This window comes from Biomphalaria glabrata, chromosome 4 (assembly GCF_947242115.1).
Source record: "Biomphalaria glabrata chromosome 4, xgBioGlab47.1, whole genome shotgun sequence".
Classification (NCBI taxonomy): Eukaryota; Metazoa; Mollusca; class Gastropoda; family Planorbidae; genus Biomphalaria; species Biomphalaria glabrata.
In genome coordinates, this window is record NC_074714.1 from 3,400,573 (window position 1) to 3,515,447 (window position 114,875).

General features: G+C 38.3%; 3 protein-coding genes and 1 long non-coding RNA gene across 7 annotated transcripts; 3 read left to right on the forward strand and 1 right to left on the reverse strand.

Moving 5' to 3' along the window:
- Window positions 1-369: 369 nt before the first annotated feature.
- On the reverse strand, window positions 370-17,849 carry LOC129925640 (uncharacterized). The gene is made up of 5 exons (XM_056025336.1): window positions 17,776-17,849; window positions 9,143-9,402; window positions 6,936-7,032; window positions 4,763-4,940; window positions 370-1,264 (listed from the first exon to the last, which is right to left on the reverse strand). The coding sequence occupies exons 2-5, from the start codon at window positions 9,342-9,344 to the stop codon at window positions 1,097-1,099; spliced, it is 645 nt and encodes a 214-aa protein (XP_055881311.1). The 5' UTR covers window positions 9,345-9,402; window positions 17,776-17,849; the 3' UTR covers window positions 370-1,096.
- On the forward strand, window positions 5,427-54,755 carry LOC129925641 (extracellular matrix organizing protein FRAS1-like). 2 transcript variants are annotated; one of them, XM_056025337.1, is made up of 3 exons: window positions 5,427-5,617; window positions 48,517-48,611; window positions 54,357-54,755. In XM_056025337.1, exons 1-3 carry the CDS (start codon window positions 5,599-5,601, stop codon window positions 54,543-54,545), a joined length of 303 nt encoding a protein of 100 aa, XP_055881312.1. In that variant the 5' UTR covers window positions 5,427-5,598; the 3' UTR covers window positions 54,546-54,755. The 2 variants fall into 2 exon arrangements, 1 of the variants encoding a protein (XP_055881312.1); XR_008777326.1 differs by lacking the exon at window positions 5,427-5,617 and adding an exon at window positions 47,544-47,662.
- A 30,419-nt stretch (window positions 54,756-85,174) lies between these two features.
- On the forward strand, window positions 85,175-96,289 carry LOC106067196 (uncharacterized). The gene is made up of 3 exons (XR_008777317.1): window positions 85,175-85,287; window positions 89,779-89,873; window positions 96,028-96,289. It is a non-coding gene; the product is annotated as an uncharacterized LOC106067196 (long non-coding RNA).
- Window positions 96,290-98,074: 1,785 nt separating this feature from the next.
- On the forward strand, window positions 98,075-106,280 carry LOC106067195 (cysteine-rich motor neuron 1 protein-like). Of its 3 annotated transcripts, none has more exons than XM_056025326.1 (3): window positions 98,075-98,135; window positions 100,970-101,067; window positions 106,042-106,280. In XM_056025326.1, the coding sequence occupies exons 1-3, from the start codon at window positions 98,105-98,107 to the stop codon at window positions 106,192-106,194; spliced, it is 282 nt and encodes a 93-aa protein (XP_055881301.1). In that variant the 5' UTR covers window positions 98,075-98,104; the 3' UTR covers window positions 106,195-106,280. The 3 variants fall into 3 exon arrangements, 1 of the variants encoding a protein (XP_055881301.1); XR_008777325.1 differs by lacking the exon at window positions 98,075-98,135 and adding an exon at window positions 99,058-99,173; XR_001217687.2 differs by lacking the exon at window positions 98,075-98,135 and adding an exon at window positions 100,790-100,813.
- The last annotated feature ends 8,595 nt before the right edge of the window (window positions 106,281-114,875 follow it).

The following is a 114,875-nucleotide window of genomic DNA, read 5'->3' on the forward strand; positions in this document are numbered from 1 at the left end:
AACTGAAGGAGGTCATAGAGAGATAATCATACACCAAACAGGTCCATCAATAGTAGATTATGAGAAGTTGAAATAGACTTTAATCCTGGTTCAACGAAGCAATAATAGCCTCGTTTAGCAGTACTATTTTATTTAGCTCCTTCGCTTCCTCATTCAACACACATTGGCACCATTCCACATTCACACCACGGTGCGTACGTAAGACTAGGGTGCATGGCCATCAACCAATCGCTTCATCTCAACGTCACCATAGATACAGACACCCAAACACAGCGAAACAGATGGTTTAAAGTTTAAATAGACAAAACTACGTAGAGGACTTCCAAGAAATGTGCAATAAAAGACTTGTCAACATTCAATTAATAACAATACAACGTATTCTCATATTGTTACGATCTTCTCAATCAGGCCTTCTGCAAACACTGCCAAACACAACACAGCACATCTAACACAAGAACTTGACAACAAGAGTTTCAATAAACAATGTGGCGGTTTAATTACAATTACATCGACAGCAGCCAATAAACACAATGGGCTACACTAGCTTCAAATGCTTTGCTGCACATGGGAACTACCTAACTTAACATTACAAGTCTCTCTTTCTACTTTTGGAGTGGCACAGCTACATTCTCGAGGACTCACAGTCTTGCATTGTCCTTACTGCCTTGCTGTCATGGGCTCAACAGTCCTTTCTTACACACTGTCTCTAGTCCGTGAAGGCTCTGGATCACATGACCACAACATGGGTCATATCGACAGCCGTTGACCCGTTGACCTGTGTGATTGGCCTGAGTCGTGTGTATCAGTAGGCCGCACACACATTAACCCTTTCAGTCCGCCACTGGAGTTACTGCAATATGTATTTACTGCCTGAGTCGTATTCTAGATACATATATTAATGATATATTGTTGAAATTATAACTAATGGTTAAAAGGTATATGAAGGCTATACATTTGAGATTTCTAAATTTCTCTCTATGCCTATAAGAAAAATGTTTGCTGTCATTTCTGCGATAATATCTGCAGGCTTTGTCAGTGACTCTCAATCTGTGATGATCATCCTAAGACCTGGTCAGTGACTCTCAATCTGTGATGGTCATCTCCACACTTTGTCGTGTCTGTCAATCTGCGTGTGCGGCAGCCAGATAATTTTGTTTTTCTTCAGAGCTTTGAGTTGTCGTGGGCTGGTCAGCTCATTCACAGTCTTCATATCTGTCTTGTTCGAGTTGACCACTGTCTGGACATGTCTTGACCTGGAGTTAGCCTACAAGCAAAGCAACGAAAGTGTTAAAGTGTAACAAAATATATGGGTTATACGGGAAAAAATATATATATTTCTAACGTAAAGTTTACCTTTCAAACCTTGCTATCTATTGGGCAGATGATGATAAGGTCATCTGTGGGTTAATGAGCAGGGTGTTATGTGACCAGCACAAAGACCAACCGCCTTTACTTTCCTCAACTAAAGCCAGGTACCATTTAGAGTTCCGGCGGACTCAGGGGCGCAATTCAAAATCTCAGTCTTCACCGAGATTTGAACCCAGGACCCCAGGTTCGGAAGCCAAGCGCTTAACTACTCAGCCACCGTGCCCCTAACATAAATACTAGCGAGTCAAAAACATTTCTGAGTGTGTGTAAGAAAACGTATGTGTGATTGTGATTGTGGATATTTTGTATGATTGAGAGTATGGACTAGTGATTGTGTGTTAATTTTTATGTGTGTCGGAGTAGGAGATTTAATAATATAAATCTCTATTATTGGTGAGAAATGCGTTTTACAATTGTGCATTACACATAACAATACATGATTAGCGCAAACTATTTGTACGGTAGCGCACAAGATATACGTTCATACCCCAGCGTCTCTTTAGCATCACGTGTGAAATCAACAACAGTAAGTTACATTTTGTTCAACGATTTAACGGCTAAAGGCTTAAAAGAGTTTGTTTTTTTCTGTCTGTAATTGTGATTAGTGTCTTATGTTTTCTTTGTGATTAGTGTCTTGAATTTTCTTTGTGATTAATGTCTTATATGTTCTTTGTGATTAGTGTCTTATGTTTTCATTGTGATTAGTGTCTTATGTTTTCTTTGTGATTAGTGTCTTATGTTTTCTTTGTGATTAGTGTCTTATGTTTTCATTGTGATTAGTGTCTTATGTTTTCATTGTGATTAGTGTCTTATGTTTTCTTTGTGATTAGTGTCTTATGTTTTCTTTGTGATTAGTGTCTTATATTTTCTTTGTGATTAGTGTCTTAGATCTTCTTTGTGATTAGTGTCTTATATGTTCTTTGTGATTAGTGTCTTATATGTTCTTTGTGATTAGTGTCTTATATTTTCATTGTGATTAGTGTCTTAGATGTTCTTTGTGATTAGTGTCTTAGATCTTCTTTGTGATTAGTGTCTTATATATTCTTTTTGATTAGTGTCTTATATGTTCTTTGTGAATAGTGTCTTATATGTTTTTTGTGATTAGTGTCTTAGATCTTCTTTGTGATTTGTGTCTTAGATCTTCTTTGTGATTAGTGTCTTAGATCTTCTTTGTGATTAGTGTCTTATATATTCTTTGTGATTAGTGTCTTATATGTTCTTTGTGATTAGTGTCTTATATATTCTTTGTGATTAGTGTCTTATATCTTCATTGTAATTAGTGTCTTAGATCTTCTTTGTGATTAGTGTCTTAGATCTTCTTTGTGATTAGTGTCTTAGATCTTCTTTGTGATTAGTGTCTTATATCTTCATTGTGATTAGTGTCTTATATCTTCATTGTGATTAGTGTCTTATGTTTTCTTTGTGATTAGTGTCTTAGATTTTCTTTGTGATTAGTGTCTTAGATCTTCTTTGTGATTAGTGTCTTATATGTTCTTTGTGATTAGTGTCTTATATTTTCTTTGTGATTAGTGTCTTATATGTTCTTTGTGATTAGTGTCTTATATGTTCTTTGTGATTAGTGTCTTATATTTTCATTGTGATTAGTGTCTTATATCTTCATTGTGATTAGTGTCTTAGATCTTCTTTGTGAGTAGTGTCTTATATCTTCATTGTGATTAGTGTCTTAGATCTTTTTTGTGATTAGTGTCTTAGATCTTCTTTGCAATTAGTGTCTTATATCTTCATTGCGATTAGTGTCTTAGATCTTCTTTGTGATTAGTGTCTTAGATTTCATTGTGATTAGTGTCGTATGTTTTCATTGTGATTAGTGTCTTATGTTTTCTTTGTGATTAGTGTCTTATGTTTTCTTTGTGATTAGTGTCTTATGTTTTCATTGTGATTAGTGTCTTAGATCTTCTTTGTGATTAGTGTCTTAGATTTCATTGTGATTAGTGTCTTATGTTTTCTTTGTGATTAGTGTCTTATATGTTCTTTGTGATTAGTGTCTTATATGTTCTTTATGATTAGTGTCTTATATGTTCTTTGTGATTAGTGTCTTATATGTTCTTTATGATTAGTGTCTTATATGTTCTTTATTATTAGTGTCTTATATGTTCTTTATGTTTAGTGTCTTATATGTTCTTTGTGATTAGTGTCTTATATGTTCTTGTGATTAGTGTCTTATATGTTCTTTATTATTAGTGTCTTATATGTTCTTTGTGATTAATGTCTTATATGTTCTTTATGATTAGTGTCGTATATGTTCTTTGTGATTAGTGTCTTATATGTTCTTTATGATTAGTGTCTTATATTTTCTTTGTGATTAGTGTCTTAGATCTTCATTGTGATTAGTGTCTTATATTTTCTTTGTGATTAGTGTTTTATATGTTCTTTGTGATTAATGTCTTATATGTTCTTTATGATTAGTGTCGTATATGTTCTTTGTGATTAGTGTCTTATATGTTCTTTATGATTAGTGTCTTATATTTTCTTTGTGATTAGTGTCTTAGATCTTCATTGTGATTAGTGTCTTCTATTTTCTTTGTGATTAGTGTCTTCTATTTTCTGTGTGATTAGTGTCTTATATTTCTTTGTGATTAGTGTCTTATATTTTTTTGTGATTAGTGTCTTATATTTTCTTTGCGATTAGTGTCTTGTATGTTCTTTGTTATTAGTGTCTTGTATGTTCTTTGTGATTAGTGTCTTGTATGTTCTTTGTGTCTAGTGTCTTATATGTTCTTTGTGATTAGTGTCTTATATGTTCTTTGTGATTAGTGTCTTATGTTTTCATTGTGATTAGTGTCTTATGTTTTCATTGTGATTAGTGTCTTATGTTTTCTTTGTGATTAGTGTCTTATGTTTTCATTGTGATTAGTGTCTTATGTTTTCTTTGTGATTAGTGTCTTATGTTTTCTTTGTGAGTAGAGTCTTATATATTCTTTGTGATTAGTGTCTTATATTTTCTTTGTGATTATTGTCTTATATATTCTTTGTGATTAGTGTCTTATATATTCTTTGTGATTAGTGTCTTATGTTTTCTTTGTGATTAATGTCTTATATATTCTTTGTGATTAGTGTCTTATGTTTTCTTAGTGATGTTGAGATGTTTAAATCATGAAGAAGAGAATCTTGTTTAATGCTTAAAATCTTTTTAGTAATGTTTTGTTTGTACCCGTTGATCTAACATGTAGCATTTAGGATTTTATTTTTTATTATTTTTTTTGTTTAAATATATAGTTTGCCAACAGCCGAACCACTCAGAGATGTTGAAACTTAAACTATTGAAGATGTGAGCGTGATTGTGTGTAAGCGTATTTAATTGATGTGAATTGCTATATAAGTGTGTGTGCGCGTGTTAAAAATTACAAGAAGATAAATACAACAGCTAACTCACGTTTTGAGCGATGGGTTCGATCGTCTGCTGGACAATTTTGTCAGCTTTGTTTGCGTTCACTTGCGTCTGGTCAGCTCTGACATGCAGTCCAACTTTATGACAACAGCAGCATCTGCAGCAGCGTCTCTCTAGGGAGTGGGAGTCGCTGGGGTGTATAGTCACCAAGTGAGCAGTGCAGCTGTAATGATATTGTTACGATTCTCTCTAAACCCTCTGACAAAACAATGTGGCTAAGTCAAATGTTTGTAAAATGTTTTACATGTTTCGGATGTTCCTTCAGAGTTCAAGATAGTTTACTTCCTAGTCCAAACCTCCCGCAGGACGACGGGGGATGGGAGCGGGCAGGGTTTGAACCCGGGACCATCGATAAATCTGAATGACAGTCCAACGTGCAAACCGCACGACCAGGCAGCCATCCCGAGCAGGCATCCATGGTCAAGAACCAGACAACTTGGGCTCTGATATAACGAGACACTTTAATGAGTGTGATAAATAGTGAAGAGAAAACAATCAAATACTTTACAAATGGGCAGAAGTCAATGTCTGAATAGAACAACTATACACACCTTGTTCCTCTCTCAGTTCCCCAGACTTGACCCAACCTTGTTTTTATGAAAACAGCACATAGTTCATTGTCAGATAACAACAAACACCGTTGACCTACACGGAGAATGTTTACATCCGTCCCCTTTTTAAGTACACAGGCCTGTGTCGCATGAGTCGGTTGATTACACAGAGGCTACACTGACCAGCATCAAAGTCCAGATACAACAATAGCAATAGATCAAGAACAATCCTGTTCCATAATTGTAATTAAACATGTGGTATTAAGTCTAATGATGGCGGACCGCACAGGTACAGTAACTATTACTTTTGAGGCCGATTATTATAATATTGGTAAATCTCTTGTTCGCTTTTGTTTTTCCACATCTCTCTCTTTCTTTGTCTCTCTGTCTCCTCTCTTTACCTCCTCTCTGTCACTCTTTTCTTCTGTCTCTCTATTCTCTACTTTGTTTCTTTTCTGTCCTCCCTATCCAGCTTTTATTTCTCTTTATTCCTTCTCTTTTAATCTCCTTTCACTCTATCTCTTTTTTCCTCTCTCTTTCTTTCTCTCCTTCCTCTAACATCCACTCTTTCCTTTCTCTCACTTTCCTTCTCTTTTAATCTCCTTTCACTCTATCTCTTTTTTCCTCTCTCTTTCTTTCTCTCCTTCCTCTAACATCCACTCTCTCCTTTCTCTCACTTTCCTTCTCTTTTAATCTCCTTTCATTCTATCTCTTTCTTCCTCTCTCTTTCTTCCTCTCCTTCCTCTAACATCCACTCTCTCTCTCTCTCTCCTTCCCTTAGGACCAATGAAATGAGGAAGGAGTAGTAAAATATTTGACCGTTATGTCTCTCTCTCTTAAGTTAGTCACGTTTGGTAGAACTATTAAGTTAGTCACTTTTGGTAGAACTATTAAGTTAGTCACTTTTGGTAGAACTATTAAGTTAGTCACTTTTGGTAGAACTATTAAGTTAGTCACTTTGGTAGAACTATTAAGTTAGTCACTTTGGTAGAACTATTAAGTTAGTCACTTTTGGTAGAACTATTAAGTTAGTCACTTTTGGTAGAACTATTAAGTTAGTCACTTTTGGTAGAACTATTAAGTTAGTCACTTTTGGTAGAACTATTAAGTTAGTCACTTTTGGTAGAACTATTAAGTTAGTCACTTTTGGTAGAACTATTAAGTTAGTCACTTTTGGTAGAACTATTAAGTTAGTCACTTTGGTAGAACTATTAAGTGCTTACGAAAGAGGTCAGCATCCAACGTGATTCAATCCGTTTGCATTAGTCTTTCATAAAATAATTATGCTTTAAAAGACATTCGGAAATTTTTAGTTCAATAGTCTAGTTTTTTAGCGGCCCCCGAAAGGGGAAAAGACGCTATTAGTTTTGTGTGGAATGTCTGTCCGTCCGTCCGTCCGTCCCGTTTAGATCTCGTAAACTAGAAAAGAGAGTGAAAATCCGACATATAATATTTTAGACCATAAAAGTTCTGATGCAACGGCTAATTCTTTTTTGAAAGCGAAAAATCTAATTTTTTAAATCTAAAAATCTATGCGGTCGGCATTTTTCTAGAAACAAAAAACGTCGAAGCTTATAGATTGAGAGAAACAAGATGGCGTATCTTACCAGCAGCAATGACACATAAGGGAAACCATTACAATCAGTGCCACAAAGCCAAGTAAGCCTGCTAGTAGATAGAACCACCAGACGTCAGTACTGTCGTCTGCAAACAATTAATGAAAATGTCTGTTAGGACTTCATATAGTGATGAGTTCTTAGATCTATGTTTACTTAAAACAAATATATGTAGGTAACGGATAAAAAAAGAAGCTTAAAAACATTCCTACCTTATTCAAATTTCATTTTTTTTTTGTTTTTTTTAATCTCATAAGCTTTTATGTTTCAATATCGAAGGAGTTCCCATATTTTTATGCTTCCCCCCCCCTCTCTCTCGATGTCTCTCTCGTTCTATCTCTCTATGCTCTCTGTTTTGTCCCTTTACGAGCTCTCTCTCACTAATCTTTCTCTATTCTCTCTTTCCAATCTCTCTATTTTATTTCTCGACTCTCTTCTTTTCTAGCTAAACCTCCTTTTTTTTTGAGTTAACGTCTGTAGTTTATAAAATAAGATAAGAACCTCCTCTTTGTTTTTCTGTCCTACACTTCATTCAGATCTTTTCACACACTCTCGCTCCATTGTCAATCTCTTTTCTCTCTCTTTTCTCTTTCCCCCCCCCTTCTCTCTCTACTTTTCTTTCTCCTCTGTCATTTCTCTTTCTCTGTTTCTCTCTCTCTCTCTTCCCCTCTCTTTCTCTTCCCCTCTCTCTCTTTCCCTGTCTCTCTCTCTTACTTTCAGTCTCTCTCTGCCCTACTCTCTGTCTCTCTCTCTGTCTCTCTCTGTTTCTCTCTTAGTTTCTCTCTATCTCTAACTGTTTTTCTTTCTGTCTCTCTCTGTCTCTCACTCTGTCTCTATCTCTCTGTTCTCTTTGTCTCTCTCGCTGTTTCTCTCTGTCTCTCTCTCTCTTTGTTTCTCTTTCTGTTTCTCTCTGTTTCTCTCTCTGTTTCTCTCTGCCTCTCTCTGTCTCTCTCTCTGTTTCTCTCTCTGTTTCTCTCTCTGTTTCTCTCTGTCTCTCTCTGTCTCTCTCTCTGTTTCTCTCTCTGTCTATTTCTGTTTCTCTTTCTGTTTCTCTCTGTCTCTCTCTGTCTTTCTCTCTGTTTCTCTCTTTGTCTCTCTCGGTCTCTTTCTGTTTCTCTTTCTGTTTCTCTCTCTGTTTCTCTCTGTCTCTCTCTCTGTTTCTCTTTCTGTTTCTCTCTGTTTCTCTCTGTTTCTCTCTCTCTCTCTCTGTCTCTCTCTGTCTCTCTCTCTGTTTCTCTTTCTGTTTCTCTCTCTGTCTCTCTCTGTCTCTCTCTCTGTTTCTCTTTCTGTTTCTCTCTCTGTTTCTCTCTCTGTCTCTCTCTCTCTGTTTCACTCTCTGTCTCTCTCTGTTTCTCTTTCTGTTTCTCTCTGTTTCTCTGTCTGTTTCTCTCTGTTTCTCTCTGTCTCTCTCTCTGTTTCTCTCTCTGTTTCTCTCTGTCTCTCTCTTTGTTTCTCTTTCTGTCTCTCTCTGTTTCTCTCTCTGTCTCTCTCTCTGTTTCTCTTTCTGTTTCTCCCTGTTTCTCTCTGTCTCTCTCTGTTTCTCTCTGTTTCTCTGTTTCTCTCTCTCTGTCTCTCTCTCTGTTTCTCTTTCTGTTTCTCTCTGTTTCTCTCTGTCTCTCTCTCTGTTTCTCTCTGTCTCTCTCTCTGTCTCTCACTCTCTTTCTCTCTGTCTCTCTCTGTTTCTCTTTCTGTTTCTCTCTGTCTCTCTCTCTGTTTCTCTCTGTCTCTCTCTGTCTCTCTCTCTGTTTCTCTTTGTCTCTCTCTCTGTCTGTCTCTCTCTCTGTTTCTCTCTGTCTCTCTCTCTGTCTGTCTCACTCTCTGTTTCTCTCTGTCTCTCTCTCTGTTTCTCTCTGTCTCTCTTTCTCTCTCTCTGTCTGTCTCTCTCTCTCTGTTTCTATCTCTCTCTCTCTCCTACTTGTAAATGTCTCCAATGTTTGCAATACGGAAAAACTTTTAAGGTTCAAGCCATTTAGTTTTTTGTTTGATATTTCCTGTGGTCTGGTGCACTTATTTCTAGTTGACACTGTTTTCGCACTTGAAATAATAAGTCTCAATTTTCAAACGCTGTTAATTACTATCCTATGTCGTCATCTAAAACGTTTGTGTTAAGACCAAAGGGTCGCTAGTTCGTGAACAGGCATCTCAGTCATACAGAGAGACGTTCTGTTTGTATGTCCAAAGTTTGAAAGTCCACTTACGAATAGTATTGTACAGATTGACATCTTCTTTGATGACCACACAGGTTGGCAACGGGGCCCACTGTCCATCTTGGCACAGGACCCGTGCCGCCCCTGTCATGAAGAAGCCTGCCAGGCATCTGTAGGTCGCGGTGTCGTTGTTTGAATTCATGGTCACATCTGCGTTATTGACCAGTGGTACCGGAAAACAGGCTGAGTTCATCTTGCTCTTGTTAAAGTCCAGCAATGAATTTTGGTTGTTCTAATTTAATCTACGTAACCTAAACATTGAAAAGGAAAGATAAACACATTATAAGCAACATGAGAGGATTAAAGAAATTAAAGAAATTACCTCCCTTAAAATCGAAATAGTCATAAACAAATAGAGACCTATTCTTTAGTTCAGGCTTAATCACATTAGTTAATTCTCTTTCAAATAGAACATCAATGAAAAAACATCAGCATGCGGAAATTTAAAAAAATCTCTTTAATAAAGAATACGCAGGGCCTGCTAAGGCATAGGCAAACTAGGCAGTCTCCGATTGGTAGAAGCCTCGCACAGGACAAAAAATTGCGAAACAACTTGGATCAAATCTGACAAAGTATTGCCTCTGCCACCTATCGAGAGTGGCAGAACCGATGGGAGGCTGAGACTCACAGTAAACTCAGGCAGATTGAGGCGGATGTCAGGTGGCGGTCCACATCTAAGGGTCTGACAAGGCGTTGTAGCACGACCATGTCCAGACTTAGGATTAGCCACACCTACATCACGCACTCTTTTGTACTGAAGAGAGAGGAGCCCCCACTTTGTGAGTACTGTGACTCTCGCCTCACCGTGGAACATATCCTCGTTGATTGCCCCAGATACCAGGATGTCAGGGCGAAATATTTTAGAGCCACTAATTTAAAAACACTATTTGATAATGTCGACCCTGGGAAGGTACTGGGCTTTATCCGGGAAGTGGGGCTATCTACGAAGATCTGATTTCTGAATTTGTGAACATGCACTATTTACATTAGATTTTTACCAAATATTTAAATTTTTACTACCTTTACTATTTTAACTGTGAATAGACCTTGTTTTTAATGATATGACTGTATAGAATCTGGCCCTTGTTGTTTAAAGAGAGAGTAGTCCTTAAGGGACTGCAGGCACGACATGGCCTAAATTGTGCCTATGTGCCTCAAATCAAAAATCAAATCAAATCAAATCTGAAACATAGCAGAACTCTTTGGCTCTTATCTACTAGCCTCTACTGATCCATGGATTTTTATAAGATGCTTAGATCTCCTTATTAAACTACAAATGTTAGAAGACCAATGTTTCTTTCTTTTGGTGAAACGTCGAAAAGTTATTTATAGTCTGACGATCATGAATCGTAGATGACGTAGGGTAATGCTATAGTAACTGGTTAGGGTCGTAGCGCAGCATGGTGCGAATGGGGAAAAAAAAAGGTGCGAATTTGGGTATTGAACGGAAGGGAGGGTTAAAAAGAGAAAGCCGGAAAGAGATTGGACAGGGTGAGAGATGTTTACGCATAGACATAAATAAATATAGACTGAAGAGTTTTATGAAACGAAAATTTGTGACTAGCCATTTTGTGTACTTTATTATACAGCATTTATGAGCAGTATAAAAGTTAAGTGCTTTATAAACTTTCTTTTTAAATATACACAATGATACGCACCTATTTATATTGTAAATAAGGAGGCAGTGTAGTTTTGTTTAATCTCTAAGTATGAAGATCATGCAATTTTTCATAATTCGGAAATCGGAATGGAATAGATATACATGTTTTCAAGTTACATGACGTTACTTCCTTCGGCCAGTCTATATTTATTTATGTCTATGGTAATGCTGTAGTCACTTGTTACGGTCGTAGCGCAGCATGGTGCGAATGGGAAAAATGGTGCAAATGGGAAAAATGGTGCAAATGGGAAAAATGGTGCAAATGGGAAAAAAAGGTGCGAATTTGGGTATTGAATGGAAGGGAGGTTAAAAACATGAAGCCGTAAGGAGATTGACAGGATGAGAGATGTTTACGTAACTTGTTATAATATTAAAGTATTTCTAGAGTAAAACGTGAGAGTGTATTATTATTTTGAAGAGTCAAGTGTCCTAACAGTACTAGACGAATTTAACTTATTTGTTGATTTAGATATAGATACAGGAGGATTTATAATTCTTTGCGTATGTTTCGGTCTTAATTTTTTTTTCTCATTCAACGGACCTCATTCATCAATCGTAAATAAACACATTTAGCCACGTCATAATATTGATAAAACAATAAAAAATACGTATCACGTGTCAGCCTTTAAGGATTATATAATTTGTATAGGAGATATATGGAATCACGTGACTAAATGTTGTTTGATAACGATTGGAGAATGAGGTCCATTGGGCCATTCTTCATCCTAGGGTCTCTCTATTCGCCTCACCTATGGCTTCCAAGTACCTAAGGCCGGCCCTGACTGGATGAATGCTACTGTTGGTTAAACTATAGGAACACACTTCCTACTCCTTGAAAACGATTATTTCTGGCCTGCCAGTAAAAGTGGGCAAATTGTCGATTTGCCTAGGGCCTACAATTGAATATGTCTTGCCCTGGAGCACGAAACAAAGGTGGAGACTGTATCTCCTAGGTAAGAATGTTTAACACTATTAGTGCTGTTTGGATGAACTGGTCTAGTGTTTAAAAAAAAACAAAGCGATAGAGAGAAAGATGGAGGGAGGAGAAAGGGAGGGAAACAAAAGTTAATTATAAGTTCAAGTGCAGTGGGGAGGTAACCTCATATTATTTTATACTGTGATACAATTCTACATTTGTTTCCCTTGGATTATTCAAGCGTTACTAACAACGATCCCATAAGCCTATGTGCGCCTTCTTTGCTACACGCTTTTACAAAACAAAACCACAAAATATTTCATAGACGAATGTTTACTTGCAATGAATTCCTCTTTCACCCGGCCCACTCTGCACCGTAGTAGCCCAAAGGGGCATTTAGATTAAAAACCTCTTTCCTAGCAATCTGGCATGTGTGGCTGAGTAACAAAAACAGCACGTGTGGCTGAGTTCGAATCCTGACTCATGTAGAGTATATGTATGCTTTGTGTCTAAAAGTCACCAAGGAATTCTATCTTTCTCCCTCCAAACACTGGTCTACAAAACAGATAGGACCATAGCGCTCCGGGCTGCTATAATTATTAAAGATCCGCTAGACAAAAAAACAAAAACATTTTTAAAAAGAACATTGTAAAAAAAAACTATATTAAGTGTATATCAAATAGTTCGGGTCAGTCTTGGAATTAAATTTGTAAAATATCTAGACTAACAAAGGTAAATCTGTGCTATTAATTGTATTTGTTTGGCGCAATTACCAGTCTACATTAACCATGGCGGAATCTGTTGGTCACAACTGGGCCTGCTGACATAAATGCAGTGAGTGTCATAGATCTTGTGACTCAAGTAGGCGTCTATATTACAAAGTTTCACATCTATGTACAGGTATTTTTTTTACAGCGAATTAATCTGTCTTAATGACACCTACAGAACTTGTAATAAATGAACATTATCCACCGACCCCAGTGGCACTACTGCCATTGGAGGGCCCTGTTCTGCTTCTACACTCTTTCCACTCAGATCACTCTTTATTTTCTCGTTTCCATGCCCAAGATCTTGGCAGCTGTAGGTCTGTCTCAGCACCATCAAACCATCACATCACTTGCCCAAACTCTTGGCAGCTGTAGGTCTGTCTCAGCACCATCAAACCATCACATCACATTCCCAAACTCTTGGCAGCTGTAGGTCTGTCTCAGCACCATCAAACCATCACATCACATTCCCAAACTCTTGGCAGCTGTAGGTCTGTCTCAGCACCATCAAACCATCACATCACATTCCCAAACTCTTGGCAGCTGTAGGTCTGTCTCAGCACCATCAAACCATCACATCACATTCCCAAACTCTTGGCAGCTGTAGGTCTGTCTCAGCACCATCAAACCATCACATCACATTCCCAAACTCTTGGCAGCTGTAGGTCTGTCTCAGCACCATCAAACCATCACATCACATTCCCAAACTCTTGGCAGCTGTAGGTCTGTCTCAGCACCATCAAACCATCACATCACATTCCCAAACTCTTGGCAGCTGTAGGTCTGTCTCAGCACCATCAAACCATCACATCACATTCCCAAACTCTTGGCAGCTGTAGGTCTGTCTCAGCACCATCAAACCATCACATCACATTCCCAAACTCTTGGCAGCTGTAGGTCTGTCTCAGCACCATCAAACCATCACATCACATTCCCAAACTCTTGGCAGCTGTAGGTCTGTCTCAGCACCATCAAACCATCACATCACATTCCCAAACTCTTGGCAGCTGTAGGTCTGTCTCAGCACCATCAAACCATCACATCACATGCCCAAACTCTTGGCAGCTGTAGGTCTGTCTCAGCACCATCAAACCATCACATCACATGCCCAAACTCTTGGCAGCTGTAGGTCTGTCTCAGCACCATCAAACCATCACATCACATGCCCAAACTCTTGGCAGCTGTAGGTCTGTCTCAGCACCATCAAACCATCACATCACATGCCCAAACTCTTGGCAGCTGTAGGTCTGTCTCAGCACCATCAAACCATCACATCACATGCCCAAACTCTTGGCAGCTGTAGGTCTGTCTCAGCACCATCAAACCATCACATCACATGCCCAAACTCTTGGCAGCTGTAGGTCTGTCTCAGCACCATCAAACCATCACATCACATGCCCAAACTCTTGGCAGCTGTAGGTCTGTCTCAGCACCATCAAACCATCACATCACATGCCCAAACTCTTGGCAGCTGTAGGTCTGTCTCAGCACCATCAAACCATCACATCACATTCCCAAACTCTTGGCAGCTGTAGGTCTGTCTCAGCACCATCAAACCATCACATCACATTCCCAAACTCTTGGCAGCTGTAGGTCTGTCTCAGCACCATCAAACCATCACATCACATTCCCAAACTCTTGGCAGCTGTAGGTCTGTCTCAGCACCATCAAACCATCACATCACATTCCCAAACTCTTGGCAGCTGTAGGTCTGTCTCAGCACCATCAAACCATCACATCACATGCCCAAACTCTTGGCAGCTGTAGGTCTGTCTCAGCACCATCAAACCATCACATCACATGCCCAAACTCTTGGCAGCTGTAGGTCTGTCTCAGCACCATCAAACCATCACATCACATGCCCAAACTCTTGGCAGCTGTAGGTCTGTCTCAGCACCATCAAACCATCACATCACATGCCCAAACTCTTGGCAGCTGTAGGTCTGTCTCAGCACCATCAAACCATCACATCACATGCCCAAACTCTTGGCAGCTGTAGGTCTGTCTCAGCACCATCAAACCATCACATCACATGCCCAAACTCTTGGCAGCTGTAGGTCTGTCTCAGCACCATCAAACCATCACATCACATGCCCAAACTCTTGGCAGCTGTAGGTCTGTCTCAGCACCATCAAACCATCACATCACATGGTCAAACTAAATATTTATTCTCCTGTAGTAAACGTACAAGTCGATTTATTTTTTTTTAAAAGTAAAGTTACTCCTTCAGACCTTGCGATCTATAGGGCAGAGGATGTAAGGGTCATCTGTTTCTGTGGGCAGCGGTTATCGAGGGTGTCATGTGGCCAGCACAACGACCAACCGCCTTCACGTTTCCGCAACTAATGTCAGATACCCATTAGAGCTGGGTGGATTCAGAAGCGCCCTAAAATTCTGAGATTTAAAATCCAAGTCTCCACCAAGATTCTAACCCGGATCCCTCGGTTCGGAGGCCAAGCGCTTTACCACTCAGCCACCGCGCCTCCTCCAGTTATTAAAGGGACCAGAAAAAGTTGATGTACTTCTACCATTCACTTTCCTAGTGAAAACTTGTGGTTAGGGTTATTCGGCACAATAGCACATTTCAAGCCATGTCCATCATTTCTTCTCCGACTGCTCAGAGCTATCTCTTTGTCAACTGTGATACTAAACGTGCTTGCTTTGTATGACCAGTATAGTTATTATAACATATCGATAAACCCAGGGATCTATGTTTGTTGACATGTTTGTTGACATGTTTGTTGACATGTTTGTTGACATGTTTGTTGACATGTCGAATGAATGAACTGATGAACGTTGACATGGTCAGTTAGTGACGAAAGGGGCGGGGGGATATTGAAAGTCATGTAGGCCTATAGAGACTATTTAGAAGTATAAAGTTTGCATTTACACCAGGGGCTCTCAACAGTTGGATCGCGACCCCTTTGGGGGTCGATTTGACGATTTGCCAGGGGTCGCCTAAGACCATTGAAAAAATGAATTGTTTTTGTCTATTTTTCTATTGCTGTGTGGGTGGGGGGGTCGCGGCAGAGTGGGGGATTGTAAAAAGGGGTTGCAGAGCCTAAAAGGTTGAGTTACACAGATATGTACTGTGATATTTTTTAGTATTGTATACTACTCTAGTATTACACACACACGCGAATCCAAAACAGGCTGTAATGGTCACTTTACGTAAATACCTAGTCGAATTGTCCAACAAGGAATCGGCGCCCAAGCCCCATTATTCCAGCCAGTTGCTGTTGGAAAGTCCTGTCTGAAGGTTCCACAATGGTAGCAACCATTACTGGGTTCATAAACTTAGAGCACAGCACTCCGGTCCCTGGCCGAAGGCATCGCTAACTATGCGGGAATTTCTTCATATTCCTATTCTGTAGCCGCCACAATCAATACAGTATGAGAACCGCCACTACAGCCAGGGGTTCACTGATGACGCCCCCCTCCCCTCTCCTCTGCGTGGAACGGTGTGGCTGACATGTATGGCCAATCAGCGATTACTTAGCTACCTGATATAACCAGTTCATAAGACAAAGTTTATAATAATAAAGGGAGTTAATAGGCATAGGGGGTATATCTAGAATTATCTTTCCCTGTCATTGGTATATCATGGATTCCTGTTCCCTGCATTGACGTTGCTAGTGCTTTGACAATCTCCCACAGATTAAGAATGTTCAATTACCGACAAGTAGTAGATAATCAGCCATTACTGGCAAAACAGACAACAAAATGTGTAGCTGCATGATGGGGGGGGGGGGAGAGTTAATGTGTGAGGGAGTGTGAGGGTGTGTATTACTAAGACTCGAAATTAATCTCAGCTACTATTGTGAGACTATGGCAAAGGTTGCTTTTATTTAACTTCTCTGTACGTTATATTATACAATTATTATACAAATAATTATATATCTGAATTATCCTTGAGACATCCTGCCTAGTTGGACTCGTTCAGTCGTGGAACCCATGCCGTTAGAAAAAAACGCCTTGCTGCTAGACCCACAAATAGGACATGTGTATTACAATGGTGCATTACTCATAACAAAAGGTTGCAGTAATGGCTAAAGACAAAGACGTTTAAGCCACAGTTTCAAGTTAAAATTACAATTAAATTAGATTTAATGATTAATTGCTTAAGAAACAACGGAATCTGCTTTTTTTTTTTTTTTGTGATTGGCGTTTTATATCTTTTCTGTTAAAACGTGACCTAAAGGTAGTTGTGTTTAAAATCTTTGTATCTGTTTTGTTAGAGAGTATTTGATTAATATTTGATCTAAGTGCTGTTTATTTCTTCGTTCTTCTTCTTTGTTCTCATTTGACATGTTGGAGAGTTCAGATCAGTAATCCTATATTTGAGATGAACTGCGCAGTGGTTTCCAGATCAGGCAGCTCTCCATATAGATGTCTGCTTATTACCAATGATATTACTTGCAATATTTATTTATTTTTAATGTTTAATTTGCATACCGTGTGGAGATATTGATACTTAAAATATAGAGGAAAAAACGCATTGGGAGTTTAATAACAAGAAAATGGTCAAAGGTTTTAGTACTTCTATAGAATAGCTTTTATTAGCTTCTTTGAAAACAACTTTTTTTTGGTACAGATGTAGGTTAAAGTATGTTCTTTAAACTCCATGGACTTTTAAGCGTTTATTTTATTTCAATAACATCAAAAATACTTTCCCAGAAAAAAAGCAGTTTTTTGTTATCTCGTCTTCGTGTCGGCCCCAAAATAAAAGTAAAAAAAAAATTTAAAAAAAAGTAAAAAAAAAAAGTAAAAAAAGTTCCCCTTTTAGACCTTACGATCAATAGGGCAGATGATGTAAAGGGCATCTGTTTCTGTGGCCTACATGTAACACAACGACCAACCGCCTTTACTTTTCCCCTACAAATGTCAGATACTTATTAGAGCAGGGTGGACTCAGAGGCGCTCTAAAGATCCCAGTCCTCACCAGGATTCAAACCAGGGAAGTTAAGCGCTTTACCACTTAGCCACTGCTTCATCTCATGCCAATAAAATAAAATTATCAAAACTTTTAAATGTTTGAGTTCCAAATAAAATGGACCTCATTCACCAATCGTAAATAAACACATTTACCCACGTCATAATATTGATAAAACAATGAAAAAAAAATACGTATCACGTGACGGCCACTATGGATTACAAAATTTGTATAGAAGATAGATAGAATCACGTGGCTAAATGTTTGTTTACGATTGGTGCATGAGGTCCATTCAAATTCTGAACACCAAATTTGTAAGTTTTTAAAAGTAACAAAGTAACTTCTTACCTGAAGAGCTTCTTCAAAACAACAGCACAGAAGATTTACGAAACAAAATTTTCAGAGGCTAATAACGACATTTTGTTATTTCTAAATGTAATGATCTCTAGTGAGGCATTGGGCTGATCAATTAATAACTAATCGTTGATTGGCCAGTACAAATGCTTGTGTAGAGTCCCATAACACTTAATGGTAGTGACAGGCTCTATTTGTGGGATTTCATTGGCACAGAAATGGTCAGCGATAGAGAGGAAGAGTTTATACTAGTGGTTTACATTACAGATTTAATAATTACATGATTATGTGACTAGATTATTGTGTATTGTTTGAAACTGCTTTCTGTTACTACATATTGTTACACCAACCTCTTTTTTTCCTCTTTCTCTAACGCTCTCTCGCTCTCTCTCTCTTTTTACTCCCCCGTCTCTCTCTCCTTTTCTCGAACTCTCTTCTTTTCTCGAACTCTCTCCTTTTCTCGCACTCTCTCCTTTTCTTTTCTGTAGTTCTCTCTCCTTCTCTTTCTCCTTTATTCTCCCTCTCAGTCCATCCCCTTCCCCTTTACCTCTCTCGCTATTTCTCCCTATCTCTCCTTTTTTTGTCCATCTCTCTACACTTTTCCCTCTACCTCTCTTTGTCACCGAAGTGACCATTATAATGGCCGCTATGCAACCAAAACTAAGAAAGGTCAACTGAGGTCACAAGAAATCATGACGTTGCGACAAGAAAAAAAAGGATTGCAAACAACGCGAGGAACATTAGTGCCAAAGACGTCATAGAAGTTATGACGTAGCACTTAGAAGAAAATGACGCGCTATTGAAGACAGCGGTGCTCTCATTTTGTGTACCATTGTCTATAATACTAATAATATCAAATAATCTCCTGACCAAAACTGCGACAATAGTGGGCCTCCACTTTCTTAGATCCGGCCCTGTGTTTATCTCGCCATTATTTACAATTCATTTCACTCTCTCTCTCTCTCTCTCTCTGGCTCTCTCTCTCTCTCTCTCTCTCTCTGGCTCTCTCTCTCGCTCTGGCTCTCTCTCTCTCTCTCTCTCGCTCTGGCTCTCTCTCTCGCTCTGGCTCTCTCTCTCTCTCACTCTGGCTCTCTATATCTCGCTCTGGCTCTCTCTCTCTCTCTCTCGCTCTGGCTCTCTCTATCTCGCTCTGGCTCTCTCTCTCTCTCTCTCTCTCGCTCTGGCACTCTCTCTCTCTCGCTCTGGCTCTCTCTCTCTCTCTCTCTCTTACTTTCTTTCTAACTGCCTCTCTTTGTTTTATTTATTTTGCTCTATTTTTTTTTTCTGTCGGTCTTTAGTTGTACCAGATGATAACACCCTAATCTACATTTGATTGCATCTATTATTATCACTATTCTCTGCACTTTCTAATTCTCGTTCAGCGTTGTCAGTTGGTTTTTATATCCCCCCCCCACACACACACACAGTTACGGCTGTTACCGCATCCAGCGATTCTCAAACTGCGGCTGCGCCCTTTTAGGAAGGCCTGACGTCCTGACACAAAAGGGGGGTGGACCCTTGGCAGGTCAATTTATTGTCAAGAGTTAAATAACTTTTGTATTTTCACGTTGTTATAAGCCCATGTTCAAATATTGACCAAATAAAATGAAACAAAAAAAGTTTAAAATATTTAAAGGGATAGACGTTTCGTTTTTTTAGTAGCACCTATTGAATAGAATAAAATATTCGCTCAAAACTTTTTTGAAGAAAACATCTTAAATCGTCTGTGTTAACGCGAGACCAATCATCATAGAAGACTTGAGCATTTGCCTGCAACGTCACATAAGCATATAATACAACGTTTCCTGGGAATAAGACCACATGTAGATTTGAAGTTCATGCCAAACCAGCTGTTGGAAATCATTAACAGTGTACCCTCAGTCAAAAGCGCATAGAAAGTACACAAAAAATAACAGGCTGACTAATACTTTTATAAATACTTTATCCAGTAGCGTAGTGTGGCACTGCGTAGGGGTGCGGACAGCACTTTTTAAAGTCAGAGTACAAACTGTAAAAAAAAAAATATTATTAAATCAAACGCTTTTTTTTTTGGCGCCCCCGAAAGGGGAAACGACGCTATTAGTTTTGTGTGGTCTGTCTGTACGTCTGTCCGTCCCGTCTAGATCTCATAAACAAGAAAAGATATTAAAAATCCGACATCATGATAATTTAGACCTTTCAAAATTCTGATGCAACGGCTACTTTTTTTTCTTTTCTGAAAGCGAAAAATTTAATTTTTAAAATCAATTATGCAAGTATTTTTTTCATAAGACAATACCATTATTACAACTATTCACTATTAATAGTAACAAACATGCGAGTCTTTTTAGTAAGGGAGAAAGCTGTTAAACATATTTGTAACACACTTATGCAAACGGTTTTAGGTTTTTTGTCTAAAAAATTTTTTTCACAAATCTTTTGCTAAGTTAAATAAGTTTTGTCATACTAACTAATACATTTACAAAATAAAAATATAAACTTTTTTCTCAATAGAAAAAAATCTATTTAATATTGTAATAACGTAAGGGAGGCAACTCAACGAGACATATGTTTATTTACAAGAGGACATGACAAACACATAGGACATTTGCCCTGAGCACAGCATCTTCATATCGGCTCAAGACTTGGGCGGACATCGTTTGTCTCTCTTCCTCATGTTGACATCCTTTTCAGTCTAGTTTATCACAGTGCGTACCTTCTAGCTTAGATGGCGGTGCGCATGGCAGAGTTATAACAATATGCATAAAAATTATTGCGTGACAGATTCCTAACACTCTGAGTATTTGTTGCGGAAAAGTTTGATTTTTTTTTTCTTGAGCCTTTGAATAAGAGATTGACCTTTAAAAAACAATTAGATCAATCAGATAATCATTATATCACATCAGTTAGGCCAGATTTACATCCAACTTCACCTTCACTTTCACCTATCCCTTGGTCTTCTGGACCGTTGGGGCACCACACAAGATTGGTCAACCTTCTTTCTCCATTCTTCTCTGTTATTTGCCTTTGATAGAATTTGATTCTGATATTCTTTCTGGAAATATGTAATCACAAAAGTATGAATTCCCGCTGGCTGAAGCTGGTGAATACATATCTTATCTTATATGATACAGACGTTACTTCAAAAACGAAGATGTTTACGTCCTAAGCGTCATGCATCTAGTCATGCATGTTAACCAATGACTTAGATTCTGACAAGTCACTGGTTTTCCTAACTGGCTCATGCAACCCATTCCATGCTCTAATACCACTAGGAAAGAAGGAGCAGTGGCGTCACTAGCGCGGGTGTCACCCGGTGCCGTCAGCCCAGGGTGTCACCCCTCCTCATTTCCGTTTTTTTTTTTGTTAAGCCATAATACATATACTTTATAATTACCAACATAATTAATTGTTAAATAACAAAATTTTTTTTTTTAGAATTTCGTTTTTTACTACAATTTATCTATAGTTCAATTTTGGAACAATGCGGCCTGAAGTAGGCCTAAATTACAATGTTGTTTTTCTTTTATGGATGTCAAACTTGGAAAATTATCAATAAAAGCTAAAGGCGATCTTAAATATTTCTTAACTTAAATTTATTTAAAAAATCAGTTTTCACATGACGCCAAATATATACGTAGATGGTAAGAATCAGTTGAAGTCTTTGTTAAATGACTCAGGGAAATTCTTTAAGGTCTTATCGGTACGTGAATCGTGCACTTTCGATGTTTAGTTTTATCAAGAAAAATGTTGGTGCTTCTTAATCATGATCTACCCGTTTAAATGTCGTGTTTTGGAGAAGCATCATGTACGCTAATAATGTTGAAACATCTACAACACTTCGTCAGATGTTGAAATAAAGACTTTTTGGTTGATCTGCCACATCAACGATTGCTTCTAGTATGAGTCGAAGCTTAACCTTAAAAAAAAAAGATCAATCCATAGAGAGGCGCAGAGGCTGAGTGGTAGAGCGCTTGGCTTCCGAACAGGGGTTCCGGGTTCCAATCCTGGAGAAGGCTGTGATTTTTTTTTATTTCGGGATCTTTAGTCGCCTCTGAGTCTACCCAGCTCTAATTGGTACCTGACATTAGTTGGGGAAAAAGAAAAGTCAGTTGGTCGTTGTGCTGGCCACATGACACCCTCGTTAACCGTAAGCCACAGAAACAGATGACCTTTACATCCTCTGCCCTATAGACCGCATGGTTTGAAAGGAGAACCTACTACTAAATAGTAAGTCCGGCATCTTGTGATTGCTCGCCTGACATTTTCTTCTTGTTTTTCTATTGAATCTAAATCCTTTTTTTTTAAAGAGCCTTTTTAATAACGCTTTGAGCTGACGTGTTATGCCTTTGGTAAGGAACAGGTTTAATTGGTCGCCACTTCCTCAAAAAGTTTAAAGTACAATTTTATATCTTTGGCCTTCTAGTACATTTCTCAACAAAAAATAAATAAATCAAAGACACTAAAATAAAAGAAAATAGATATTAACTCTTTCTCTCCTAACCGACGATACAAGCGTTGATTCCATCAGAATGTGGTAAATAATGACGGAGAGAAAGAGTTAACCTGCACCTCTAGTGACTATAATTTTAGAACGAAAAAATTCTTTCAATTGTTCTAAAACATTTTAGGCAAGGAGCGTTTCTTTTTTAAAAAAGAATGTTGACTACATAATTTAAGTACATGTTATAAACATCTGTTAAAATTGTTTTGTTGCTATTTAAAATTACAGACACTCCTTCATGGTTCCTACATTTTCATATCCCAGAGCTCGACATATTATGCATTGAAGCTTGTACCTTTCTAGACATTTTTAGTTATTAAGTTGGTCTCATCAGCTTTTTTTGTCTCCCTTGATAACAATAGATTGTCATATCGGATTAGTGTGCTATCCGACAAAATACAAAGGTTCTTACAGTCATTCTGACTTGAACGTTGTTTGCTAAAACATCAATGAAGTTTTCAACATTTTAGATGTACTTTCAGTTCTGGCGTCTGTTTACAGTTCAATCATATCAAGGAAATTCTTAGTTCGATTAAAGGGACTGTCCGACGAACATTTCTGTCGTACACAAAACATAAAAACAAGAAAGTTTGACATAATCATGAGAGTGCAATCATTTGGCCACATATTCAAGAAATTTATCGATACGTATAAAATCCTCTGTAAAATCTTGGATCTACACATATCTTAGAATCTGCAAGAGAACACTGAGACTTAACGAAAGAAAGGATGGGTCTCGGCTTTTTGTTCTTGAGCTCATTCTGTTGAGAGAGTTTTCATAAAGATTGAGGATAAATCTTGTATCGTCTTTGTAAATGTTGCTTGGATCAACACACAGTACAACTCCACTGTTGGTTTTGATATAAGAAGTCTTGGAATAGACCAAAACATTGGGAAGAGAAGATTTCAAAAGGTCCAGAAAGTTCTTTGGTGAATGAAAAGTGTGTTTGTTTTCTCTGAGGAACTCTTCAACTTGTGAAATATCTTCTGATACCAGCAGAAGAGTTTTATAAAACATAACCTGAGAGTAGGGAATCTTGAGGAACGTAGAATGAGGGCAGAATCTAGAGGTGTCGCCGGGCAACACACAAAGTGATAGGATACAAGTCTCAATCACTGGCTCATAAATATCAACAGACATGGAAAGTTCAAACCAAACGTTATCTATAGGTAGCTCTTCAGTGTTAAGGTAAATTTTGAGTGTTAATTTATCTGGCAAATAGTGTACATCTACTTCAGAAAAGGTCAAAGTTCTTCCTTCTGGACACGTGATGTTAGAATTGCTTCCGTTGACTAGTTTATAATCTCCGGTCGGTGTGGACAAGACAAGCTTTGAAATGTCTAACATGTTATTGGAAAATGTCAAATATATTTTTCTTAACCAATTGTGAGGACTGTTTATGAAGAATCGAAAGACTGACGACATGATGTTTACCATCGCAGTCGTCAGATTGTCCTCATTTATTGCTTTGATCACATCAGAAGTGAAGATGTCTTTATGTTTTGGTTCGGTTGTGAATTGAAATGTGCCCGCTTTAAAGTTAATGTCACAGTGATTGCCTGATCTAACTCGTTCGAGCGTATGATTTATGTACTGATAGTATCCATAGTTATAGTTTTCGGAAAACGGTGAATGTCTTTCAAAACTGCATTGATTATTCATCATAAAACACTTGATAGATTCCATGATCTTGGCAATTTTGTAATTATTGTTTTGGGTCTTCAATTTCGAATCGAATGCTACAAATTTGTAAAACTCCTGAATTACTTTCTTGTAATGTTTTAGTAAGCTTTTGGATTGTAAATTCTGTTGTAAGAATGTCAATACTGTATTGGGTGTTAGAGTTGTCTTTTTTATACCTGCATTTCTTTCAGAATTGTCTTTCGTGTCTTGATTGAAAAATTCCTCTAAAGTTAAATTCATGACCGATTTTGCTGGATGGATGAATTCAAAAGACGATTTAATATACAGCTTAGGTAATCCTTGGACTTTAAATAGTTTGGATAGTGGAATAAATTTTCCTTTACCTATTTCTCGCCAAGTTATACAATGACTGTTTGCGCTCTGAGAATAATTACACGAATTGTATTTAAAGCATTTACTTATAAAGTGTACAAAGCCCTTGGGACAGACAACATTCGTACATTGTCCAGTCCAATGACTATAAGTTTCATTGATATTGCAAGATTTCTTATTGCGTGGAAGAGTATTTTCATTTAAATTCATGTCTTTAATTTTCAATTCACTCAAGGAGTTCATTGAATGAACGTCAGGCGAGAAATGCTCCTCTGAGTTGCTTTCGTTTATGGACCTGGTGTTTATACTTTCTGACCTGTAAGTCTGATTACTATATGAAGCCAATAAGTTAAGATGATTATGTAGCAGGGGCCGCTGCTTAGATAACTGGTTTAAACTATTAGAGAGATTGTTTATTGATTCATCAGTATTTGACGTTGTATTCTTCGCTGAACACTTACGCAAGGTTGCGGCAACGTTATAAAACTCACATAGATTTAGTGTCACACCTTTAGCGATGTTTAAATAAGACATGGTTGAGAAATCCTCATTGGACTTAGTGAGACATGTCACACTCTTATCAAAAAGCGTGGAGTGAAACCCATTGCAGAGAGCACAAAGCACATTGATGAAAGTGACATGTCTTCCCAGAGTGAAATCACTGAACAGAAAATTGAGCAAAACGTCAGCGTCCTGATCTTTGAAGGGAGATAATTTTTCACAGCCTCTCACGATATCGAGCAGGGTTAAAGTTGAGACGTAATTTAAAAAGGAATCTTTCGTTTTCATCTGTTTGATATTCGAGAGTAATTCTTGGAAATTGTGTTGTATCTCTGGGTTCGAACTACATTTCGTCACCAGCCAAACGTCACCTCTCAATGTTCTTGTGCATTCAGAGGATTGAATCAAAGCTGAAGTTTTCCAAAACGTGTGCATTTTCTCAAGTGAGATGCTCGTAGGAAACAGGGCAGAGAAAACAGAACTCTGATTGTGTTCAGTAGATATATCAAGACATTCTTGGTAGTAGTCAGCACAGCAGTCTTGGTAAAGCCAACACAGTTCATCACACTGACAGTCTGACTGAAACCATTTTCCACATTTAGATCTACATGACTGTCCAGATGTATCTGGGAGAGAATAAAACCCTCGGTTCATAAGTTTAGGATTAAAAACTCAAAAAAAGCTTACAAAACAAGTTGCTTAAAATACATTTTCATGTATTCTATAGAGACAATTAGAAAGTAAAAAATCCCTTTTAGAACCATGCAATATAGTAGAAGAATATTGATGGGGTTTTGGTTGTGAGTTTAAATCAAGAGAAATACATTCGTCAATGTCCTGGGCAATTTTTATTATATTATAAGTATTTTAAATGTTATTTGATGCTATCGCTACATTATAAATATGAAGAATTTACGCCATTTCAGGACAATACTGAATGATACCTATTTTCAATAATATATGTTAGTTCAAGCATGGTTCAAGTCAGTGCTTGAATATGTACTACGTTGATACATTTTGGCTTTAACCTTCTCTGCCGCACTTCAGTAGAAACATACACTTGGTGACATAGTCACATACACTGGCAGAACAAAGTAACACACATTGACAGGACATAGTCACACACAGTTGCAGAACATAGTCACACACATTGACAGGACATAGTCACACACAGTTGCAGAACATAGTCACACACAGTTGCAGAACATAGTGGCATACAATTCAGAACATAGTATCATACACTGCAGGACATAGTCACATGCAGTGGCAGAACATAGTCACATACGCTTGCAGGATATATTAACATACACTTGCAGAATATAGTCACACACTAGCAAGACATAGTCACAAATACTGGCAGGACATAGTCACATACACTGTCAAAACATAGTCACATTTACTAGAAGGACAAAGTCACATACAGTGGCAGGATTTAGTCACATACACTAGCAGGACATAGTCACATACAATGGCAGGACATAGTCACATACACTGTCAGAACATAGTTACATACACTGGCAGGACATACGCACATACACTAGAATGTCAGTCACATACACTGGCAGGACATTGTCACATACATTGGCAGAACATAGTGACATACACTAGCAAGACACAGTCACATACACTGACAGGACATACATACACTGGAAGGACATAGTCACATACACCGGTAGGACATACACTTTGAATTGTATTTATTTTAAACAGTAGTTCACATCTGTCACGGATAAAAGTCTTTATTTGTGTACAATCTATTTATATATATAAATAGATTGTACACAAATAAAGACTTTTATCCGTGACAGATGTGAACTACTGTTTAAAATAAATATATATATATGTCAATTAGAACGTATGCGCGAATGACCGGAAGTGTGTTAGTCTTACAGAGACCAGCGTGTGCCAGGAAGTAGAAACAAGTTTCAGTGTTTAGATCGAGTTGTTAAGTGGTTTTGTTATTAAAGCTGAACCTATGGACAGCTAGAATAAGAGGGGAACTGAGGTACTTTTTAGAGAGCTATAAATTGTAGTACAAATCTGTAACAGCTTCCTCGTGCAATAAATCTGTAATTCTTATCTTACCTTACCAATTACAGACGCTTCTACAAAACATAAGCATAGCTTTTTCTGACTAACTGTGATCTAATGAGACTATCACAAAAGATCATATCTTCAAATTTGTCTCAGCATATGAAATACGAAAAGTTCCTTTATTTTTTTTTTTTTGTTTGTTTTCCTGAGTATTTTTGTTTTGGTATTTCTAAGTATATATTTCAGTCCTATCATCAACTTGTATGTTTTGATTATTTATTAAGCCAATTGTAACTGTAGCAATGTTACTGCCGTAAAATATGTTTGTATATTTAAATTAACTGTTTACGTCAAAACAAATATTATTTAAAAATTACTTACCAGTTTTAAAGACACTAAGACAGAGTACAAGACACAATCGTGCAGTAGACGATGTTCCGCCCATGAATCTAGATTTGTGCAAGTCTTTTACGAATGTAAACAAAATAATAGAATACATTAAGCAAGCTCATATAATTTTAAAACCTACTGTCTTATGGTCAAGGGAAATGAGAGCTTTGATAGTAAGAACATTTGTCTAAATACTTTTATGGTCCCTTCTAATTGTCTATTGTATTTCCTTCTAATTGTTTATTGTATTTATTTCTATATGTATTTTGCATTTATTTCTAAATGTATACTGTATTTCGATCTAAATATCTATTCTGGTCCCTTTTTAATGTCTCTTGCGTTAATTTGTAAATGACCCAATGTGTTCTATTATAAATTTGATCCCATATTTACACTCTGCGTTACCATATACTCACTATGTTTGTACAGAAATGTCGCGGTCTCTCTTGTCGTCAATTAAATTCAATGTTATATGAAATAACACTCGGTGTAGAATGGAACTAAGTTAAACCGTATATAAATATATAACTAGAGAGACGTGTCCATTGTATCGTCCTGGCAATGTCTATTTATTTATAAAGTTTGGGAGTTGAACTGAGCTTGGTTACGATTGGTCAGTGAAACTAAAATTAACAAATAAATAAATCATAACCCTATAACCTCTTTTACTGTAAAGATTTTTTTTTAATGGATCGCAATACAAACTTATACATTGTTATCGATGTTACAGGGTTAGATGAGAAACTATTTTAATTTAAAATCATGTCACTTACTTAATGAAATTATGGTAATTAGTGGAGTAAAGTGAAGCCATGAACATCATCAATAATTAATGAATGCGAAGAGCTCAGTTTATTTATAGAATTAAAAACACAATGATGTTATGGTGTTTCTCGTTCATTTTTGCAAAGCTTATATCAATTCACCTTCAGTCTGTCTGTCTGTCTGGGTGGAATTCTGTGAATGTTATTTCTCCTACTTCTCATTCTCTGATCTTGTCGAAGACAATACATAAATTAATACCAAAAAAAAAAATTATTAATTAGTAGAAAATGAATCAATTTTCTTAATATTGAGAATGGAGATAAATCTTTCAGGGTTGAGATATATGGCATCAATTGTGAAGTTCTTTCCTTTGTTTTTTTTGTTGTTGTTTTTTACATAAATTGTTTGTTTGGAAATTCATCTTTGATAAACCTGTGCTGGAGATTTCTGTGTTTGTAAAACTAAAACTTAATTTTTTTAAAAAGTAAAAAGTAATAAAAAATCGAAGGAAAATTTTGTTCTTTTGTGGAATACTTTCGATGTGTTGTACATTAGCTAGGACAAATTTGTACAAATGCTCCTTCTTCCCTAGTGCTATTAGAGCATGGAATGGGTTGCCTGAACCAACGTGGAAAACCAATAATTTGGCAGTCAATGGTTAACATGCATGACTACATGCATAACACGTCGGACGTAATATTCTTTTTTCATATAAATAACGTCTGTATTTTATAAGATAAGATAAGAACATCTTGTGCGCACTTCATTAACCTTTCACTTCCTATCTAAGGGGATTGAGTCCAAAATCTGTCAGGCGCTGAATCTTGTTTGTTAAGCACCTGAAAGCAGTGCAGTAACCTTTCCCAGACAATCTCCCTCCTACTGGTTCACAAAAGATTTGACCATAGCGCCCCAAGCGTGCATAAACATGAAAGTTGCGCTGAACAGAATCATTCTTTGAAATAGCTTTCAAATAGTTACTCAAAAAGTTGTTTTTTAACTTTAAAAAAAACAGACATGCAAGATTTTAAAAAATACTTTTTAAAAAGCAAAGCTTATATTGAGTAAAAGATGAGTACTGTCTAATATCTGTCAAATCTCTAAATATTTTTTTTACGATTTATCTCCCTTAATATTTATATAAATATATATATATATATATATATATATGTATATATATACATATAAAACATTCAGAATTACATGTAATATCTATTTTTTGATTTAGTGATTGTTTTTTTCTAAATCGTCTCTAGTGTTGTCTTGTGTCTTTGAAAATCAATAATTCGACAAAATTTCAACTTGATCCGAGAAAAGAAAAGTGGGAGAAAAAACGTGTATCTACCCAGACAGACAGACAGGCAGAATGACTTCATATAGGCCTCGTAGAATATACCGTGGTTCCGTACTATGGAGTAGTGCAGAAAAGTGAAAACTAACATAAACTTTAAAAATACATGTTTTGGTTTGAACGCTTCGAACTGGTGTCAAGTATTAATTCTGTTGTGGATATCCAAAGTTTGTACATAGACTCAAATTGGTTTTGAGATTTAAACAAATTTTTTTAAAAATAAGTAACTTTAAACCTGGTCGAAATGACAATCTTGATGTATCTTATTTTAATTACATTATGCAGTCTAATGAATAAAAAAAATAGTTATATCGAATTCCAGGTTAATGAACTTTGGTGTCATCATCTCCCTTCATGTATTATTTACAAAACTGATATTCAAACATAGAGGAAGAAGTTTCACAAGTAATGTAGTACCCATTTCAGATTATGTAAAGGTCATCTGTTTCTATGACCAACGGTTAACTAGGGTGTCATGCGGCGAGCACAACGACTAATTGCGTTTACTTTCCCCCAACTGATGTCAGGTATTTAGAGAAGAAATAGCGAAACTTGTGCCCAGTGGTATTGTTGAAGGACACTAGGTTTTAAATAAAATGTGAAATTTTATTTTTTTCACGGTTAATTTATTTTTCTATTTCATCTGAGCACAACTTGCGCCCGGGGCAAGAAACGTTATGGGCGCCCCCCCCCCCATTACCCATGAACAAAACATAGAAATTTAAGCTTATAAATAAAAAATATTTAATAATAATATAATACAAATAACCTTAGAATATATTTGAACTTTACCCATCCCTTAGTCTGTTAGACCGTTGGGGCACCAAGCAAGACTCGTCCACCGTCTTTCTCCATTCCTCCTTGTCCTTTGCTTTAGTTAGAACTTATTTCAATGGTATGCCCGTCCATTCTTTAACGTTGCCCCCCCCCCATCTCATTCTCTAGAATGTATTACCTAACTGAAATATCTACAATAATTTTTGGGCGCCTCTCTGCGTGTGGTGCCTTTGAGGGTGGCGCATAATTCCCCTTTGTTCCTCTCACTACGCCTCTGCATTTGAAGCCACCAAATTAACCTTATCCAGGGCCTCATCTGTCACCAGTATTCGAACCCGAAACTCCCACTTCGGAAACCAAGCTCTTTACCAATCGGCCACTGGGCCTAACCACAAATTTCTTATCGATGTTTCTAGTGTTCTCCAACTTTCTTGCGATAGACTTGATAATTTCTGTCGTGTAAGTTTTGAGTTCAATATACACGGAAGATTTAGAGCAGGGGTTCTCAACCTGTGGGTCGCGACCCCCCCCTTGGGGGTCGAATGACGATTAGCCAGCGGGTCGGCTAAGACCATCGAAAATATGGATTGTTTTTGTCTATTCTTCTGTTGCTGTATGTGTGTGTTGGGAGGGGTCGCGGCAGAGTGGGGGGTTGTAAAAAGGGGTCGCCGGGCTTAAAAGGTTGAGAACCGCTGATTTAGAAATTTAGTCTCAACGAAACAATTGAAAACTTGAAAGGAAATTCATAGCTAGCTCTCGATTGTTCCTCACGGATGGGACGCTGTGAGCGTCGGAGTCTCGAGATGAGAAGCATGGAGAGTGGTCAGCGTGAGAGAGCTCCGAACCAACAAAAAAGCTGTGAGAAGAAACAGGCCTATCTGCAACTGACCAAACCTTCCCATTCCACGTATGCAGTCAGCTTTTTAAAGCGAGGATTGGACTTTACAGTCATTTTCGTGTTCGTAGGATATAAGAAATGTGCTTCTATCCCGAAGGAGGAGATATATTTGGAAGTCATCTCAATGCACGCTATTTAACTAGTACGAACAAATAGATTTCTTAGTATGAAAGATACTACACATTTTAAAACCTTCTTATAACGAGACTTTATTCCAAAGTTTGCTATGTCCCAGAACGTACACAAAACATAAAGACAAGAATGTTGTGAAGAAACAAGTCCCTTTTACGTTTCAAGTGCCTTTTAATTGTGAAGCATTTCAACATAACTTATATACACAGCAAACATTATATACAGATACCCAACTCCACTAGATGACTTCCTCTCTTCTTGTTTACACACTCGTCACTTCCCGTCAGTCCCCTAACTCTCCGATACCCAACACTTGACCGTGTGTCACGGTTGACCAGACACAGTAACCGTGTCACAACAGTGACTATTTATATTGATAATTAATTAGTTATAATAATATTTGGTGATTATAGTACTGTTTCTGCTCAATTTTTGGTTTGTGACATCAAATAACTTACACGACTAAACGATGTAAATGTTTTTAATTTTGTAACGGTTAAAATTTAAGAAACAAATGATGTATTTTATTTATTTATTTTATTTATAAATATTCACAGATTCAACTTGAAATTATATACATACATATATATATTTTATATATATATATATATATATATATATATATATATATATATATATAAATAAATAAATAAATATATATATATATATATATATATATATATATATATATATATATATATATATATATATATATATATATATATATATATATATATTACACCAGTCCTTTAATTTCAAGTGAATTACACCAGACAACTCCTGGTTTCAACAGAAACTCTTCAGCCTACACAACCAAAATCATCCGCTCCGTTTTCCTCATGATTATATCATAAACACAAGCATAATTTCCGTAACAAGTACATTTCCTTAGACTTATAGAAATTTCATTACATGCGCGTTTTCTAAATAGATAATTACTCTGTTGGTAAGCCCCTATATATATCTTAGAGTCTGCAAGAGAACACTGAAAATACACAAAAGAAAAGATGAGTCTCGGTCTTTTGTTCTTGAGCTCATTCTGTTGAGAGAGTTTTCATAAAGATTGAGGATAAAACTTGTATCGTCTTTGTAAATGTTGCTAGGATCAACACACAGTACAACTCCACTGTTGGTTTTTATATAAGAAGTCTTGGAATAGACCAAAACATTAGGAAGAGAAGATTTCAAAAGGTCCAGAAAGTTCTTTGGTGAATGAAAAGTGTGTTTGTTTTCTTTGAGGAACTCTTCAACTTGTGAAATATCTTCTGATACCAGCAGAAGACTTTTATAAAACACAACCTGAGAGTAGGGAATCTTGAGGAACGTAGAATGAGGGCAGAATCTAGAGGCGTCGCCGGGCAACACACAAAGTGATAGGATACAATTCTCTATCACTGGCTCATAAATATCTACAGTCATTGAAAGTTCAAACCAAACATTGTCAATAGGCAGCTCTTCGGGATTTAAGTAAATTTTGAGTGTTAATTTATCTTGCAAATATTGTACATCTACTTCAGAAAAGGTCAAAGTTCTTCCTTCCGGACACGTGATGTTATAATAGCTTCTGTTGACTAGTTTATAATCTCCAGTCTGTGTTGACAAGTTGACAAGTTTTGAAACACCAAACATGTTATTGGAAAATGTTAAATGGATTTTCTTTAAGAAATAGTAAGGGTGAAATATAAGAAATTGAATAGCTGATGCCATTATTTTTGCCATTGCGATCATAAGATTCTCTCCATCCAACGCTTTCATCAAATAAGAAATGCAGATGTCTTTAGGTTTGGATTTGGCTGTGAATTTGTATGTTTTATCTGTAGAGATTAAGTCGCATTGATGGTTTAGTTTCATTAGTTTGAGCTTATTATTTACATACAGATTTTGTCGAACGTTAGAGCTCTCCAAAACTGTAGAATATTTTTCATAATTGCATTCCTTATTCCACATAAAACACTTGACAGATTCCGTTATCTTAGCAACATTGCCGAGGTTGTTCTGAGAATTCAGTTTCGAATCTAAAGCAACGTATGCGTGAAATTCATGGAAAACTTTTTGTAAATGATTTAAAACACTCTTTAATTCTAATTTCTGTTGTAAGATTTTCAATATCATACTTGGATTTATAGTATTGTTTGTTATAACCGCATGTATTTCAGAATCGTCAATATTAGAAATAAATTCCTCTAAAGATAAATTCATTAGAGTTCTAAGGGGCTCGGAATATTCAAACGTTGCTTTAATATACGTTTTAGGGAATTTACGGCCTGAAAATAATTTAGATATTGGAATAAATTTACCATTGACTGCTTCTCGCCATGTTAAACAAGGGCTGTTTGTTATCTGCGAATGATTACAAGAAATGTATTTAAAACATTTACCTACGTAATGTACACAGCCCTCGGGACAGAAAACATGTATACACTGTCCAGTCCAATGATGGTATGTTTCATTTACAGAACAAGAGTTTCTATTACGTAAAAATGTTTTTCCATGCACCTTCAAGTTTGTAGGCTTCAGTTTACTTAGTGTGTTCGTTGAAAGTGCATGAGACGAGAAATAATGTTCGTAGTTGATTTCTTCCACGGACTTAGGGTTTATGCCTCCTGAGCTGTTCTTTTGATTAGTATTTGAACTGTTAGTATGATTAGTACCTGAGCTGTTACCCTGATTTTTACTTGATCTGTTAATCTGATTTTTGCTTGAGATGTTAGTCTGATTATAACTTGAGCTGTTATTCTCATCAGTGCTTGGGCTGTTAGTCTGTAGTGAGACTCCATGTTTTAGATTTTTTACTGAACATTTGCGCCAATTAGGGGAAACTTTAAAAAAGTCACATAGATTTTCTTGAGTATTATTTGCAATGGTTAAAAGCGAGGTGACTGATAAATCGTTAGATTTAGTTGAGCACTTCAGACTCTTATCACAAAGCGTCGAGATAAACCCGTTACACAGACTGCAAAATACATTTGAAAATACAACATTCCTTTCCTTACTAAAATCACTGAACAGGAAATTGGTCAAAATGTCAGAGTCCTCATCTTTGAAGGGAGATAATTTTTCACAGCCTCTCACGATATCGAGCATGGTTAAACTTGAGACGTAATTTAGAAAGGAATCTTTCGTTTTCATCTGTTTGATATTCGAGAGTAATTCTTGGAAATTTTGTAGTATCTCTGGGTTCGAACTACATTTCGTCACCAGCCAAAAGTCACCTCTTAATGTTTTTGTGCATTCAGAGGATTCAATCAAAATGGAAGATTTCCAATACGTGTGCATTTTCTCAAGTGAGATTCTCGTGGGGAACAGGGCAGAGAAAACAGAACTCTGATTGTGTTCAGTAGATATATCAAGACATTCTTGGTAGTAGTCGGCACAGCAGTCTCGGTAAAGCCAACACAGCTCATCACACCGACAGTCTGACTCGTATGCATTTCCACAATGAGTCCTACACGACTGTCCGAGCGCACCTAGGAGAGAATAAAACCAACGTATTTGATTAATTCAGGATTCAATCCTTAAAAAAACTCCGCCATCTGCCGGTCCCAAGCCCGGGTGAGAAAGGAGGAGGGTTTGGCGTGGGGGCTAGTGACCCCCACCCCCATAAAAACTACAATTGCTACAGAAACGGTAAACTTGACACATAAAGAAAACTCAACCGATCTTTATGGAGACAGCTTGCCGCCCAATGCGCCGAACGGCGCGGGAGGACCTAAGTCTTAAGTAAGTCAATCCTTAAAATAACTTTCGTAAACAAGAAGCCTAAATCATATTTTCGTATATTCTATTGCTATTATCAAACAATTAACAGGAGCCGCCCCCCATACCCCCCCCCCCCAAAAGAAAAAAAACGAAAAAAAAATCGCACCTCTCCCCCCCCCCCCCTAAGCCAGCTGGGATATGAGGGAAGATCCATAAGCTCCCCGCCCCACTCCCCTTAGCCAGCTGGGATATGAGGGAAGATCCATAAGCTCCCCGCCCCACTCCCCTTAGCCAGCTGGGATCTGTAGGAGGACCTTAAGCTCACCGCCCCCTGTCCTAGTCAGCTGGGATATAAGAGATGGCCATAAGCTAAAGCTCCCACTGTGTGGTCCTAGAGAGTGTAACGAGTCTAATACGAATACCAATTAACTTACCTACACACATAATTAAAACACAACTATTCTGTATTTCTTTTAATACGATATGCGAAAGATGTATATTTACATGTTTATTAAGGCTACTCCGTTTAGTCTTTTCTTTTACAATTCCTCTATTTAGGTCGCAAATTCATAGAAATAAATGGATACAGGATGCTGGAAACAGATGGAACCTGGACAGCGTTCTCGAAAAAGGCTTAATGATTTTCCTAGAAATTTGACAGCAGATGAATACCGTTGGGAAAAGAATTACCAGGTCGTTGGCCAAAACTCGAGTTAGACCGTTAAAATTTTTCAAAGTAGAAAAATAAAATTAGCTTTGACTAGAGAAAGAGAAAATGTCTAACATGAACGTCTTGTGGGTATTTCCGCATTCGTTGAAGACTTCCATACATTAAGGTTCAAGAAATGTGCGCATCTTCGAAATCTAGATCCATTTAGTGTGGTAGATCTACACACCCACTTAACATGAATTCTTTCTTGGAGAAAAAAAAAGGAGGGGGAGGGGGAATGTGGACGCGCTATAAGTTCTATAATGGAGGTATTGTTCATATATATATATATATATATATATATATATATATATATATATATATATATATATATATATATATATATATATATATATATATATATATGTATACAGTTTTCTTTTAGGTTTTTCTTGTTTTAATCGTTTTGTCTTTCTAAGTTTTTACTCATTATAAAATAAATTTTTTGAAATAAATTTTTTTTTAGATTGTACAGAAAAAAAAACAATAGTTATGCCTTAGTCCCGGAAAGAGACAAAGATAAAGGCACATTTCTCGTTCCATATGCTAGGACAAATTTGTACGAATGCTCATTCTTCCCTAGTGCTATTAGAGCATGGAATGGGTTGCCTGAGCTAGCCAGGAAAACCAATTACTTGGAACAATAAAAATATTTGGGTAACATGCATGACTAGGCGCGGTGGCTGAGCGGTAAAGCGCTTGGCTACCGAACCGGGGTCCGGGGTTCGAATCCTGGTGAAGACTGGGATTTTTTACTTCAGGATCTTCGGGCGCCTCTGAGTCCGTCCTGTACCTAACGTTAGTTGGGGATAAGTAAAGGCGCTTGGGTGTTGTGCTGGCCACATGACACCCTCGTTAACCGTAGACCAAGAAACAGATGACCATCAACACGGTCTGAAAGGAGAACTATACTTTACTGCATGACTAGATGCATGTCGCGTAGGACATAATCATCTTCTTTTTTTTTTTTTTTGAAGTAACGTCTGTATTATATAAGATAAGACAAGATGTTTCCTATTTGTATGTCAACTGTACACTTTTTACACCTGTTCATTGAAGACAGGCGCAGAAGACGGAAAGAAAACATAAAAGACCGCAGCGGACAATGGCTTTTTCTGCGCGAAATGCGGGAAAATATGCAGGTCGCAACCGGGTTTGCGATGTCATAAGAAACACTGCACTCATCCTTAATCTTCGGAATCAAAAACATTGCCATTAAATACACCTATTCTCCCCTGCAGCAGTAAATGTGTCTCTATTTCAATGTTTCAATGACTAACTTGTATGTTTAAATTATTATTTATTTATTGTTAATAGTCATGCTATAGTTCTTATGGAGGCGCGGTGGTTGAGCGGTAAATCGCTTGGCTACCGAACCGGGGTCCGGGGTTCGAATCCTGGTGAAGATTGGGATATTTTAACTTCAGGATCTTCGGGCGCCTCTGAGTCCACCCAGCTCTAATGGGTACCTGACGTTAGTCGGGGAAAAGTAAAGGCGGTTGGTCGTTGTGCTGGCCACATGACACCCTCGTTAACCGTAGACCACAGAATCAGATAAACTTTACATCATCTGCCCCATAGACTACAAGGCATGAAAGGGGAACTTTACTTTACTATAGTTCCTTGAGTGTCACTGCTATAAAATAGATTTTTTATGGCTATATATGTCTAAATAAAAGTTTAATGTAAAAATTACGATATATAAAAATTTCTTACCAGTGAATAGAATGAAACGAAGAATTAGATATACAAGAGTTGTATGCCTTGTGCTGTCCATGATATAAACGATTGTGGTGGTGGCTGGCCTTAGGATTTTTCCAATGTGAAAATTATGTTCATCTAAATGGTAAATTTTGTTTTCATATATAGATTCAAAGAAAAATATGTATTAGTATTTAGTATTATATTTTCATCAGAAAAATAGCTCAACATTATACACATTGACATAATTTAAAAACTCGTGTCAATTGGTTAAGTGAACTCATAAGAATTTGTTTTTACATGTCTACAGTACCCGGTTCTAATTGTCTATAGTGCCCCCTTCTAAATGTCTTTAGTGCCCCTTTCCAAATGTCTATGGTGCCCTTTCTAAAATTCTATTGTGTTCCCTTCTAAATGTCTATTGTGCCCCCTTCTAAATGTCTATAGTGCCTCCTTCAAAATTTCTACAGTGCCCCCTTCTAAATGTCTATGGTGCCCTTTTATAAATGTCTATCGTTCCCCACTTCTAAATGTCTATGGTGCCCCTTCTAAATGTCTATGGCGCCCTTTCTAAATGTCTATCGTGCCCCACTTCTAAATGTCCATGGTGCCCCTTCTAAATGTCTATGGTGCCCTTTCTAAAGGTCTATCGTGCCTCCTTCTAAAAGTCTATAGTGCTCCCATTGACATTTCTCTTATATTATTTTCTAAACGTCCCAATGTGTTTCAGTGTCTACGTCTGTCCTGTTTTATCCACTGTATATCTATTACCTTGCCATACACTCTGTTAATACAGACATCTCGAGGTCTGCCTGTGTGTCTGTTAAGGCTTACGTTTACAGAAAACACTTTCAGTGTTATACCGAAGTTATACGAAGGTAAAGCTCTATATACTAGGGATTACTCTCTCTGTATAAAAAAAAGTCAGCCTGTTCAATTTATTAATGAGATTGAGAAAGAGGAAGATAAACCAAAAAACCACTCATAAATGTAATTATGTATAAATGCATAACCACTCATAAAATGTATTATAACCTCATAAGTTGTAGATCTTTTGCCGAGTTTGTTTGTTGTTGTTGTTTTCTGTGCCGACTATACTTACGTAAAAAGAGAAACAACTTTTGTTAATCATGTCATTAAAATTCAATGAATTTACGAGAATTTGTAGAGAAAAGCTAAACCAGAAAAAATGTTAAATAATTAACGAATGCATAGAGCTCACTTTCATTTCGAAATTCAACACTCCACAGTCTGTTTTGTTCATTTCTGTTTCATGAAATGAAAAAAATGAAAAAGATCTCAGTGTCAACACTCTGCATGTCGATGACTGGGAACATTAACTTTCTTGTTTGTTTAGGAAGTCGTCTTTTAACCAGCAAAACAAAAAGTAAAATAATTTTAAATAAAAAAAGTTATCTAAGGGAAATAATCGCACGTTTAAAGTCTAAATACTGCCAGATTTATTTCTTTTTTTTTAATATCAAACAGAAGTAATTCATTACCATTTATCAATTAATTAAATTTGTTTCTTTTTTAATTGAGTTTCATTGTTTTGTTAGGGACCGTGAATCACAGGGCGAATTCTCAACTTGATCCGAGAATGGGAAATAGGGAGAAACGACGTGCTCATTTGTTTTTACCAAACAGACAGACGGACAGAGCGATTTGATATAAGCTTTGTAACAACTGTGCACAAGATCACAGCTGACTTTCTTCTGTGTAGGACTAATAATTGTGAGTCAAAAACTGCAAAGTTAATGAAATACTGGTCAGCTGGTCTGATGGGTGAAGCACTTGGCTTTCAAGCCGATGGGTTCCGGGTTCGAATCCTGGTAAAGACTGGGATTTTTAATTTCGAGATTTTTAGGGCGCATCTGATTCCACCCAGCCCAGTACCTGACATTAGTTGGGGAAAAAGTAAAGACGTCGGGTCGTTGTGCTAGCCACGTGACACACTTGTAAATCACAGAAATGTATGACCTTGACATCATCCGCCCTATAGATCGCAAGGTCTGAAAGGTTCACTTTATTGACTCTACTTGAGCTGATCTCTTGGATGTCTTCAACATATAGATACACCTTTTAAAATCAAAGCCAGAAAAATGGTTCATATGTTGGTCAGTTTGAACGCCTTGAGCTTCCGGAGAAAAAAAATGTAATTTATATCTTATCTTATCTTATATAATACAGACGTTACTTCAAAAAATGAAGATGATTACGTCCTACGCGTCATGTATGTACTCTGTGTGTTTTCAGTATTGCAGTTTGAAATTATGTTTGTTTGTTTGTAAAATGTTTTACATGTTCCTTCAGAGTTGAAGATAGTTTACTTCCTAGTCCAAACCTCCCGCAGGACGACGGGGGATGGGAGCGGGCAGGATTTGAACCCTCGACCATCGATAAATCCGAACGACAGTCCAGCGAGCAAACCGCACCATTATTACTGTATAAAATTTAAAATTAATACAACGGAAACCCATTTGTTATATTTGCTTTAAAAACAAATTAAAAACTTTGAAAACCAAACAATTGCAACGTAATCTCATATATTACAGACGCTACTTCACAGTAGAATACTAAACTGGCCTGCGCATTTCATGTGTTAATATAGTAATGATGGCTATATTGAGTTTAAAAAGCGTTATGAGAGTATAGAACTGGTGGCAGTTAAATTTAAAAACCAAGAAAATAATTTAATTCACACCTAGAAGTTTACTAGAACTTAAATTAGTTTTTTTTTTGTAATAATTTAAAAGCATGAAACTTTAGACCCACTCCGGAACACCACACCTAGTGTATCGTATTACAATTAGATTACGTAGCCTAATGAATAAAATAAAAAAAGTGCTGATATCAAAATTCGAGGCTAATGAACTTTGACGTCATCATTTCTAGTTATTGTTTTATTGACAAATTTGACACCGAATTGTGCTAGTCATAAAATTAAAAATAAAAACATATTCATAATGGCATTCACCAATCGTAAACACACAACATTTAGCCGCGTGATTCTCTCTCTCTTCTATACACAAATTGCGTAATACGCAATGGTTATCACGTGATATGTTTTGTTTCGTTGTTTTATCAATATTATCACGTGACTAAATGTTTGTTTACGATCGGTGAATCCATTAAGGCACTCTATTTCGGGTGATTTTCATGCAAGGCGGTAAAACCAAATAGCTAGCCATTTAGTGTATCGGGTGTTCTAAATAAAGCAAGTGTAGGTAGGCTATGTTTCTTTAAAAGGTATATAAGGCTCGAACACTTCATTAGGTGGGAAGCGTGGTCGAGGGGCCAAGTGCGCTTGAACTTGGCTTGGCTTGGCTACCTAGAAGGGGGCTCGAGGTTCGACACTGAGAGCCTAAAGGCAGCACGGAAGACCAGCTCTTAGATACCCCCTCCCCCCCCACTGGTCTCACAAATGAGATTGGACCAAAGCGCTCTGAGCATGCTATAAGCATGAAAGTAGCGCTATATAAAAGCCATAATAATAATAATAACTGCGGCATCACATTTTGTAGCCCTTTTTTATGGCCCACAAAAATAATTTCAATAAGGAATAAGCCTTAGACTTCCACTCTATAACTTCAAACGTGTTTAAAACAAAGGTTGGCAAGTAATCAGCGGTGATGAGGAAGATATGATATGACGATACACTGTCAGGCACACTGTCAGGCACACTGTCAGGCACACTGTCAGACACACTGTCAGGCACACTGTCAGACACACTGTCAGGCACACTGTCGGGCACACTGTCAGGCACACTGTCAGGCACACTGTCAGGCACACTGTCGGGCACACTGTCAGGCACACTGTCAGGCACACTGTCAGGCACACTGTCAGGCACACTGTCAGGCATTAATATATTGTTAAATTATAGCTCAATAAGTCTTCTTTTTTTTATTTGGCACACTGATTTTACTTTAGCGATCCCAACATTGTTTTTGTAGTGAAAATCTCCCAACACAAGATCAATACAAATGTAAAGCTAATTGCTGAAATAATGAGCGATGAGCCTATGGTACATATATAAAGCAGCTCTAGTAAAGTCTTCCTTCAGACCTTGCGATCTATGGGGCATATGATGTAAAGGTCATCTGTTTCTTTGATCAACGGTTCCCTGACAAAGTAGCGCCAACAAGTAGCGACAATTTATTACACTGAATTTATGAGGTGTGGTATTGATTCTAAACATGGATAGACTACTTCGACCGGAAAGGTCTGATGTTGAACCTACCTCACCACAAGCATCAGAAAAGTGGCTACACTGGTATGAAACCTTTAAAAACTTGTCTGTTGTTACCATATCTTATCTTATCTTATATAATACAGACGTTACTTCAAAAAAGAAGATGATTACGTCCTACGCGTCATGCATTTAGTCATGCATATTAACCAATGACTTAAATTCTGCCAAGTCACTGGCTAGCTCAGGCAACCCATTCCATGCTCTAATAGCACTAGGGAAGAAGGAGCATTTGTGCACATTTGTCCTAGCATATGGGACGAGGAATGTGCCTTTATCTTTGTGTCTTTCAGAGTATTTTATTAAATTTTGTTTTTGTATTGGAAGATTATGGTTCAGTTTTTTGTTTTATGTATAATTGCTACTTTACTTTTGAGTCTTCTGTCCTGAAGGCTTTCTAAATTTAGTGATTTTACTAAAGGTGTTACTCTAGTCAAATGTAAATATTCGTTTGATATGAATCTCACTGCTCTATTTTGTGTATGTTCTAGTTTCTTAATATTTTCTTGAGTTGAGGGGTCCCAAACAGAAGATGCATATTCTATGATTGGCCTAACCAAGGTTAAATAACATTTTAGTTTTATGTTTTTATTTGATTTATAGAAATTTCTTTTAATAGTGGAACGGAAGTAAGTGAAACATGTCTAAAGTCATTCATGCCTATCGAAACTGATACGCTAGAATCGCGAGAAACATATGTCTGATGCCCCTGCCCCTGAAAAACATAATTACAATAACAAGCTTGCGTTTCCTCACAGGGAGGCCACTCTTGCCAGCTGAACATGAAGCTTTTTTAATTAACTTTTTTATCTACTGTTTTCATATTTAAATTATTTTTTTTTACGATGGCTATATATTCGACCCAGACGCGTGTACGATATGCTTCTGCTCCAACGAGCACTACGGGTGCCTCTCTGAGACCTGTGACGATGGTGTGAAGCCTTTTATTAACTCTTTCTCTCCGTAATTATTTACCACATTCTGGTGGAATCAACGCTGGTATCGTCAGTTACGAGAGAGAAAGAGTTAAGACGGGTGACTGCTGTCCATCGTGTCCTGAAAGTTGAATGTTTGTAAAATGTTTTACATGTTTCGGATGTTCCTTCAGAGTTGAACCCTCGACCGTCGATAAATCCGAACGACTGTCCAGCGAGCAAACCGCACGACCAGGCAGCCATCCTGGCACAATGTGTGATATCCTTCACTTTTAATTTGTGTAACTTAAGACATTTAAATTTGCTTGAATGATGAGCGTTGTGATCGGTCGTTGACTTGTAGAACCAAACTGATGTTAGACAACTAAACTGCCTGGTCGTGTGGTTTGCGCGCTGGACTGTCGTTCAGATTTATCGATGGTCCAGGTTTCAAACCCTGCCCGCTCCCATCCCCCGTCGTCCTGCGGGAGGTTTGGACTAGGAAGTAATTATTTTCCACTCTGAAGGAACATCCAAAACAATGTAAAACAAAACAGACCTAATTTGTATAGAATGCACCATGACCCATTATTTACAGGGCCGGATTGAAGTACGTGGAGACCCCAGGGTAGGACTTTTGTGGTGGCCCCCAGGGTAGGACTTTTGTGGTGGCCCCAGGGTAGGACTTTTGTGGGGGCCCCAGGGTAGGACTTTTGTGGTGGCCCCAGGGTAAGACTTTTGTGGTAAAACAAACAAACAAACTGATATAGTCGTATTATATTTTCACTTATAAAACTTGAAATCATTTGAAATACTTCTTTGTGAGCAAAACTAAATATAAATATTAAGGAAATATAGACAGGTTCAACTTGAGATGAAATAAACTGATAATTCAACAAATCTAACTCACTACAAAAACATGTCTTTACTCTCTGGCATCCTGAAGTCGTCTTGCGTTCTTAACGTAGCTTATGACACAGAGACGCTTATTTCAAAATCTCCTCATATCTTCCTGCTTCCACATTATGTTTTCTTTTAGGTTCCATTGTATCGCCACAGCGTTTCTAACGACCACTTTCTGTTCTTTTTCTATTTTACTGTTTTTTATTTTTTTCATTACTTAAAGAACGTTAACGGGCTCTTAGAAATCAAAATGCAAGAAAGGGCAGAAAATTGATTCACGTTATTGTAAAATCATAACTTATAATGCACCAAAATTCACCTTTCGTATTTCTCTTAAATGTCAACACAAACAGTGTAACGCTATTGTTAATCCTTGTTACTATTTGTTGGTTTCTTTTGTAGATCGAATAGCAGCAATAAATTCAAAGTGTAGATCTAGAAAAAGGACGAGGAATTCAGAGATACCATCAGTTTTTTTCATAGGTCAGACCGTTACGGTGCTATAAAAATCCAAACGTGAAAATTGCTGCCACTGAGCTTAATACTTTCGAACTTCGCACTTGACTGTATATCTTTTGTTTTTATTTTTTACTCCATTACTCAGCCTACCGTATCGCATCTTACACACCATATACACTCCAATAGCATACATGCAGGTAATGTAATAAACTTAAGTTATCAATGTGAAAAAATGAATTTAATATCTAAATCCAATAATGACACATTATTAATTAGAATTATTTATTAAACATCGGTGCCCCCGCTGCGGGGAAGAAGAGGATACCGTGCCTCATATTCTGTTTGACTGCCCCAGACTTGCTGATCTCCGTCTCGACAGGTCTGGGAAACCCCAAAATTCTCGACCTGTATGGCGACATTTATGCACTACGCAAGACAGCAGGGTTTCTGTCCATGGCTTTTGCATGAGAGGATTTTAGCCTCTCAAGCCCTCACTCTAATGGAGTTTGATGATGATGATGATGATGGTGATGGTGATGGTGATGGTGATGGTGATGATGATGATGATGATGATGATGATGATGATGATGTTAATGATGATGATTAAACATTGGTATATCTTCTTCGAAGAGAACATACAGATAATTCTGTGGACTATTGCTTTGGAAAAGAATAATAGCAAAATAGTAAAAGTGTATGGAAAAAAAGCATCTTAAAAAAAGGTCTTATTTCAACCTTCGCTGTGGGGCCCTTTTAGTTATGGGTCCAGGCGCTATGAACCTTATTTACACAATGGAGCCTACGCCCCTTGGTCTAAGACGCAACCATGTACATACCCACAGACTAAAATGTTTCCATGTAACAAGAACCTGTGTATTTAAAGTGCATGTCACTTGACTCTGTTTGAAGGCTACCGTTAGAGCTTAACAATCATCCCTCTTACCGCCGTAGATAGGGAGTAGGCCTATACAATTAACAGGCTGACTCATGTCTGTATATTTCCTAAATGTTTCTCTGAGAATCGTTTTAAATAGTCATATCAAATTCTATTCGTCTCATTTTCAAACCGAATTGCTTTTAGCTCAATCTCATACGCGCAAACACACATTCTAGGTCTCTCTCTCTCTCTTCTACACACAGACACAAAATCTCTCTCTCTCTCTCTCTCTCTCTCTTACACCCTGACACAAAGTCTAGATCTCTTTCACACAGGATTTCAGTTTTCGTAGCCTCAACCTAGCGCCCCAATGGACACTGGCGGATCGGGGGCGTGGGGGGGGGGGCAGAAGGGGCAATTGCCCCCCCCCCCTAACACACTCGGCCGACCCCCCCCCCCCCACTTCGAGGGGGGCGAACGAATTTTAGTATAGAATTCACACACTTTTATTACGAATTTATTACTTATGGTAATAATATATACTAATTCTTTATATTTCTACCTATTTTTAGATTTTTTTCGCCCCCCCCCCTCTAGTTTGTTGGCCGATTTGGTGGGGTTGGGAGGGGACGATGGCATCAATTCCGCCCCCCCCCCTCCCATAAACTTTCGAGTGGGGGGGGGGGCGGGTCAATTTATTTGTAGAAATAACAGCTTGCTAACAGAATCAATATCTGTTTCAACTCATCTTTATATTATGTCGTTCCCCTGTTGGCCGATTGGGGGGAGAGGGGGGGGGGCAATACCTCTACTGCCCTTCCAACCTGAACCTTTTGAATGGCGGGGGGTCCTACTTTTATGGAGAAATCATAGTTTGTGAACTAAATTATGTGGATATCTATATAATATAAGCTACGTATTGATATGTGAACCTATTTGTGTATTGTGTTTAAATGCATTCTAATCTCAAATTATATCACTAGCACATATAAAATGAAAAAGTTGTACCAGGTAGGAGCGGTTATGCAAGCAATCGCCTTCCGCCCATCGGACAAACCAATACATTCTCTTTTTGTATTAAAGTTAAAAAATTACAAAATTTAAAAAAAAATCTGTCACTTATATAATTTATATATAGTATAAATAAAATTCTTATATCGAGTCGCCCCACCCCTATTCTTTAATGCCACATGCAAGCATTAGCAGAAATTATAAAAAGGGGCGAGGATTAATTGTTTTCACTTTCCCTCCCCCTCCCCCATCCCCTTTCCAGACGTAAACATATTTTAAAACAGAATTGCCTAAAAAAAAGAGTTGCCCACTTGCCCTTACTGTTTACTTTCGTTCAAAGGGCAATCAAGGCGAGGGTAAGCGCACCCAAGGATATTGTAATATGGCGACAGAGTTTATGTAATTTCACATGAAATTATCAAAGTTTTTTTGTAAGAAAGACTTTGCTTTGGAAAATTTAGAATTCATACGAAATTTTTCAGTATAAGAGTAACGATTGAGATGAGTTCTGAACCCAAATAATATTTTCCTAGTCGCTTTTTTCCAACTTTTACTCAATCTTATATTTTTCTAGTTCAATACTATAGCTTACAATTTATTCTTGAATCCTAAAAATGCAAAAAACAATTAGAGTAGAATCTAATTACCCCACTTAATTTCTCCTCCCACTTCCGAAATTTTTTGTTTAGAGCTTTGAATTCTAGTTCTGTAACAAAACAAAGTTACAAACATGCCTATTGAACAAAATGTATCACTTACAAATGAGATTTTTTTTTAATAATATTATTTTTTCGAATATTTTGTTTTTGGGCGGCGATCCTCGAAGCCTTAATCTAAATCTAAATATGTGGGGGTATTTTCAAATCGTTTTATTTGCAATGTAGTAAGGACCTATACATTCATATTAGAATATTTTTAAAGTATAGCATTTTTCAAAGGGTCCTTATTTAATAGAATGAATACTGAGCTGTATCAGGAGAATGCGGTTCTGCAGTGAAGAATGCAAGAAATACGCTTTTGGCGTCGGGGCGAAGTGAAAAATGCAAGAAAACGCTTATAGCGTCGTGGTTTCGGCCCGAACCCCACTGATGAATAATGAGCTGTAGGTCAGGAGAATGCTTTTCTGCAGTGCTTTATTAAAAAATTCGCGCATTGGTACAAAAATAGCATTTAAGGTCTATTAAAAGTCTATTAATCTAGTTCTAGTCTTGAGTCCAATTCTAGATCTTGTCTAGATCTAGTCTATATTCTAGTTCTAGATTCTAATTCTAGTTCTAGATCAAGTCTAGATCAATATTTAGACCACATCTAGAACTAGTATGGAAATCTAGATGATAGATCTAGTCTAGATTCTAGTTCTAGATATAGATACATGGTCTTTGCAGTCTGCCAACTCCAAGAGAAATGTAGAGAGCAAAACTGATATCTTTGTGTCCGGATTCGTAGTTTTGATGAGAGTCAGTCGTGAAGGCCATTGCCAGATCATGTTTAACTGTTAATAGTTTTCAGACTACATACATATATAAATAAAATAGTTTTAAAAATACGTTACGTAATCCACCGGTATCATACAATCGGTTTCCGGTGCATTATTAAACTTTATATAGAAATAGGCCTACACATATCATATGACATGCCATTTTGTGGGCCGGGTTATATGGTAATGTCAGGGCCGATTCTGATACCCAGTCCGCCCCTGGATAACAGTTTTTATTTTAATGTTGGCTTACGTAGTAAAAAAAAAAAACATTCAGAAACGGTGTATAACAATAATAATAGAGGGCTGAAAAAATAATAACCTCTTTGGAGATCAAACCAAATTCATAGCTCCTGAAATAATTAGAGTAATGACGTGGATCAGACCATGGTTCGAGGTTTGTGTGTGTGTGCGTGGGCGCGTGTGTGTGTGTTTGCTGGAAGAGTTTGAGTCCTCGTTTTATTCATACTAATTCTTATTGTCAAATTCTGAGTCACTCAGTGCTACAACAACCGTGGAGTCATATAAGATCTTGTAAGTTTTGTTTTTCGTATCTTAATGGAAACTAACAGGAAATTGCTTTATTTCATATATTTGCTCTAATATAAATATGTGTAGTTATGTGATTAATAGCCCATTCTATTAGAAAATCCGCAAAATTGGTATTGCATTATTTCTAAACTTTGAAATATAAGATCATTCCTAGATCCCGGGCTACTTCCTTTATAGATTTAAAGAGAGTTTCGTACATAACAACCTATACATATAGGTCTGTGATCTGATCATAACCGGATGAGAATTTTTTCCTTTTTCCAGTCTAGGTATAATACTGTTACGTATTTCTGATCTTCTGGCTAAATGTACTAGTAGGCACACAAATAAAAACACCGCAAAGAACTTGACGACTCAACTTTCAGCTTTATATAACTTTATTGAATATTAACTCTTAACAATTCGTCACTGTAACATGTAGCGTATACGTCTTACATCGACTGTATCGACTGTAACGGCTCAAGTCCACTCTCTTCTACTGTCTCGCACAGTAGACAACAGTAACGACGACTCACTCACGACTGACTTTCACATCAACTCTCTGGCTTATATAGATTCCCTAATCGCTTGTCCATTGTTGCAAAAACACTGCTAGTATCCTATGGAACAACACGGGAGGAAACGTCACATCCTGTCGTTGTTTATACATGTCGATTCCAGAGAACACTCGCGGTTGTGTCATCTCGCCGGGGTCACACATAGTGACCTCTACCTGTCATTGTTCATTCGTAACAATATATATAGGTCTACATGCTACTAATATAGGTATCTTTACATTTTCTCTTATACTTGATTCGAATCTGTAATGGAATCTCAGTTCTAATTTTCTCGTTTAGAAATGAATTGCTTCACCCTCTGCGGTTTGTTGACCTTGGCCTTCACCTTGTCCACGCAGCAAGAAAATTGCCCACTTGATGAAGTATTGTTCGAGGTAAGTCTGCATTAGGCTGCTCGTGTAGCAATAGGGCAGGCATTAGACTATTGGAGGCCCAAGGGGAAGATAATTTAGTAGCTCCAAATAAAATAGAAAAATAAAAATAAATAAACAGCGAAAAAAAAAGTAAAATTGTGCAATTTATTACGTCAACAACGCTGACGACTAGTTTCACCTTTTTCTTCTCTAAAAATATAATAATACTTCATGTATCTGACATTTACCATATCTAGACGCTAGGCAGCTGCCTAGTTTATATATGCCTTAGGACGGCCCTTCTACATCATGTATGTGGCATTTACCATATCAAGACGCTAGTCAGCTGCCTAGTTTACATATGCCTTAGGCCGGCCCCGTTACATCATGTATGTGGCCCCCACTAATTCAAGACGCTAGGCAGCTGCCTAGTTTATATATGCCTTAGGCCGGCCCTGCTACATCATGTATGTGGCACCCACTAATTCAAGACGCTAGGCAGCTGCCTAGTTTATATATGCCTTAGGCCGGCCCTGCTACATCATGTATGTGGCATTTACCATATCAAGACGCTAGTCAGCTGCCTAGTTTACATATGCCTTAGGCCGGCCCTGCTACATCATGTATGTGGCACCCACTAATTTAAGATCCTAGGAAGCTGCCTAGTTTATATATGCCTTAGGCCGGCCCTGCTACATCATGTATGTGGCATCCACTAATTAAAGACCCTAGGCAGCTGCCTAGTTTATATATGCCTTAGGCCGGCCCTGCTACATCATGTTTATGGCCCCCACTAATTTAAGATCCTAGGAAGCTGCCTAGTTTATATATGCCTTAGGTCGGCCCTGCTACATCATGTATGTGGCACCCACTAATTTAAGATCCTAGGAAGCTGCCTAGTTTATATATGCCTTAGGTCGGCCCTGCTACATCACGTATGTGGCACCCACTTATTTAAGATCCTAGGAAGCTGCCTAGTTTATATATGCCTTAGGCCGGCCCTGCTACATCATGTATGTGGCACCCACTAATTTAAGATCCTAGGAAGCTGCCTAGTTTATATATGCCTTAGGCCGGCCCTGCTACATCATGTATGTGGCATCCACTAATTCAAGACCCTAGGCAGCTGCCTAGTTTATACATGCCTTAGGCCGGCCCTGCTACATCATGTATGTGGCACCCACTAATTCAAGACTCTTGGCAGCTGCCTAGTTTATATATGCCTTAGGTCGGCCCTGCTACATCACGTATGTGGCACCCACTTTTTTAAGATCCTAGGAAGCTCCTTAGTTTATATATGCCTTAGGCCGGCCCTGCTACATCATGTATATGGCCCCCACTAATTCAAGATCCTAGGAAGCTGCTTATTTATATATGCCTTAGGTCGGCCCTGCTACATCATGTATGTGGCACCCACTAATTTAAGATCCTAGGAAGCTGCCTAGTTTATATATGCATTAGGACGGCCCTTCTACATCATGTATGTGGCATCCACTAATTAAAGACCCTAGGCAGCTGCCTAGTTTACATATGCCTTAGGCCGGCCCTGTTAGCAAATGCTTGAACTGATGTAAAAAAAAATGTGTGATAGTTCATTTTTTATACATCCATCTGAATACCAAATGGTCCTTGTATTTAATTTTGTAGTGTTGGATGTTTATTTACTTACGTTCGTTTATCATTACCGTATATTGACGGCGAAAATAAAATCTAAATCGATCAGCGGCGGACAATGGTTATGGCTGAGTTGGATGTAGCAAAATATGTAGGTCGCAGCTCGGGCTGCGTGGCCACGGGAAATACTGCATTCTTCATTAATCTTCGGACGCGAAGCCAAGCCTTATATGATTATTATTATGATAATGATTATTAATATAATTATTATAATGTTATAATTATTATCTTAGATACGAACGAGTATTCATTCTCGGCGCTGCCAGGGTCGAGTTTCGTTAAAGAAAAACTAAATTCATCGTAGTCCCTTTAACAGTTTCCACTGAGGAATTTTCGGGTGATGTGGCAGGGCTGCACTAGGAATGTTATTGGGCCTTGAAGGTATCAGTGAGGTCAGTTGTTATTATCCCCTCGGTTGATATAATTATATATGGTATGTTCACATGAATATATTATTATTTACGATAATTTCCTAGACGCTTTATCTCCAAGCCTAGGTTCCCATATTTTCGTTGTTTTTCTCACAGTTTTTCTGAAATTATGAGACAGTTATTATTATTATTATTTTATTATTCTATAGAGTCATAGACATTTAATCTTCTGAGAAAAAAAAAAGTTATTTAGTTGGACTGGTAGTCAGAGGCTATTTGAAACGCATGCCATTGGAAGCATCCAAAAGGAAGGGAAGTGTTTACATCCATTACCACTAACGTCAAAAAAAAAAAACTTTACGGTACCATATTCCACATACTGGAAATTGTGTAGATATTTTTCATGTTCTCCTTAGGTTTGTCATGACCTATGTATACATAAAATTATGAAAATTGGAGCTAAAGTGTTTCCAATAGAAATACACTCTTTCGTTACTCTTCTACATTGTGTCGTCGTCGTATCGGTAACAAGTATTTGTCAAATATTTGGAAATTATTATAATCAATGGTACAACATTCAAATGTTAGCGAATCGTTTATTTAGATATGGTATGTTCACGTGAATATGCTAAGTTCACATGACTATGGTATGTTTACATGACCATGGTATGTTCACATGGCTATGGTATGTTCACATGACTATGGTATGTTCACATGACTATGCTAAGTTCACATGACTATGGTATGTTCACATGAATATGCTAAGTTCACATGACTATGGTATGTTCACATAAGTATGGTATGTTCACAAGACTATGGTATGTTCACATGAGTATGGTATGTTCACATGATTATGGTATGTTCACATGACTATGCTAAGTTCCCATGACTATGGTATGTTCACATGACTATGCTAAGTTCACATGACTATGGTATGTTCACATGACTATGCTAAGTTCACATGACTATGGTATGTTCACATGACTATGCTAAGTTCACATGACTATGGTATGTTCACATGACTATGCTAAGTTCACATGACTATGGTATGTTCACATGACTATGCTAAGTTCACATGACTATGCTAAGTTCACATGACTATGCTAAGTTCACATGACTATGGTATGTTCACATGACTATGCTAAGTTCACATGACTATGCTATGTTCACATGACTATGCTAAGTTCACATGACTATGGTATGTTCACATGACTATGCTTAGTTCACATGACTATGGTATGTTCACATGACTATGCTAAGTTCACATGACTATGGCATGTTCTCGTCGCCTTGTACCATTTTTTGGAACTCTAGTAGCATTTAAGGTCATAAACTTTTCGTTTTCATTCATTCGAAAGGTCATCCCAATATAATTGGTCATGTAGATGCATTATAAGGTTGACCGGTCATTTCATCCCCCATCACTTCATCTCCGGTAATTTCATCCCCGATTAAATATTTTTTCTTATTCATTGTTTTATTGTGATGTTAAGACTTTGATTTTAAGCCCTCATTTCATCTACTATATAAACAGGATTATGTAGAATGCTTTTTGATATTTTTGGACATGATATTAATGCGTTTATAGTGTTTCCCCTTCCACTTTGCATTCTTGATGAGAAATCTTATAATATATTGTAAATACGGGTGTGTACTTAGCAATAGCGCTTCTTTTGGATGTTGGGGGATATTATAATATTACCCTCCGCATGACGTAATGATCAAAGGCCAGGGTGTAAAGGTGGAAGTAGTAAAAAAAACTGTTGAAAGATGAGAGTAAAGTAAAATTTACCCTTTCAGACCTTACGATCTATTGGGGCAAATGATGTTAAGGTCACCTGTTTCTTTGGCCAACGGTTAACAAGCAGGGTGTTATGTGGCCGGCACAACGACCAACCGCTTCACTTTCCTCAACTAAAGGCAGGTACCCATTAGAGTTGGGTGGACTCAGGGGCGCCCTAAAAAATCCCGAAATTCAAAATCCCAGTCTTCAGCGGGATTCGAACCCAGGCACTCAGGTTCTGAAGCCAAGCGCTTAACCTCTTGACCACCGCGCCCCCTTTGAAAGATGAGAGCGATTAGAATATTTATGACCATGGACATAACCAGGGGGGGGGGCGTTGGGGTTCAAACACCCCAACCTCCGAAATAAAATCCCCCCGCAGGGGGGGTGTCGGAATTTAGTGAATGATTTTTATATTTGATTTTGTTTATTTTAGGTGAGATTTTAATACTAAACCATCACTTTCCCCAGCACAACCAAGGAGATTTGATTTTAAACCCCACTACAGGGGGTTTTGCAGTTAAATTCCCCTCTTCTATAAAACAAAACAAAAAAAATGCAAACGACAGTCCCCAAATTCCAAGAACACAGCTAAGAAGGATTTGGATTTTAAAACACCCTCCAAAATTTACGATAAACCTTCTCTTCAATATAAAAAACAAGCAAATGACAAACTCAAAATTCTATGATCGTAGCCAAAGGGGTTTCGAGTTAAAATCCCCCTTAAGCGGAGTTGGAGGCTAAAAAAAAAAACTGTTATATATTAAAAAAAAGCAAATTACGCACTCAAAATGCTATGAGCATAGCCAAATGGGTTTTGAGTTTCAACCCCCTTCAGCGGGGTTTGAAACTAAAAAAAAACGTCTTTAATATATAAAAAAGTAAATTACACACTATAAAATCTTTTAGCGTAGCCAAAGGGGTTTTGAGTTTAAATCCCCTTACAGCGGGGTTTGATGCTAAAAGAAAATACCTCTTCAATATAAAAAAAAATCGAATTACACACTAAAATTCTTTGAGCGTAGCCAAGCCAATGGGGCGTTTTGGGTTTAAACCCACTTTCTCCAGATGGCTTTTTTAAAGTTTAAAACCACTCAAGATGATTTTGAGTTTAAAATCTTGCTACAGAAAGTTTTGAGATTGAAAACCTCTTTCTCTTCAATATTATTCTAAAGCAAACTACAGTCACCAAATTCTATGACCGTTGCTAAATGCTGTTTTGAATTTAAAAAAACAAACAACTCCAGAGATTTTTTAGTTTGAAACCCACCAACAGATGATTTGACGATAAAACTTCTTTTTTCGATATAAAATCTAAATCAAACTACAGTCACCTAATTCCAAGAGCGTAGTCAAGAGAGGTTACACATTCCTACCAGTGGCTGGGCTCTGTTAATAAAAACATAATAGACATTGTCGTAGATGACATGAATCAATAACAAAAATTACCAATTAGTCAATTAATTGCTGATAATTAATTATTTTGTTTGATTCACTAATTCAAAGACACACTAAATATGTAGCGCTTTCTCCCCTAAGACGATTGAAAATGTTATTTCTCCCACACCCTCTCTCTTTACACAGTTATTTTTTTGTACCTTACAAAATATTAATCAATTTTTAAAAAATGACCAATCAGTCAATTAACTATTGATTATTTTTATATCGAGTAAGGGAAATATCTACTATATTATTGAGATATATAGTTATAATGGCAGCGTTCTTTACTGAAGGTTTTGTTTTTTTTTTTTAAATAATTTTTTATATTTTGCTTTTATTTCATAGCGTGTGGGAAAATGTTCTTTTAGTCTACGTGTATTTCTCACTCGTGCACGGACCCACTAGGCCGTCTGAGTTTCGCTGATAACACATACCTATTTTGTAATCGTTAACTTTGAATTGACAATATTCCACTTTTTTCTTTTTGTTTCTGTTCAGGATGGATACTCATACAATCCGGAGCCATTTGCTAGATGTGTCTGCACCAAAGGGCAGTTCGAATGTGTTGGTGTTATGTGTGAAAAACCCACGTGTAAAGACAATGAGAGGCCTGTCGTAAGAATGGGCGTTTTCTGTCCAAAGTGTCCTGAGAAAGAAAATGTCGCTATCGGCGAATCTTATAATTAATTAACTGTATTTTTTTATGGTAGTTTACTTTCTGCATGAAAATTCGAAAACCAAAATCGCCTGTGTTCATTTATGTAAATTGTGCACCACATTTAAGTCAACGTAAATCTAAATTTTGATAAGAAGAAATCTGTATAACATTATGGTGCTGCAAAAAAAAAATTAGCGTACCTACTTCTTCAATATAGTAATTAAAAAAAAAATATTGACTTATGTGTTTATTTACTAGTTTGTTGTTGCTGGTATTGTTTTTGAAGATCTACGAGCAACAAGACATTTTAGTGTCTCAAGACCACTGTGAAATGTTTTCATCTTTTATGTATCGTGTCAAGCCCTGGCTCATTGACTGACTCATCAGTGTTTTCATCAACTTCCGGTGAACAGTGGAGTAGCTAGGGTGTGGGGAAGAGGGGGGTGGGGGGAGAATTTGAAAATCCCCCTGAGGCCGCCATTTGAGGGGTGCCCCCAAAGGAGTGTTTTTTTTTTACAAATGGGGGCGTCAGGGGGATTTTCAAAATCCCCCCCCCCCCTTTAAGTACTAGATGTGTCTGCACCAAAGGGCAATTCGAATGTGTAGCTGTCATTTTGTTAAAACCTAAATTAGTTTTGTTTAAGCCACGAAATTGACTTGCAAAAATCAAAATATTTTGTGAGAGACATTTGAGAAGTCTGGTATTCTAAAATAAAAGTAATTTGATCTCTCTCTCTCTCTCTCTCTCTCTCTCTCTCTCTCTCTCTCTCTCTCTCTCTCTCTCTCTCTCTCTCTTCTACAGTAAGTAAAAATATAAAGTATCCTTTTCAGACCTCGATCTGCAGGGCAGATGATGTAAATGGCATATGTTTCTAAGCCGGCGGTTGACCAGGCTGTTAAGTGGCCAGCACAATGACTTTACTTTTTAAAACTACCGTTCTCAATTAGTGACATATTCTCATTACTTGTAACAGTAGGATATTTAATTACTCTAATCTAACTCTGAGTACATGTACGATACTCTTCAGTCTCACATTCAATCTAAACGTCAACAAAACTTTTTTCCCAGCCCCCTCCCCTCCCCCCAATTGTGGCTGCTCTTACTCAAGCGTAACCAATACTACCAAAGTGAGGCTCATTTATCAGTCCTTCCACGTTCAGAATTAGTTTGACATTTTTTTTCCCTATATAGGTCAGTTAAATGTTTAATTAGTGCCAAACCTGAATTAAGTCTTTCATCTATAATTTCCTTTTATTATGTATCCAGGCCCCAATGTTACTTTTCACTCAAACACACACACACACACAGAGTGTCAGTATAACAAAGAAGCAAAATAGGAATAACGTAGATAAACAGCTGCTTGCTGACGTTGAGAAAACATATTGAGTTCAATTTAGACATCAACCTCTCAGTTCGTTTCACGTTGAAGAGAGCAGCGTCATCTCGTGGTAAGGTTGACGTTTTAATTTTTAGTAAGCCTCCATGCTGTGATTACCCTCTAGTAGTACGGTCCAGGTATCTGGTAGTGTTCTGTAGGGTTAGCCTGTCTCCTCAAAGAGACAAGACTCACGCATCCACCAGTTCTATCGTTCTCAAGTCGTACCTTCGAAATCGTTTTCCGACTCGGAGTTCCAAACACGCCATTGCTTTTTCCAGTGAGGTAGGCCACGCGTCATAGCCCTAAAGGGTTTGCAGGAAAATGAGTCTGTAAAGAAGACAACATTGTCTGTTGCCGTTTTGGTATCTGGCGTTGTTCTGCAGTGTTAGCCTGTCTTCTTACACAGACAAGACTCACGCATCCACCAGTTCTATCGTTCTTGTAATACCTACTACTGCTTTTTCAATTGAGGTAGGCCACGCTCCTTAGCCCTAAAATGTATGCAGGAAAATTAGTCTTAAAGAGGACAACATTGTCCGTTGCCGCTGTTCGTTCGTCTAAACTTGCCTCGGTGCATTCTAGAGTTTTTCCGACTCCTTCCATTTCGCCAATTTTGTTGCATCAGCCAAACCATGGTCCAAACAATTCCTCGCTTAAGGTTGCACCGGGAAATCTAACTACCGCATCATCGCCCGAAGATGTCTTCCATAGGACTCGTGGAGCCGTCCGTGTATCTTTTTTGGAATGGGCTATGGTTTCTCTCGCAGTGCTAGGTAGAATTGTCGATGTACTTTTCTTATATACCTTTGGATCGATCAGAATTTTCCTTATCTCTAGTAAGTCAAGAACTGTTGAGGATTGGAAGGCGCCAGTCAGAGCGAGAGTCATTCTTTACTGTTGATGATTGGAAGGCGCCAGTCAGAGCGAGAGCCATTCTTTACTGTTGATGATTGGAAGGCGCCAGTCAGAGCGAGAGCCATTCTTTACTGTTGATGATTGGAAGGCGCCAGTAATAGTGAGAGCCATTCTTTACTGTTGATGATTGGAAGGCGCCAGTCAGAGCGATAGCCATTCTTTACTTTTGGTGAATGGAAGGCGCCAGTCAGAGCGAGAGCCATTCTTTACTGTTGATGATTGGAAGGCGCCAGTAAGAGCGAGAGCCATTCTTTACTGTGATTCTTCTTCTTCTTCTTCTTCTAGCCAGCTTTATTGCTGCTGAGCTGTGAGCTCTTTTGCAGACTGTGCCAAGGAAAAAAAAGTGTGCTGTTTTCTTCAGTTGTTCAGCACTGCCGTACAGGGTGTTGGTTATGTTGGGCTGTAGTGGAAGTAGGGTCTGCCTAAGGTGGATTAGGGAGGGGCATTCAAAGAGGATATGGTTTACGGTTTCAGAGGGGTGGGTGCAGTGTCTGCAAAGGGGTAGTTGTGTGGAGTTTATTTTGTTCAGGTGGTAATTTAATAGTGGTGTGTGTCCTGTTCTTAGTTGGAAGATTGTAGATTGTTCTTTGCGGGGGAGGAAGTTAATACTGTCCAGTTTGTTAGGCGTAGTCATTTCTCTGTACATGGCTCTGCCTGTGTTTCCTGATGCCCATTGGTTGAGCCACTCCTCTTTGTGATTGTTGACTAACATTGACCTTAGGGTGAGGTAGTTAACAGGTCTATCTGGTTGTTCCATAGTTGAACCTGCCTTTGATAGCTTATCTGCCTTTTCATTTCCCATGATGCCAATGTGTCCAGGGATCCACTGTAGTGTAATATTGATATTTAATTTTGATATCATCTGGTGGATTATCACACTGAGTGTTGTCAACTCTCTTGGGCTGTTTGAGGTGCTGCTGTTAAGTGCTTCCAGAGTAGATTGGGAGTCTGTAAAGACAACAATATCTGATGGTGGTTGCACTCCTTCATATAATTTGTTTTCTACTGTCTGGAGTGCTATGGTAATTGCCTCAATTTCGGCTTGGAAGTTTGAGCAGTAATCACCACAGGGTGCGCTTATCTCAAAGTGTTTATTTTTAGGGAAGACCAGGAAGGCACCAAGACCAGCATTGATGGTAGCTTTGAAAGCCGATCCGTCTGTATAAATATGGATAGCTGTTTTTGGATAGCTTTCGATTGTTTCAAGCGTGCCTACTTTGAGCTCCAGAGGATTTGATTCTTTTGTTAAGGTGTTATTTAGTAAATGTGTTTTGATGGTTGGTTGTTTGTAGTTTAGTCCGGGTGTAATGTTTGAAAACCTGGTAATTTTTTCTCTGTTATTGGGTAGGTGGTGTTTTAGGGCTAGTTCGTCAGTAAGTTGGATCAGAGTCCTTTGCTTTTTTTGGTTGTTTTTCCTATTTCTCTGTGTTAGTAATTTATTTGGATGATCGTCCTCCAACCTTCTGTATCTCTCAATAGCTTCTAATGCTGCTCTGTTGCGCCTTAACTTAAGAGGTTCAATATTCAATATTACTGTGATAAATCGAGCTCTTGGGTCAACCCCCAACGTGGTATGCATAAAAGATGTTCTTTTAAGTCACCCTCCGATGTGAGAGCTGATTGTGGACATCCCAGTTTGCAAGACTAGCAAGTCTTCAGCAAAAACCATAGACAGCCTAAAGGCTAAAACTGTTTAAAAGATAGAACTGAACGATTGAACGTCAAATATGAATGTCAACAACCAGACTTCTTCTTCTTATCTTCTTATATAATACAGACGTTACTTCAAAAAAGAAGATGATTACGTCCTACGCGTCATGCATTTAGTCATGCATATTAACCAATGACTTAAATTCTGCCAAGTCACTGGTTTTCCTGGCAACCCATTCCATGCTCTAATTTACGCTGTGTCGTCACGATAGGTTCTCGTTACATCTTCAACTTTGTTAAAACTTGTTCTATTGATAACAGTTTTATATTAATGCAGGCCTACGTTTGTAAATAAAATTAAAAAAAAAACACAAACGAGGTTAAACGATAGTAACAGAGGGCATAAAAAAAAAAACCTCTCAGGTGATCAAACCAGATTCATAGCTCATGCATAAATCAAAGTAATGACGTGGATCAGACCGTGGTTTGAGGTTTGTGTCTGTCTGTCTGTCTGTTTGTGTGTCTCTGTGTGAACCCAAACTAAACTTTAAAAGTTGGGCTCGATCCCCATCTCTAGTTTGTGGTTTGTGTCTGTGTGCGCGCTTGTGTGTTTCCTGTATGAGTTTCAGGCCTCGTTTTATTCCCACTAATTATTATCATATTTATCATCCAAACCCAGGGATTCATATAAAATCTTCTGTTTTGTTTAGTGTCCACATCTGTACTGGCCTCTCCAGGGGTACTGAAAGAACGATCACTGCGGATCGATATTAAATACTAATTAGCATCAAAAAAACTATTAAATGGATCCAAGAAAAAGTCTAGCGTTCACGAAAGAACAAGTTTAATTGAAAAAGAAAACACTCCGTGACACATACAGTTCACATCACGTGCAGTCTGTTCACAATCAGTTTTACATCACGTGCATACTGTTCACATTCAGTTCACATCACGTGCATACTGTTCACATTCAGTTCACATCACGTGCATACTGTTCACATTCAGTTCTCATCACGTGCATACTGATCACATTCAGTTCACATCAAGTACATACTGTTCACATTCATACCCAAAAAATATTTAAATAAATCTCGCCCTACATTCTACTGACATATGTATCTTTACATGTCCTTTTATACTTGATTTAAATCTGAATTGGAATCTCAGTTTTCTTGTTTAGAAATGAATTGGTTCATCGTCTGCGGTTTGATCACCTTGGCCTTCGCCTTGTCCACGCAGCAAAAAAATTGCCCAAAATATGGAATATTATTCGAGGTAAGTCTGCTTTAGACTGCTTATATAGCAACATTGCAGGCATTAGACTATTTAAGGCCCTAGGCGAGTAACTTTGGTAGCCTCAATTAAAATAGAAAAATAAAAAAAATAAACAGCAAAAAATACTAAAATTATGCAACATTTTAAAGACCTAGTGTACTTCAACAATAACACTGATGAATAGTTTCGCTTTCTTTTCTCTAAACGCCGTATCCAGCGCGCGCATCAGGCCTCACCAATTGGAGACTCTATGCAGCTGCCAAGTTTGCCTATGCCTTAGGCCGGCCCTATAAGCTAATACTTAGAACTTATGCAATAAAAAAGTGATTGTTCATTTTATACACATCCATCTAGAATAGCAAAGGGTCCATATATTTAATTTTGCATTGTTAGATTTTTTTTAAGAACGTCCGTTTAATATTACGGCAAAAAGAAAATCTAAATTGAAAGGTCATCCCAGTAGACTTCTGGACATATTTACTTACACTTAGATCCTGTATCGCCGTTCAGCGCTTTGTGCTGCAAGCTGTCTCCACAAAGATATTTCACTGGCAATCGGAGGATTCCAGCTACCCGTCGCATTAGTGTGGCGCCTCCGTTGAAACGTCTAGTGATGGAACTAGTTAGGCTAAGTATGAGTAGCGAACCAGGCCCGGCCGGGCGTCCCTGGGTGAGATTTTTTTTTCTCTCACTCGGGGTTGGGAAGGGAAAAAAAACGCCCGGACCCAGTCCAAAGAGGCGGTCCCTTCACGGAACAGTGACGGTTATAGTATAGGAATAGGAGACAAGCTCACCATGGTAAGTGCTACTCCCGGCCACCTGTAGCGAGTGGACATAGGACCGGAGGAGGTGCGCCGTGTACGCGGTACGGTCCGATTTCTATACCCAGTCAGTCATTTTTGCCGTCTTCCGCTGGGAGCCCGCAGACAGTACAAGTATTGAGAGCCTCATGTCCAATCCTGGTTGTTGGATAAAAGCCTTTCTAACAATCGACGGGATAATGGCGCCTTCGGCGCCGATTCCCTTCTGGGCTTTTTTGAAGGTCACTGGCAATGTCTTACGACTCTTTCCATCTAGTGTCCACTGTTCTCATGTCCTGTTTGCGCTTTCCTCCAGGACATCGCAACTGTTGGAATGCGTAACTCATTCTGTCGGAGAAAATTTAAAAAAAAATGACCAATTAGTCCATTAATTGCTGTTTTTTTATCGAATAAAGGAAATAACTTCTACATTATAGAGATCTATAGTTGTAAGGGCGGAGTTCATTTTTTTTAAAAATATTTTGCTTTTATTTCATATCTTCTGGAAAATGTTCTTTTAGCGTAACTGCATTTCTCACTTGTGCACAGACCCACCAGGCCGTCTGAGTTTCTTTGATGACACATACCTATTTTGTAATCTTAACACTGTATTGACTATATTCCTTTTTTTTATTTGTTTATGTTTAGGAAGGATATACATACAATCCGGAACCATGTAAACAATGTGTCTGCACCAAAGGGAACTTTGAATGTGTGTTTTCCTTGTGTGACCTGCCCAGGTGTAATGGCAATGTGAAGCCAGTCGTAAGGAAAGGCAAATGCTGTCCAACGTGTCCGAAAGAGCAAATCTTTGACTACGGCGGCCTCTATCCTATTTATTAAGAAACCATAGTTTGTTTTTTTCACGGTGGTCGACTTTTGCTATGTAAATTCGAAAACAAAATAACTTGTGTTTATTTTGAATCTTCGGATCTGTAAACTGCTTAAGTCAACGTAAATCTACTTTATTGTTACAAATTTGTATAAAATTATAGTGCTGCACAAAATTTGCATGTTTAATTCATAAATCTAATAATTAAAAATAAATATTTGACTTTTGTATTTTTTTTTCTAATTTGTTGTAGCTGGTATTGTTTTTTTTTTTATTGTTTTTGTATAGTTTTTTTTTAATATCTATGACCAACATTACATTTTAATGTCTCAAGACACTTTAAAATGTGTTAATCTTTTACCTAACTTTAAAAGCCCTGGCTCATTTACTGAATCATCAGTAATTCTTCAACTTCCGGTGGACGAAACAACGTGACAATTCCACCTGGTTATACTTACATTGTATATAGAACGACTAAGCCCTTTTCTCGATCGAAACGGACGCTGTTAATTTTTTTTCCAAAAACAATTTTTTTTTAGCTATTTCATCCCAGGATGTTTTCATAAAGCCAACATAGTGCAAACTATATATTCCGCGTAAAGCACTTACTAATCACACTATTTTGGAAAATACACTAGTGTCGCTTCTGTTCTAAGATAAATTTGTTCTGTAGAATAAAGATGACTTTGAGTAAAAATGGCTCATATTGCTTAAATCAAGATAACTATTTCCACCACTCCGTAAGTGTGTGATATCTACTATAGACCAGAGGCAAAGTATTGTAATAACTGAAGGGAGGCAACTCAACGAGGACATAGACGTTTATTTACATGGAGACATGACAAACACAAAGGGCATCTGCCTTGAGTACAACATCTCCATATTGGCGCTCTCCTTGGGCGGAAATCGTTAGTCCTAATGTCAACATCCGACTTGTTTAGTCACAGATAGTGCGCACCTTCTTTCTGCACTATCTTGGATGACGGTGCGCATGGCAAAGTCATAACAGTATGTTATATGTTTGTTTTGTTTTATATGTTTCGGATGTTCCATCAGAGTTGAAGATTATTACATCCTAGTCCAAAACCTCTCTCATGACATCGAGAGATAGCGCCTGGCAGCATTCGAACCCATGACAATCGGATGTATGCAAACGCGACATGAAGCTCTTCATTATCGACACTAAAAGCTGGGGGAAAAGTGGCACTGGATAGATCCACATGGAGAGATAGCATAAAGGAAGGGTCCCAGACTGAATATGCCATTCACAACAGTAGTAGAAAGGCGGATGGCCAACCTGTGACCACAGCTGTGTATCAAGGATTGACCTCTTTAGTCACACAAGAAAATGAAAAGGGTAGTCTCTGAAAACATAAAAGGCCAAATAGATAGATAGATGGATAGATAAGAAAAGATAAGATAACTTTAATATTGCTGTTGTAAGTAGGTATTCCACAATAAAGTCTTTATGTGTGTACACTTTTGAACAGAATGAAACGAGTTAAGAGTTTCAAATGTTTAAAGAAATGTTTTATGAGATTTAGTTCCCATTTAGCACGTTGACATTCCTAAAATACCTCTAGGTCTCTAACTTTGAAACATTGATACAAACTAGTGTCTAGTTCTTCCAGTTTCTAACAGTAAATAGAACAAATATTTATTTACTAACATTTTTTATGGCCTTGTTTATAACAAAGTAAGAAACTAGTGCGAGAAGCTTTTTCTGAAACAGCAATGCCCAAAGGCCATTCTAGTATCCAGTCATATTGGAAACACCACCATAGTTTTAGCCTCACAGTTTATTTAAGGTTAAACTGCGTAACTGTCGGACCTTAACAAGTCCCTCTATACTGTCCATACCGGCGTTCGCAAGGACATCGCTGTTTGTTGTGCGGTCTTGCCACCGTATGTCCATGATGGAGCGCAAGCATCTTTGGTGAAAGCGCTCAGGTAGTCTTAGTTGTTTTCTGTTTAGTGTCCATGTCTGAGATCCATATAAAAGGGTTGAGAGAACCACCGCCTGGTAGACATTGAATTTTGTAGGCAAGTGGAGCGAATTATTCCGCCAAACTCTTGCCTGAAGGCGTCCAAAAGCGCCACTGGCCCTGGCCTGACGGTTATCAACTTCCCTTGAAAGTGAGGTGTCATTTGATACCTACTACCCAGAAATGTGAAGTTTTCTACCACGTTAAGACGCTTTCCGTTTACGGTGGGTGATCTTTGTGGCTGAGTAGGTTGTATTGGGTGACTTCTGGAAAATGACTTCTGTTTTCCCTAGGTTTGTAGATAAATCGAAAGAGGCGGCAGCGTATGCAAATTCGTTGACCGCGTTCTGGAAGTCATGTTCACTGTGAGCAAGCAGGGCGCAATCATCGGCATAGAGAAGCTCCGTTATGACCATCTCCTTTGTTTTTGTATGGGATAGTAGACGTCAAAGATTGAACACATTGCCGTCCGAACGAAACCTGGTGTAGATGCCTTCTTGCAATCAATGCCTCATTTGACCCAGCATTACGCCAAAGAAAATAGCGAATAGAGTAGGAGCAAGTACACAGCCCTGCTTCACGCCATTTTCTATTGGGAAGTGATCAGACAGGTAGTGATGGGCAAACGTTAACTAAAAAGTTAGAAACTTTTAGTTTAACTAAAAAAAAAATAGTTAAGGCCATTGTTTAACTAGGAAAAAAAAGTTTAGTTAAAATCGTAGTTTAATTATTTATTTTAGTTACTAACTAAAAATTTTAATTAAAATTTGTACAACTTTTCAACATGTGTTCAGGGTTGAAACGCACATACGTTTTCTGGTCATGTGATATCCATAACTTTAATTATCAAAAAATGACGCAGTTAACAACTATTTAGACAGTCTGCATTTGAAGAGGGTAAAGTAAGATGCTGGTAGAAGTTATGGGAGTAAATATTTGCACTTGAAAGTAGCAGTATAATAAAATGTTGTTAACATTTCTTGCTAAAAGCTTATGTGCAATATTATGAATGGGATTGTTCTGAATTTTTTAATGAGCCACGTGGTGGTGTTTAATTTCTGTTCCTAGTTGAAATCTGATTAGTGAGTTAATTCAATATTTAGTGGTTTTGATCAATTCATTTGCGGCAAACTATTAACTGCAGGAACATCAAGTACACCCTTTTTATAGTCTTAAGAATTATTCTTGAGATCTAAAAATTGACAGTTAGGCCTATATAGATCTTAAAGCATTAGGATAACCAGCTCTAGAAAATAAATCTTAATCCACACCCTCTCTTGACCATAAAGTAAATAGACTGTGTCCAACTGATTTTAACAACCTGGTCAGCTAGACATACACGTGTAGGCCTAGTGTACTGTACGTGTGTAGTCGATGATACTACAAGACTACCCTGCATTTTTTTCATTACGCGTTATACAATAGTGTTTTTGTTTGTTTTGTTTTGTTTTGTTTTGTTTTACATGTTTTCGGATGTTCCTTCAGAGTTGAAGATAGTTTACTTCCTAGTCCAAACCTCCCGCAGGACGACGGGGGATGGGAGCGGGCAGGGTTTGAACCCTCGACCGTCGATAAATCCGAACGACAGTCCAGCGCGCAAACCGCACGACCAGGCAGCCATCCTATTGTGTTTGCTTAATGTGGAGTGGTCAGACGAGGCCCGGCTAGTCAAGCATGTTCTTTACACCAAAATAGTTACACACCCTCCCAGCCCAGAAAGTAAATAGACGGTGTGTCCGACTGATTTTAACAACCTGGCCAGATAGACGTACACGTGTAGGCCTGTATAGTGTACTGAGTGTGCAGTCCATAATGATAAGACCATTCGGTTAGGCAATAGTGTTAATTGTATTCTTAGTGGTCAGACAAGAAAATAGCACATCGGCATGGTTAGTCAAGCATGTATTCAATACTATGAAATAGTTATACAGTTCAAATGTTTCTTTAAACCAAAAATTTCGTTTCTAATTCATAGGTTACTAATAGATCTAATTTTTAAACTCTAATTATACGTTATTTAATGAGATTTTAAACTCTACCGGTATAAGTAATTAAAATTCTCCTTTATATAATAAGTTAATATAACTTTTTTTAAAGTACAATTCTTTTCTAAAGGTTTATTTGAAGACAAAAATACAAGCACACATATTTATTTAGACATCTTTTTAAAATAGTATTGTGCATTAACGTTTATGTAAGAAATATATTACTTATTACTGATTTTATTATGGATAAATATTTCTAGTTCAACCCGCTTTCCCCCCCCCCCCCCCCAAAAAAAAAAAGTTATGAAACGTTTTTTTTTATAGTTTAATTAATTTCCTTTAGTTTAGTTTAACTATCTTTTGAAATTCATGATAAACTAATAGTTTCACTACTTTATTTTAGTTGAAAACTAGTTTTAGTTTAACTTTTAAAAGTTAGTTTAGTTTCCATTACTACAGACAGGTCACCATTGTGTCTGATCTGGCCTTTTCGTCCCACGTGAAACTGCTTGAGAATGGATAGGATATTTCTTAACCAAACACTCTCCATCCTCCCTCCCACCCCCCACCCCATTTCTGTAATACTACCAATGATTTTATGAATAATAATAATATAAATTTTGGTACAAAATTTAGGATATGTTTAGGGAGTTTTTTTTAGATTCTTTTTTTTTAATCGGTTTTTACAAAAAAAAAAGCATTTAGTTTTTTTCATTTTATTGTCACCCACAAGTTCTCATGTGAGCCCCAACTAGTCAAGAGTCATGGACCCAAGCGCAGTGGGCCTCTAATGGTCGCTGGCCCGGGTTTATTGAGCCCCCTTTGCGCCATAGATGTTGTGAAAGGGGGCTCGAGGTTTGTCACCCGACTTGAGCAGAGTTGTGTTTACAGAGCTCCTAAAGGCAGCACGGATAACCTCCCCTCCTCAACCTGTCCACAAATGAGATTGGACCATATCACACTTAGATTGCTATAAGCATGAAAGTAGTGCTAAATAAAAGCTATAATTATTATGAAGGAAGATCCGTAATTACGACAGTACGTCTACCAAGGGCCTTACCCTCCACAAACTCAACATTATACACTTTTTTTAAAACTAAAATTTGTTTATTAAATGTTTAAAAAGAATGGAAATGGAAATTAACATTGAACATGCTTTTAGGTATAAGTATTTTTATTCATAATTAAAGCTTTTGAAAAAAAGTGTAGGGGCCACCACAAAAATCCTACCCTGGGGCCTCCACAAAAGTTCTACCCTGGGGCCACCACAAAAGTCCTACCCTGGGGCCACCACAAAAGTCCTACCCTGGGGCCACCACAACAATCCTACCCTGAGGCCACCACAAAAGTACTACCCTGGGGCCACCACAAAAGTCCTACCCTGGGGCCTCCATAAAAGTCCTACCCTGGGGCCACCACAACAATCCTACCCTGGGGCCACCACAAAAGTCCTACCCTGGGGCCACCACAAAAGTCCTACCCTGGGGCCACCACAAAAGTCCTACCCTGGGGCCACCGCAAAAGTCCTACCCTGGGGCCACCACAAAAGTCCTACCCTGGGGCCATCACAAAAGTCCTACCCTGGGGCCACCACAACAATCCTACCCTGAGGCCACCACAAAAGTCCTACCCTGGGGCCACCAGAAAAGTCCTACCCTGAGGCCACCACAAAAGTCCTACCCTGAGGCCACCACAAAAGTCCTACCCTGGGGCCACCACAAAAGTCCTACCCCTGGGGCCACCACAAAAGTCCTACCCTGGGGCCTCCACAAAAGTCCTACCCTGGGGCCACCACAACAATAATACCCTGGGGCCACCACAAAAGTCCTACCCTGGGGCACCCACAAAAGTCCTACCCTGAGGCCTACACGCACTTCAATCCGACCCTGTAAATAATGGGTCATGGTGCATTCTATACAAATTAGGTTTGTTTTGTTTTACATGTTTCGGATGTTCCTTCAGAGTTGAAGATAATTACTTCCTAGTCCAAACCTTCCGCAGGACGACGGGGGGATGGGAGCGGGCAGGGCTTGAACCTTAGACCATCGATAAATCTGAACGACAGTCCAGCGCGCAAACCGCACGACCAGGCAGCCATCATCGTGAATGTACTAGGACGAAGCAAGAGCTTTTCACATTAACCCTTAAAACGCGTGTGGTAGTTTATTCCATTTTGTATGCACTCGTAGTAAAACGGCTCAGCACTTTAAGGGTTAAGCAAGCTCCTCTCTAGCCGTTCTGCTTTCTGAAATCTTTATCTGAATGGCTTGTGAGGAAAATCAACGACTTCAGTTTCATTGACTGATCCACGTGACCGACTAGATGACACATGAAATGCGTAGGACGTATGTATCTTCTTTTTTGAAGTAGCGTTCGTAATCTATAAGTAATACCAAAAAGTTTTCAAAACATTTAATAACATATTCATTTCCAACTCCTTAAGACTGCTACTTAACCTTTAATAGTTTTCAGACTATATATATAAATAAAATAGTTTAAAATACACTACGTAATCCTACGCAAGCATACAATCGGTTTCCGGTGCATTATCAAACTTTATAAATATATAGAAATAGGCTTACACATATCATATGACATGCCATTTTGTGGGCCGGGTTAGATGGTAACACTAGGGCCGATTTTAATACCCAGTCCGCCCCTGGATAACAATTTTTATTGAATGTAAGTACGTTACGTAAGTAAAAAAAAAAACAGCCAGAAACGGTGTATAACGATAATAACAGAGGACATGAAAAGATAATAACCTCTTTGGAGATCAAACCAGATTCATAGCTCCTGCAATAATTTGAGTAATGACGTGGATCAGACCAAGGTTCAAAGTTTGTGTGTGTGTGTGTGTGTGTCAGCGTGGGCGCGTGTGTGTGTGGGTTCAGGATGAGTTTGAGGTCTCGTTTTATTCAGTCTTTGTCTTATTGTCAAATTTTCAATCGCTCAGTGCTACAACAACCGTGGAGTCATATAAGATCTTGTAAGTTTTGTTTATTCGTATCTTAATGGAAACTAACAGGAAATTGCTTTATTTCATATATTTGGTTTAATATAAATATATGTAGTTATGTGATTAATAGCCCATTCTATTAGATAAGCGCAAAATGGTATTGCATTATTTCTAAACTTTGAAAACTAAAGATCATTACTCTTCTAAGACAGAAAAGATCGATTTTCCGAGATCCGGGGCGACCTCCCTTACAGATTTTTACAGCTTGAAAGACAGTTACGTACATAACAACCTATACATATAGGTCTGTGATCTGATCATAATCGGATAAGAATTTTTTTTCTCTTTCCAGTCTAGGTATCATATATATAGGTCTATGATATAGACAAATCTCGCCCTACATGCTACTGACATATGTATCTTTACATGTTCTTTTATACTTGATTCAAATCTGTAATGGAATCTCAGTTGTAATTTTCTTGTTAGGAAATGAATTGGTTCACCGTCTGCGGTTTGATCACCTTGGCCTTCACCTTGTCCACGCAGCAAGAAGATTGCACACTATATGAAACGTTTTTCGAGGTAAGTCTGCTTTAGGCTGCTTATGTAGCAACAGTACAGGCCTTAAACTAGGCCAAAGGCGAAGTTACTTTGTCAGCCTCCAATTAAAATAGAAAAATAAATAAATAAACATTAAAAAAAAACTAAAATTATGCAAATTTAAAAGACCTAGTGTACTCCAACAATAACACTGACGACTAGTTTCACTCACTTTTACTGAAGTGGAATCCACATTATATCACGTACTAGTAACAGAAGACACTAGGTAGCAGAGTAGTCTGCCTATGCCATAGACCCGCCCTGTTAGTTAATGCTTTGAATTGATGTAATGAAAATATAGTGATTGTTCATTTTTTATACACATCCATATAGAATACCAAATGGTCCATCCATTTAATTTTGCATTGTTAGTTGGTGTTGGTGTTTTTTTTACATACGTACGTTTACCATTAACTTATATAGATGGTGAAAGGAAAATCTAAATCGACCACCGGCGGACAATGGTTATGGCTGAGTTGGATGTGGCAAAATATGTAGGTCGCAGAGGGGCTGTTTGTCCACGAGAAATACTTCATTCCTCATTGATCTTCGACTTAAGACAAGACATATTATGAATAGGATTATTATTATTATAAAAGAGCGAGTATTCATTCTCTGGCGAAGCCAGGGTCGAGTTTCGTTAAAGGGAAACAAAATACATCGTAGTCCCTTTATCAGTTTCCACCGAGGAATTTTCTTTTGATGAGGCAGGTCTGCAGCGGTACCGCCCTCTGACAGACAACGGGGATGTTCCTAGAAATGTTTAGGGCCTCGAAGGTATCTGTGAGGTCAGTTGATATTATCCCCTCGGTTGATATAACTATGGGGTATATTTTAAATTTGGACAATTTTCATAGACGCTTAATCTCCAAGCCTAGGTTCTCATATATTCTTTGTTTTTCTATCTCAGTTGTTTTTTTTTTTATATATTTCTCCTGCACCCAATCTCAGATCAAGTTGAAACTTTGCACTATTAATCATTAGCGTAGACGACATGAGTCAATTAAAAAATAACCAATTAGTGAATTAATTGCTGGAAATTAATTATTTTGTTTGATTCACTAACGCAAAGATGCACTAAATATGTGGCGCTTCGTCCCCTACGATATTTAAAAATGTTTTTCTCCCACACCCATTCTCTTAACAGTTATTTTTTTTTTACTTTACGAAACACTAATCATTTTTTTTTTTAAATGACCAATTAGTCAGTTATTGATTATTAATAATTTTTTATATCGAATAAGGGAAACATATTCTACATTATTGAGAGATATAGTTGTAATGGCAGAGTTCTTCACAGTAGGTTTAGTTTTTTAAAAAAGGGATTTTTTAATATTTTGCTTTTTTTTTATAGTGTCTGGGAAAATGTTCTTTTAGTCTACCTGCAGTTCGCGCTTGTGCACAGACCTGAGATGAACTCCAAATGGCGGCAAGGCTGGAAGGGCTGGTCCTCCCGCAGAGCCTTGGCGAGAAGCTCTGCTGTTCGGCGTAGTGCCTCACGGCTCCCATACAGGTCAAGTGACTCTGCAGACACATTCCCCTGCAGCTCTCGGAGCTGTTGACACTCTAGCATAATGTGCGCCACTGATTCCACTGACTCTCCACAGCGTCGGCATAGGGCATCGGAATTGGGCCGTGCATAAACTGTAAAACGAGGTGTATTGCTATCGGTATGTCGAGCATGCTGGGTTCGTGCGTCCTGGAGCTACACTCAACACGTAACAAACTTAAAACAGTTCAGATTGATTTGAATCCTGCTTTAGCAGACAAATATTACGCTTATTCAATTAAAAACAATGTACTGGAAGTTCTTGCACACAAAGATTGTACACATTTGTGCAAAAAGCTCCTTCTTCCCTAGTGCTATAAGAAAATGGAATGGGTTGCCTGAGCTTGCCAGGAAGACCAGTGACTTAGCAGAATTTAGGTCATTGGTTAATATGCATGACTAAATGCATTACGCGTAGGACGTAATCATCTTCTTTTTTAAGTAACTTCTGTATTATATAAGATAAGATAGGATAATCCACTGTATTGAAATATAGTTACTCCCGCATCATAGCGTTTTCAAATATATCAAATATACAAAGTCCTCTAGAATACGAATAACGCCCGCATCACAGCGGGTAACAGAATAGCTCTAATAATATGTATCCAGCTCTAAGTACAAAAAAGTACTACTAAAAATATGTGTTCTGTGTCGTACTGACTTCAAGTGACTGCTCTACTCAACTGCTCTAAGGTTGATACTGACTAAAGTCAATTTAGTTGTCCATACATCCTCTTTCTACATCAGAGGTTTCACGTGCTTTTCATCTTTTTTCACCATAGGTGAAACAGGCATAGATATAACAGGCAATGTCAATCGAGACTGTCACACAGACCAACCAGGCCGTCTGAGTTTCTCTGATAACATGAGCCTATTTTGTAACCTCAACTTTGTATTGACTATATATATTTTTGTTTCTGTTTAGGATGGATACAGATGTGGCTAAATATGTAAGGCTTCGTCCCCTAAAATAACTAAACACGTTATTTCTCACACACCCATTCTCGGATCAAATGGAAACTTCCACCATTATTTTTACTTATCTTACAAAACACTAAAAATCAATTTTTAAATAATGAACAATTAGTCAATTAATTACTGGTTATTTTTGTTTATCGAATAAGGGAAATAACTTCTACATTATCGAGATCTATAGTTGTAGGGGCAGAGTTCTTCACAATATTGTTACGTATTTCTGATTTTCTGGCTAAATGTACTAGGCACACAAATAAAAGAAACACTGCAAAGAACTTGACGACTCAACTTTCAGCTTTATATAACTTTATTGAATTATAACTATAACAATTCGTCACTGTAACATGTAGCGTATACGTCTTACATCGACTGTATCGACTGTAACGGCTCAAGTCCACTCTCTTCTACTGTCTCGCACAGTAGAGAACAGTATCGACGACTGTACTGACCCTTTTCACATGAACATCTCTGGTTTATAAAGAGTCCCTAATCGCTTGTCTATTGTTGCAAAAACACTGCTAGTACCCTCTGGAACAACATGGGAGGAAACATCACATCCTGTTGTTGTTTATACATGTCGATTCCAGAGGATGCCTGCTGCAGTGTCATCTCGCCGAGGTCACACGTATTGACCTCTAACTGTCACTGTTCATTTGTCACAATGCCCCCCTTCGTAAATCTGTTCGTCCTCTGGAACAACACGTGAGGCACGTCCCATCCTGTCTTTGTTTACATGCATAGATTCCAGATAACACTCGGTGCTGTGTCATCTCGCCGGGGTCACACATAGTGACCTCTACCTGTCACTGTTCATTCGTAACACTGCCCCCTTCTTAGATCTGTTCGTCCCGAACAGATTCTTTTTCACCACGGTACTGATGGAGTCGGTCAACGTGGACAACCTTCAGCTTGGACCGTGGACTTTTCTGTATCCGGTAGACCACGTCGTTTATTCTTTTTACGACACGGTATGGACCTTCCCAGTCTCTTTGGAGTTTCGGGGATCTGCCTTTTCGTCTCTGTGGGTTATAGAGCCACACTAGATCATTCTCATGGAACCCCGACGTATTGGCCCGTTTGTCATACCTCGTTTTCATCAGGTCACTGTTGGTCTTGATGTTTCTGCGGGCCAATACATGAGCATTCTCCAATCGTCTTCGGAGATTGGTGACATATTCAGTTGAAGACACTGGCGTATCTCTCGGAATCCCAAATAACAGGTCACATGGTAGACGAAGCTCACGACCAAATAACATCTTCGCTGGGGTATATCCTGTGGTGCTATGAACGGATCCTCGGTATGACATGAGGAACATGGGGATATGGCTGTCCCAGTCGTCTTGTCGGTCATCAGTAACCTTAGACAGATGTTGTTCTAGGGTTCTGTTGAATCGCTCCACCATCCCATCAGATTGCGGATGGAGAGCTGTCGTGTGAGTCTTTTCGATGCCAAGTGTCTTGCACATCTCCTGGAAAACTTTGGACTCGAAGTTCCTGCCCTGGTCAGAGTGCAACTCATTAGGTACACCAAAGCGACTGATCCAGTTATCCACGAGTGTTTCGGCCACTGTGATAGCTTCTTGATTTGGTATGGCATAAGCTTCTGGCCATTTGCTGAAATAGTCCATGACTACCAAGATGTATTTGTTTCCTTTCTTGGTTTCAGGAAATGGGCCAGCTACATCTATTGCGATCCTCTCGAATGGAACACCAACATTATACTGTTGCAAAAGACCCCTAGTTTTGCGTCGAGGGCCTTTTGCTGCCGCACATATGTCGCACCTTCGACACCATTCCTCTACATCCTCTCTATATCTGAACCAGTAGAACCGCTGACGAACCTTTTCCAGAGTCTTATTGACACCAAGATGAGATCCGCTAGCGCCATTATGCATCTCTTTCAGTACTTCAGCAACTCTCACCTTCGGTAACATCAGCTGAAGGCGATTGGATGTTCCATCAGCAGATTCCCAAACTCTTTTGATGACACCATTGACCAACGTCAGCGAGTCCCACTGAGCCCAGTACGCCTTGGTGGCTACCCCCTTCTCAGAGATGTCTTTCCAATCTGGCCGTTGTCCATCTTCTTTCCATAGAAGAATGGGAGCCAGATCTTCATCTTGCATTTGGTCCTCTCGAATCCTTTTATCACACCAGGGTCCGGAAACATCTACTCCGAGCCGAAGACAATTGACAGCTACCTCCTTTTCTTCAGCCCTCTTGCAGTGCTTACATTCTGCTTTGCAGGGTCGTCGAGACAGTGCATCAGCATTTTGGTGAATTTGCCCTTTTCGGTGCTTAGTTTCAAATTCATAGGTTTGAAGACGTTCGATCCACCTTGCCACCTGACCTTCAGGGCTCTTAAACGAAAGCAACCATTGCAGAGCTGCGTGATCTGACCTTAAGATAAATTTCTGCCCGTATAGGTACTTGTGGAAATGTTTTATTGCATCCACAGCAGCCAGCAATTCACGTCTCGTCACACAGTAGTTCCTTTCAGCTCTCGATAGGCTTCGACTGAAGTATGCGATGACTCGTTCAGTTTCATCCACCTTTTGGGACAAGACTGCGCCTATTCCAGTGTTGCTTGCATCTGTGTCGAGTATGAATGTCTTCCCTGGAATGGGGTAGGCCAATACTGGTGATGAGGATAGTGTGTTTTTCAGCCTCTCGAAAGCTTCTTGACATTCAGATGTCCAAATAAATGGCCTCTTTTGCTCTGTCAGTTGATGAAGGACCTTACAGATGTTTGAGAAATTTGGCACGAAACGTCGGTAGTATGTACAGAGTCCCAAGAAACTTCTCAGCTCATGGATATTACATGGCGTAGGCCATCGTTTCACTGCCTCAACTTTGTCAGGGTCAGTGCTGACTCCGTCATTTGACACAATGTGACCAAGGTACTTAACGTTTTTCCTGAATAAGGAACACTTCTTTGGGCTGAGTCTCATTCCCGCACTTCTTATCCGTTGAAACACTTCCTTCAGATTTGCAAGGTGCTCTTCAAACGTTTTGCCAATGACAATAATGTCATCAAGGTAAACAAGGCATGTAGTCCAATGAAGTCCTCGTAAAACCCTCTCCATCAATCGTTCAAAGGTGGCTGGTGCGTTGCAGAGACCGAATGGCATCACAGTAAATTGCCAGAGGCCATTGCCAGCAGAGAAGGCGGTTTTCTCTCTATCATTGGGATGCATTTCAACTTGCCAATACCCACTCTTTAGGTCGAGAGTAGAAAATACCTGGGACCCTGCAAGCGTGTCCAAAGTATCGTCGATTCTAGGAAGTGGATAACTATCTTTATGTGTGACTTCATTCAGAGCTCTGTAATCTACACAAAATCGCATAGATCCATCCTTCTTCTTTACTAAGACAATAGGCGAACACCAAGGACTATTTGAGGGCTCAATGATTCCTTGCTGCGTCATGCCCTCTATCATGTCCATAGCTTCTTGTTGCTTTGCTAGCGGCAAGCGACGTGGTGGCTGTCGAATCGGTCTGGTGTTTCCAGTGTCTATTCGATGTTGTACCATGTTTGTCCGTCCGCAGTCTGTTTCATCAGATGGCAGAATATCTTCAAACTCAATGATCAACTGTTCCGCTTTGCTGTACTGCTCATCTGATAAATTCACTTTCATTTCTGTCAGGAGCTTGGTAATTTGTGGATTGAAAGGTTTGGTGGAATTAACGATCGTGATATCATTATTACAGTTTCTGATCAGGTCAAGAGTATTACATATTGCGATGGGGCTGTCTTTCTCTAGATGTCTCTCCTGTAGGCCGAGGTTCATGATTCTGACGGGCACCTTTTGATCTTTTCCGACAAGGACCAATGTTTTTCCTACTGCCATTCCGCTGTTGTCATTTTCAATGCCTTCCACTATCGCCGTCATCGTTGCAGTTTGACCATGCTCTAACTTTCCCCAGATAATTGCTTCAGACTGAGCTGGCAAACTTGTATCTTCTGTTAAAAGGATTCTTCTTATTTGACCATTCTCTTCATCTTCATCCCCGAGCAAGGGAATCTCAACATCACCACATTTCAAAGTACCACCTCCGATGTTCAGAGAGAATTCACATTTCTGCATAAAATCGAGCCCAATAATACAGTCATCCGTAATGTTAGCGATCAGAAATTCATGTATAAATGACTGATGCCCGAGCTCAAAGTTTATATTTGTCAGTCCATGTATAGGCATCATCTCTCCACTGGCCGTCTTCAAGGAGTAAGAGTTCACTCTCTTGATTTCGTTCTTTTTGACAATGTCTGGACGAATGACTGAACGTGAGGCACCAGTATCTAGAAGAAAACGGTAATTTCGAGATCCAATTCTACCATTGATGTACAGACTTTTATTCTTCCCTAACACAGCGACTGGAATTATAGTTGCAGGGGCTGTCATGTTCTTGATCGCCGATTTTTGCCCCATAAAACCGGCGAAAGTTAGTTTCCCTGGTAGACATGAGCACCTGACCTTGCATCTGTCTCCGGTCTGTGCTGATACTCTGTTTGTCGGGGAAATCTTCTCGTACAGTTCCTTTGTAGATGGCCAGGTTCTCCACAATTCCAACAACGTACACTGGTTCTATTCTGTCCTTCTTGCTTCTTATTTGGTCTGCGTTCTTCTAGCACTTCAGTTACCCTTCTGAGAAGTTGTGTAAGATCTTCTTCTTGGACTTCCAGCATACGCCCATGATGGATATTCTTAGAGGCGTCTTTGGCGGCTTCATAGGAGAGGGCGTAGACCAGAGCTTCGCTGGATTTGCGCTTACCACTGATTCTTATTGCCTTCTTCAGTTCTGGATCTCGAATAGCATCAATGAATGCATCAGTGATAATGACGTCCAGAAAGTCTTGTGCTGCTGTTGGATATGCCAAATGAGCAAGACGTTCTATGTCCGCCTCTAGCTCTTGCAAGGTTTCACCGGAGCGTTGTTGTCGTGTTTTCAACTGAACTCTATAAACTTCTTGTAAATGTTCGTCTCCGTAACGGAGCTCCATAGCCTTAACAATGGCAGCGTAATCTTGTTGATTTGTTATTGACTGAAGCAGTTCTGCAGCCTTCCCTCTTAAAGCTAACACCAGAGCAGTCGCTTTCTCTTCTTCAGTGTTCCAGTTATTTACCTTGGCCGCTGCCTCAAACTGTCTTTTGTAAACAGTCCATGAGATGGATCCATCAAACACAGGCGGCTTTATCTTCCCAGAGATTTCGGGCACTAATGTTTTTGTTCTAGTACCCCGTTCCTTACTCAGTTGTTCTTGGACATGAGTCCTTATCTCTTCCATTTCTTTTTCCACAGTGTTGACTCTCTGGTCAATCTTCTCGTTCATAGAGCTCATCTGTTCATTTACTTTTTCATTCATGGCGTTTATTTTCTTGAGGCTCTCCTTCATTAAGTCCATCTGGCCCTGCATGTTACTCAGGATCTCTGTCATGTCTGGGTTTAATTCAAATATGTATTCATCTGGATCTTGATCTTCCTCAATAAGGGCCTGTCTTAGGCGTTCTGTTAGTGTTTCTTTGTTACCATTGAGCTGCAGACCTCTCTCACGAAGTTCTTGCCTTAATTCTTTGACCAACAGCTGGTTAAGTAGTTTCCTCGAAGACATTTCAGCCAGAAAACATCCCACTTCTGACACCAATTGTTACGTATTTCTGATTTTCTGGCTAAATGTACTAGGCACACAAATAAAAGAAACACTGCAAAGAACTTGACGACTCAACTTTCAGCTTTATATAACTTTATTGAATTATAACTATAACAATTCGTCACTGTAACATGTAGCGTATACGTCTTACATCGACTGTATCGACTGTAACGGCTCAAGTCCACTCTCTTCTACTGTCTCGCACAGTAGAGAACAGTATCGACGACTGTACTGACCCTTTTCACATGAACATCTCTGGTTTATAAAGAGTCCCTAATCGCTTGTCTATTGTTGCAAAAACACTGCTAGTACCCTCTGGAACAACATGGGAGGAAACATCACATCCTGTTGTTGTTTATACATGTCGATTCCAGAGGATGCCTGCTGCAGTGTCATCTCGCCGAGGTCACACGTATTGACCTCTAACTGTCACTGTTCATTTGTCACAATGCCCCCCTTCGTAAATCTGTTCGTCCTCTGGAACAACACGTGAGGCACGTCCCATCCTGTCTTTGTTTACATGCATAGATTCCAGATAACACTCGGTGCTGTGTCATCTCGCCGGGGTCACACATAGTGACCTCTACCTGTCACTGTTCATTCGTAACACTATATAAGGTTTTTTTTTTTTTTTATTTCATAACTTCTTGGGAAATGTTTTTTTTTTTAGTCTACCTACATTTCGCACCCGTGCACAGACCCACCAGGCCGTCTAGGTTTCTCTGATAACGCGAGCCTATTTTGTAATCTTAACTTTGTATTGACTATATATATTTTTGTTTCTGTTTAGGATGGATATACATACAATCCGGAGCCCTGTACAAAATGTGTCTGCACCAAAGGGCAGTTCCAGTGTGTGTCATCATCGTGTGAAACGCCCAGGTGTAAAGGCAAGGTGGAGCCTGTCGTAAGGAAAGGCAAATGCTGTGCAACCTGTCCGAGGAGAAAAATATTTCCATCGAGGAGCCTCTTATAATAATTTAACTGTATTTTTTTATGGTAGTTCACCTTCTGCACGAAAATTCGAAAAAAATAAAACACTTGTGTTTATTTATGTAAAATTATGTTGCACATTTAAGTCAATGTCAATCTAAAATTTTTTTAAGAAATCTGTACAACATTATAGTGCTGGAAAAGTAAATTAGCGTGTCTTCTTCTTAGATCTAATAATAATAAAAAAAAATGTTGACTTTTGTGTTTGTTTACTAGTTTGTTGTTGCTGGTATTGTTTTTTTGAAGATCTATGAGCAACAAGACATTGTAGTGTCTCAAGACCACTGTGAAATGTTTTTATGTAACTCTTAAATCCCTGGCTCACTCACAAAGGCTGAGGGATACCTAAAGAAATGACGCTGCTGAGGACAGGCGTACTCTTATTAGTCTTCACACTCGAACACAAGCCTCATTATTAAAGAAAGTAAACAATCTTATTAGATAGAAATTGCCCACTTCTCGACTAATGGACGTAGTTATGATGGAGCGGGAGGCGGCTGTTTTCTAAGTTGTTTTTTTTTTTACTTCCCTGAGATATCTTAGGTGAAAAAGTACATTCAAATATGGTAGGCTTGTACATGTGTTGTTGTTTTGTTTTGTTTTTATAACGCTCTTTTTATAATTCTGTCAAAGTGGCGAAACTGTCTAGATTACACTTTTGTTTACCAACAAGACATTGCATATATAATGACCACTGCGAGAAATCTTTTCTTATGGTAAAGACGGTACGTGACGTTTTGGCGCCGCCGTTTTGGCGACGCCGTTTTGGCTCCGCCGTTTTGGCGACGGGACGTTTTGGCGCGAGCCGTTTTGGCGACGGGACGTTTTGGCGCGAGATATCATTTGACAATAATTTAATAAGCACGTAACTTTTATAATAATGTTTATTTCACTCTACCATAATATTGTATGTATAGTATAAATTCTCACACCGTTCAGCGAATTTTATTTTTTTTTAATTATAAAGGTTTTGCTTATTTCATGAATATAGGCCTATAATAAGTCAGATTCCTGAATGGTAATGACATGCTATATGTGAGTTCTGCTAATCGCACTGGATGACATTTTTGGATTTCTTTCCAAAAGATTTTGTTTTTTATTTGACATTAATGTAATATACGAATTAGCTAAGTGTCACACTTTAATATAACAAAAACCATGTTAACATCTAAAGCTCTAGTACGCTGAATGACGACAATAACTCCACACATAGTAAAGATCAAGACACGGAATGTGGTCAGTACAAACTCTGACGTGAATCCACAAATATAAACAAACACTAGGGGCGACAATAGATAGAAACAAATTCACGACACTAAGATACTTTGAAAAGATATATTTTGAGAAATTGGGTAGGGGTGATTTGGGTGACACACCTCGCATTGACGCAGGTAGAGTTAAACAAATGAAGACAAGACCAGCACCGAACACTGATCGTTGGCGTCATGCGTCTGGCGATCATCTCCTTGGGAATGGTCATTACATGTGACACCTATCCCGCCCTCTCTCTTCTGCTCAAATTTCACTCCTTGTATATACTCTTTCCTCCACCCCTCCCCTCTCTCACACGTAAGACGATAATCTGTTTCTAGCAGTCCACTTGACATCCCTAGGTGCGAATTTATAATCCTTAATCTTGAATTCCGAGAGCGGCCCAAAGTCTACTCCTCTCTTTCAATCTCTTCGCCCTTACGTCTTTATAAGCTCGCGTAGTTTGGACCATTCACTAATCATTTTATCCAGTACGCAGACAGACTAGAAAAACTTTCGCCATTTTATTCTATTATATTTCTAACTAAAAACCTCTAATATCTTAAAAAACTTTTTGAAAATAAACACAAATACACAAGCCAAAATGTTTATTAAAGAAAATGATGTGAAAAACAAACACATATTTACATTTAGTACGTGAAAACACGTAACACAAACACTCATGCAAAACATAGATATGAATAATTCTTTTAAAAGAAATAATACAATAAACGTACATAATGTATATCGCGCCAAAACGTCCCGTCGCCAAAACGGCTGGCGCCAAAACGACCTTCGCGCCAAAACGGTGGGGCCAAAACGGCGGCGCCAAAACGGCGGCGCCAAAACGGCGGCGCCAAAACGTCCTGCTTCGGGTAAAGAGTCGTAAAGGTCTTTTGTTTTACACTTTATTGGATGTCATAAAACAATTGAACTGTTCTATACGATGAAAAAACACTCAGAAGATGAAAAAAAAAATAAATATTTAATGCAGGAGACTAATTTAATTTTAAAATGTTTAATGTAAAGCTCAGGTCATCGTAGGGTCCAATTTCTGTATTAATCCTGTTTCTACGATGACTAGCGAACTACACTAAAAAAAAATAACGCAAGCTTAAACTCTATCGCCATATCAAAAGGTTCTCAGGGCTCACAGACTTCCTGCTGGGAACAGTACCAGGAAGAAGAAGAAAAGGCAGTCAGAGAAAGCGAAGAGAAGAAAACATATATGAATGGACGGGCCTGTCATTGAAAGAAACTGTATCCAAGGTAAAAGACAAGAATGGAGAAAGATGGTCAACAGATCTTGTGTGGTGCTCAACAGACTAACGGATAGATGAAGATGAAGGCGAATGTAAGGGTAAAAGAAACAGACAAAAATGAATTTACTAAATGGACAATCAGAATTATCGTTAATTAGAACTCCTTTACTAGCAAACAAAACATGAAGGGAAGTAAGTTTTTTGGCTTTCATATGATCCCAATAGAATAACACTTCGCGAAACATTATACGATTACATTTTACAGTTACATTATACGATTACAATTTACAGTTACATTATACGATTACATTTTACAGTTACATTATACGATTACATTTTACAGTTACATTATACGATTACATTTTAGGTAAAAAAATATAAATTACTTTTTAAAAAATAATATAATGGTAAGAACGATATATTTATAGCCATATCTATCAACACAGCAAGAGTTAATCCATATCAAAGTAAATCAATTAATTACGACAAATTATTAATAAAGTGGTTAATTTTTTTATTGATTTATATTTTGCAATCTTTGTGGCATTTTATGTCTCGAGAGACGATCTTTTCCCTTTGCAACTTCTTGTGTGACTAAAGAGGCCAATCCTTGATACACAGCTGCGATCGCAGGTTGGGCATATGTAATCACCAGGCGCCGTTGCATTTTCACCCTTCTTTCTGCTTCTGTTGTGTATGACATCTGCAATCCTTGACTTTTCCTTTATGCTCTCTCTCCATGTGGATCTATCCAGTGCCACTTTTGACCAGCTGCTAATGAAGAGCTTCATGTCGCGTTTTCATACATCCGTATACCGTAAAAGTGGGCAACCAGCGGCTCTCCTGCCTTCTGTTAGATCGCCATGTCTTGTGGAAGTCGATCTACTGGCATTCTACGAACGTGGCCGAGCCAGCCAAGGCGTCTGCTACTGATAACGGAGCGGATGTCCTGGCACCCTGCTTTTCGTAGCACTTTGTTATGAACAGTGGTTAAATGTGCAAAGTTTTAACTTGATCCGAGAATGGAACACGAGGGAAATAGCGTATTCAAAATTATAACAAGCAGACAAATAGACAGCCAGCATTGATAAAAGCTTTGTAACGAAGGCAAAGAAAATCATTGACGAAAATTCAGGAGAGACAATCATTTTGTTAAAGGTCAGTTGTCTTTGTTTCAGCGCAAACAGCGTCTTGTAAAGATCACATTCATGTGTGCGAAATATGTCTCATTTCACTTTATCTAAAAAACGTTTCACAAAGAGAGTTTGTGTGAAAGCACAAACTCAGAATGAATTTAAAATTTAACTGGTCCACACGTATAAAAAAAATAAATGCAGTCCACACATCTAGTAAGAAAATGTGGTCCACACGTATAAAAAAAATAAATGCAGTCCACACATCTAGTAAGAAAATGTGGTCCACGCGTATAAAAGAACATGCAGTTAACACATCCAGTAAGAAAATGTGGTCCACGCGTATAAAAGAACATGCAGTCCACACATCTAGTAAGAAAATGTGGTCCACGCGTATAAAAGAACATGCAGTCCACACATCTAGTAAGAAAATGTGGTCCACGCGTATAAAAGAACATGCAGTCCACACATCTAGTAAGAAAATGTGGTCCACGCATATAAAAGAACATGCAGTCCACACATCTAGTAAGAAAATGTGGTCCACGCGTATAAAAGAACATGCAGTTAACACATCCAGTAAGAAAATGTGGTCCACGCGTATAAAAGAACATGCAGTCCACACATCTAGTAAGAAAATGTGGTCCACGCGTATAAAAGAACATGCAGTCCACACATCTAGTAAGAAAATGTGGTCCACGCGTATAAAAGAACATGCAGTTAACACAGCTAGTAAGAAAATGTGGTCCACGCATATAAAAGAACATGCAGTCCACACAGCTAGTAAGAAAATGTGGTCCACGCGTATAAAAGAACATGCAGTCCACACAGCTAGTAAGAAAATGTGGTCCACGCATATAAAAGAACATGCAGTTAACACAGCTAGTAAGAAAATGTGGTCCACGCGTATAAAAGAACATGCAGTTAACACATCCAGTAAGAAAATGTGGTCCACGCATATAAAAGAACATGCAGTTAACACAGCTAGTAAGAAAATGTGGTCCACGCATATAAAAGAACATGCAGTTAACACATCCAGTAAGAAAATGTGGTCCACGCATATAAAAGAACATGCAGTTAACACAGCTAGTAAGAAAATGTGGTCCACGCATATAAAAGAACATGCAGTTAACACAACTAGAGAGAGAGCATGGTTGTGTAGTATGCGCTATGGAACTGTAGTTTGGTTGTTCTAATGTTTCCAGGCTCGAACCTTGCCCATGATCCGTCGTCCTGTGGGAAGAGGTTTGGACTAAGATGTAATTATCTTAAAAAATCTGAAGGAACACCTGAAACATTCTACAAACATCTAGAACAAAATATAGGCCAGGTATTCATTTTGTTAAAATCTAAATTATAGTTCTTTTAGACACGAAAGTGAATTGCAAAAATCAAAATATTTTGTGAGAGCCATTTGATAAGTTTGGCTTTCTATGAAAATAAAAGAAATTTGATTTCTCTCTCTCTTCTATAGTAAGTAAAAATATAAAGTAAAGTATCCTTTTCATACCTTGATCTACAGGGCAGATGACGTAAATGTCCTATCTTTCTAAGCCTGTGGTTAACGAGACTATGTGGCCAGCACAATGGCCTACCGGTTTTACTTTTCATAAATTAATGTTCTAAATCTGTAGCGTATTCTGTCTCACTACTTGTAACTAGGATATTTAATTATTCTAATCTAGCTCTGAGTAAATACTTACGATACTCTTCAGTCTCACATTCAATCTAAACATTAACAAAACATTTTTCCCGGCCCCCTCCCATCCCCCTTATGTTGCAACTTTTACTCAAGCGTAACCAATACTACCAAAGTGAGACTCATTTATCAGTCCTTCCACGTTCAGAATTAGTTTGACATTTTTTCTTCCCTATATAGGTCAGTTAATTGCTAATGAGTGCCTAACCTGAATTAGGACTTTCATCTATAGCAGTGATTCCCAAAGTGGTCTATATAGACCCCCAGGGGTCTACGAAGACTTCCAAGGGGTCTACGAAAGTGTAAGAAAATAAATTGGGATCTATGAGATGTCCACGGGGGTCTACGATAATAGATTACATTTAAACAGGTTGTGGCTTAAAATAATTTTTCAAACCCATTAATGTAATTCTATCATAAACTAATATATGATTTGTACCTTAGTTAATCTTTTAAATGTGTATCTTGCTATTTAAACAAAAAATTGTTGTATTAAATTTCAATACTTATTTAAAGAGCTTCATTTCGTCTACATGTAATTAATGTTTAACAAAAAGAAATGTCGACTGTACAGCGTTGATTATTTAAAATTGTTCATTCCTTCCTTGACAAACAAGCGGTAGTCTAAATACCTTTTTATGACGAGATGAAACTAATTAGGTTGGAGGATCATTTGAGACAATGCCACCCTTACAAAATAGATTAATATTTGAAAAACTTTCGAACACTCCAAGATAAAGTTCAGAATAGACCCACAAAATCTCTCTTCGACATGTTTTGTAAAATGTTTTACATGTTTCGGATGTTCCTTCAGAGTTGAAGATAGTTTACTTCCTAGTCCAAACTTCTCGCAGGACGACGGGGGATGGGAGCGGACAGGGTTTGAACCCGGGACCATCGATAAATCCAAGCGACAGTCCAGCGCGCAAACCGCACGACCAGGCAGCCATCCTGGAGCCATCATATAGAGAAGATAATGGCTTTTGAGCGCTTAACAATATCTCTTTCATCATCATCATCTCTTTACTTATAGCAAAATACGTAAAACACTAAAGGTAAAAAATTGATTTTACCAACCGTTGTAGTTTTAAACACTGTTTTACACAAACCTACGTCTGATACTAATAAAATAATTTCTTTAAGTAACATACAGTTCAAGTGGACATCGGTAGCATGATTTATAAAAATAAAAACGTCTTATATAATTCTTTGCAAACGACACATATACAGTTTGGGATCAACGGCGTCACAGGTTCTGACAGGGTGTTCTGCAAACTGCCTAATGGTCGTTGGCTTTTTATTTTTCCTCAGGGTTAACCCACGAAACCTTTCCCATGTTTGGGTAGAGTTGCAAGGCAGAAGAGTTTTGAATTCTGTTTTCCTTCTGCGAGTCAAGGCTAATGAGCCCTTCCTGTTCGGAGCTTACAGGCTTAGACAACAGTTACTCGCCTTCGCCCCTTCTCATGTTAGTGAAAACAGCTCCGCGGACTCAATATTTAAGCCACACGTGAAAGATCAAGATACAGAAACTCATCTTTGCGAAAACTTATATGTAATATGTAGCTTTAAATTAATTTTTCACTCTTCAACTCACTACAGTTAGAAATTAGTTTTTAAAAAATGTTGATGAATTCGCAAAACTTTGTAAGCTAAGCAGGGGGTCTACCGAAAACCAGAAAACATGGCAAGGGGTCTTTGAGACGAATAAGTTTTGGAACCACTGATGTAAAGTTTCCTTATTTTTATGTAGCCACGCCCTTGTGTATAACAAATAAGCCAAATCGGAATAACGTATTAAAACAGCTGCTTGTTGACGTTGAGAAAACCTATTGAGTTTAATACAGACATCAACATCCCAGTGTGAGAGCGACGTCATCTTGTGGTAAGGTTGACGTTTTGTATTCTTTTGTAAGCCTCCATGCTGTGATCACTCTCTAGTAGTACGGTCCAGGTATCTGCTAGTGTTCAGAGATTTGAGGATTGACGAAAATATTTACCAAGAAGGGACTAGAAAATGAGTTGACGGTAAGGGCAAGGAACAGAGTTGCTCACATTTAAAGTAGTTATAGAAGCCTTTTTTTTCGACATGCGTTGAATGCTTTAGAAGAGGTTACTATCAGTCATGAAAGAAATGTGTAATAAAAATAAGAATGCAGTTCAAGCCGCCACTCTTTTTTGCAATTAGAAATCTCAATTAAAAACTAAGCGATAGAGCAGAAGAGTTTGAAATGTTGACCATTAGCGCTGACACATCTAATAGCGTTCAACTCTTGCTACTTGCAATTTTTAAATCACAGAAAAGTTATCTGCTATGAGGAACATGCACTGGGACCACCGCTGGCAAAGACAGCTTCAAAGAAGTTTCAGACATCGTGGAGGAGGAGGAGGCTTCTTTCTTTTAAGGAGAAATGAGTGGGAGTAACTACTGATACCGCCAGAAGTATGGCTGGAGGACACGGTGAGCTGGGAGCAAGAGTTAGAAGAAATTATTGTCAAGTCAAGCGGAACCTCTGTGGCAAGAAGTTGAATAAGGCTGACATACGCCACCTTCTGAACGAAATTGCAACTCTTCTTTAGTAGGCAGGAATAGGCGAAAATATTGTGGCGTAATCGCTTCACAGACGAGCATCTAGATTCAGTGCTTCAACTTGGTGTCTCGTCAATGCAGTGGGGTCTTCAGAAGTTGGTTTCGGATAAACTTCCATGAATTAGAGTAAATATTATATTCAAGTAAGAGGTGAGGTGGCTGAGTGGTAAGGCGCTTGGCTTGCGATCCGAGGGGTCCCTGGTTTGAATCCCGGTAAAGACTGAGATATTTAATTTCGTGATTTTGATAGTTTATGTTAGTTGGGGAAAAATAAAGGCGGTTGGTCGTTGTGGTGGTTACACGACAACCTCGTTAACCATGGACCACAGAAATAGATGACCTTTACGTCATCCGCCCTATACATCCGAAGGTCTGAAAGGGAATTTTTTTCTAAAATTAAATCCATAAAAGTGCTTTATTTTTTGTATGTGATTTTTCTTTTAATTTTTTCTGTGGCCCGCGACAAGAGTCTTGGAAATTAAATGGCCCACCGGACAAATAAGGTTTCACATAGCTATTTTATCTAATTAATAATTTAATAAAAAAATTTTACATGTACCTAATTTCATAACATCGAACCGAACCGAATCCAAACTTTAGACCTGACCAAACGAACCGAATCCAAACTTTAGACCTGACCAAACGAACCGAATCCAAACTTTAGACCTGACCAAACGAACCGAATCCAAACTTTAGACCTGACCAAACGAACCGAATCCAAACTTTAGACCTGACCAAACGAACCGAATCCAAACTTTAGACCTGACCAAACGAACCGAATCCAAACTTTAGACCTGACCAAACGAACCGAATCCAAACTTTAGACCTGACCAAACGAACCGAATCCAAACTTTAGACCTGACCAAACGAACCGAATCCAAACTTTAGACCTGACCAAACGAACCGAAACCGAACTTTAGACCTGACCAAACGAACCGAATCCAAACTTTAGACCTGACCAAACGAACCGAATCCAAACTTTAGACCTGACCAAACGAATCGAAACCGAACTTTAGACCTGACCAAACGAACCGAATCCAAACTTTAGACCTGACCAAACGAACCGAAACCGAACTTTAGACCTGACCAAACGAACCGAAACCGAACTTTAGACCTGACCAAACGAACCGAAACCGAACTTTAGACCTGACCAAACGAACCGAAACCGAACTTTAGACCTGACCAAACGAACCGAATCCAAACTTTAGACTTGACCAAACGAACCGAAACCGAACTTTAGACCTGACCGAACGAACCGAAACCGAACTTTAGACCTGACCGAACGAACCGAAACCGAACTTTAGACCTGACCGAACGAACCGAAACCGAACTTTAGACCTGACCGAACGAACCGAAACCGAACTTTAGACCTGACCGAACGAACCGAAACCGGACTTTAGACCTGACCGAACGAACCGAACCCGAACTTTAGACCTGACCAAACGAACCGAACCCGAACTTTAGACCTGACCGGACGAACCGAACCCGAATTTTAGACCTTTCCGAACGAACCGAACCCAAACTAAACTCGACATCGAACCGAATCCAAACTTTAAAAGTTGGGTTCGATTCCCATCTCTAGTTTGTGTCTTTTGCGCTTGTGTGTTTTCTGTATGAGTTTCAGGCCTCGTTTTATTCCTACTAATAATACCGTCAGCTTCCGAGTCGCTCGTGCTAACCCTAACCAGGGATTCATAGTAAACCTTCTGTTTTGTTGAGTGTCCACATCTGTACTGGTCTCTCCAGTGGTACTGAAAGACGATCACTGCGGATCGATATTACATTTCAATTAACATGAAATAAACTACTAAATGATTCCAAGAAAAAGTCTAGCGTTTACGAAAGAACAACTTTAATTCAAAAAGAAAACACCCCAGTGACAGGAGACCAACACCTGTCTTCTTATTCTCCCAGAAAACAACTAACCCTCAACCACTCACAAAGCTCCTCGTCTTCTTCTTCTTCTAGCCAGCTTTATTGCTGATGAGCTGTGAGCTCTTTTGCAGACTGTGCCAAGGAAAAACAGTGAGCTGTTTTCTTCAGTTGTTCAGCACTGCCGTACAGGGTGTTGGTTATGTTGGGCTGTAGTGGAAGTAGGGTCTGCCTAAGGTGGATTAGGGAGGGGCATTCAAAGAGGATATGGTTTACGGTTTCAAAGGGGTGGGCGCAGTGTCTGCAGAGGGGGAGTTATGTGGAGTTTATTTTGTTCAGGTGGGTAATTTAATAGTGGTGTATGTCCTGTTCTTAGTTGGAAAATTGTAGATTGTTCTTTGCGGGGGAGGAAGTTAATACTGTCCAGTTTGTTAGGCGTAGTCATTTCTTTGTACATGGCTCTGCCTGTGTTTCCTGATGCCCATTGGTTGAGCCACTCCTCTTTGTGATTGTTGACTAACATTGACCTTAGGGTGCGGTAGTTAACAGGTCTATCTGGTTGTTCCATAGATGAACCTGCCTTTGATAGTTTATCAGCCTTTTTATTTCCCATGATGCCAATGTGTCCAGGGATCCACTGTAGTGTGATATTGGTATTTAATTTTGATATCATCTGATGGATTATCACTATTAGTGTTGTCAACTCTCTTGGGCTGTTTGAGGTGCTGCTGTTTAGTGCTTGCAGAGTGGATTGGGAGTCTGTAACGACGACTACTCGTCATATCTCAAACTCAGAACATTCAGTTCACATCACGTGCATACTGTTCACATTCAGTTCAAATCACGTGCATACTGTTCACATTCAGTTCACATCACGTGCAAACTGTTCACATTCAGTTCACATCACGTGCATACTGTTCACATTCAGTTCACATCACGTGCATACTGTTCACATTCAGTTCAAATCACGTGCATACTGTTCACATTCAGTTCAAATCACGTGCATACTGTTCACATTCAGTTCACATCACGTGCATACTGTTCACATTCAGTTCACATTACGTGCATACTGTTCACATTCAGTTCACATCACGTGCATACTGTTCACATTCAGTTCACATCACGTGCATACTGTTCACATTCAGTTCAAATCACGTGCATACTGTTCACATTCAGTTCAAATCACGTGCATACTGTTCACATTCAGTTCACATCACGTGCAAACTGTTCACATTCAGTTCACATCACGTGCATACTGTTCACATTCAGTTCACATCACGTGCATACTGTTCACATTCAGTTCAAATCACGTGCATACTGTTCACATTCAGTTCAAATCACGTGCATACTGTTCACATTCAGTTCACATCACGTGCATACTGTTCACATTCAGTTCACATTACGTGCATACTGTTCACATTCAGTTCACATCACGTGCATACTGTTCACATTCAGTTCACATCACGTGCATACTGTTCACATTCAGTTCAAATCACGTGCATACTGTTCACATTCAGTTCACATCACGTGCATACTGTTCACATTCAGTTCACATTACGTGCATACTGTTCACATTCAGTTCAAATCACGTGCATACTGTTTACATTCAGTTCAAGTCACGTGCATACTGTTCACATTCAGTTCACATCACGTGCATACTGTTCACATTCAGTTCACATTACGTGCATACTGTTCACATTCAGTTCACATCACGTGCATACTGTTCACATTCAGTTCACATCACGTGCAAACTGTTCACATTCAGTTCACATCAAGTACATACTGAACATTGACACCCAGGGAATATATAAAACAAATCTCGCCCTACATGCTACAGACATACGTATCTGTACATGTCCTTTTATATTTTATTCAAATCAGTAATGAAATCTCAGTTTCAATTTTGTCGTTTAGAAATGAATTGGTTCATCATCTGCTGTTTGATGACTTTGGCCTTCACCTTGTCCACGCAGCAAGAAAATTGCCCAAAATATGGAGTATTGTTCGAGGTAAGTCTGCACTAGGCTGCTTATATAGCAACAGGGCCGGCATTAGACAATCGGAGCCCTAACGCCCAAGGCGAAGTAAATTTGGTAGCCTCTAATTAAAATAGAAAAATAAATAAATAAACTGCAAAAAAACGAAAATTATGCAAATTTTTAAACACAAAGTTTAGTCCAACAACGACTAGTTTCACTTTCTGTTCTCTAAAATAAAAAAAAACACGGCATCATTATAGTGGCCCCTACCAATTGGAGACCCTAGGCAGCTGCCTAGTTTGCCTTTGCCTAAGGCCGGCACTGTTAACAAATTCTTGTAACCTGTGTAGTAAAAAAGTGATTGCTCTTTTTTTCATATATCCATCTAGAATAGCAAAGGGTCCATATATTTAATTTTGCATTGTTGGATTTTTTATACTAACGTCCGTTTATCATTACCTTATATTGGCGGCGAAAAGATAATCTAAATCGAAAGGTCATCCCAGTATAAATGGGCATGTCAATGCATTATGAGATTGTCAATAGACTTCTGGTCAGATTTAATTAGATTTTCTTAGGCTTAGATCGTGGTTCGGCGCATTGGGCGGCAGGCTGTCTTCACAAAGATCTGTCATTGGCAATGTCTGAAGCCTCTTTCTATCTGGTGTACACTGTTCTCGGGTCCTCCATGAAGGTGTGGCATCAGGTTACACGAGGACGTCCCTGTTTGCGCTTTCCACGTATTGGCCCCCCATGTCATCGCAACTCTTGGTATGCGTAATTCATTTTGTTGGAGAAAATGTCCCGCAAACCTGACGCGACACTCTGTCACAAACATTAAGTGTTTGACTCTTCAGTTCGTTCTGTGTCTTGGTGGGGTAAGACTGAACTCTATTACTGGCTTCTAAAATTCGTCTTTGTAATTGTTTTGAAAAGAGTAAGGACAGATTTACATTATGCAATTAATTTTAATTAATTTAGGTCTTAGAATTGTTCTTGTTAGACATTACTTGATCATTTTATACTTTTTCAACGAGAAATAAACATTTCAGGTTTTTCACAAAGTTTATATCAAATACTGTCTGTCTGACAAAAAAGTTTGAACACGTAGAGAAAGTTATATCTCTGGGTTGCATCCCTTTGAGCTTTTCTTATTTACAGCTCTGTGGGAGGTAAGACTCATATCGCCTTCTACATGTTGACCTAGAGATACAGTAGAAGTGGTCTTAACTATCACAAGATTGAAATACTGCGGCAGCAATTTATAGGAGGCTACTGCGCAGCAGTAAGTGTTACTTCTGCTGCTTTTAACCTGCTATTTATGATTTGTAGTTAGGTTTAGTTTAGACTAGATGAAGTTATGATTAGAATAGTTAGGGTCTGGTAGGTTTTTTGGGGGATATACTGTGGTTGGTGTTAGGCTCTACTATTAATTTTATTTTGTTTATTTTTTAATAAAGTATATGTTTGTTGTATAAATTTAGTTGATTGCTTCATTTGTATTAGATTAGATTAAGTTAGTGTAATTGTGTTGTCTGGTGGCTTAGGCGACTGCAGACTCTTGGTCTCAGACTGAGGTGCACAGATTGGGTCCACCCAGTAGCGCTACCATCTGCGTACTGCCTGTGATTAAAATTCTAGTTTGCAGAAAGGCCCAGACCTGACCTGGAGCCTATAGCCCAGCCTCCACCTGCTAACAGAAAACTGGTAACGATCAATAATTTTAGGAGTTCAACTAAAGTTAACTTATGGCTAGCTGCCTGGTCGCGTGTTAAGCGCTTCGTAACAGTGCCACGAATGTCCCAAGTTTGAACCCAGCCCGCTAACACCCCTGCAATAATGGTACGGTGATGTCAATGATTATGTCATTTTTTTATTTTTTTTTTAACACCCAGTCCAACTAAATACTTTTATTTTTCTCAGGAGATCAAACGTCTTAGGCCCTATACAGTGGCGTCACTAGCGTGGGTGTCACCCGGTGGGGTCCGCACCCCCTAGTGACGCCACTGACTCTATATAATAAGGCTTGTCTTCGAGTCCGAAGATAATTAAACAGCAGATGAGGGCGATTAAAATCCACCGATTTGTCAGTCAAAGTAGGCCTATCCCAGTAAAGTGATGAGTAGACTCGAAAACCTCTTGTGGCGAGTATTTGTAGTAAAGAGGACCATCTCTTTTAATCAAAGTATGTGTCAAAGCCAGGTGTTGGTGTATTGATTTTGCGAGTTGGTTTATAGCTACGTAGGCAGGCAGATTCTGATAATGCTGTGCCACGTTTCTCCCTCAAAAACTACGGTCAGCGGGCTTTTTCAGTGCACGGGATAAAGGTTTGGAACTCACAGTACAGTAGATGATCATTAGACTCGAGAATCTCTTGTGGTGAGTATTTATAATAAGGAGGAGTATCCTTACCGATCAAATTGTGTGTCAAAGCCAAGTGCTGGTGTATTAGCTTTGCAACTTGGTTATGGCGACCTAGGTAGGCTGATTCTGATAGGGCTGAAAATCCTGCCAATATGTGTTTAATTGACTCACCCACATTTCCACATTTTCGGCACTTGTCAACAAAATTGAGTTTTAAGATATGTTTCTCGTAATTTTTTGTCCTGATTACTCTGTCCTGTATTGCTGTAACAAAGCCTTCAGTTTCAGGGTAGAGATGACCTGCTTTGAGCCATGCTAAGGAAGAAGGCTTGTCAATGTTGTCCCCATCTAATAAAGCCGAGAATTTACCGTGGAATGTTTTTTCTTTCCATTGGCGACTCTCGTGTCTTACGTCGTCCAAACCGACATTAACATTAACATTGTTTAGGTTCAGAGGGGTCGCATCATAGTCGTATTTGCGTAGGAAGGAAACTAGTTCATTGCTGAAGGCGTGCAGTTTTTATATATTTTTGAAACTTGCGTCTCACACAGTTTGAAGATGTTCTGCCATCCATGGCCTCCATCCTTCCTGGGCAGGTATGGTGGAGGACTTGGGGTGTAAACATCGGAATTTGGTTAGTAATTTTCTAGTGAGTCTGTCAATGTCATGTAGGTCGGTGTCTGTCCATTAGGTTGCATTTTACACTCATTGGAGCATTGCGACGGCCCAGCTATTCATTGCAGTGATTAGGTTACTGCTAGACGGTTTCGTGTCTAGAATTTTATTTACTCTCTACTTGTATTTACCAAGAAAGTCCTCTTAATTTTTTTATGGTTAATCGTGGCATTCTGGTTTATTCCAAGATATTTATAAAGAGAGGCAGAGTTCAGTTCTTCGATGCCTTCAAATGGAAAGTTCGTGTTGGCTGCCTTGCCCTTTTTTATGCTTATGATACCGTTTTACCGTTTTAATTAAGGTGTGTAACTTTTGCTCGTTCTCTGCATATAGCTTTAACTCATCCATGTATAACAGGTGAGACACAGTTTTTGCACATTTAGTGTCAACCCTAAAACCGTTTGTAGTGCCATGGAGTAATTTCGATAGTGGCTTAATTGCTAGGCAGAACCAGAGCGGAGATAGAGAGTCTCCCTTGTATATACCCCTTCTTATGTGAACAGAACCTAGTTTATCTCGATTATATGCTAGGACAAATTTTTACAAATACTCCTTCTTCCCTAGTGCTATTAGAGCATGGAATGGGTTGCCTGAGCTAGCCAGGAAAACCATTGACTTGGCAGAATTTAAGTCACTGGTTAATATGCATGACTGAATGCATGACGTGTAGGACGTAATCATCTTCTTTTTTTGAAGTAACGTCTGTATTATATAAGATAAGAAGATAAGATAATGTGTAGACTTATCTTCCAATTATCCATACAGACTTTCAGTAGTAGTTTTATTCTTGGGTTGATTCTATGAATTTCCAGGGTTTTCAACAGCCAATCATGCGGAACTGAATCGAATGCTTTCTTGTAGTCGATGTAGCACGTGTGTAAATTTCTTTTTCTTCTATTACCTTGGTGAAATATAATACCATCTATAGTTAGCTGCACTTTACAGCCCATCGACTCTTCAATGCAACCTTGTTGTTCCTCTGCTAGTAGCTTATGGGCAGAGCAAAATGTATACATTTTACTTTTTATTATTATTAATATTATTGATTTATTTTATCATTTCCCGTATATCAACTACTAAAATGTAATATTATACATTTACTTTTGTTTTAGAAAATCTAAGAACACGCATTTTTAAACGGAATTTAATAGGCAGTGTTTCATGCCATTTAATAGTGGCACATGACGCCGCTGCCTATATATTGATCGTGTCGAGCAGATGACCCTTGACACACTTGACATTAGGGAAGTGATTCTTCCAGAGGCCAAAAATGAGAGGTTCTTTGTCAAAACCCCCTGTTCGAAGCCCCTCTTATCTAGATCACTGGTTCTCAAACTGTGGTCTGCAGACTTCAAAGGGTCCGAAGAAAGGTGAAAGTTGTTCACAATTAAAATAATTTCTTCGTTACAAGCCAGTTTATATGATCGGATTATTTGAATAATAATAATTTGTGATCCATGGAGCATGATGTTAAGGTCATTTGTTTCTAGGGTCAAGGTTAACGAGCAGGATGTCATGTGGCCAGCACAACGACTAACCACCTTTACTTTCTCCAACTAAAGCCAGGCACCCATTAGAGTTTGGGGGGGGGGGGACTTAGGGGCGCCCTAAAATACCCTATATTCTAAATCCCAGTCTTCACCGAGATTCGAACCCAGGGCCTCAGTTTCGGAAGCCAAGCGCTTAACCACTGCGTCCCCCTATTATACAGAAGTAGTTGACTGATTTCCCTCTTCGTTCTTCGTAGAACGTGGATTCAGTGACGTCATGAACCTTGAAAAATAAATAAACTGGACAATTGTGCTCGTGCAGATTAGCAGTCTCTATTTACAGTTCCTCTTTCAACATCCATCCATCCATCCCAGTGGCGCTACAGCCCATGGAGGGCTCTGGCCTGCTTCAACACATCCTTCCATTCAGATCTCTCCTGGGCCTTTCGTCTCCACGCCCTAACCCCAAGCTGCTTCAGATCTGCTTCCACGTCATCTATCCATCGCATTCGGGGTCTGCCTTTGGGTCGCCTGCCTTTTGGTTTTTGCCTGTATACGATTTTCAACAAAATGTCGTATTTATCTTACTAATATATATACTATACATTTATGTTTCTTCTTCACTTGACATTTTTATGGACAAGTTTTGACTATATCAAAGGGTCCACGGATCAAAAAGGTATGAGAACCTCCAGGACTTCAATGTTGCCTTACATCTCTTTGTTTTTAAGTAGTAAATGATGTAATAGGCATGCTGTCAGTAGTCAGACGGTCCGAACAAGCAGGAACTAGTGCGTTGTTTCTATTTCATCGTTGGCAATCTTTCTTTAATAGTAACATATTGTTTGGAGGGAGGATTGTGGTTAGTGGAAGCTTTTTTTTTTCATAACTTCTGGGAAAATGGTCTATTTACCTTCATTTTGGACCCCTGGACGGACCTGCCGAACTGTCTGAGTTTCTGTGATAACACAAACTTTATTTGTAACCTATAACTTTAAATTGACTATATATTTCCTTTTTTTTTTTATCAAAAGTTATATTAACTCATTGTTTCTGCTTGGTAAAAAGTTTGTACACGTTATTTCTCATACATGCAATATCAGGTCAAGTTGAAACTTTGCATAATTAGTCATTGGCATAGACTACATGAATCAATTTTTAAAAATTAACCAATTAGTGAATTTAATTGCTGGTGATTAATTATTTTGTTCCATTCACAGATTTACAGATGTGGCTAACTATGTAATGCTTCGTCCCCTGAAATAACTGAACACGTTATTTCTCCCACACCCATTCTCGGATCAAGTGGAAACTTTCACCATTATTTTTTCTTATCTTACAAAACACTAATCAATTTTTAGATAATGACCAATTAGTCAATTAATTACTGTTTTTTTTTTCGAATAACGGAAATAACTTCTACATTATAGAGATCTATAGTTGTAGGGGCAGAGTTCTTCTCAATAGATAAGGGAGGGGGGGGGGATTTTTTATTTCATAACTTCTGGGGAAATGGGTTTTTTTTTTATCTACCTGCATTTCGCATTTTTGCACAGACCCACTAGGCCGTCTGAGTTTCTCTGATAACACATACCTATTTTGTAATCTTAACATTGTATTGACTATATTCCTTTTTTTTTTTGTTTCTGTTTAGGATGGATATACATACAATCCGGAACCATGTACAAAATGTGTCTGCATAAAAGGTCACTTTGAATGTATGTCTTTCTCGTGTATCCTGCCAAAGTGTAAAGGCAACGTGAAGCCTATCGTAAGGAAAGGCAAATGCTGTCCAACGTGTCCGAAACCTCAAAATGTTAATAACAGCGGCCTCTATCCTTTTAAGAGGTCATAGTTTGATTTTGTTTTGATTTTTGTGGTGGTTGATCTTTGCTATATAAATTCGAAAACAAAAATCACTTGTGTTTGTTTGTTTATGTACATTTTGTTTCAAATTTACTTAACGTAAATATTTGTTTTTTAGAAATGTGTATAACATTATGGTGCTGCAAAGAAAATGTCTACTTCTTAAATCTAATAATTAAAAAAAAAAAAGTTGACTTTTGTATTTGTTTATTAGTTTGTGGTAGATTGTGTTGCAGTGATGATATTGTATGTAGTAAATGTAGATCTAACTGTAGTTGGAAAATTATTAATAACTCACACCCTGACCTTGCGGTGCGCTACCACTCACCACTCATATGATACATTTAAAAGAATGACTTGATAAAACTAGTTCCACTTAAAATATAACTTGAAGTCAAAAGAAGGGGCTCCGTCCACTGTCATCAATTACTAATCAAAACAACGTCTTGGCTAAGCTAGAAGAGTGCGTCTCTAAAGCTAGCGTTACTATCCCAGAACTTCTTCCGTCCGAAGTAATGTGCAATTCAAAGTCGCGTCGCTAAAAAGGAAATTCCCGATTAAACTAATCCCGTCCTTATTGTTTTTGAAGATCTACGAGCAACAAGACATTTTAGTGTCTCACGACCACTGTGAAATGTTTTCATCTTTTATGTAACTTTTAGAGCCCTGACTCATTCACTGACTTATCACAAATGCTTCAACTTGCAGTGGACGAAAAAATGTGACAATCTAACCTGTCATTACTTACATGTGTATAGAACAACTAATCCCTTTTCGCGATCGAAACGGTTAATTCGGTTATTTTTTCGTCCAAAAACAAATACTTTTAGCTATTTTATCCCAGGATGTTTTCATAAAACCAACATAGTACAATAGTACAAACTCTATTTCCGCGTAAAGCACTTATTAATAACACTATTTCGGAAAAATCTTATCTTATCTTATATAATACAGACGTTACTTCAAAAAAGAAGATGATTACGTCCTACGCGTCATGCATTTAGTCATGTATGTTAACCAATGACTTAAATTCTGCCAAGTCACTGGTTTTCCTGGCTAGCTCAGGCAACCCATTCCATGCTCTAATAGTACTAGGGATGAAGGAGTATTTGTATACATTTGTCCTAGCTAATGGGATGAGGAAAATGCATCGGGCGACACCTACACTAGTGTCGCCTCTGTTCTGAGATAAATTTGTCCTGTAAAATAAAGATGAATTTGAGAAAAACGGCTCATGTTGTTTAAATCGAGATAACTATCTCCACCACCACTTGTATACGTGTGACATCTACTACAGGCCAGAGGCAAAGTGGATGATACGTTTGTCTTATTTTATATGTTTAGGATGTTTCTTCGGAGCTGAAGATTAATACATTTTAGCCCAAACCATCTTTATGACATCGGGGGATGGCAGGGTTCGAACCCCTGGCAATCCAAATGACAGTCCAGAGCGCCTACCAACGAGACCAAATCGGACGTCACGACCTGCGACATGGCAAGAAACTACAGTCCAGAGCGCATACCAACGAGACCAAATCGGACGTCACGACCTGCGACATGGCAAGAAACTACAGTCCAGAGCGCATACCAACGAGACCAAATCGGACGTCACGACCTGCGACATGGCAAGAAACTATTGGTCTAAACGGCCCACCAGTTGCGACGTCGCAGGTCAGTGTTAAGGCCTGCATTAACGATTGGTCTCGAGACTACAAGACCAGGCAGCCATTGTACACAATTTATCTATGGAAGATATCAACCTTTACCATAAGATCACATTCGAAATTATTGTATTGAAAACAAATTACCAACATGAGTTATCGGAACATGGATAGTGCAAACTCACTATTCACCTGGCAAGCTAAATGAACTCAGTAGACTCGAGAACCTCTTGTGGTGAGTATTTGTAATAAGAAGGAGTATCCTTACCGATCAAATTGTGTGTCAAAGCCAAGTGCTGGTGTATTAGCTTTGCAACTTGATTATGGCGACCGAGGTAGGCTGATTCTGATAGGGCTGAACATCCTGCCATGATGTGTTCAACGGATATAATATATATCTCGATATATATATATATATATATATATATATATACTAAATGCATCCATTCCTTATAAACATGTAAAATGGCTGGTAACTTGCTTTTATTTTCATACTATTAATAGTGAATATTTGTAATAATTGTGTATTTTATGAGAAAAAAAAAAGCTGATTGTATATTTAATTTAAAAATGTAATGTTTCGCTTTCAGAAAAGAACACAAAAAAAGTAGCCGTTGCATCAGATCTTCGTAGCATCTAAAACATCACGATATCGAATTTTTAATTTCTATTCTAGTTTCTGCGTTCTAAACGGGACGAACAGGCAGATAGACCGACGGACAGACTACACAAAACTAGTAGCGGCTTTTCCCCTTTCGGGGGCCGCTAGTGAAGTAATCAGATTTATCTGTTCACTTTCTCTCTCTCTCTCTCGATAATTTGATTTCTCATTAGCTGTACCAGATGCTACTTAATCACTCTACAATGACTAAACCATACCCTTTACTCTCACATCCTCAGTCAACAGAGACAAGACTTTGTTCCGCCCCCCTTGTTGTTGCACCTGTTCCCTATATTAGCCAATGCTTCTAAAGAGAGTTATTTCCTCATGCCTCCCACTTGCGAAATTAGTTTGACATTTTGGTCTTCCCTATATAGGTCAGGGTTAGGGTTTAATTAGTGCTGACGATGAATTATGACTTTCATCTCTGTTTGTTTGTTTTTAAATAGTCACGCACACACACACACACACAATGCCATGTACACAAATAAGCAAACTGGAAATAACATTGATATAAACAGCAGAACTGTTCACATTGCCTGTACATTCTGAGTTCAATATAGACATCAAGCTCTCTGTGTGTTTAGCATTGCAGTGCGAAGTAATCTTTTGGTAAGGTTGATATTTTCCATAGATAAATTATGTACAATGGCTGCCTGGTCTTGTGGTATCGAGACCAATCGTCATAGCAGGCCTCAACACTGACCTGCGACGTCGTAACCGGTGGACAGTTTAGACCAATAGTTTCTTACCATGTCGCATGTCGTGACGTCCGATTTGGTCTCAATTTGGTATGCGCACTGTCATTTGTATTGCCAGGGGTTCGAAGACTGCCATCCCACGATGTCATTAAGAAGTTATGGGCTAGGATGTATTAATATTCAGCTCTGAAGGAACATCCCAAACTCATAAAATAAGACAAACTTTGCCTCTGGTCTGTAGTAGATGTCACACGTTTACTGAGTGGCGGTGGAGATAGTTATCTCGATTTAAACAACATGAGCCGTTTTCCTTAAATTCATCTTTATTTTACAGGACAGAGAACAGAGGCGACACTAGTATAGGTGTCGCCCGATGCGGCCCGCACATCTCCGTCTCCCTTCACTGTTATCAAAAGCGTACTAAGAAACGCGGGTGAAAACCGAACTGTTTTCATCATTTTCTGATTTGCCCAAAGTAGTTCTGTTGACATCAGTTGTTAATTAAAAATATAATTGCGTAAATAAAATGAACAAAGAAAAAAAGCAAAACATCTAAAAATATTATTTTTTAAAAAAAAAGCTTAAAAAGAACTCCTTATCCAACTATATCTCTTAAATGTTGAAGTTATTCCCCTTTTTTATATCGAACCAAAATAATCAATTACCAATAACTAATTGACTAGTTGTTAATTTTTAAAATAGATTCATGTTTTGTTAGGCACAATTAAATAACTGTGTAAAAGTTTCAGCTTGATCCGAGAATGGTTGTGGGACAAATAATGTGCTCAAACTTTTTATCTGACCGACAGACATAAAGACAGAAGGACAGACAGTTATCTAAGCTTTGTAAAAAACATGTAAAAACACACATAGAAACAAGGCAGAACGACAACAACAGATGATACCCACACACCAATAATAACTTCTTTATATGCGGTAGCAGTGGGCCCCGTACATCTATAGGCCCCGCGCTAATTCTAAATCTCCTGAAAACTCATGAAATCTTCATGGAAAATTGACAAAATTGTCGTTTTGGGCTGTCATTCAATATTGAAAACGTCAGTTCTACGCGTAATATAAAAAAGCATTGTAGCGTTCATTTAATAACAATATAATAATAGTGCGAATTTTAATCGAAACCGGAAGCTCCATTACTTTCTTTTACAAAAGAACCCTTGGCGTATAGTTCTAAATCTATCTCGATCTCTTTAAAAAAAATCAAAAAGGATATTTTTTTATTTGATCGTGATTTTGTACTTAGTAAAGAATTTATTAATTTATTAATACTTATTATCCTTATCCCTACACACACTGGGCCCCGCGCAATCCGTTTCGCATAGGGCCCCGCAACTGTTAGGGCCGGCCCTGCATACACGAATGCATGTATAATGCAATAATTGGTGGAAGTGACGTGGCTCTTGCCAAGGTCACGAGATTTCTGCGTGAGCATGTATATTTTCGATGAGTCAGTTACCCCGTTAAGCTCCTTATATATATAAGCTCCTATCGATCATTATTGTCTACTGCTGAGCTGCTCTCTGCCAGTCTCTGGTAGGCCTAAAACAACCATGGAGTTGTGATTTCTAATATAAGTGTTTCAATTAGTATCACTTGTAGACTTTGTTCTGATCCGAGCTTGTCCTTCTGAATTTTATACAAATCTTTTTTAGGGATCTCACGTATTATTATTATTATTATTTCGTTTAGAAATGAATTGGCTAATCGTCTGCTGTTTGATGTGCTTGACCTTCACCTTGTCCACACAGCAAGAACTTGATTGCACAGACAATGGAGTATTTTACCCGGTGAGTCTACATTTGCTCATTTCGCAAACGGTTTCAACTTTGAACTAATTAAATGGGGGGGGGGGGGGGGATTTTGCTACATTCATTTTTTTCAGAATACCAGAGAGTTAAATTATTTCATTTTGTTTTATTTCAAAGTCTTACTAGTTAGGTTTTCTTTCATGGTAACAGCTACAGTTTTAATATTGTGAAAGAAAATTATTTTTTACCAATGAAAAACTTCACAATGGTGAACGTACCAAAAAAAAAATAGTTAGAACTTATTTTTGTTTCAAAAGCTCAGCCATTAAGCCAGGTCGTTGTAGCTGAACCTTGCAGCCAGACAGACCCAGTAAAACATTTAGATTTTGTAATTAGCCTTTATTGATTATTGGGTTTGGGCCGCGTTCTTAATTTTCTTGTCAGGTAGGCCAAAAACTGATCACTTTATACCTTGGCTCAGCTATGAATAACCATTGAGAGGTTTTTGAATCGGCTGATGCAAATAACTTGTTTAGCATTTTTACCACCATGTATACATACATATATATATATATATTTGTTCATAACGGTGACGTCATCCTGTAACGCGCGGGAAACCATTGCGTCATCTACATGTTCCAAACGACCACTTGTGAAGACCTGCTTTTGTCACCCAAAAGTTGTCAACAGACTTGACTTCAAAAAAAAAATAAAAGAAGATACTTACGTCCTACGCAGTTCATTTGTCAACCCAGTCATGCATGTTATTCAATGACTTAAACTTTGCTAATTCGTAGGTCTTTCTGGCTGATTCAGGCAACCCATTCCATTCGCTTTTGGCGCTAGGGAAGAAGGAACACTTGTATGAATGTGTTCTAGAGTATGGAATAACACAAAATCTCTTTTTCAAATTTTTATTGTATTTGACTATATACATCTTTTTAGCGGCCCCCGAAAGGGGAAAAGACGCTATTAGTTTTGTGCGAAATGTCTGTCCGTCTGAACGTCTGTCCGTCTGTCGGTCCGTCCCGTTTAGATCTCGTAAACTAGAAAAGGTATTAAAAATCCGACATCACAATATTTTAGACCATTCAAAGTTCTGATGCAACGGCTACTTTTTTTTTTCTGAAAGCGAAAAATCTAATTTTTAAAATCAGTTATGCAATCAGTTTTTTTAAAGAGAAAAAGTTAATTAGTATGCATTATAAGTTAGACCTAATTTAAAATGAATAGTAATCTTATAAACTTCATTTTTATGAACATTTTTTTAATGCGGAAATTTTTTTTTTTTTTTTCTGAGGATTCGAATAAGAGATTGAGCCTTTTCAAAACAATTGGATAAATTATAAGACATCAGTTAGGCCAAGGGAGGCGCGGTGGCTGAGCGGTTAAGCGCTTGGCTTCCGAACTGGGGGTCCGGGTTCAAATCCTGGTGAAGACTGGGATTTTCAACTTTGGAATCTTTGGGCGCCTCTGAGTCCACTCAGCTCTAATGGGTACCTGACATTAGTTGGGGAAAAGGCGGTTGGTCGTTGTGCTGGCTACATGACACCCTCGCTAATCGTAGGCCACAAAAACAGATAAACTTTACAAGGTCTAAAAGGGGAAATAGTTAGGCCAGGTTCACATCTAACTTTACATTCACTTTCACCTATCCTTTGATCTGCGGGACCTACACAAGATCTGTTAACCTTCTTTCTCCATTCTTATCCCTCATTTGCCTTTGATATAATTTCATTTGCATGTTCTTTCTGAAAATATTGAAGCCTGCCTGGATGGACCTTTTCGGGGGCCGATTTTGAGTTTGTGTTTCCACACAAACTGTCCTTTGTAACCTTGTTTTTACATAGCTTATATCAACTCTGCTAAAAAGTGTGTACTGTTAGATAGCCAGTTTAGTTAGTTGGGTTGCGCACTTTGTTTGACTGACGGTGAACGTACATTTTATAGCGACGACATAGACTTTGGGTTAGAGATTAGAATAGACTTTTAGAAATCAGTTACTGCTAGACTCTTGAGGGGTAAACACCGCTGTTAGTCACGGACTAGACTGTGGCCCATTCTGTATTAAAAGTTATTTAAAGTTTTATTTTGAGTCAACTTGGTCATTGAGCCTTTGTTCCTGTTGGTATCTGTTCATCTTGTGGCGGATAGCTTAGTCTAGAAACTCGGAAGTGTAATACACTCAACAAGGTACGCACGCATCTAGTATAATCAAGCATCGTGAGAAATACTTCAAGTACATCTGATTTACATATGCATCCGTTACAGTACACCAGGGGCGGACTGGCTATATGGGCATTCGGACAAATGCCCGGTGGGCAGGTACCCAATTGGGCCGGTAGGGTTACCGAAACGGCCGCATGAATGCCGGTAAATTGTTTTAAGATTTATATTATTCTCTTAAAAAGGCAACGCTTTGAGCGTCATGATCTAATAAAAATACTTTTGACACTTTTCAAGTCTAATACTAATCTAAAGCATGGTCGTAAATATCCTTCATCCGTCTATCTATAGTGCTAATTGTAGACTTCACTAAACGATAAACAAGAAACTTAAGACATTTATTTCTTATAGAGACCGACGTTAGTGTGAATCTATAAAGGGATCAACAACAACGTTGCAAGTCCTATAGAGGACATGTCCAGTCACATACGAGTTCTTATTTTCGTTTAAAGGAGTTGGCTCGCTACGAAGTCCTTCACAAATCACAATTATTATCATGAACAGTGTTGAAATGTGTTGATTGGAATCAAAATGCAAAAGAATATAAAAAAGAAGGAAAAAGAAGAAGCAGAAAATAAGTAATAATAACTATTGCTGGAATGCTGTGCAAAACAATATTACAAAGAGAGTTTAAGTTATCACACAAACTCAGAGGAGGCCCCCCATCTAATTCACCAATGGACCAGGAATATTCAAGCCATAGTCTTGTTTTGATCGTTTAAAGTAATAAAATTTTTAAAATCATTTAATGTTATCTTTCACATAAAAGCAAACAGAACAACACGTCGTCTTTGATATGACTCTTCTAACTCTTCTGGAATAATTAGCGTAACGTTAACTGATCACCTAAAAACCTTTTTTTAAAATTACGTCTGGCCTCTATTTAGTCTAATTTAGATTGTTGTCAATCACCACCTTTATGATGACAGCATTTACGAATGAACAGGCTTAACGCCATAAGAAACACTAATGCCAAGACGACAAAGTTATTGACTTAAGTCGAAATACAAAGAGGCTTTGCTAGAACGGGAGATTATCTTGACAGCATTTGTTTTACTGAACGTAAGGATATTAAAAACAAAGTGGATATGTTCTGTTGTGTAATGTATGTGTGTAGCCAGCTTTAAGATGCAATCAGACTAGGTTTTTGAGAAAGCAGTATATAATAATAATAATAAATCGATAAAAAAGAAAAAACCGCTACCATTATCGATATCGCCGTACCACTGTCTCATAATTTAAGAAAAACTGAGATAGAAAAACAAAAAAAATATGGGAACCTAGGCTTGGAGATTAAGCGTCTATGGAAATTGTCCAAAATAACAATATACCCCATTGTTATATCAACCGAGGGGATAATAACAACTGACCTCACAGACACCTTCCAGGCCCTTAACATTCCTAGGAACATCTTCGTTGCCTGTCAGAGGGCGGTACTGCTGCAGACCTGCCACATCACCAGAAAATTCCTCAGTGGAAACTGTTAAAGGGACTACGATGAATTTTGTTTCTCTTTAGCGAAACTCGACCCTGGCAGCGCCAGAGAATGACTACTCGTTCATTTCTAACATAATAATAATAATGTTTATTGTCCGTATGGAAATTTGTCTTACAATTCGTGCATTACACTAAACAAAAAACATTATAACTATAAGAAACCAAAGTGTACATTCACACCAGTCTCATGAGAAATTCTCTTTCAGACCTTGCGATCTATAGATCAGATGTTATGATCATCTGTTTCTTTACCAATGGCTAACGAGCAGAGTGTCATGTGGCCAGCACAATGACTAACAGCCTTTACTTTCTCAACTAAAGTCAGGTAACCGTTAAAGTTGGGTGGACCCAGGCGAGCCCTATAAATCCCGAAATTCAAAATCCTAGTCTTCACCGAGATTCGAACCCAGGACCCCAGGTTCGGAAGCGCTTAACCGCTCAGCCACCGCGCCCCCATGACCTTTTGAGATGGACAGTTAAAATAATGGAGAATGAAGAGTTGTATTTGTAAATTGAAGTTCAAATGTCTGAGAACATGGCGAGGAGTGAAATTGAATCCTAAACAATATGTTCGTTAATGGGGGATCTTCAGATGTCTTGAATGTGAATGCTAATGTTTATGGTATCAAAAACTTTTCACAATAAGAGATTCCCCATTCCAAGTGTTTTACTTTATTCATTATGTATTATTCACTCTCGGATCCCTGACTCGCACCCCACACAATTGAGAGGTGCTGTTGGTGGTAGAACAAGAGGAGCCAAAAGGATCAAATGGACGAGAGAAATGAATATAGACATTATCAAATCGTTCTTCCGTGAAAACAATTGTATATAGACATTATCAAATCGTTCTTCCGTGTAAACAATTGTGATGATAAACCTCTCCCAGGCTATAGGCAAAAACTCTCCCTGGAATTCAACAAATTATACCTTCAAGGCCCTTAACATTCCTAGGAACATCTTCGTTGCCTGTCAGAGGGCGGTACTGCTGCAGACCTGCCACATCACCAGAAAATTCCTCAGTGGAAACTGTTAAAGGGACTACGATGAATTTTGTTTCTCTTTAGCGAAACTCGACCATGGCAGGGCCAGAGAATGACTACTGGTTCATTTCTAACATAATAATAATATATGACTAAATTTGTTGGGTTTATTCTTTGATATCGAATAAGGCAAACAACTTGTACATTAGTGGTAGATATAGTTTTAAGGACGGAGTTCTTCCCCTTTAAATAAGCTTTGTCGTTGTTGTTTTGTTTTTTTTAAAGGATTTTTTGTTTTTCTCCTTAGAATGGCTACAGATTCAAACCGGAGCCGTGTAAAACTTGTTACTGCTCCAACGGGAACTACGGTTGTATAGCTGTCATGTGTGGCTTGCCCAAGTGTAAAGGAGAAGATAAGCCTTTCGTCAGGGATGGCGACTGTTGTCCAACGTGTCCTTAAATAAGAGACTGTGGAGTCGGCTACTTTGAACCTACTGTAATATTTTGATGACTGTATGATGTAAATATAAATAAAATGTAAATGTATGTTTGTTTTTCGATTTTTTTTTATATAACGTTATGATGCTTAACATCAATAGTTTTAAATACTTGTCACCAAGGGCGGACTGCGTGTCAAAATCAGCCAGGGCATTTCTGTACCATTTGGCCCATAACTTGTTTACCATATAATGGGCATCCAATTCAAGTTCTACCAGTCCTAAAAATCATTTTGATAAGTCTGATAATGTATCGATAACTTTACGCATGTATACAGTGAACTCTACATCTTTGTAAGAAATATACAAGACTTGTGTTGCTTTTTAATCGCCTTTAAGTATGTAGGCCCGTCAAGGATGAAGCCTATTAGTAGACGTTTCTATGTTTTTAGGCTATTATATTATTTCGGAAAATATGATAGATTAAATTAGCATTACACTGTAAGAGTGTTACAGTTCTTTTTTTTTTTTTAAATATGACGCTCAGAGGGCTCCTGTTGCAATGGAAAGACATAAAACCTTTAACAATTTATACTTTCTATAGTGACATTTGTGAGGCCCTTTAGGTGGCCTTACCGGCCCATTTGGGTAAATGACCATATAGCCAGTCCGCCTCTGCTTGTCACCACCCCAAAGATGTATCTTGATATTAAGAGTGTCATTCACCACTCATGTATATGAAGGTGAACAGTTCAACTTTGAGCTAGGCAAAGACTTGATAGCAGCCAATAGAAGGAGTCAGTAAAGTCTAGACATTGAATGTAGTCTCTTGAGAAAGTTATTGTAAGCAGTCGCTATAGAGTTATTATAAGTTTGAGAACTAACTCACAAATAAACTCTGCACTCTATCCAGAAGAATTGAAGAAATTAATCGTAAATAAAATAAATGAGAAATGGACGAGCTCTCATCCACAAGAAAGATGACGCTTACTATAAGCTATCCCGATAAGACCAACGTCCAATCTTTCGACTCAGGACCGGACACAACAGAATGCGACAACACATGCACCGGAAGCTCAAAATTGGAACCAGTGAAATCTGCCCATGTGGAGTATCAGAGAATGCAGACCACGTCCTTCAAAACTGCTCTCTTTACCAAGAGGCCCGTATAAGACATTGGCCCCAAAAAAAAACAATAGAAAGAAAACTATATGAAGAGCTCCCTGATTTGGAAACCACTGCGCAGTTCATCTCACGTATTGGTCTAGTCATCTGAACACTCCAAGTAACAATGAGAACGAAGAAGAGGAAGAAGAAGAATTATAAGTTACCGGTAGTTATTATAAGTTACCGGTAGTTATTATAAGGTGGTAGAGATTTCTACCAGTTAATAAGTTATTATCAAGTATTTCTATAAAGGATTATTGCTGATTATTCTTGGATTGTGTATCATATTCCCTATGTGGTGTTATTAGTGTATATATTAAATATATTATCTGTGTCCGCTACATCAAGAGTTATTTCTTCATTTACGAGAGAGGCATGAACGGGAAAGAATGTATACTGATAACGCCTACATCTAGCATTACAATATGAACCCAATGTCACCCAATGACTATCTAAAGCAGGGGTTCTCAACCTGTTGGTCGCGACTCCTTTGGGGGGGTCGAATGACTATTAGCAAAGGGGGTCGTCTACTTGGTTAGTAATGTCCTCGTGAGTCTGTCAATGTCATGTAGGTCGGTGTCAGTCCATTTGATCACACCGAACGTGTAAAGGAGCACTGGGACGGCCCAGCTGTTTATTGCAGTGATGAGATTACTACTTTCATGCTTATAGCATGCTCAGAGCGCAATCTCATTTGTGGACCAGTGGGGGGAGGGGGTATCTAGTTGGTTTTTCGTGAAGCCTTTAGGCGCTCAGCAAACACAACTCTTGCCGAGTCGGGTGTCGAACCTCGAGCCCCCCCTCGTAGGTAGCCAAGCCAAGCCAAGTTCAAGCGCAGTTGGCCTCTCGCCCACGCTTCCCAATTAAAGTTATAAAGCTTGAGTACAGTTTGTCTGCCTCTTCTTCTTTTTCCTGGTACTGTCCCCTGAAGGAAGGTCTTTGCGAGCCCCGAAGACCTTGAAATATGGCCATAGACTTTTAGCTTGTTGATATACAATGAATGAATAAAGCTGATTGAATGCCAAACTAAACTCTTTATTTATTGTTATTATTATTATAGCTTTTATATAGCGCTACTTTCATGCTTATAGCATGCTCAGCGCTTTTTGGTCCAATCTCATTTGTGGACCAGTGGGGAGGGGGGGGGGGGAGGGGGTATCTTGGAGTTGGTTTTCCGTGCTGCCTTTAGGCGCTCAGTAAACACAACTCTGCCCGACTCGGGTGTCGAACCTCGAGCCCCCTTCTAGGTAGCCAAGCGTACTTGGCCTCTCGACCACGCTTCCCATATACAATCAATCCAGAACCTCTACAAGGAGGCCACCAGTCCGGTGTACTTCAACCATTATATTGGGGACTGGTTCAAAACCACATTTGGAGTTGCGACAATGACTGTTAGCCAGGGGGGTCGCCTAAGACCATTGGAAATATTGTTTTTTCGCGTACTTTTCACTGTAAGTTTTAATTTCGGCCACTTCTTGTCGTGTTGTTACAAGCACAGTTTTACTAAAGAATGTTACACATTTACACTTTAATGCGTGAAGTAAAGGGACATTACTCAAATTAGCACGTTACAAAATAAATCATAAATGGATTGTGCATCATTAATAAAAATGAAATTTTAAAAAAAAGGGGGGGGGGGGAGAGATAGACCTATTTAAGAACACGAACATATGACCAGAAGATACAGAACCATCTTTTAGTGAGTGTAACATCGGTGCTTGAAAGTAGACATATTTTTTCCATCTTTTTGTTCTCTTTAAAAATTTAATTGTCATTCGAAAATAAGAACGAATAATCGTTGCAGACAATAATATAAAGCTTTTGCTATGTAAATACATCAAACATTTGATTATGATTTTATTACATGAGCGAAATCACATTTAAGGCCTCACTAGTACTATGAACGAAATAATTTTACGGTAGGAGCTTGCTGCCTTGGCATAGCCTTGGCACCAAAATCAGACTGATGCGCTCCCTGGTCATGGCCACACTTTTATATGCTTGTGAGTCCTGGACGCTGACTGCAGAGCTAGAGAGGAGGAACAATGGAACAATAGAGCAATGGAACTGAGATGCTACAGAAAGATCCTAGGCATCACATTTAAAGACCGCATCACAAAGCCAAGAGATTAGAAACAAGGCTACTGCAGCGATTGGACCCCCATAACTATCGTAAAATAACGCAAGCCTTGACCATCTAGGGAAGGAAGAGGGAGAAAGAACAATTTTGGTGGATCGCTTTTTAAAAATGTATTTTATTTAATTTTGAAAGACTGGACTTGACGTTCTCAGAGAAGCGCTAATGAAAAAAAAAAAAGGTTTCATATTTATCTGTTGTTATCTGTTGTTATCTGTTGTTATCTGTTGTTAATTTCAAACTTTCAAGCAAAGTATAAAAGGGGGACTAATTCCTTACTACCACCACTTCAGTCAAGAACTATTTCTTTCCGTTGTTCAATACCGAACAAAGTAGTTAACAACCAATAGTTAATTAACTAATCGTTGTTTTTTTTTTAATAATGATTCTTGTATTGTCAGGTAAAAGAAATAATTGTGCTAAATTTCAGCTTGATCCGAGATTTGGTGTGGGAGAAATAACGTGTACAAACTTTTTACCAGACAGAGTGAGACAGTGGGTTGGTATAAGCGTAGTAAAATGCTTAAAATTATTACAATGAGCAAAATTTTTTGAACATCTTTGAATGGATCAACATAATTTTTACCTTAATGAGCACTGGTGTAATAACATTTCCGGCTTTATTTATTTCTTAGAATCTGCAAGAGAACGCTGAATTTCAGCAATAAAATTGAGGAGCAAATTTGATCGATAGAGTTCTGGTAAAGATTGAGGATAAAACTTGTATCGTCTTTGTAAATGTTGTTTGGCTCAACACACAGTACAACTCCACTGTTGGTTTACACATTGCTTTACCAACAAGTTATTGCCAAGCTATGACCACCATGAGAAATTGTTTTACTTTGGTCAAGAGTCCTAAGGGTCTTTGGCTTGACACGTTATTGGATGTCACAAAAGAATTGAATTGTTCTAAAAGAGGAAAAACACAGTAGTGACAAAAGAAAATACAAATTGTAAAAAAAATTAAAGGCAGAAGATTAATTTAATTTTAAAATACATGATGTGAAGGTCCAGGTCATCCTGGGGTCCAATTTCTGTATTAATACGATGACCTGCCAACTTCTTTCAATAAATAACGCAAGCTTAAGCCACATCACAAGGTTCACGGGGCTCAGAAACGTCCTGCATGGCACAGTATCAGGAAAAAGAAGAAGAGGCAGACAGAGAAAGCGATGAGAAGAAAACATACATGAATGAATATGCCTGTGCGGTACGTGACGTTTTGGAGACGCCGTTTTTGGCCCCGCCGTTTTGGCGCGAGACGTTTTGGCGCTAGCCGTTCTGGCGATGGGGACGTTTTTGGAGCGAGATATAATTTGACGATAATTTAATAAGCACGTGGCGTTTATAACGTATTTATAGAGTATTTATTTCCCTCTACCATAATATTGTATGTATAGTATGAATTCTAACACCGTCCAGCGTTTTTTTTTTATAATTATAAAGGTTTTGCTTATTTCATGAATATAGACCTATAATAAGTCAGATTCCTGAATGGTAATGACATGCTCTCCCCTCCCCTTTCTTTATAAGCATGCTCTGCTAATCGCACTGGATGACATTTTTCAATTTCTTTCCAAAAGACAATTTTTTTATTTGACATTAGTGTAATACTTTCATATAACAAAAACCATGTTAACATCTAAAGCTTTATTACTCTGAATGACGACAATAACTCCACACATAGTAAAGATTAAGACACGGAATGTGGTCAGTACAAACTCTGACGTTAATCCACAAATGTAAACAAACACTAGGGGCGACAATAGTTAGAAACAAGTTCACGACATTAAGATACTTTGAAAAGATATATTTTGAGAAATTGGGTAGGGGTAAAAATGTTTGTTTGTAAAATGTTTTACATGTTTCGGATCTTCCTTCAGAGTTGAAGATAATTACTTCCTAGTCCAAACCTCCCGCAGGACGACGGGGGATGGGAGCGGGCAGGGTTTGAACCCAGGACCATCGATAAATCTGAACGACAGTCCAGCATGCAAACCGCACGACCAGGCAGCCAGTGATTTGGGTGACACATCTCGCATTGACGCAGGTAGAGTTAAACAAATGAAGACAAGACCAGCACCGAGCACTGGTCGTTGGCGTCATGCGTCTGGCGATCATCTCCTTGGGACTGGTCATTACCTGTGACACCTTTCCCGCCCATATCGCGCCTCTCTCTTCTGCGCACAAGAAAATGATGTGAAACATAAATACACATTTACATGTAGTAAATGATGTCACATTGATTAATGGACTTGTTATAGCTCACATAAAAAATAGGTTTTAGGAGCAGATATAAAAATAATTACTCAAATGACATATATAATGTACGAAAGCTACTAATGTTTTTCGCTTAAAAATGTGTTTAAAAATGTACAACAAACATTTTTTTTGCATATTTTATACCAAGACAAACAAAATACCGGTATATATTCTACCTCCCCCCCCCCACCCCTCGCTCCCACGAAAAAAAGCCTTAATAACTTAAAAATTTTGACTATTTCATGCATGCATACTGTGAAGTATGGAGGGCAGCCTTGTGTTGTGTAATGTTAGAGATTTAACAATAATTAAATTACAAACCAAATACCAAAAATAGCAAACACAAATGTTTCTTCTTTTGTACGTGAAAAATATGTCTTAACACAAACACTCATAGCATAGATTTGCATATTTCTTTTTAAACGTACATAATGTATTTCGCGCCAAAACGTCCTTTGCGCCAAAACGGCGGCGCCAAAACGGCAGCGCCAAAATGTCCTGCTTCGTGCCTGTCATTGAAAGAAACTCTATCCAAAGCAAAAGACAAGAATGGAGAAAGATGGTCAACAGATCTTGTGTGGTGCCCAACAGACTTAGGCATAGATGAAGGTGAATGAAAAGGTAAAAACAAGACAAAATTGAATTTACTATATTAAAAAAAAGTAACGTTCCCCTTTCAGACCTTGTGGTCTATAAGGCAGATGATGTAAAGGTCATCTCTTTCTGTGGCCAACGGTTCACAAGGATTTCATGTGGCCAGCACAACGACCAACCGCCTTTACTTTTACCCAACTAATGTCAGGTACCGATTAGAGCTGGGTCGACTCAGAGACGCCCAAAGATCCCGAAATTAAGAATCCCAGTCTTCACCAGAATTTGAACCCGGGACCTTCGGTTCGAAAGCCAGGCGCTTCCTAATATACGATGAGGACGATCATAGTTATCATTAATTAGAACTCATGTACTAGCATAGAAAACAAAAAAGGAAAGTAGGTCCCATTAGAATAACGCTTCGTCAAACATTATTTACGATTACATTTTACGACTACATTAAACGATTACATTATACGATTACATTATACGATTACATCTGCATGTATATTGCAATTTCGATGCTACTTTATTTTAAAAAAAAATATTACTTTAACAAAAAAACACTATATAATGGAAAGAACTATATATTTATAGTCATATCTATCAATACTGTAAGAGTTAATGCATTAATTAATGTTTAAACTAAATGAATTGATTATCATTAATTATTAATTAACTTGTTAATTGTTTTATTGATTTATAAATATATTTTGTTATATACAATGAGTAAGTGATGCGAGAATGGGAAGTGGGAGAAATAGCGTTTTCAAAAATTATACCGGACAGACAAATGGACAGCGAGAATTGATAAAAGCTTTGTAAAAAGGAACATTAAAAACTTCGACGAGAATTGATGTGAGACAATCATTTTGTTGGAGGCCAGTCGTCTTTGACCTAGCGCAAGCAGCGTCTTGTAAAGATCACATTTTTTGTGAGCGAAATATGCCTAATTTCACTTTATCTAAGAAAAAGGTTACTCAAAGAGAGTTTATGTGGAAGCACAAACTCATAATCGGGCCACAAAGTGGTCTACTCGGGGAAGTAAAAGGGTAAATTATCACAACCCTATCTCCACCAAAACACAAAAGAAGTGCTCGTTTTGAAAGTGTGGCCGATATTCTTGTAGTGTTAGACCGACTGACCACATGATACCACAGGATACAGAGATATATTAATGTTATAGCGTTACATTTTAACATTCATGTGTATTCAATGAACTGATCGCTATATTGATATGGTTCAGTGTGAACCTAGCCTTACATGTTAATGAATTATTATCAAATCGACAGTTTGGGAAAGGGACAATCTGTCATTCAAGGCCTCAAAAAAGAACCTTTCCCTTTGGTAGAATGTCTCTAAATAAATATATAATGTATACTACACTCTGCGTCTGTAATATGAAGCACTGCTGATTAATTGTTGTTTAAATTATAGGCCTTTCCAAAAAATATATATATGCATATACATATATATATACTAGGACTAACTAGGTGCATTCTTTCCTTATAAAACAAAAAGTAAATAATTTAAAATGTAACTATATTATAATAATAATAAGGCTTGTCTTCGAGCCCAAAGGCTAAGTACGAATGCAGTATTTACCGTGGCTATGCAGCCCCAGCTGTGACTGAGTGTGACCTATAGTTAGTATAACAGGAAGCACTTAATTTGATAATATAGATATTTTTATAACATTTTTAGAAAGCAACAAAGCCATTAGCTATTTAGCATATATTTTCATAAATATACATAAAATTATTTCCCATGTGAACATAGATTCCCCGATATTTTCGAATATTTAATCGTGAGTTACCTCACGGGAAAAAAAATAAGGGGGGGGGGAGAGAAAGTAGTATTCACCCGTCACTAAATAGCAGGGCCGGACTTAACCGTTGTGACCAAGAAAGATCACTCTTTTTTTTTTATTTCTACCCCACGTAACTTAAGCGACGAAAAAAAAAAAAGTTTGGGAAGGGGTACGGATAATAAGCGAAAAATAAGAGTTTCTATTAGAAAATAAATTCGTCTATGCATTGTATTCATTCTTTACTACGTACAGAATTACTTTTCGAGCCTTACGTGTAGCGAAGTCATACAGTATATCATAAAAATTCTGTTTCCTACCTAGATCACGCACTGTAGCAAGAATCACCAAATGTTTCAATCTATCTTCGAAACCACAAGTAATTCTTAATTAGTTTTAGGTGCGAGAAGCTTCTTTCACCAGATTCCACAATTACGGGTATTGTATAATGCCGTTTTTTTTTATCGCGCGTATGATTGGCGTTTTCCATATTGATTGACACTCCAAAATGACAATTTCGTCTATATTTCACGAGATTTTTATGAATTTTCAAAAAATCTTAATTATTTTCGGAGATTTTTTAGGACTTTTTCGTATATGAGTTGCTGGTAAATCAGGAGGCCACGGGAAATCTGTTATAAGTTATAAATGGTTTAATTTAATAATTTACAGCTAGAATTAGCGCGGGTCCTATGAAAGTGCGTGGTCCACTGCGATCTCATAGGTTGCAGTGGCCTAAG

Coding starts and splice junctions, on each gene's coding strand:
- LOC129925641 (XM_056025337.1), top strand. Junction 48,612..54,356: donor TTGATGAAGTATTGTTCGAG/GTAAGTCTGCAT, acceptor GTTTCTGTTCAG/GATGGATACTCATACAATCC.
- LOC129925640 (XM_056025336.1), bottom strand. CDS start 9,344: ATGAACTCAGCCTGTTTTCCGGTACCACTGGTCAATAACGCAGATGTG. Junction 4,941..6,935: donor CTTATGTGTCATTGCTGCTG/GTAAGATACGCC, acceptor ATATCATTACAG/CTGCACTGCTCACTTGGTGA. Junction 1,265..4,762: donor TCGAACCCATCGCTCAAAAC/GTGAGTTAGCTG, acceptor CTTTGCTTGTAG/GCTAACTCCAGGTCAAGACA.
- LOC106067195 (XM_056025326.1), top strand. CDS start 98,105: ATGAACTCAGTAGACTCGAGAACCTCTTGTG. Junction 98,136..100,969: donor AGACTCGAGAACCTCTTGTG/GTGAGTATTTGT, acceptor TATTTCGTTTAG/AAATGAATTGGCTAATCGTC. Junction 101,068..106,041: donor ACAATGGAGTATTTTACCCG/GTGAGTCTACAT, acceptor TTTTCTCCTTAG/AATGGCTACAGATTCAAACC.